Below are 121,896 nucleotides of genomic sequence, written 5' to 3' on the forward strand. Positions count from 1 at the left end.
TCTCTGGAGTTGCCAGAATACAACATCGAACTTACAGAAAATAATTAAAGAAAGACTGGAAGATCAGTTTACACAATTCTGGTTTGGAAAAAAACAAACTTCACCTAAATCCATAAACTACCGAATATACAAAGAATCTTTGGAATCTGAAAATTATTTGGAATACTTAGTGATAAAGACATAGTAACATTAGCAAAATTTAGGACGACAAACCACAAGCTGCCAGTAGAAACTGGAAGATGGATAAATATTCAGAGAGATCAAAGACTATGTCATTCGTGTAACACAACTATTGGGGATAAATACCATTATATTATGGAATTCACTTTATTGAATGACGATCGGAAAAATATTGATAGGCAACTCATAACAAATTGGAATGTTAAATTCAAGAAAATAATGAATCAGAAGAAATAGTCAAAACTAAAAATACTTGTGTATATTTATTCGTAAGATAAATGATATATTGGATTCCCTCTGACGTTATTTCATTTTGTATTAACTTGTGTATTTATATTAAATAAGATGTTTTATCCCTCCTCGTCAACTTGAACAAATAATAATGTTTTGATGTAATTTGTTTTTCTGCATACCTTTGTACCTACATCGGTTTATAAGAATAAAGTTATATGTATATAATATGTCGTAAATTGCGATATATCTATTACATTATATTTTTTGGGCACCTCATTCTTAAATGGTTCGAGTCACAACCCCCGGTAATTAATCCAGGCCCTCCTTTGTTAGTGTGGCACATTATGGTACAATTCCAAAGACATCCATTCAATTTTACTAAAGTCATTGTCTAAAATTTTTAAAAAAAGTTTGGTTTCTGTCCCCTTTAAAAAAAACCCTTCATTCCTTAATAGTTCAAGGCACACACCCAATTCAATTCCAACTCTCTTTTTGTAAAATGACACATTGCGGTAAAATTTTTAAAAAATTCGTTCACGTTTACTCAAGTTATTTTCCGAACATACAAATGCACTTTTCTGGACCCTTTTGGCCCCTGATTCTAAGATAGTTCATGTCATAACCCTGAACCTGCCTTTGGTAGTATGGCACCCTTGTCGTATAATATCAAAAAATTCCTAAATAGTTAAGACCTAAAGTTACACCCCCTAAAAATCAAACCCAGCATTCCTTTTGTTGTATGACACCTTGTGGTAAAATTTCAAAGAGTTCTATATATTCACATCATCCAGTTATTGTCTGTGTGTCATGAAAAGGCCAGTTTTGACCCCATTCAGTCCCCTAATTCCTAAACGGTTCAGGATATGGAAAGGAGAAGAGGACAAAATGATATCATTTTGATTTTGTATCATTAAAAATTCAATTGTTAAAATTTGAATAAAAAAGATATTTTTAATATTTGAAAACTGATTCCTCTTGATATTCTCAATAATTATTCCTTATAATTGTTAAATGAATTTGTCTGCGGTTCCAGAGTATGAATTTTGGTAAGTGCATGTGTGAATCTGGTAAATCGGTCCCGCGGCAAATATTGAAAGCGACCTCGATAATTTAGTAGTTATCGAGGATTGGGCAATGACCATATTTGTTGTTTAAAGTTTTAATTGTAACACGTGTGCATTACGTCCGACAATGAACGCGATAAGGTCTAATTCTCAGGATTAAGGAGAAATTTCTAATGCTGATTCGTTATCGTTGATGAAAACTTTCATGAAAGCGGAATAAACTGGAATCAAGTGCAATTTTGCTGATACTACAAAGAACTTTGAACGAAAGGTAAAAAAGTCCGAAAATTCGTTTAAGTTTAGAGGCAACCAAGTGCAATTAGAAGTAAATTTTGACATTATTGACAATTAAGGTAAGGCTATATTCGCCCTCGAAGATTCGCAAGCTGATACGTATAGCGGACAAGTCGGACGATGGCTGGAGACTGTAGCTATGAATATTTGCCTGACGACGCGCCTGCCATTCGAAGGACGAAAGAAAAGCGCATCAGACAGGCGGAAAATCGTGCCGGGATATATGTATATATATTGGTAAATCTAGAGGAACTTCCACCTAGATTGTCTTTCTCAGGCTTTTGAGGTACCATATATGACAATATGATGTCTTATTTTGAATATGAAGCAGGAAAGTCTCAAATTAATGTTAAAAATAGATTAAAGAGTTCTTTAGATTCTGGGAAAAATATTAATGCTTCTAATTTTATTCTAGGGTGTTCTTGTCTATTTGCCTTGCCCTTTAGGTGCAAATATTTGAGTGTGCTAAATGTGCGTACAAATATAGAAATAAAGGAACGATTAGCACATAGATACTTAATATTCGTTTGAACAATGTGAATTTAGAATATAAAACTAGATAAAATGCTTTACAGGGCGCAGCTTGATACGACCGCAGTGGTCAACCCTGAACAGTTTGGGCAATATAGACACGACATTCAAGCTTAATACTGATTCCGATACAGAATTAAACTGTTCAAAGAACTTCATTATTTCCACTTAAACGTTTCTTTAATTTGACCTCGTATCCATAGTTCAAAAACTAAACATGCCAAGGAATACCCGAAGTTTCATTTATGCAAGACCACATGGGACAAAACTTCGATATTATGATCATATCAGTGAACAGTGTTAATAATACAATTCATCAAACAAATTTATTGAACTATGTATTTCCTTACTGCGTATTTTTTCAGGTTTTGACATATAACACTGCGAAAAATTTTAGATTTTATTTCAATCTATGAGAATACACCTGGTAATAAAAAAGTGAATAATATATATGAGTCCCCGAAACTTACAGTAAACTTTTCTTAATTAAATAAATTTGTTAGTAATTCAGCTGGTTATAGAAATTGAATGAAAAAAAATTCGCCTGGCGCAGCATGATACGACCACAACTAACTGAACTATTTTTCATTTGGGGCTAGTGTGAACACAATATTAGTTTATGAAACACTTAAACATTTCAGTTCATTATGGACACAACACCTGGCTTTGATACAATATAATTGCACAATATTTTGAAATTCAATTTAAGTAAAAAGCTTTCAGATGCTTTCATGGATACTTTGCACCCTACAGTTAATGATAGTGTAAACTTCTTAAACTCCTTGTAACATTTCAAAAGCTAAGCCGAGTTCAGCATTATACGACCGCAGCCATTTAAACTCTATTCACTTGAGGCAAGTGTGGACACAACATAAGTTTTTGACACACTAAACATAGGGACTTGGAGATCATTGTGGACACAACAACGGTCATCTCGATACAATAGTGCACAATATTTTGAAATTAAATTTTATTATAAAGATCTGCTTCAGGGTGCATTCATGGATCACTTTGTACATTATTATCTCAAAAATAATACACGAAAGAGTTAATATGGTAGAGCTCTTGTATTGAGGATGCGATTTTCATATGAATTTCAATAATAAAAAAAAATAAAAAATCGTACCAAAAATTAAAAGTTCATTTTTTGGGGCATGGTTCCCTTTGGACCCATTAAACTCGAAAACCGTAAGACATATCTGAAATCTGATTAAAATATCCAGGCAGGGATTTTCATGAGGAATAAAAAAAATCTACAAAATCACCCCAAAAATAAAAAAAAAGATTGTTGGTGGTAGCCTCCTTTGGTCACTTATAATTTGAAAACTATCAAAGATTCTGCATGAAATCTGATTAAAAAAACGCAGACAAGGACTTTTATGAGGAATTGATTTTTTTAAAAATTCAAAATCAGACCAGAAATAAACAAGCTATGGTCAAGAAATCAGAAAAGAACATTGTTTCTGGATCCTCTGTGGCCCCTTATTATTACTTGGCTCAAGTCACAACCCCAAAAATCAACACCAGTCTCCCTTTAGTGGAATGTCACCTTGTAATACAATTTAAAAAAGATTGATTCACTAATTATTATAGTTAAGTTATTGTCTGGACATCAGAAAAACTGCATGTTTATGCCCCCCTTTTTGCCCTCTATCTGAAAAATTCAAGTCTACCACCAAAATCGATCCAAGTCTGACCATTGTGGTATAGAATACAGTCGAACCTCGATGTGTCGAACTCGGATTAGTCGAAATCTTGGATAACTCGAACTGATTACAAAGTCCTATGTACAAAAACATGTACAAAACTCCCTTTACTCCAATATAGTTTTACCTCGGATGACTCGAACTCGGATGAATCGAAACCTCGGATAACTCGAGGTAATCAATCAGTCCCCTCGATAGGACTTCGAGGTTAATTAACCCTGATGTCTCCAAATCAACTAATTAGTCGGAAAACTGATTGCTTCATTACAAACCATAATCGAAATGTGTTTTAACAACGATTAGCGTGGCTTTTAAAATTAATTGGTTGACACTCTTTATGGTTTGATTTGTTTATTTAATTAATTTAAAATTGCGCGTGTTGTTAAAAGAAACGAATTGTATTAATAACACGTCGGAATTTACACTAACAGTGATATGGGATATCTTGATGTTAAGATAATTTTTTTTTTAAATACAGAAGAATTGTAATGGTATCTGTCTATTTAATGAAACATCAAACAGACGACAGTAAGGGTATTTCAATGACTACATTCGTTTCGCTAGTAAATTTGAAATTTTATCGTAATAATGTAGAGCACCCGGTTTGCCGATACTCCTGATTGTGAATCAAACAAAGCAGCATGTTATGAACTACGACGTTTTTGGTGTAGAAAAAATAAAAGGGAAATTTCACTAAAACACTCGGTGCCGTTCAGTATTTCAAATATGAAATACAACATACAAAAAAATATCTTCCGATATGAAATGCAAGACATTACGAAGTACCGTGTAAAGTGAAGTACATGTACATGTACAAACACAAAAAAATTATGTAAATACAGAAACAATCATTGGCCAAACTACTAGTATTTCCAGTTTATCATCGACCTCGGATTACTCGAATCTCGGATAACATTTTTGCATGGTCCCTTCGACTTAACTTAACGAGGTTAGACTGTATTGTGAAACTATATAGTTCTCGCACGGAAACCAAGTATCTACGGGCGAGTCCAACGACACGGACGACACCAACGATCAGGGCATAGACGGCGACAGCACTATACCAATATGCGGTCTTATAAAAATTAAACAAGAGGCTGCACGCTATGGCTTGCTAAGAACTCCCCTACTCAATCTACAAAGGGAGACAATGAAGCAATCAGTAAACAGGAAGTAGATGAGCGAGGAATTTGAAAAGATGAGACATAGTACCAGCAATATACATGTACCAAATGTCTTAGCATTAATTTTCCTTATATAGAAGTTATTATGCAAAAGCAATATACAAAACATCTATGTTAAGCCATCGCTCCAATAGAAGCTGAGAAACCTGTTTCAAAAAGTGCAACAAACCGGCAGACGGACTGACGGATAAACAAGGTGATTGCATTATTAGAGCCCCAAACAGGTCAAAGAATGGGATACTTCTTTGATATTATGATCATATCAGTGAACACTTAACATTGGTAATAATACAATTAAATAGACAAATTTAATGAAATGTACATTTCCTTTCATAGTATTTTCTGGTTTTGACATAAAATTTATAACACTTTGCAAAAATTTCAATTTAATAAAAGGCGGGCTAATGCTACCTCTCCCTTCCTCTGGACCCACCTATGAAAATATACATATTACATGTAGTAATGAAAAGAGAATAATAAATGTAAGTCCTCCAAAAAGATTACATTGCTTTTTTCCTATTTATATAAATTTGTTAGTTACTCAGCCGGTTGCAGAAATTAAAAAATCATTCAATTTCTCACCACATAGTAAACAAGAATTATATTACATTCAATTTAATGAACCTTAGTTTTACCCTGTGTAACAATAAGCTTCACTCACTACATCTCTCAAAAGATAAACATGTTTAAAATTAATAAAAAGTTAGCATGCATCTATAGAGAAAGACCCATTAAAAAGCTTAACAAAGCGCAACATGATACGACCGCAGTGGTCGAACCCTGAACAGTTGAGGCAAATGTGGACACAATATTAGTTTTTTACACACTTAAGCGTAGGGACTTACAATTCATTATGGACACAACTGGTTTGGACATCACAAAACTTGAAATTCAATCAAAAGTTTTAAAATCAGACCAAAAATTGAAAAGCAGATGTGTTTGGCGTGTCCCCTTTGACTCCTTATAACACGAAAACAGTAAGTAATATCGGAAATCTGATTGAAAAATACATAAGGTACCAAATTAAAACAAATTTGATATCGGACCAAAATGAAAGTCAATTTTGGGGGGTGTGGCGCCTTTGACCCCTTATAACTCGAAAAAAAAAAAACGTGAAAGATATCTGAAATCATTTTGAAAAATGCAGGCAGGGATTTTCATAAGGAATCTAATTTTTAGAAAAAAAATCAAAATCAGACAAAATATTAAACAAGAGGCTCCAAGGAGCCCGAATCGACGGATAAAAAATCTCTACATCTATGCAGAACACCCTAAGGAACATTCATACCAAGTTTGGTTCAAATTGGTAAAGTAGTTTCAGAGGAGAAGAGTTTTGAAAAATTGTTAAAGACGACCAGGTGAGCTAAAGAGATGATTTTGTTTGGGTGGGGTGTGGCCCATTGACCCCCCTGTAACTAAAAAAACACAAAAGATATCTGAAACACTGGGACAGATTTTCATAAGGTATCCAATAAAAGAAAATAAAAATAATGATGTCCCTAATTCCTAATAATCAATTATCGTCTTCCTCTTACTGTACAGCACCTTGCGGTATAATTTCAAGGGTATCGAAAAATATTGTTGGGACATCAGGAAAAAACTTGTTTCGGGCGCTTTTTGGGCACCTCATTCTTAAATGGTTCGAGTCACAACCCCCGGTAATTAATCCAGGCCCTCTTTTGTTAGTGTGGCACATTATGGTACAATTTCAAAGACATCCATTCAATTTTACTAAAGTCATTGTCTAAACTTTAAAAAAAAGTTTGGTTTCTGTCCCCTTTAAAAAAAACCCTTCATTCCTTAATAGTTCAAGGCACACACCCAATTCATTTCCAACTCTCTTTTGCAAAATGACACATTGCGGTAAAATTTTTAAAAAATTCGTTCACGTTTACTCAAGTTATTTTCCGAACATACAAATGCATTTTTCTGGACCCTTTTGGGCACTGATTCTAGTATGGCACCCTTGTCGTATAATATCAAAAAATTCCTAAATAGTTAAGACCTAAAGTCACACCCCCTAAAAATCAATCCCGGCATTCCTTTTGTTGTATGACACCTTGTGGTAAAATTTCAAAGAGTTCTATATATTCACATCATCCAGTTATTGTCTGTGTGTCATGAAAAGGCCAGTTTTGACCCCATTCAGTCCCCTAATTCCTAAACGGTTCAAGTCACAACCACAAAAATCAATGTCAGACTTCCTGTTGTAGTATGACACCTTGTGGTATAATTTCATAAATATCAAAACACTTATACCCAAGTTATTGAATGGACGTGGAAGTGTCTACGGACGACAACGCCGACGCCGGCGATGACGACGACAACAGAATAATAACATTATACGACCGCAATGCCATGTTTTAATCTATCAATGATTATATCGCTTGCTTTTCCCTATAAGAAGAAACGCCTCGATGGTCTTAGGGTACAGTGCTCACTTTGACTCAACCGTTCTCTTTCTCAACTGCATGAGATATTTGCTATACAAATGTACAAAATGTAAAATCAGTGAATGTATTATTCTTATATGACGTGCCACAGGGACGAAAAAAGAGATAAACACATGACCAACATTTCGTGTGATTCAGAGGCTGCGTCTATTCAAAAATACGAAGAAACTAGTCCTATTAGAATCGAAATAATAGAAACCATGTCTTTTTGGTGTAGTCTAATTTAAAAAAAAAAACTACTTGTACGTGTAAAACTGTGAGCAAATTATGTTTTCTTGTTGATATCCCTTCCGTTTCCTAGAAATCAAATAAGAGGTGCAATACGGCATTGTGCTAATGTAAAGCTTCGCCGAGCGCAGCATGATACGACCACAGTGATCCAAACCCTGAACAAATGGGGCAAGTGTGGACACAACATTAATTTTTTACACACTCAAGCATAAGGACTTAAAATTTAGTATGGACCAAACAAATGGTATACGGACGAAAATGCCTTTAACTTCACAGAACATCGATTGAAATCTAGACTCTGTGCGACGACAATAGATTTTTTGTTGATTTCTGTTCAGTGTTTTAAGGTTTTAAGTGTGACGAGGTACTTTCTGAATCGACACGACGACAAAAATTAAAATGTTTATCAGCTTCTTTGCTATCAATCGCACTTGCAGTACATTGTAAAGACAGCTAAATGGAAGTTTTCATTGATTTGAATCGGGTCCTCAGAACCTGGAAGGTCTAAACCGGGTCTCTTTCTTTATCTAAACCGGGAACTTTTCGAATGAAAAGTGCTCAAGGTCACTGAATGATTGATTAATCTAAACCAGGTCATTGGCTATTTTGTAAACACCATAAATCTGCAGTTATATTTAATTACCTGTTAATTTTTTTAAAACGGGAATGATTTTTGCCTGAATAAAATTATTATAGACAACGGTTTTATTAAAAAATAAGAGCGCATATAATATGAAATGATGGAAAGAATGCTCGACCCTCTGGTTGATTTCGTTTTTTGTTCACATTAAACAAGATTTCGATCGATGTTCTGCTGAGATTAAATATATTATTGCCCGTATACGAGTATTGTTAATAAAATAGAAGATAGTTGCTATTTGTGCGTTAAAATTTTAAGCAGTTACAAGTCTGCATGAGGTCGAATCAAAAAGATATATAAGATACCTACCTTTCGTCAAAGTGCCCGTCCGCCATCTTGCGTCATCGAAACCAGGTCCAAAAAAATCTAAATCGGGCTCCTTCAGGACAGAGATTTTGGCCCCTACTATTTTAGAATAATGGCCCGAAAAGATAAAAATGTAGAATGTTTGTTTTTCTTCCTTTTTTGAAAATTCTTTAGTTTTTGTTGTTGTTGTTTATTGTAGGATTTTACCCTCTCCGAGGATTTGGATCGAGCTAATAAGTTCACAGTTTTGATTATATAATGCTTGTCATTTTAATTTATTTCTTTATAAGAAATACACATGATCTTTCTCTTTTGCAGGGAATAAGGATTACAAAAGAAGCTCATTTCTAATGGTTTAATATTCCTAATAAACCAAGATGATTATTTTTTTTCAAGCTAAGTTTTATATAGTGGTGAGAATCTGATTGGACCATGACTAGTGCTCATGGCATTTGTTAGTCTTTCCGTGTATCCGTTCATTCATTTGACCGCAATATGAAATAACTGTTTTACATAAATCAGTATGACCTTTGAGGGGGCTCACTACGGGTAGTATCATTAATTTTCTAAAAAATCATTTTTTTCAAATATGAGGGGGGACCCTGGGCCCCTCTTGGATCCAACTCTGTTTTTGCTGAACTTAAGTAAAGTTTTAATTTTAGAACACATGTATGAAATTTGGTCCCATGGATATCCACTTCCTGTTTGAAGGAAACCAAAGAACGGAAATGGACACTGCTTGAAATGCCTGAAGATGAATAAGTGAACTGACAAAACCTATCTTTAAAATTTCGTTTAGTTTGTTGCTACATCTACAAAATATAGAGAACTCTACAAATTTCTTATCTCATGTTAAACCTGTTGTATGTGTATGCAATTTTGCATAAAAATATTCATAATACAATTTGTTTTGGAAAAAAAAATGTTATTGAAAAACATTATAATAGCATTATAGTGAATGGTTGTTGAAAACATTGTTATAACATTTGTGAAACCATACATTTTTACGTTGTAAAAACATTTCTGAAAAATGTTTTCAGTCTTTTTATGGAAACGTTATAATAGCATATATAATGGTTATTGAAAACGTTATTATAACATTTCTGCAACCATACATTTTTACGTTTTAAAAACATTTCCGAAAAATGTTTTCAGTCTTTTAAGGAAACATTTTTATTACGTTTTTGTGCTAGCTGGGAACACCACCGGCACGAAGTCCAGCGCCCTAGACCACTCGGCCAGCTACGCTATATAAAAATATATATCTTTATTTTCATCGCCATCATGTACAGGTACAGAGATTACTGCTAACATATTCAAGTACTTCTCTAGTCTTAGAATCAGATAAATAATGTATATAAGGTGTGGCACATGAAGAAATAAAACGCAGATATTTTTATTTTTATTCAATAAAGTATTTATACATTATAACCTCTAGAAATAACCAGCAAACAGGAAATCGTTTGTAAGCGTAATCAAGGGAACCAAGGTTATAGCGGTTATCAACAGAATGTAATCCAGGGACAAAGACCAGACATGGAAAACAGATATACACAACAAAGAACATAAAGTAACTAAAATCACACATACAAAGTAACAAAAGCAAATGAGCAACTCGGACTGCACTAAAAACTGGGAGCATGGACCCGGTGCACCGGTAGAGTAAGCGTCCTCTGCTTTTCTAGAAACACCCGCCGAGTTGCTCATGAACAGTCAAGTCCGGGGTAGACGAAAGAGGAAAGGAAAACTATGACCCGTTGAACAAATCAGTTTTCATGGGGCAGATGGATACACCGTAAGGATCCACGAGTTCATGATGACCACCATAAAACTATTGTAGTGATGACTTTAATCTTATAGCAACATAACCCTGCTCCAGAGGCCTATTTGTTAGAATTCTAGCGCGATACAAAAAGTCTGCGTAGTCTCGGCAAGCTCTGGCATAACGTACGAGTTGTGATATGAACACTCCATACGCAGGTGCTGAACGGATGTTGCCACAAATGAAAAGACAGTTGACAATTTTGAATGAAAAGTCATCACGTTTGTCGTAAAGTTTGGTCCATAGTTCTGCTTTACCATCGATTTCTAAGTGTACGTCAAGATATGAGGCTGACTTCACAGTGTCTGTAGTATCCTTTATCTCAAGTTCTTTTGGGTACATGCGATGTATTAAATCCCCAAAATAAGGATTGTTTAAAGATAATACGTCATCTATATAGCGGAAACTGAGATCAAAGGATCTAGCCAAACGATATTCTTTCTTTCGGATTAGATCAGCTAAAAAGTCAGCCTCATAAGAGTGAAGGAATAGATCAGCAAGTAGAGGAGCACAATTTGTTCCCATTGGAATGCCGACCGTTTGTTGGAAAACGCGTCCACCACACTGGACAAATATATTGTCGATAAAAAATTCCAACATTTTGTAAACATCTTCTGTATATTTGGAAGATGATTTGGAATTATTTCTTACAAAGTATGAGGAATCCCTACCAAGAACTATATATTTGTATCTAGGTGTACCATCTTTTTTGGAAAAAACAACGATGTATAATGTTTTTTAGTCGGGATTTTAACTGAGTATGTGGAATAGAAGTGTACAGTGTTGACAAAATATAGGTTTTAAAGCTATTACATTCTGATAATAGTCTTGAACTGATTGTCTCCAAAAGATCTTTCGAATTTTTCAGGATCCATCTTGAATTAATACCACTACGGGAGTAACAAATTTTGTGATCGGACTGCACTCTCTTTGACAGCTGTGAGTATAGAAGTTAAAAGTTTTGAAAAAGTTTGGTGGTACATTTTGCAGATCCAGCTATGTAACGTTGTTTGTATGGATTCTTGTGGAGTTTAGGAATCCAGTACATAGACGGTAAATCACAGTCATCGTCTTTGGTAGAGAGACCAAAAGAGGATAGCACAGATTTATGGTTTTCCACAATTTCTTCTTTGGAGAGTGTGGTAGCAGTATAGGTCTTAGCACTGCTGTTATTTTCTACGCCTACCTCTGATAATAAATGTTGGATGTAAGACGTTTTGCAGACAAAAACAATGTTGTTTTGGGCTTCGTCTGCTGGTACGACAACATACTTGTCATGTACAGTACACAATGTTTTTGTACATCGGGGTCTTTGAAAACTGATGTAGCATTGGCACTAATTGATCTATTTAAAACTTTTATTTGTTTCAAAATTAAAGACCTCACAGCCTTTAACCACTCTGACAGAGATTAAATGTCTTCTTGTTCTCGTTTTATCCATTTTCTTGCATAGTCCTCCACGGCATTCATAAGAACTTTAAAGTTATAATTCCAATTTATGGAGCGTGGTTCACGGTACTTGGGACCTTTACAAAGAATATTCGTTTTCGATGATGAACAAATCTCCCGTAACGACGTGACCGAAAGGACCATTTTTGAATATAGAGTTTTTGCAAGAACAGTCAGGTGGTTTAGTCTTGAAGTCCTCAATCTCGAGGTTCTGCAATAGCTTTTTATAACTGAAAATTTTGGATGCAATGGGTGAAGTATAGGAATATGAAATAAAGTTTGTCTTTTAAAGAAATTGATAGATCAAATTCAGTTGAAATGCACTATGGAAAGATGGCGGGAAAATTGTCCGGCCCTTTCCCCTGTATAGCCAGTAAAAAATATCTATGTAACAGATGCTTCAGAATAAATCTAAATAACTAGATGTATTGAATATATTTGAGGAAAATAAGACCAAACTGAGAAAAAAATTATGTGCCATCCATTCGTACACAGAATAGTACTTCAACTATATACATAATAACGTAATTTATCAACAGGGTTAACCAGGAGGCTCAACATATTTCTTTATAATTCTGACAAATTTACATACAAATGTAGTCTCAAAAGTTCAAGTTTATCATTTAGGTTCGTGGCATATTAGAAATTAATAATATTGGGACGTTGATAAACATTCCTACTAATAAACATCTTTCCTAGATTGATTTAAAAAAGAACATATCATTATATAGTGAAACTCGTCACCAATCTCATTCATATTGCAGAGAGTACATTATCTATATTCTCCTTGAACGTTAGTCCATCTATCATGCCCAATAGGTAAACGATGGTTTGTTGTTCAAAATCTATAACAACAAAACCAAAAAATCTTTATCATTAAATGTCGAAGTTGAAATGCTCTCCAATTTTCATTAATCACATTGTCCCACTCTCGTTGGAACTGATCACGTAGATTGATTGTCAGTTTCAGCCGTATATCACTTACAAATGTTTGGGAAATCAATATATATGACAACCTAGTATCTTCTTTTATTAGAAGAATTAACTAAGGAAATGTGACGATTTTGTGAATGCATAACGTGCATTAACGTATACACAACAGAACATAGCTTTGATGGTTTTCCTGCTAAAAGTTTAGTCCAATGAGAAATCATTCTCTGCTTCACATCTAAAATAAGCGGATATCGTCCAAGTTCACAGTATACCATACAATTTTATGTTGTAATTCTCAAATTCAGTAATGATTTACAAAATTTAAGATGCACTCTTTCAGTACAATCAATATTACTAAAGCTCCGTACCTCTGAGTCATATAGAAGAATGGGTTTTATAGTCTTATCAAATATATCTACATTTTGTAATTGACAGAAGATTCAATTTGATAAATTGTGATATTTACCCCTTTTTAGAATTTCATACATGACCCTTCGCCCTCTATCTGATTGCAATTGTATTGCTTTTGCAAACTTGCCGGTTTTTGATAGAAGTATCCCTGAACTCATTCACAATGTCAATATTTCTGTTATTAAACAATAATCTTGGATTATTTGTTATTCTGACATTACAAAAACACAACACTTTTGTTTTCTATACATCAACTTTAAGTCTCCACGTTACACAATACTGATGAAAACAATCTGTGTTAATCTTTTGGTGTTATAAGTATAGAATCATCTGCGTGATTATGGCAATTTAAATATTTTCATAAATAAACTTAATTCATTTTCTATTTCATCTGACAACGAAGTTATAATCTAAGATATCATACTTGTTCATAAAGTCTTCTAAATCATTTAATAACAATGCAAACAAGAAAGGTGAAAGGTTTTCACTTGGTCTAACTTCAATTTCACGAGGGGAAATATTCTGATATTCTGGTGTACATTTATCATAAACAATCCGTTTACATATTTTGTATAACACTGAACATTTTACTATTGATACAATGTACTAATTATAATACATTCATGCCATAGCCCATCTCTTCAAACCATCAAACGCCTTCTCAAGATCTACAAAGACACAGTATAAATTAATTTCTCTTTTTCTGTTTCAGATTTTCAAAAAATGAATATAGGGTAAATAAATTATGTACAGCTGAATATCCCTGGGGAAAGCCATTCTGATTTTTTCAGTAATGAAAAATTTTCCTAATAACTGTTAAGGCGTTCGCTCAAAATAGCAGTAAAAAGTTTGCCAATGCAGCTCACAATTGTGGTCGGCCAAACGTTTTTAGTGTCATCACTCTCATCCTTATTCTTATACAATGTATATTGGAATGATATTGCCAACAAGCCAAGTTTGGCATTATACCTGTATCAAGAATTACATAGAATAAAAGTTCATACACTTCCATAAGATATTGGGAGGTACTTTTAATGTACTCGTTCACAATTTGATTTTCACCCAAAGCTTTGTTATTTTTCAATTTGCAATTAGGGTATGTAAGTCTTGTCACGTGACTCCGTGATTTCATGAGAATGGGCCCTCATCTCCCATTCAAATGCATTGAGATTCGTCATTAACATATCATTGAGTTCAATGTTAAAAGCAAAATATCTTTTTGTGAAATAAAATACTGATAAAAAATGACAAATATCTAGTTCTACTGGATAAAAATGTTAAGAAAAGCATAAAATAGAAGCTTTTGCATAACGATACAGTGTTTTAATTTCCCGGATGTGAACAATAAAATGCAGACCGGTCTTCAGAAATCAGACCAGGGAAGAACTTGTGCAACCACTGCCGCCAGTGCCGAGCACTGGCATATTGTACCAGTTGATTCTGGTAAGTAAAAATTACAAATACATTTATACTATGAGGCAGATGTAACCTGTAAGAGCATGAAGTAGAGTAAATTGACGTTTAAAAAAAATGTATGCCTTTTACAGCTTTACATCATCTTCAATTAATTTTTCTTCACAAATTACACAATTTGGTAAAACTTTGTATGTTGAAATTGTATCAGTCCCCAGCTGTAAACATGTAGCCATTGAGGTTGCTCGTTTATTATATTTTTTATACTTACTAGTTGTGACCATTCAGATTACTAAATATTTTAAAAAATGGCAGTAGTTATGATTTTGCAGCTATTCAGAGCACCACTGGACATTGTATTCGGTATCTGATTCTATCGCTATTGAGTACCATTATGGGGACTTCATCCTCTATTAATTACAGTTTAAATAGGTATGACTTTCAAAGTCTTAGGTACAATGTAGCAAATTATATTCTACATGGTCATGCAATGGTGGGCTACAAAGCATAATATTAAAGCACAGATCCCATTATCACCCAAGAGTGGTAGTACGTAGAGAGCAAGGCTGTGTCTGAAATGGGGGCCTGTGTTTTCAAGGCATATTGAAATTGATAGCTAGCTTTTTATATTAACCTGTCACTTGAATAATGTCCATTTCTATCTAGTTTTTGTCGATTGTGATTTATTATCCTCCATTTTTTCATGCATTTCAGGAAGAGAATGTTTGACCATTCAAGCTGACCTTGCCTGGTGCTTGACCTGACAGTAGTCACAGCCTGCAGGTAGGCAGTCAAACTCATTATTCTGTTTCCCTGCCAACCATTTAGAATGCTATCTCTCATATGGCACAGGCTAGGCAGAGAAGCAGTGCACAACTACCAATTTTATATTCTGGTGTATCTTATCTCAACCAGGGATCAAAGACATGCAAATTTTGAGGGGGGTGGGTGGGTGGATGCCCGCCATGCCCAAGCCTAAATCCGTCCCTGACAATTCCACAACAGTTCAAGATAAGTCGATATCCCCTTGACGTATTTTATTTTCAGGACATAAACCATACATTTATATCTTTTTCGGTTCTAATTATACATGTACAATATAATTATAATTAGCTGTTATGATAAGCTACACTGCATTATACTCTGTAGCATATCAACCATAAATGATAAAAAACAAATGAGAGAAAAATGTCAATATGGGTCTACATTAAGTGGTGAAAGAATTCCCACAACAACAGCATGCCTTTGACATGCCCCAAAAAGACAAATGCAAGTATACAGCAAACTGGGCATTATGCTACACCCTTCTCATGCATGCATATAAAAAATGAATCTCAGTGTTAACAATAGCTAGCAGTTATCCACATTAAAATCCCTTGAATTATTTTAAGAAGACATTTCAATAAGAATTAGCTTCCTTATTTAAGTTATCATACAATGTAGTAGAAATTGTATTTTACTGAATCTTAACTTAATACACTTAACTGCATCACATTGATACACGTGTTTACTATTAATACTGTAGACATATTAATAGTAAACATGTGTATCAATGTGATGCAGTTAAGTGTACAAAATACAGAACAAATGGTCCATATTGTACTGAAAACATTGGGCATTTGTGTCCAAGACCGCTTATCAATACCAGATGTATTTTCTCTGTAATATTATAAACTAAATAGTAGTATTCATTAAAAGAGCGATATGTTGTTTTTTTTTCAGAATGATTGCTTAGAAGTGAAATTATTTGCATAAATTATTATTTGGTCTCTACATTTGAGGTTTTAAAAGAACCCTGTGAAATGCAGCTACATGTATAAAATGCACATCTCAAGAGAAATGTATTACTGAAATTGGAGGTTTAGTTGCTCAGAACCTAGCTGTGAAAAGTCATTCAGAGAGTAGTTTCCTCTTGAAAAAAAACAGTGATGGTCGAAACTTTTTTTCACCCTGGAGCAACTAGCACTTCTAATGTTGCAATGTACATATGTAGTTGTTGGCAAATACTGTGTGCCGACTCAGTAACCTGTAACCAGTCAAATGTAATGCACAATCAATCTAATGAGAGTAATTACAATTCACAGAAAACAAAAACATAACTGGATGGGCCCTTATCAGACAAAGATGTCAAACTGTATGCGATATACATGAACATGTATTTGAGGAAAGAGAAACCTCTGGTAGTAAGCAAATTCTGTGAAATTATTTATTACAAATTATAAATGGCTGTGATTAGTGTGGAATACTATATTTTACCAAAATGATTGGATTTTGTGCAGAAAGTGAAGAGTCTCTTAGCTCATTGCCCTTTTAAAGATGATGGAGACTTCCAGTAAAGTCCAAAACAAACGGAGTGGAACTGTCATGAAAACCAAGAAAAATGAAGAACCAAGTGAGATTTGTGAACTAGCATACTACACTGTATATTAATATTTATTATGTAACTAAAAATATGCTCACTGAATTTGTATGAGTGACTTGAAAGAAAATTTAAATCAAAATGTAAACAGTTTTGAAAATTGAAATTTGTGTATTTATCCAAACTTGCAAAATCAGCTTTAAAAAATGGAAGTTTATAATGTAAATAATACATCAACAACAGGCAGTGTTACGGACAGTATAGGTCTGTTTTATTATCCCCCCTTTGAAAAGCATAGTATACATGTACATATATATTGATCATTCTGTGTGTCGGTTCATTTGCTACAACCCAGAAAACTAATGGAATTAATGAAGTTTCCACAAATTCTTCGTCATATTTGAATGTTTCATTGTGCATTTCCACCAATAAGTGAGCTTTTCTAAAGGTATTCCTAGTCTGTAGTATGGCCTGTAATACATGTAATAGGAGTATGATTTTTATCAACTCAAATTTTCATAATGAGGGTTTCTCTACTATAAATGGGAAACTTTTTTATTGATGCAGACCATATATAATGCATGTACAACATGAACATGTATGAGATTATTGAAGAAAAAAAACAAAATACATACAAAAAATTTCAGTCACATTCATGTAAGTTATTATATTTTACTATTTGTTGTGTTTTAGGCAGAAAGATTTGCTAATTTCTTGAAAAGTGAGTTTTAAATTAAGATATATGTGAAAACTTATGGTTACAATACATTTTTATTCAAATTGTCTACCCTATGAAAGAGAGAAGACCTAATTTCATTGAAGTTTAGAGGAGTTATCAACAAGACAGAAATAAAATCTTGAGCTATTTTCAATCCAAATGTTCTTGTTTGCATTAAGTAGAAATTGAAATTCATCCATGTGTATGTGTGTACATGAAACAACCCATTCCCCCTTTTTCATTTAAGTAAGCTAACTTATTTGTATTGTGGTCAGGGGCGTAGATAGGCCTGTTTTATTTGTACGCAAAATTGGGTCTTAGAGGGGGGGTCGCTCAAGGCCCCCAGTGAGTCATTGCATAAAACCTTTATTTCATCTTTGAAATGTGTTTTTATTTTTGTTACTTTTTCCAAAAGTACGCAACTCTGTATTTGCGTATAGGCAGGTACGCCCCTGGTGGTATTAAATAAAAATAAAATGAAAAAACTGTAAATGAGCACTAATATAAATAAAACTGCATTTTATATAAGATATGCTTTTCAAGGGAGCTAACTCTTTGTTCAGTGATTTTTTTTATCCTTTTTTTAAATATGCAATTTTAAAATTTACGAAAAAGTACTTAATCCTCAGAACCCAAATAAAACATTGATATAATGTAAAAAGTAAGTCTAAATCTTCTAATTAGAAACTATTGAAAATGAAAACGAGGCGTCAATTCTATTTATTTTTGTTTAACTTAAAATTAGTTATATTTTTGTTCAGACATAGATATTTGATACATTTATAAAGTTATAACTTTGATTACCTTGTTTTTCATCAGGAACATTTCAATATGAATGGTGTCGAAATTATGTGATTTTTAGAAATTTTGATGAATTTCAGGGGCCAAAGAGGGGGACCTAGAGATGGTCCTCATTTTAGCCTCTTATTATTGAGAAGAATAAAAAATGAAATGTTTCCCAATCTTTGCTCAATTTAGGTACTATTTGGTACAAATTTGGTGAAATTCAGTATACCTTGATGTATCGACTTCTGCCTGGGCCTATTATAGAATGTCGATCGGCGACCAGGTGATTCAATCTGTAAAATGCACGCTATATACAGCGTTGTATAGACTACAGTAGCATTTGCTGAATCTTTGACCCAGCAAAAATACTTTTTTGGGATAAAATCAGCACTTTCCGGTGCATGTAAGACTGATATTGGTGCATGCCAGTCAATTGACGAGAAATTTCCAAGGCAGAAAAAATAATGTTATGTTTTCGAGAACTATTCTAAAATTTAGTAGGGTCGGTAGGTAGGAATTTTTATTTTCATTTGATATTTTTGAAATGACATAAGTCATACAGATACAATGCAAAGACTAAACATATGATAGACTCAGTCCACAGTCTAATCGCTTTAGGGATTTGGCCCATCAGTAATTTTTTTCTGTTTTGACGGAGGTGGTAAAAACAAAAAATATCTATAGTGCCGAATTACAAACAGGGATTATCCACGACCAAGAGTACACTTATGGCACGTGTGTTTTCAATTTTCTTCTTTTTTCTGGAAGACAATCGGCAGAATTTTTACGTAATTTTTTTCTTCAAAATTTCAAATCAAAATTTATGAGTTGGGGGCCTGAAAGAGGGTCAGTAGGTCTAGGGCGATCGGAAACATTTTTAGGTCTAAACGGATGGTCTGTTTATTACTCCAGTAGTGCTAGAGATTGCCTGGCAAGCTTTTTTTCTGACTTGATAAATGATATTGGCAGTGCCTCTTGAAATATTTTATACAGCTGCATAACAAGTATAGTTTTCCTCCAAGGAAACATTTTTCAGACTACTAATGTATGTGACTATTTAGAATTAGATAAAATTGTTTAATACAAGATTTAGTTGAAAGTTTGATTTTGAAGTGTTAAATTTGAGTCAGTACCGATGGATTTAGCCTTGAAGTCCTTTATATACCAGTATTTTATTTTTATTTCATAAGAATTTCTAATATATGTGTGTGTGTGTGTGTGTTTAATATAATAGTTACCAAAATAGTGCTGACTGCGTCATCGTCGGCGGCGTCCGTGTCGTCGTCGTCCATATTCACTTGATTTTCGTGCAATGACTTTATGGTTATGGTTGTCTAATTGTTATGAAATTTTGATATGATTTTACTTAATATCAATTAATTGAGTCTATTTAATTTTTTAGTTTATGGCCCCTACAATAGGGCCATCCATGTAACTGACACACCACACTGTCGGTTTCTGTTAATCAAAAAAAAAAACAAAACAAAACAAAAAAAAATGAGAGCCCAGAATTTTACCAAGCTAACCTATAGCTACATAAAGTAAATGTCCAATTATTATTAACATGACATAGCAAGTTAATTCTACACATCCATGCAAGTACACCTTCAAGGAAGAATATGTATATGACATGTCCTATGGTTGTGGCATGTCATATTGTGTAATGCTATTTTTCTTTTAAAATTTAAATTAGACCGGTAAAATCAATCCAGCAATGAAATTTTAAAAAAGAAACATGCAAAAAAGTTTGAATAGAAGCAATGTGAAGTGTAAACTAGTGGATACCCGACATAAATTAGATTTGTTCCTTTTCAGTTCATCTTGATTGGCTATAAACAAACTAAAAAGGTAACAGTTTCAGTCAATATTTTATTTGTTGTCATTAAACAAAATAACATTCCATATACATTTTTAATTGATTTTTAATTGCTATTCGATAAATTCATCACAAAATGCAGGGAAAAAAGAAACAATGCTTTTGTTTTGAAAAGAATGAAAGTTAAAGGAGCAAAAAAATAATTATATCTTCTCTTCGTTATTTTTTGCCCTTTTTTATGATTCTTTCTTTTTTCTTTTTTTTTTGTTAAAGTTTTCACATGAATGAAAATACACTCTTTCATTGGCGATGAATGCCACCCAGGAAAAACCACGCTAAAAAATAATTAGATTTTTAAAAAAAGCGATGGAAACCTGTGACTCGAGGTAATGCCGACACCGCCTCCAGAGTAGGCGTTCAAGTCCTACGCCTTGGAAAAAAAAATAACAGAAATATAACAATAACTTCAACAACAATAACAATAACAATAATTATAACTTCACACACATTTACAAATCTTGTTCCATTTCACCTTTTGCTCAATTTTTTTTTTAAAAAACCTGTCCAAAATTTAATTTGCAGTCACATCCATAACTATTTCAACGTAGTATTATCCCACACTGTAATCATATACTTACATGGAACCAATTTCAGCCCAAGAAAATAATTCCCATGATCAATATAAGATTTTCATAACTAGACACTTTTTATCAATTTGAATGTTCCCACAAATTTTACTTGCTTGAACTCCCTGTTTATTAATCATAAAACATTAATGATATGATGGAGATTTAAACATCTTTCAAGGCTGAAAGGAGTCCTTCAAATCTTCAGCTCATTTGAAGACTATTGAAGCTCATTATTGAGCTTGAGCTAAACAATTGCCAGAAATTATTTAGACAAGATCATATTGAGCTGAATAATTGCCAGAAACATATTTAGACTAGACCTTATTCAGCTGAATAATTGTCAGAAAAATATTTAGACTAGGTCTTGCTGAGTTATTGATCTTATTGAGCTGAGTAAGTGCCAGAAACATAGACTAGGTCTTGTTGAGCTTAATGATTGCTAGAAACATATTTACAGGTTACAAAGATGTATTCAATGATATAAAAGAATTATATTTTTGTGTAGTGTTCAGAAACAGTAGGAAAGTTCCTTGCATGAACTAGAAACATAAGGTATTTTGATACTAAAGGATCAATAACCAAAAAATAATGTAAAAAATATCTTTTTTCCTTCTTTTCTCTTCTATTTCTATTGCTTTACTTTTCTGAACTTTTGAATTCATTTGTCTTTTATCTTATTCCAGTGTCTTAATTCTGATCACAAATTAACTCGTTCTTTTACCACCAAGTTCATGCTCCAGTCGCCACTTGTTGACCTGCAGCTTCTGTCTATTGCTTTTGACCTGCAGTTTATTTCATTTCACCGCTTTTTGACCCACAGCGTGTTTTTCCTGTAATTGACTGAAAAAAAAATAAAAAGAAATAAAACAGACAAGGAAGAATATGAATATTTACAGTTATAATCAACAAATAATAAACTAGTGAAGGCATCAAAAAAGGGCAATAGCTTAATAGATTTGCATGAAAAATTAACCACAAAATTTTGATTAAGGTTTATTAAGTTTTATTAAGTTTTGGAGATATATATTGGCCAATCAAAAACTAATACAGCCTCTGGCAGCCTTCTTGTTAAATCAAGTTTAACAAAAATCATCTAAGTTGTCCCTTTTATTATTTCTGCCAAGTATGGTCTCCATTGGCTAAAAGAACGCAAAGATATATCGTTTTTCAGTGACTTTCAGTGGCCACAGCCACCCGATGAGCCACTCAAGCCACACAAAAAGTGGACCTTTGTACAAAGCATTCAGGTCATTAACCCTATCAAGTTTGGCACATGTGATTTCTGAGGAGTTGATCTTTGAAAATTGGCCAATCAGAAGCTTAAATAGTCTCTGGGGACCATCCTGTTTAATCAAGAGGAACCAAAAGTGGATCCTGCATATATCCTATTTGCCAAGTTGGTCAAGGGGTTTTCATGTAATTTAGCAAAATGTGAAAAGTTGACAACAGATGCAATAATGAAATAATCCTTTGAGCTACATGAGCTTAAAAGCATGTATGACCTCTTTCATTGTACATTAGTATACATACCTTCTGAAGATGTGACTATGTATACTGGAGCTATCTTTTGTGATCTTTCCCCAAGGACAGACATCCACTGATTACCCCCGCCAAATATAGATCTGCCAAAGTCCTCACAAGAAATCTCCCCAGATTTCTTGCAAGAAGTCTCCCTCTCATTCAGGGTTAAGTGCATGTGAATTAGTAAGGGGTTAAATGTGAGTTACATTAGTTTTATGAGTATTTTTTAGTACTTGTTAGGGTTGTTAGGGTTGAATGATATTATGGAAGACAAATTTGAATGGATTTTGAATATTTACTTCCCTCCCAAAAAATCCCCAAAAAGAAAAAAATTAGATCAAGAACCAGTTTCTGAATGTCCTGGGCTTCAGCTGGAAGTTTTGCTGTTCTGAGTAAAGCTGTTCTGAAATCACAAAAAGTTTATCATAGAGAAAAGCATATTAGAAAAGGTACATCTGCTATAAGTATTCAGTTGCTTAGAAATTTATGTATATAATAACTAGAGATGTCAAGGAATACTCGAGTATTCAAGTATTGCTCGATAGGTCCGAGAATCAAGCAGCAATTTAGCTACCAGGGTACTCTTATAAAAAATCACTCGTTCATGCATTTCCCCATCCTTGCTACAGCTATAAGTATTCAAGAGCTTTGAAATTTAATTCCTATCTAAAGTCAAGTTTGTTCCATTAATAAAATTTCTCAAATATGTGAGCTGCCATTTTACCTCAATCAATCAACGTGATTTCAGAGGAAATGTATTCAAAAGGTTGTAAAATGTAGAGAAACTCAGATGGAAAGATTCAAACAATGGAGCAATAAAGGTGGTGCATTTGTTTTTGGCAGATGCACTAGATTCTTGGACAGGGTTAATGGTGATATATGATTACCTTCAAACTTATTAAATTTATTACTTACCTTACCAATTTGGAAGGACTACATCACCTCTGTAATTCCTGCTGGGTACCTATAGCAGTGAGGCTACTGCCTGTTTGTGTATACAAGCCCTTCACAAAACTGAAAGAGCACAAAACAAAGAGCTAATTTTTCATTGCCCTTGAATAATTTGCATTTGACAAAGAGTATTTTTAACTAGAAATATGTGAGTGAGCTCACAAAAAGAATAATGTTAGACATTTGTTTGATTATCTTTGGCTTCATCCAACAATAATTATATTCCTTCATGCCTTTCTGCATATGAGACCCAGCCTTCATATAAAAATATCCCTTGAGAAGTTCAGGTGGAGTTAGGCCTGAGGTTTTACCCTTGATTTGGATTATCTCCCTTTGGAGAAATCTGAGAGTTATGACTTTCCTGCACCATGAAGTTTAATAGTCATCAATCATGAACTTCTGAATCAATACAGTGTATCCATCTGCACCATGAAAATCGATTTGTTCAACTTGTCTTAGAAAAGCTGAGGATGCTTTCCCTATCAGTGCATGTGGTCCATGCTCTCAGTTTTTAGTGGAGTCTGTGTTGCTCATTTACTTTCGTTCCTTTATATAAATTTTGGTTATTTTATGTTTGTTGTGGGTGGTTTTTTTTGCCATGCCTGAGTTTTGCCCTTGCCCTTTCAATTTCCGCTCGAATCTAGGTCCTTGGATTACCTTTCATGCTCATCTACATGTGATACCCAACCTTCCTCCCTTGATTGGTTTAGTTATGCTTACAAGACATGTGGACAGACGGACGGATGGACAGACAGAGCGATTTGTATACACCCCCTTTAAACTTTGTTTGTGGGTGTATAAAAATATACAAACCCAGCCTGAATAGTATTGTGTATTATTTTCAGTGTCTTTCAATTTAAAATAGCAGAAAAATATACCTAGGTGATACATCTTTGAGCCAATCCATATTCTGCAAATAAATGCTCCATAAAAATCAAATGCTGTGGAACATTGTTCAATTTTATTTTTATCAAGGCAGAATTCATTTTTAAAACAACAACTGTACCTTCCATAAACTGGGAAATACTTCCAAATACATGTTCCAAAATGATACATGTATGTACTGTTCAGTGTTGACCTTTACATAAACAGCCTTTAGTTCTTTACCTGTAAAAATTACACAATCAAATAATTCAAGCTGACAAAATTACACCTCATAAAATAATACATTGCTGGAAAATTCATGATCCCTATCAAATCTTAATGTTTAAAACTGTCATCTGGTAAATGGGCAGATCTTTGGGTGTTTTCAGGCTGTTATTTGACCATTCTTTGTACAAAATAAACAAAATTCTAAGAGCAATGGCACTGTACATTGTAAAAACTGTGACCGAAAAAAAGGGTTCAAAACACACAGTAACACAGACAAGGGTAAAACAGTATACCTCACTCTCCTTTTGAGCAGGGGTATAAGGAGGTAGTAACACCTCTGGAACCCCCATTGGAACCGCCACTATGGTATTGTTAATATAAAAATATCTACACGTCCTGGATATTAAAAAAAACTATCATTATAAACACTATCAATAAAAGAACAGAGTAAAAGTAGAAACCTTCTACTAGGTTGAACTCTTCTTCATACAATACATTCTGTTTACTGTTTCTTGACCTTCAGTAAACATCCATTGGTTCTGGTGACCTGTAAAACATACACAATATCTAAATAAAGTACATAATTTTGGTTATATACAGTGGATTCTGCTTAATTGCATAGCCTATTTGCCAGTCAAAATTATGCAAATAACCGGGCTATTCTTATAACCGAAATAAAGATTTTACCGGAAGTGTGAGTTCAGGTAAGACGATGATACTGTGGATCAACCAGGGATATCACTGTTCAACATTTCTGATCTGGTATTTAATTGTTATAGACCTTCTCATTGTATTGTTCTTTTATCAATAAATAATAATATATATTGTGTTTGTCTTGTTTATTGACCTTCTTCACGTTATGTGTATTTATAAGTAAAACCACGTGTTTCTCATCTATAGTCAAGTAATTTCCTGACCTTTCTACGAAAGAAAATCCCATATTTCATATTTCAGCCAGGATTCAGTGTAATATTCATCAATGTTTGCAGTTTGTGGGCTTTTGAAATGGTCTGTGTGTTTTTATTCCTCTGTTCATTGTACACTGATAGTTGTGTATTATACGCGTCATTGACCTCGATATATTCCTATGAAGCGTGGATAGTATGGGGCACCTTAGGGTAGTTGAATTTCATTAGACATTGTACTGAATGAATGACTTTTAATTTTCGTATGATATTTATGCCTAGTAACCCAAGCTCACTCAAAACTGCTCAGCTCATTAAATAAAATTAAATTTACATTGATAATCATCTGTAGTCGGAAGAATTTAAATAGGGACAAAAAATACCCCAAGCTGAACCTCAAGCCGCATCATAAGGTGATGTTCGGCATGTCGTCAGAAGTCATTGTTCACCTAGGTGCTTGTTTATTTTAATGTAATTAGAAATCATTTATACTGTCTTTTATGTCAATTATTTTTTTAATCCATTATTAACACCTCCTGATTGATGATAATCTAGTTTTTACAACAATAAATATGATTGACATATTTATGACCCGAAGGCTTAAAACAGAATTTGGGAAAACCTGTCTTTACCTGGACGAGGCAAAATTCTCTATGCAATAAACCGAAATGCACCTCCAAGGCCTATGCAAATAAGCGATTTTTTACCTAATAGAATAATAGGAAATGGTTTTGTGCAGGAGAAAATTATGCTAATAACCGAAATATGCAATAAAGCGATATGCGATTAAGTGGAGTCGACTGAATAATAAGCCTAGGATGACAAATATAACAGATTGTTACATTACAATTGCATTTGGTAGCAATGTACTGGATTTAATTCTGCAACCAGAATTTAAATCTTTGTATCAATTTCTGTCTAAACTTCTTCAATGGCTTTCTAAACAAAGATCATAGATTTTTTTAAACCATTAGTTCTTGTCCAACCTCCTAATGTTAAATCTGACTTGGAAGGATTCATGAAAATAAAATGCTTTCTACTGGATACTTATTGTAAACAGACTGGTAGACACCAATTTCCTTGTTAGGCTTGTATAAATGAAGGATTACTTACGTCTTGACCAATGTAAAGTATCTGTAATCGTGTTGCTCCTGCTTTGTGATATATTGACCAGTATCCTCTGGAGGCCTTGTTGAGAGGTTATATCACATTGAGCAGGGTACCTTGGTATGTAGTCAAGCTTTACCACATACAAAAGGACAGTATCACTGAAATCTGTGGACCATAATTTCAGTGAAGATAGCCAATCATTTGAGGTATTGTGTCGGCAGAAATCCTTCCTTGCTTTACTCAGGCAACACGATTTTCCCCCTCAAGCACAACATGGAAGATATAGCCTGCAGCAAATCAAAGTGAAGTGTTAGTGTATTTTTTTTGTTTTTGATGGCAATAGCTCACATGGCCTATGGCTAGGTGAGCTAAAAAACTCAGGAAACTTTACCTAGGTTTCACATTCCATCCAAACAAATGCAAACCTAGCTGTAAACAGTTAAGTAGATAAACAATTAAGTTAATAATAATAATAACAAATAATAATAACAAATAATAACTCCTGATGTTTAATCTATACATAAGTGGAACAACTCATGCTGAATTACATACATACTGACTTTGAAATTATTTACATGAATTTCTAACTTTAAGCTGACAAATGTGAAAGGTGGCTATTGGCCTTAATTGACATATTACAATTGAATTATGATTAAATGTGAAATCACTGAGCACATATATTATTAAAACAAGTACTGTACCTTCCATAAACTGGGAAATACTTAAAATACATGTACCAAAATGATACATGTATGTACTGTTTAGTGTTGACCTTCTCATAAACAGCCTTTGTTCTTAACCTGTAAAAAAGTACATACAACTGTCCTTACACAAACACTTTTTTTTCAAAACAAGAGGCTCCCAGTAGCTTGAATGGCTCACCTGTTTTTTCTTGTCTTTCAAGGGCAATAAATTTAACAAAGAGTTGTCCAACAATTTTGATTCAAGAAGACTTTTGGTTGGACTATAGAAATAATTTTGCTAAACCTAACTGTTTTGGAGATATATGCAAAAAACTACTGTCTGACCCCTTTGTTCTATTTTTAGTAACAGCGGCCATGTTTTTCGAAATATCAAAAATCCCCACATCAGTTCTATGCAGGAAACCCAAAGGAACATTCATACCAACTTCAATAGTGACAGAGGAGAAGATTTTTGAAAGAGTTACATTAAAAACAAAAACAAAAACAAAAAAAAACATCAAAAAAGGGCAATAGCATGGCTTCACACATTACAATGAAGAAGTGACCACAGATAGATCTCATCATGCTGAACACAGTCAGAATTTGGCTAAACCTAACGGTTTTGGAGATACATGCGAAAAAACTATTTTCTGACCCCTATGTTCTATTTTTTAGTAACGACGGCCATGTTTTTTTAGACAAATCAAAAATCCCAACACTCAGTTCTATGCAGGATACCCGAAGGAACTGTCATATCAACTCTGGTTCCAATTGGTCTAATAGTGTCAGAGAAGAAGATTTTTTAAATAAATAACATAAAAAATAGCAAAAAAGGTTTATAAAGGGCAATAACTCCAAGATGGGTTAATGGATTACAATGAAAATTTGACTACAGATAGATCTCATCATGCTGAACAGTTATACCCTGTCAGAATTTAGCTAAACATAACAGTTTTGGAGATATATGCGAAAAACTACTGTCTGACTGTTCTATTTTTAGTAATGGCGACCATGTTTTACAACACATCAAAAATCCCCACAACAGTTCTATGCAAGATATCCCAAGGAACATTCATATCAAGGTCGGTTCCAACTGGTCAAGTAGTGTAAGAGGAGAAGACTTTTTTGGAAAAATTGTTAACGACGATGACAGAAGACGACGACCACGGACGCCAAGTGATGGCAATAGCTCACATGGCCTTCAGCCAGTTGAGCTAAAAAAACAAATAAATCAAGCCAACAAATTACACCTTATAAAATAATACATTCATTGCTAGAACATGGGTTTATTTATGTTTAGGACTTACCTCAAATAAATATGACGTACATGGGCAGGTCTTGGAGGGGTCCCATTTTCCCATTGATGCTCAAATTTTGCACAATTGCACAAAATGAACAAAATATTTGAAAGAAGGGGGTCCACCATTGCAGTATTATTGATATAAATATCTACACTTCCTTGATTTCAAAAAAACTTTTATCATTATAGACACTATCAAAAAAGGAAAATAGGTAAAGTAGAAACCTTCTGCTAGGTTGAACTGTTCTCCATACAATAAATTCTGTTTACTGTTTCTTGACCTTCAGTAAACATCCATTGGTTCCGGTGACCTCTGAAATATACACAATACCTAAGTAAAGTATACTTTTTTGGTTGTATAAATTACAACTAGGATTATAAGCAAAACAGATTGTTACATTACAGTTGCATTTGGCAGCCAAACTGCTGTCTATGGCTTTCTAAACCATGATCATGGTTTTTTTTAACCATTAGTTGTCCAACCTCCTTATTTTAAGATAGCCAATCATTTGAGACATTATTTCTGCAGAAATCCTTCCTTGCTTTACTCTGGCAACACAATTTCCCCCCTCAAGCACAACATGGAAGATATAGCCTGCAGCAAATTAAAGTGAAGTGGAAGTGCACTTTTGTTTGTTTGCTTCACTGAATGACAACTCAGAAGTGCTATAGAAAATTTATTTTTTAATATAAACTTTAATCTTAATTACCGTCTTCCTTTGACAATTATTAAAACAAAAACTTGCTTTATGAGGAGAAAAAATCAAAATAAGATTTGACAACATAACCAAATGTAAGTACAATATCACATACAATATGTACTCACATTTTACAGAACACTTCTAAGACTAATGTTAACTGATCCAATGTGGTGACATGCTATGAATCTTCCTCATTTGTCTTTTTATCTGTATTTTCTATTTTTCTTTTTGTACATTTATCATCATCATCAGTTAACAATGTTTATTCTATTGTCTTAGTTCTGATCACAAATTAACTTGGTTTTTGACCTCCAAGTTCATGCTCCAGTAGCCACTATTTGACCGGAGGCTTCTTGCCACTGCTTTTTGGTTTATTTCATTTCAACCATTTTTGACCTACAGATTTCTTCCTTTTTTCCTCTTTTTTGGGGCTCTTTTGTCCCTTTCTCATCATCAGATTAACTTGTCAATTCTAATGTCACAATTCTGATCATAAAATAACTTGGTTTCTGGCTCACAAGTCCTGCTCAAGTGACCACTTTTTGACATACAGTTTATTTCATTCCACCATTTTTCACCAAGGCTTATCTCTACTGCTTTTGACCAGCAGTTTATTTAATTTCACCTCCTCTTGACCAATGGTGGCTTTTCTTTTAATTGACTGAAAACAATAAAATAGGCAAGAATAAATGGGAATACATCCTGTTGCATGCAGTAAATAATTAACCAGAATTAACTGCGTTTCATATTAAGTGAAACAAGCATTCTGACAGTATTGCTGATGCAACACAGTGTCCCCTTTCGGCCTTTGAACTCATTGCCTTTGTGAGATTTTTTTTACATACATGTATGTGAACTAAAATGGATGGCGTTATTTTTTAACAATCAAGAGAAAATAACTCTTGAACAGCAAAAGCAAATTCCATCAAAATCAAACCTGAGCTTCATTTTACAGTAATAACATTTTTGCATTACAGAAAGCTGCATAAAGACATTCTCTTTCTATCATCTGGAAAGTTGAAAAAAACTTTGTTATTATGAATTAAAGGGCAAATAACTCTAGAATGACAGCAGCAATTTGCATCAAAATGATGAAACATAAAATTTTATGTAATTTTCTATGTCAAAGGGCCACAAGTTCCATATAAACCATTTTACGCAATGATATTTAAATTTAATTTGTAACTTGTCAAGATAAGACTAGCTAACAAATATGAAATCAATTGGATGAGGCATTACAAAGAAAAGTCTGGAAAACATAAACTTTAATGAAATTTTCTATGTCCAAGGGACACAACTTCTGTAAAAATCATTCAACCGTAACATCATTCGAACTTAACTTGTCATGATAAGACTATATACCAAATATGAAATCAATTGGATAAGGCATTACAAAAAAAAACCAAGTGTGAGTGATGGACTGACAGACTGACGGACAGACATAGTGCAAATTTAAGTTCCCTTAGGCATTTGCCGAAAGGGGACAAAAAAACATTTCTCTTTCATCAGTTAGCGAAAGAGTAATCAAGGGAACCAAGGTTATAGCGGTAATCAAAAGAATGTAATCCAGGGACAAAGACCAGACATGGAAAACAGACATACACAACAAAGAACACAAAGTAACTAAATTCATACATACAAAGTAACAAAAGCAAATGAGCAAATCGTAATCCACTTAAAACTGGGAGCATGGACCAGGTGCACCGGTAGGGTAAGCGTCCCCTGCTTTTCTAGAAACATCCGCAGTGATGAAAATAAAAAGATGAAATAAGTGTAGTTCAGAAATATAAAAGGGGGCATCCCCATAGGATCCACCTAATTTTCTGATTACTACAGGTCTGGGTGTTAAAAGAATAGGCCTGCAGCAGCGCTAAGCTTGTCGTAAAAGGCGACTAAATAGTGCTCAGAACCCTAGCCGGGGGCTAGGGCGCTCTGCCCACAGAGCAACTGGGATGTGTGCCCCAGGTGGTGGAATGGGGTACCCCTGGCATGTTACATGCTGGGGTTGTCAGGCTATAATACGAAAAACCTGACCGCAAACCATAGTGGTGCACCGTGTTGGGAAAGATGCCTTGTTCCTCGCACGTTAAAGAACCCTAATGTCGCGTTCTCCCGGAGTAGGTACCATAGGGCTCAGCCACAGGAGGCTAAATTGCCCGACCCTACCCACCTCTCCCTATTTCCAGTGGCAATCAAAATTTGTCAACCCCATTGTCCTTGTGTCCCATCCCTTTTTCATTTCATCATCATTTCACGTTCATTTTATCATCCATTTCATGTTCATCGTCTGAATATAGCTGAAATATTGCTGCTCGGATGTTAAACCCCAACAAACAAACAAAGAAACAGATTATTAGAAGAAAAAGTGGGAGGTAAAAGCAATGATGTAAAGCCAATTAAGATTTATTTTTAGAATAAAAACATAGATAGATCTGATCATGTTGAAACTTTCACCAAGGCCCGATTTTCAAAAAACCTTACAGTTTTAAACATGTGCGAAAAATGTCTGCCATTTTAAGAAATGATGGCCATATTTTTTGTGGGATCATACATCTCCATATAGTTCTATGCAGAATTCCTTCAGGAACATCCATACTAAGTTTGGTTCTAATTGGTAAGTTGTGTCAGGAGATTATTTCAATTTAATAACATCAAAATAGAGAAAAAAAACGTTAAAAAAGGCTCCAACATGGCTTAACAGATTTACATGAAAATTTTACAAGATAGATATCATCATAGTAAAAGTGTTAAGCCTGATGAGATCTATGTCAAAATTTTGATAAGCCTAACGATTTTGGAGATATAATCCTTTGGGCTAAGTGAGCTAAAAGCGTATCTGATCTGTTTCTTTATAAAATAATATACATACCTTCTGATGATTTGACTTTACACAAACTGGAGCTATCTTTTGTGATCTTTCCCGAAGGACAGACATCCACTGATTACCCCCGCCAAAGATAGATATGCCAAAGGCCTCACAAGAAATCCCCCCAGATTTCTTGCAAGAAGTCTCCCTCTCATTCAGGAGTTAGTAAGGGGTTAAATGTGAGTTACATTAGTTTTATGAGTATTTTTTAGTACTTGTTAGATTGTTAGGGTTGAATGATATTATGGAAGACAAATTTGAATGGATTTTGAATATTTACTTCCCTCCCAAAAAATCCCCAAAAAGAAAAAATTAGATCAAGAACCAGTTTCCGAATGTCCTGGGCTTCAGCTGGAAGTTTTGCTGTTCTGAGTAAAGCTGTTCTGAAATTACAAAAAGTTTATCATTGTGATAAGCCAATAAGAACAGATATATGAAGTTTCTTATGTATACAATGTATGTAATTTCAGGAGTCAATCTTAGAAATTTTCAAAAGATCACTTGTATTTGCTTAGTATTGCAAAACAGCAACATGTCCCTAGTGTTGATGTCACCCAAATTCCATAACTCTTGCAAAATTTGTTAAAATTCTATTGAGTTCAAATATGTCTCAGTGGATTAAATAATGTTACACTGAATTTTCATCAACATCATTCAACTGAGGAGACCATGCTTACTATATAAACCAAATATTATTGAAATCAAAGATATTATAAAAATTAGCCGGGAAGTGACAGACTTTCAAGACTATTATCTGAATATAATAGCATTAAAACCTATGATTTTTCAACACTGTATACTTCTATTCCCCATACTCAATTAAAGCATGACTTAAAAACATTATACATCGTTGTTTTTCCAAAAACGATGGTACACCTAGATACAAATATATAGTTCTTGGTAGAGATTTCTCGTACTTTGTAAGAAATAATTCCAAATCATCTTCCCAATATACAGAGGAAGATGTTTACAAAATGCTGGAATTTTTAATCAACAACATATTTGTCCAGTGTGGTGGACGTGTTTTTCAACAAACGGTCAGCATTCCAATGGGAACAAAATGTGCTCCTTTACTGGCTCTGATCCGAAATATGTTTAGCAAGATTGAAGTCATCACTACAGAAGTTTTATAGTCATCATCATGAACTCATGAATTGTTATGGTGTATCCATCTGCACCATGAAAACTGATTTCTTCAAGGGGTCAAAGTTTTCCTTTCCTCGTTTGTCTACCCCAGACTTGACTTTTTATGAGCAACTTGGCGGGAGTTTCTATAAAAACAGAGGACATTTACCCTACCAGTGCACCTGGTCCATGCTCCCAGTTTTTAGTGGTCTGAGTTGCTCATTTGCTTTTGTTACTTTGTAAGTATGATTTTAGTTACTGGTGAATTTGGTCACAAAATGGCAGCAATTTTAAAAATAGCCACCTAAAAAACATTTCAATGTTGCCAGTCTACTCAGAATATCAAAATTATTTTATTAATGGCGCTCATCTTCAATATTCTTCTATGGTGGAGGAAATAATAACAAAATAGCAAAAATAGTATTTTGACCCCAATGTTCTATTTTTAGTAATGATGGATATGTTTTTTGACTGAATAAAATGTTTTGTGTAGGATACCCTAAAAAACAATTACGCAAAATTTCATTAAATTTTGTCGTATTGTTTCAGGAGAAGATTTTTAAAGTTGTACTCATGAAATACGACAAAAAATCTGTTTCACAGGCCATTACTCCTACATCATCCAACAAATCATTTTGAAAATTTTGGCATAGGTCCGTCTGATGGGGAATAATATGTAGCTCATCAAAATTTTGTACAATTCATTATTTTTTTTAATTATTTGCAGAAAAATTTTTTGATCCCTATGTTCTACTTTTAGTAACAGGGGTATGCTTTTCCCTGTGTCGAAACAAAATACCCTAAGAAACATTCATATAAAGTTTTATCTGATTCTGAATAGTAGTTTCAAATAACAAGAGGATCCCAGGAGCCTTAATTGCTCACCTGGTTGAATTTTGTCTTTCAAGGGCAGTAAATTTAAGAATTTCTATCATAGTTTTCAAGATGATAGCTGAAAACTGTAAAAAAAAACCTGCCATTTTTCTCTTTTCAAGGGCAATAACTCTAACAAGGAATCATCAGACAAATTTTATCCTTCAAGACTTTTTTAGTCCTAATAATATGAATCATTTCAGATATTAGAAGAATTTGGCTAAACCTAACGGTTTTGGAGATATATCCAAAAAACTATTGTCTGACCCCTGTTCTATTTTTTGTAACGGCAGCCATGTTTTTCAACAGATCAAAAATCCCCACATCAGTTCTATACCCTAGGGAACATTCAACCAAGTTTGGTTCCACTTGGTCAAGTAGTGTCAGAGGAGAAGATTTTTGAAAGAAATAACATAAAAAATAGCACAAAATGTTTATAAAGGGCAATAACTACAACATGGCTTATCGGATTAAAGTGAAAATTTGACCACAGATAGATCTTAAAATGCTGAACACTTTAACCCAGTCAGAATTTAGCTAAACCTAACAATTTTGGAGATATATGTGAAAAAACTGCTGTCTGACTGTTCTATTTTAAGTAATGGCGGCCATGTTCTTCAACAAATCAAAAATCCCCACATCAGTTCTATGCAGGATACCTCAAGGAACATTCATACCAAGTTTGGTTCAAATTGGTCAAGTAGTGTCAGAGGATAAAAGTTTTGAAAAATTGTTAATAACGACGGAGACGGACACCATGATGGCAATAGCTCACTTGGTCTTCGGCCAGGTGAGCTAAAAATGTCAAAAAAAGGGCAATAACTCACACATCAGTAGACATATTTTCATGAGAATAACCACTCAGATAGCTCTCATCATGCTGAATACTTTTATCCTGTCAGAGTTTGGCTTAACATAACGGTTTCGAAGATATATGCGAAAAACTGCTGTCTGACCCCTATCTTCTATTTTATTTATGGCAGCCATGTTTTTCACCAGAGTCTAAATCAAAGCAAAAACTTTGTGCAGGATACCCTACGGAACAATCGTTTCAAGTGTCATCCAAATCCATTCAGTTGTTTCAGATGATAAGACGTTTGAGAAATTGTTAACAATGACAATGACGATGGACGCCAAGTGAAGGCAAGAGATCACATGGCCTACTAATTTATTACTTACCTGACCAATAAGGAAGGACTGCATCACCTCTGTAATCACTGCTGGGTACCTATAGCAGTGAGGCTACTGCCTGTATATATACTGTATACAAGCCCTTCACAAAACTGTAAGATGCAAAAAAACAAAAAGCTTTAATATTTCAGTGTCCTTGAATAAAAAAAAAAACTCAGGAAACTTTAAGCAGACAAAATGTGAAAGATGGGTAGTGGCCTTAATTGACATATTACAATTGAATTGAATTGTATTTTCCGGACTATAAGTCGATATATTATTATAGATTATTGATCAGTGCTGCTTTCCATTTTGAATGAATACCATGATAAATAATAAAAACTTTGAAACCATAAAAATATATAAAATATTAACAAACACTAGATGATACGTTTTTTAACTGGAAAGACATTATTGAGTGTTCCGGAGTTATCCGTCCTTTGATATGCAAATTTGTACCCATTTACGGTATGTCGTAACACATAAGTAACATCGCTAGAATATATGCTGTTAAAAACAAACCGCTCAACTCGGATCACAGCTAACACCTACAATAAACATGTACATGTCTGACCCTTGATTTACCTGCCGAATTCGACTTTTTTTCGTTGATTTTGGTCAAAATGAGGCAATTCGACTTGTACTCCACATTGACTTATAGTCCGGAAAATATGGTATATTATTAAAACAAGAACTGTACCTTCCATAAACTGGGAAATACTTCCAAATACATTTTCCAAAATGATACATGTATGTACTGTTTCGTGTTGACCTTCACATTAACAGCCTTTAGTTCTAAACCTGTAAAAAAAATACATACAATTGTTCTTACACAAACATCATTTTTCATAAAAACAAATAAATCTAGCCAACAATAACATTTTATCAAATAATACATTCATTGCTAGAAAATTCTTATGGGCAGGTCTTGGAGGGGGGCCCATTTGCCCATTTATACCCAAATTTTGCAGTATTATAAATATAAAAAAAAATTCCACTTCCTTGATTTTAATCAACTTTTATCATTATAAACACCATAAAAAAAGGAAAATAGGAAAAGTAGAAACCTTCTACTAGGTTGAACTGTTCTTCAAACAATAACTTCTGTTTACTGTTTCTTGACCTTCAGTAAACATCCATTGGTTCTGGTGACCTGTAAAATATACACAAAACCTAAATAAAGTACACACTTTTATATCAATTAAGCTTAGGATTATAAGTAAAACTGATTCTTACATTACAATTACAATTACAATTGTTAGCAATGTACTGGATTTAATTCTTTGTATCAATTTCTGTCAAAACTGCTGTCTATGGCTTTCTAAAAAGGGATCATAGTTTTTGTTTTAACTATTAGTTCTTGTCCAACTTCCTTATTTTGAATCTGACTAGGAAGGATTCATGAAAATAAAATACTCTCTACTTGATACTTGTTGTGAACAGACTGGGAGACACCAATTTCCTTGTTAGGTTTGTATAAATTTAAGATTACTTACGTATTGACCAATGTAAAGAATCTGTAATCGTGTTGCTCCTGCTTTGTGATATATTGACCAGTATCCTCAGGGGGCCATGTTGAGAGGTTATTTCACATTGAGCAGGGTACCTTGGTATGTAGTCAAGACTTACTACATACAAAAGGGCAGTATCACTGAAATCTGTGGACCATAATTTCAGTGAAGATAGCCAATTATTTGAGGCATTGTTTCCGCAGAAATCCTTCCTTGCTTTACTCTGGCAACACGATTTTCCCCCTCAAGCACAACATGAAAGATATAGCCTGCAGCAAAGGTAAATGAAGTTTAAGTGCATATTTTTGTATTAATTACTTTCATTGAATGATCACTCAGAAGTGATATAGAATGCTGATTGATTTTTAATTTGAATACATGTCTGTCAAGCTAAATTATACTTTAATCTTGAAAAAAAATTAAAAAGCAGAGGACGCTTACCCTACCAGTGCACCTGGTCCATGCTCCCAGTTTTTAGTGGAGTCCAAGTTGCTCATTTGCTTTTGTTGCTTTGTATGTATGGTTTTGGTTACTTTATGTTCTTTGTTGTGTATGTTTTCCATGTCTGGTCTTTGTCCCTGGATTACATTCTTTCGATTACCACTATAATATTGGTTCCCTTGATTACTCTTATATCTAATAATTATTTTATCACTGGCGGCATAACCGTAAGATTAAGAACAATATCACATACAATACTCACATTAAACCGTATTTTGGTGTGTATTGTGCGCACTTTTTTTACCAGGAAACTAACTTCAGAACACAGGGTGTGTATAATACACCCATACATCGTTTCAACACATTTTTACAGACCTTAGATCAGTCCAAAATTAACGACCTCGAGGGAGTCAATATTGAATCAGAGACCACTTACGAGCTGCAAAAGCATATTTATGGATTTTTCATGAGTTTTTCATTGACTTGTTACCTTTGTAAGCATTGATTGTCAATAAAATCTTCTTGAACAAAATCTGGTTTTGATTTATTTCCTCCTCAAAGAACATGGCAGATTATGTTTACAACCGCCATACTTTTATTTTTGTGTATCGATTAACAATATAATATGTATATAATTATGTCTTTACGATGTATACGACTATTCCCGACTTGTGGACCAACATTTTGTCAACATTTATTTCCATTTGGAGCGGGTGACTATTTGGAACATGCAAGGTTTTCCATCCGATATCAACGATAATTTAGAAAATCTCGAAAGTCAAAAGGGAATTTCTCATTATGACCCTGCCATAAATTTTCTTTACCCGGGATACAAATGAAAATCATCCTTATGTAACCTACCAACAAAATGAAACACCCTGTAAATTTTGGAAACACTGTTGTGTTTGTCTGCTGGGGATTCCATTTTCATTTGAGTTACCTCTTTTTTCTGCACCCAAATCCGAACATCGATTAGAGAGACTTCGAAATTATACCTGCTCTTACAGGAGGTAATTCTGCAAAAACAGGATAAAATATGCCTGCATCCCCAGCTCCATAATAGGGAATACAACTTGTTAACGATTTGAAATAAGTAATTAAAATACACACAAGTTTTAACAATTTAATTACTAAATAACAAAATCTTCGGCACATTGCTCATAGAGCCCTAAAATATTTCCATTGGACAAAGTAGTCGGTTAAAAAAATATACTGTTATTAACGCATAGTATTGAACTCTACTTCATAGTTATTGGATATTCTACTTTTTGAAAATATTGACTTTCTTTTTTCATTGAACTAATATCAAAATCCTTATCCAGTGTAAATACTATAATTTTTTAACACAAACCCTTTATGTATCCCCGACACACATCAGAGAAAATTCTGCATCTCATTATCACGCTTGGCCGAGCTATCAACACACATGCCCTATTTGATGACCGTCTGCATTGTTCACTCAGACCCCTTAATTGATTGTAGTAAAAACAGTCCTTTTTCTAGAATTAGCAATTTTCAGAAATTGATTACTCTCAATAGAAACCTTTCAAAGGTAATCAAAACGTATGTCCAAGACAATTTCAGCTATTGTCTACGTTACGTATTTCTTACTCAAACAGTAAATGAATACACATAAACACTGACAAAACAGATAAATACAGAAGTAACAAAAACAATATTCTTTAATGAAATAAATACACAAAACAGACGAAATGGTCCCTTCTATTTAAAAATAAAATAAAGCCAGTAATGTTCGTGGTTCTATACATACATCGGTAAAAAAGTTTAAAAAAGTTTTTTACATCAACTTTTAAAGGAAAACAACCCTGCGCATTATACACAAATGCGCACTATACACACCAAAATACCGTAAAACATATCTAAGACTAATGTTACCTGATCCAATGTTGTGACATGCTGTATATCTTCATCTGTGTCTTCATCTGTTTCTTCATCTGTGTCTTCATCTGTGACTTCATCTGTTTCTTCTGGCTGTATCATAAAACTTTGGTGTTATGCTCAGGAAAACAAAATCATTTTTACAAAGTACAAGTTCGAAGTATATAATTCTACCTACAAATCATGCAGGGAACCAAGCAAGTAGTCCTGCTGAAGCTTTCAGTCCCTTTATAAAACCAAATAAAGGCGGCTAATGAAAGAAACACTACAAAGTACCAGAAACTTGTAGATAGTTGCATGCAGCAGGATGGAGTCCATGGTGACTTGAAATAGAAGTTGTATAAAGAGGCTTTGCAGGGCAGTCATTGTGGAGGTTGGTATTGGTAGGGACTGATTATAGAAATGTGCAGAGAGACATCCCAATGGACTTGGAGGAAGAAAGAAAATGTGTGGGAAAGTGCAGTGTACTGATGAACAGTTATAGTAAAAAGAAAGTGCAGTGTACAAGTGAACAGTTATAGTAAAGAGAAAATATGTGAGAGAGTGCAGTGTAATTGTGAACAGTTATGGTAAAATGAAAATGGAAAAAAACACTCAGTAACTTAAGAACATAATAGCAATTACACCAGGAGAATCAGAATCATGTAGGCCATCCAGTTCCAGGTTCAGACTGGTCACCTGAGCAGGCGCACCTCTGGATGTTGTGGAATATCACTGAACAGCCAAGGAAGAAGGACGCCATCTGGTGATGGAATAGGATTAGCATCCATAAGTAGTTATAAAGTTAGAGGAAGACAATAAATGATTCACGTTTACTAGTGTAACACAATATTTTGACAGAACTCTATAGATCCCAGGGTTTTTTTCCTGGATTTTGAATGCTTTAGTCACTTTAGCGTGAGAAAATGAGGCCCATTTTAATGGTATATTTTTAAAGTAGTATTTGACATAAGATATTTCAGTATCATCTGTTATTTACAGCACTGTGTAAAGACATTAAATAAAACTTAAATGTACATTACATATGAGTAAAGCACATTATTTTTTTTACTATCATGTAAGCATGTTTTCCAGACAATCCAAATAGCAAATATACCTGAGACACCCTTTAAGAATCATCAAAAATAGAAATCATTTTAGGACACTCTTACACTTAATCGGGGACTATATATGTGATGAGACTATTCACTACACTGCTCCATCGGATCAAATTGATACAGATCAAATTAATATAGCCTAGCTGGCCGAGTGGTCTAGGGCGCTGGACTTTGTGCAGGTGGTGTTGCCATAGATGTCACAGCGGTATATATATAGCAAGATTTCAACTGTGCTTTTGGGATCCAGAGCGAGTTATATGACAATTTCACAGTTATATTCAGTATTGGTCTCTGAGGAGTTTGATATTGCCAAAATGTAACTACAAAATGGAGTAACACCTGAGTACTCGTCATTATTGTCATTATGAAATCTTTCGTCAATGACAGTAATGACGAGTGCTAGAAAAATCACTGAATCTTTTAAACTACGTTTTCAGCAGTTTAAGTAGTACATGTATTAAATTTAGCAGAAATATAAAAAAATTAAGACCAGTCACAAATTACCTGCATATCTATACATGGATATTTATATGTATTAAAAAGAATTATTTTTAAGTGTTGTTTATCTTCAATACTTAAAGCTATATATCTAATAGACGACAAATCACAAATTTAGGACTTTTCCCCTATAATTTCAACCCAAAATAAATAGAAGAAATTGAGGCACAACATGCAAGCAAATGTCAGACATCATTGACGAACAACGGGATTTGCAGCCAGATGACTAGTATTGTAAGGAAAATCTTATGGCTACTTCCGAAGAATGTTCATGTTGCTGGTAAAAAAAAATAATAGAACATTTCGTGCAATTGTAAGCTTGACAAGTCATCATGTTTTGGTGATTAGATAAATATGATCGTAGAAATATTCACGGAATATTCTTTGTTTATACATTATTTGCAGTACTTGTATAAGTACCAAACCAACTTAGAGACGTCACGAGCCAATCGGAATCTATTGGTAAAAATCAATAAACTCTGGCTATGGTCTTCCTTCAGATAGGAGAGTTCTGCAAGATGGCTATCCACTTATATTTCAAAGATCTCAAACTCTGCATAGCCTTGAGCATTTTATAAAAGTGCATTTTGTATTTAAGGTTATTTATTTTTGTTTACGTGGGTATGATTTATCATAAGAGTCTAATTTAATGCAAAGGTGGTCTTTCCCTTCAAGTTTTGAGAACTTTAGGTTTGTGTGAAATGATCCGTAAAAATCAGCTTTAAGGTTTCTGAGAATTCCAACCAAATCGGAGCATTTTAAATTTTTGGCAGAAAAAATCAGTTGCCATGGCAACTGGCAACATATCTTTCCATTTTTTTGCATAAATTGTTCAGCATGCAAAACACTACCTTTGTACCAAATTTCTGGTTCCTAACCAAATATTTTTTCAAAATAATGCAATGTCCTATATTTCATACATGTGAACCTACCATTGGTAGGAAAATCTACCACACCATAAACTAAGTGCCCAAATTGTCAAATTCATGTTTTTCCTAATTATTGCACTTGATCCTAATAATTGTTTTGTAATTAGAGATTATCCCCGTACTAGTGAATTTCTATGATTTGGTTTGTCTAGGTTCACTTACAAATTCACAAGTTCAATACGTAAGTACATATACTTTTAAAGTTTGTAATAAATCAATAGACCATGACTACAGGGGCATATACATGAAAATGATATGGAATTTTAATTTTTTTTTGTGATGCTAATGCAACTTCACAAAATACCATTGACCTGGCATGAGGAGTTAACCGACCTAATCAAAAAACTTAACATTAAAATTTTAACATGAAATTTCAACGTCAATAAAACATCAAAAAGATATGCAACTGTAATGTAGTGATAATGCAACTGCATACCAAATACAATTGATCTAGCAAAAGTTATACAGTGATTCATGTTTAACTGACTTAAAATGTATGAGAAATCTTACCCTAAAATTTTTACAAAGACTCTGACTGGGGCATAAAAATTGATTACAAGAGACATATTGTGATGTAATGACACTAACACTAAAAAACCATACTTTAGTCCATAAGTGATACAAAAATTCCTAATTTAAGAAAATCAATAGACAAATAATGGTACCTGTATGTATATATTCTACCTAAAGAATTTGTGAAATTCTGAATTAATTAATTTGAGATAAATACTGTAATCTGATTGGTTAAAATAATTTTGTTATATCTCAATGGATAAAAAAATATTGACACGCCCCTATTCAGTTAAATTCAGAGCTACTTTTAACATGTTTAAAGATAAAAATATGTTTTAAAATTAATTTAAAAATTTAAAATAACAAATTTTCCATGTGCATATTTTGTTTATTGCACTTCCTGCAATAAACAATATGTACATGGAAAATTTACGTTATTTTTCAATAGACAAATTTTTTATCATAGGCAATTCTCAAATAGCTCTGAGTTATCCAGCAACATTGTCCATTTCGTATAACCTAACTAAAAATTTCTGACATCAGTCTAGATACTTCATGGAGCGAAATGAAAATAAATAGTATTACCCTGATATCGTCATCCCAAAGTTTGCACAGATCCAGTCTGTCCGGTATGACAAGAAGCATCATTATTGTTTGTTGTGTGATATAAAAATTATTTGTAATTAAGTTTCACTTACTGGCACAAATCCACCTAGGTGCAGTTCCCCCGTCTTCTCAATGTGGTTCAGCTATAAATTAAAAGAAGAAAATGGATACATATGTCATAAAAAGCCAGGAAATCTGATGCTACAATATACCAGATAAAAACATTATTTGTATACATACAATGTATGTACTTGGCTTAACATGTACTTAATTACAAATCTAATGTCTTATGTTATAAAATCACTTGCACTTGCTTTAAAAACCTGCTAATCCCATGTCTTTCTTAGGAAAACATTGTCACAGTTATTACAATCTTGATTCTATCATCCCCATCTGCATACATGTATTTATATTGCCTAGCAGTTTGATATTGATGTAATGATATAAAAAAATATTTCAGAGGTTTATTACCAAAATGAATAGATGGACAAATCTATATGGTAATTTCTTATACCCCTAACTTAGAAGGGTACTAAAAAATAATATATGTAGTTAATAAACTGTTATATAATAACTGACAAAACAAGCTTAGCAGCATTGTTACTAACCTTGACCTGCTGGTATCCACACCAGTGTTTCCACAGTGTCAGAACCACTGTGTAAGAATTGCATCAACCTATCATAAAAAATAGAACTTCATTACCTTTTAATTGAGAACAGCAGAAATGTGATCCTTTCGAAAACAAAAATAAAACAAGTGTGCATGTATATATGTATATTAAACAGCTGATAGAGAATATGAATTGATTTATATTTATGTATCAATAAATATCAACAAACCTTTTTATGAAAGGGTCTACTCTTTCAGCAATTATGATGATTTGCTGTCTTTGGAACCATGGGATGCAATTCTGTAGCTGTCTTTCCCCAGGAATCAGACTGAATCTTCTCCCGCCAAAGACCTCACAAGAAATCCCCCCAGATTATCTTGCAAGTAGGCTCACCACCCCATTCAAGGTTAGTGGTTTTAGTAGTATTAGTTGAATGAGAATGGACGAGTGTTTTGAAATGAAGAATTCAGTCAGAGGGTCCTGTAACCTATGGGAACTTGGCTTCTGAAGCTTGCTGTTCTGAGTACAGCTGCCATTTTCTGAAATAAATAAATCATCTTGTAATTTTGGAAAACCATTCAATAACATGATTGTTGGGGTTCAAAGCCCGAGCAGCAATATTTCAGCCATATTCAGGTGATCATTCAACAACATGTATTAATTATAAATGAAATGATGCAAATTCAAATGTTACCTTAAATATATATATATTTTTGAAAAATAAAAATTGAGCACATTTTAAAATAGACTTAGCATTTTATCATTTGTATTGAAGCCTCATTTACTCACAAGTTCAGTTTAACTTTGGTACAATCAGGCGTTGAAGTACAACTTCAGTATAATTAGGAGTTGAAGTACAACTTTTACACAATCTATCATACAGTACATTGTATAATAGTTCCTTTGTCATTAAGATCATTGCATTAGGCGAGTTATTCTTTTAATTTTCAAAAATTCTCCGGTACATTTTATATTTTAAGGTCAAAAATTCTAATAGGGAGAAAAACAACCTCAACTCAATGAATATCTTAATTAGTATAATCATATGGATATTTTTTTCAATTATAAGCTTTTTTCTAAAATTACAAGATTTTAAATTATACACATTAGAAGCAGCTTAAAAGTGCTAATTGCTACATTTAGCCTTTTCACAGCCAATAACTCAAATTTGGAGTTGCCACACAAGTTGGACTCAATAATGAATACAAATGTATTTCAAGGGCTTAAGCTGAAAAAGCATTTGTCACATTTTATTTTCCAGAATCTTATATATTTATTGATAAAAGTTGCTTCATCAGCATACTAATGACACAGTTTAAGTACATACCCTGATACATTTGGTGACAATCCACTGAGTAGTTAGAAATGAAAATAATTTAAAGTAAGGTTAACTACAACAGATGATGACAATACATGTACATTTAGCTCAGGTGGACTGTAAGCTGAAAAATGCAACAGTGAATACTTTACCTGACGTATAAGCTTCTTTGACCATAAGATAATGGCTGACCTACAGGAGGGTAGGCTGACCCTTTCTATTGTACATGGTGGACTGCAGGGGCTTCCACCTCACACCACTCAGAATGTACCTTTAAAACAAAAAAAACTTTTTCAATTTACAAGGTGTAAAAATCAGTATGATGAATGCACTGCTGTGTGAAGTGAGCTCCACAGACTGAAAACATATGTTTGTGAACATGTACATCTGACAGCACAATTTGTGGAACCAACAAAAATAGAATAAAATACACACATGTAGCCATCCACACATACATGTACCGGTACATGTAGTAGTATTTGTTCATGTTTACTCCTAATGTACATGTATGTTTTTGTAATGTACTATGCCATGACAATTTAATGAAAATGTGTGTCAGCAAATAAAATATTCAATATTAAATACAATAATTTCATGCTTATTTTCTATGACATACCACAAATCTATGGCAAGTTCACAATTATGTGTGCATGTGTGTATGTGGTGGGAGCTATGCTCGAAAAGTCTTGATAATAAACAATTTGTATCATATTATAAATTGGAAAGAAAACTGGAGTGCCCCCTTTTGGGCATTTTCAGGTTATATATCATACAAGGATTTTTATAGTCTACTGTAAAAATCCTTGGTACATACATGTACATGTATAAATGTATACATTTACATAAAGTAGGGTCTACTAAAATTTCAAGTACATATGTAGTTAGGGAATTTATATTAATACACACTCCCTGATGAAGTCAAGAAATTTCATATCACCAAATACCCAGTAAAAATTTGTTTTATTAAGCTATTGAGCCATGAAATAAATATGATCTTACTTTATGCTAGTGACAAAAAAAAAAAAAATTAACCACTTGGAAGGAGTGATTTAAATTTCTGTGAGCGATAGCTCACCAATTAAAATTTTCAAAGTTATCTACATACATGCATTTCATGGGAGAAACCGGCTCTCCTGAAGCAAATTTCTTTTTGTTTTTAATGATTAAAAAATAAATGTTACAGTTTCCAAACTTTCAACTTTACATTATACATTATCCTGTATTTTGAGTGCCATAGCCAGGCCAAAGCAATGTGGAAGCCTTTCATAGCACAGAAAAGGGGGAATGACTTCTCGAAATTGAAATTTTAACTTACTAAATAACCAATACTCACAGTGACATCGCCTTAAAACAAATCATTTATAAATATAAACAAACAAGTGACAGAAATTTTAACTTAATAAATAACCAATACTCACAGTGACATCGCCTTAAAACAAATCATTTATAAATATAAACAAACAAGTGACAGATAAAATCACTTACCTTTGAAGCCAAGTGACAGCGCTGTAAATTTCTTTTTTATACAACATGTTTCCTACTCCTTAAACTACTACTGCCTTGTACGATAGGAGACGGCCAACTGACATAATAGCGGGAAATCTGTAGATAGAAATTACAGGAGCCAATAGAATTGCAACACTGCTAGTGCGGTCCAATAAGAATTAAGATTATTTGAAATAAGGCCCGACATACACCGAAAATGACCGAATTAAGACGATAGGTTCAGTTGTTTTCCTACGGAAACTGATACGAATTCGTGGCCTGGAGATAAATTAAATATTGCCCGAAATCAGGTCATAAAAAATCCAACTCAACATAACCCCCAACAGGCAAAAATGACCTGCAGATAGTAGCCTGACGGACGTATAGCTTTTCCGAAAATTTTGGGTGTTTTTTACTTTTCCGATTTTTGTTTTTTTTTGTTTTTTTTTTTTGTTTTTGTGAAAATTATTTGCAGGTGAGATACATGTATTGGCAATACGAATTTTTATAGAAATTCCATTTATCTTTTCATCAAGATGTTACGAAATGGTTGAATATTACATATACTATAACACATATTACCAATGGCAGCATTTATTAGTACATACAAAGTAAACAACTATATCATTAACCACAAAAAATAGACGGGATATTTTGACATCCGAATCTATTTACTGATTAATTACGTTTCATCACCGTCACCGTAACATTATTAGTTTATTTATCTGGTCGCCAATTTGAACAGTCTACGAGTAGAAATACGTCCTCCAAAAATCATGTTTAAATTTGAAAAAAATAGACACGTTAATTTAATAAAATAACTTTGAATCATAACAAGTTATATACCATGCATCATTGTTTTTGTTTATTTAAATGCAAATAAATAGCTATTTAACTCCTTCACATCACCAGACTTTGCGAACTGATCGCGCGACAATGTCTAGATGCAGATCTATGAATAAATATCCAGAATAGTAGTTGATATATTATTTTCAATGGTCACATAGAAAAATAAACACTATATAGATACTAAGAAACATTTATTTACTCAAATAATTCAAAATTACGTGCTCTCTACCACTCTTTGTGTAGTAGGACCGTTTTGAAATGTTAAGTCAATGGACTTGTGTGCCTAAGTCTAAAGTACACTCTAAAAATGACCAAAATCCCGAGTCAAAATGGGGATGATACCCTCATAAAATAACCGTGTTAAAATGATACGTGTTACTTTTGGTCCGAAAAGCCAAGCGATTTCAGGAAGTAAACTTAGTGAGTATTGTACGCATGCATACATGCCTTTAAAATTTTTTAACGGGAGGCTTTAAAACTACTTTATTTAAATGAAAAACCCCGTGCAGGTCCGGGTGTTCAAAGAATAGGCCTGCAGCAGCTCTAAGCTTGTCGTAAAAGGCGACTAAATATTGTTCAGAACCCTAGCCGGGGGCTAGGGCGCTCTGTCCACAGAGCAACTGGGATGTGTGCCCCAGGCCGTGGAATGGGGTACCCCTGGCGTGTTACATGCTGGGGTTGTCACGGAAAACCTGACCGCAAACCATAGTGGTGCACCGTGTTGGGAAAGATGCCACGTTCCTTGCACGTTAAAGAACCCTACTGTGGTGTTCTCCCGGAGTAGGAACCATAGGGCTCCACCACAGGAGGCTCAATTGCCCGACCCTACCCACCTCTCCCTATTTCCAGTGGTAATCAAAATTTGTCGACCCCATTGTCCTTGTGTCCCATCCCTTTTTCATTTCATCATCATTTCATGTTCATTTTATCATAAATTTCATGTTCATCGTCTGAATATAGCTGAAATATTGCTGTTCGGACGTTAAACCCCAACAAACAAACAAACATTTAAATGAAAAACTGATAAATTTGTCAGATATTTGTTCAACTGGTAACAGTCATGGATGAAATGGGAAAGCTGAAAGTCGGTGTCAATGTCGACATTCAAAGAACGGACGGTAATCTGCACTTATCCATATGACCTAAAGCGGTTGCTAATAACTCCCCAGCATGACTGGGCTTTTCGTCATTTACCATTTAAGCTAAGCATGTTGATTTATGTGCACTGTACAGTAGACTTGTTATAGAAACGAATGTGACGAACGTGTCTGATTGTTTCGTTGGTTTAAATTAAACAGGTTGGTGTAACTTTCAATTTATGATGCATCAGCCTGATGGGCCTTCAGGGATTTGATGTTACAGCTAATACTAGATACTGGGACTGGTCACTCCTAACAAAGTCTATATAATGTACAAAAGTAAATATGGCTCCCGGTCTAAATACTGGGTCAACTTAAAACATGAGATTTATATTTGACTTAAGCATACTGGGGAGATAGAAATTATTCAGGATTTTAGTTACAGAAGTTAATTATATTAGGAAGGCAATGACCTTGGCTTAAGTGCAAGCGAAGTCTAAAGCAAAAGTATCTGGTTCCCTTTTCAACAAATTTGGAATGTGTGCCTTTTATCATTTTGCCACCTTTTGTTAGGAATTTTTCATCAGTAATAAGTGGGAGACGGCAAAGGGAATTCCAAATATTTGTAAAATAATTGGAAGAACCAAGAATGTCAATAGAAGCCATCAACCAGCAAAAATGGAAGGTTACTTGTTCATCTTTTGACTGCTACTCTATTTTTAAAAATGGGTGAACTCTTACAAAAGTTTCATCAGTTTACTTCCTACTTATTATATTATTCATGCTACTTAAAATACTACTGATATCCCACAGAACTGTTCCCGGTTCAGTGTAAATTGCAGGGTTTTATCAAGATCCAACTTGAAGTAGCTTTTCTAGATGTCTTTTAAACTATTATCTAGCCTACATTTTTACTATTTCTGACGCTTTAATCATACAGTATGTATCCCGATAAAGTGTTTTGCTTAGACAAAAGTTTCTCAGGTGTCAGTATAATGAATTTTAGACAAATTTCTATTTCTATTCATGAGCTGGCTTATAGAATTAACAAACTTATTATGACAAAGTTATGATGGAAATACTGAGGTAGGGTGTGTTCACAAAACACTAAAATATAATAAAAATTTCAAAATTTTCCTGTAAAAATCAATAATTACTTATTAGTTTTCAGTAATTGCCCCTGAGAAAATTAATGAAATTAGTCGCCTTCTAACTTAATAATCCTCTTACTGACAAGCAGACATATGTGTCCATCACCAGCTCGTTGCCAAGCAGATATATATATCCTTTTTAAATGAAAAGGAACTTGTATCTTTAAATCTCTTTCTTTCCTTGCTATCAATGCATTAAGGTGTAGTGAAATGCACGTATGACTATTTAAATGTATAATAGAGTAATCAAGGGAACCAAGGTTATAGTGGTAATCAAAAGAATGTAATCCAGGGACAAAGACCAGACATGGAAAACAGACATGCACAACAAAGAACATAAAGTAACTAAAATCATACATACAAAGTAACAAAAGCAAATGAGCAACTCGGACTCCAATATAAACTGGAATCATGGACCAGGTGCACCTGTAGGGTAAGCGTCCTCTGCTTTTTTCTAGAAACACCCGCCGAGTCGCTCATAAAAAGTCAAGTACATAAACATGATTACATAATTTCATTAATTACGTCATGAACGCTGACTTCCAAAGATCTACAAAGTACACTTTCAGAATTTAAACTTGACAATGTCTGACTTTGATGACTGATGGTTTTTGACTTAGGACAACAGAAAAGATGGTGAGGTTGATGTTGATGAGCCAGGCAATAAGACCTGAGTCACTCACCTTTGGAAATCAGACAAACTTATATGATGATTAATCCATTCAAAGTGCAGATGTCAGTCCACATCTGAAAAAATCCTTGTGCAGAGATAAAGCCTTCTTCATATGGGTATTATGAAAAAACCGACGTTGAATCAAATCATAGTTTCATACATGTGTACTGGCAGAAAGGATATAAATTTCAATCATCCAACATGCCAGCACGTGGCTTGGTATTGAGAGAAAATCAACACATTTCAGAATATGTGTAATAAAAATTTGCCCTTATATACTCAAGTATAAGTTGATCCCTCCAAAAATTGGACCCCCTTTCAGTCTCAAATTTCTGGAACTTAGTCTTGTCCCGCTTATAAGTCAGGCTGATATTTGGCAGTTGCATTGCTAATATTCCTGAGTTACAATGAGTATACCTATTTGTTTTGCTAACTACAATAAATGTTGATATAAATTAAATGGTCAATTGTTACAGAACAATTGAAAGGTCTTTCCCACCAATTCTCTCTCGACAACTATCATGTTCATGAGAAATGACCTTTGTTTCACGGATAATGGCTTATTGTTTTCTAGCCTGTCCAGACGGCTCGATCGCAACATTTATTTCTTGTATATGTTTTAAAAGGTGAGGTTTTTGACAATTATTAAATTTGCAAAACAGCTCTGATTCTTATAAGAACGATGAATTCTGCAGTAACTGTGTTGTAATAAACTATTTTTTTCTGTCAATTCCATCAATATAATCAGTTGAGAACAAAATGAACTTGTGATTTTCATGAAAATAGATGAATTCAAAGGGAGATAATTATAACGTATTGCAAAGCAAAAGGTCTCAATCGTCACTTCCAGGTCAAATGGCCACCCCTCTATGAAGTACTAAAACACACTTAACCTAGAATTATGCATTGTAAAGGTATTATTTGAGTGTGTATTGAACAAATGTGGTCAAAATTAAACTCAGATTGTAAACTCTTATTTCGTACTTTTAAGTCTCTACAAAAGTATGAGTATTTTGTATAAGTGTGAATAATGTGCCTCCATTGTGTAAGTTGGAACAGCAATGTCGGAAGAAAGTGATTTTACAAAATTACTGTACAATAACTGTTTAAATATTTTGATAACCAAGAAGTCGGTCTCTGTTCTTGCTATTTTAAGGCAACTTACAGAGTAAATGTAGATTGATTCAGTACATGAGTACTTTGATTTTCCTATTTAAATGACAATTGAAAATTATTAATACATGTTTATTTATCGTGATATTCTCGCTATGCTGTTGTTTAAATGTTAGGCCATACATGGGATTGTTTTGCATTTAATGCTCGTAAATAGTGGTTTTTACTGATAAAAAGCTGGACACTCCCGATTTAGGTGCCCATGATATGTCTAAGGCCACTTTTTAAAAAAATGTATTGGAAGTATACTTTTAAAGACAGTTTTAAGAAACGAACATTACGCATGTATTAACATTATTTACTTATTGTCTTTATCCATACGCATTTTTTTAGATTAGTTTTTAAAAAATGCATTAATTACGGTAAGAACTGTTGTTTTCAACGTGTGCACCAATTTTCAAAGAGAGGTGATTTGCAGTAACGAAAACCGGCAAAGACACCACTAATGGAATTCGTTGTATAGTTAGAATATAGTTCTAAATGTCGGTGGAGAGTTTTCCTATATAGATACATATTTAGACAGTAAATACCGCGTTACCAGTAGTTATAACTCATACTATAAAGACTTAAACAAAAAAACTACAGCAAAAAAGTGCCTAATAGAGATTCAGAAATGAACATACAAATGAGGTAAAATATCTTGTCAAAGTTTGACTAAGAACCAAGAAATACAAAAATATACTGCAAATCATTTAAGATCAACAGTGAAGGTCCCAAGTCTATACGACTTACGGTTTAAATGTTTAGTGACCAACCGAACAATTTCATTTTAGGTCGCGAAATCGCGTAACCAGGGAAACCTCAAATCTTTTCCAAACTTTGTCAAATAGTACTGCCCCGGGTTTCTAAAAAATATGGAGCTTTCGGTTTGTGTGTATCTAAAAAGGTTTAAGAAATTTTAGCAAAATTAGTTTTTCCGCCACGGGGCAGATAACTCTGGACCGACAAATCATCACGTCTCACAGGGTGAATTCCAAAGATTGTCAAAATCGTGTCGTGATACGTTCAGCCAAAACTTTGGAAAAAAGAATAATGATAATAATCAGAAGAAATACAAAAAGGTCTTCCCATTGAAATGGGAAAGACCTTAATAAAATATGTCGAAAGGGCTTATATTGGTTATTCCAAGGAAAATATGGTATCCTGGAGTCAATACAACAAAAAAAAATGCAATTTTTGAAAATGTCGCGAATCGGTGTATTTTCACCGACTTCTGAAAACCGTCAAATTTGACCGGAAGTATGCATTGTGGCATATCATTGGATGTGGAACCATGCTTCTAAAATGATTGGAAGTAGTTTGAGTTGTCTATCTTGAACCATATTGGCAAAAATGGAAAAAAAACATTTTTGACCCAGTTTTTGACCATTAAAACAAATGACCTTGACTTTTGAAATGGGAAAGACCTTAATAATTACAAGCCAGAGTTGTTTTTACAGTAGTAAGTAATTAAATTCTTGACAAGCCATGTAAATTGTTTTACTACAGCCATTTTTTGATTCATTCTAGTTTTGGTACAACTAATAACCCAAATTAAAATCATTTATATAGGAAACAACAATGAATAAAACAGGAAGTTCATGATATTCTAACAAATCATTATTGAAGATATTTCAGTAAGTTAAGAGGTTTTATCTGAAGGAAAAAGAAATTAAAAACATATAATTGTCATAACCAACTCAAATATTGATTACTTTTGTCAGATTATGGTACATTATTGGGTCATGTTTCCATTACACCTTTTTTTTTGTTATATAAGCGGACACATGTAAAATGGATGAGTGGGAAATACAAATAAAATCATAGAAGGCCTGTATTTAGCAAAATAAAGACGGTAAACAGTAAATATAATTTTAATGCATTACATTTTAGCTGTAAAACGTAGAAGATGAACATTTTAGTTCATAAGATAGGTCTTGTCTATAAGTCAGAACCCTTCTCAGCAGTTAAAAATGTATCCCCAAAATCTTACTTAAAGTCATATATTGTAGAAGCTGTTCCATCTAGTTAGGAAGGACACTGCAGGTTATTAATGGTGAATTCAGAAGAAATTGTCATTTAACAAGGGACATAACAATACATGTAGATAAAAGCATTGTGAGATTTAGAGAAATAAACTGTCTTTTGTCAATGAAGAAAATATTTCATAATTTTGATTTATAAATAAAGGGATAAACTTCATAAAATTTATCAAGACGACCTAATTAATATGCATAAATGAAAACCGGAAGTAACACCCACTTACCATATATGGAAGTGCTATGTCATTGGTTCTCAATCTCCATTTGGGTGCATTGAAAATGTATACATGGGTGGCTTCTTTTATCTTTACATGGTTCGGTGCCTGGTGACACAGGTGTCGACGCAGGTGTATGGCTTCGATAATTGAAATATAATTGCATTTCTTTTGTCTTACGATTTTGGAAATGAAACAATTTACATGAATATTGGACACAATACACAATTTATAATGGGCAACCCTAGGAGTGTTGAAGGGAGTTTTTCTGGTACGAATAGTACTTTTTACCTCACCTTTGGCCATGTGAGCTATTGCCATCACTTGGCGTCCTTTGTCATCGTTATTAACAATAATACTAAAGTCTTCTCCTCTGAAACTTCTTGACCAATTAGAACCAAACTTGGTATGAATGTTGCTAGGGGTATCCTGCATAGAACTGATAAGGGGATTTTCAATCCGTTAAAAAAATGGCCGCTGTTACTAACAAGAGAACATAGGGGTCAGACAGTAGTTTTTTGCACATACATTTGTATCTCCAAAACCGTTAGATTAAGCTAAATTCTGTCATGGGTTTAACGTGGTCATCATGATGACATCTATCTGTGGTCAAATTTTGGTTTTAATCTGTTTAGCCATGTTGGAGTCATTGCCCTTTTTCAACTATTTTTGCTATTTTTTCATGTTATTTCTTTCAAAAGTCTCCTCCTCTGACATTATTTCATCAATTGGAAACAAACTTGTTATGGATGTTTGTGTATCCTGCATAGAACTGATGTAGGGATTTTTGATCCGTCTAAAAACATGGCCACTGTTAATAAAAACAGAACATAGGAGTCAGACAGTAGTGTTTCGCATATATCTCCAAAACCATTAGGTTTAGCCAAATTCTTTTAATAGCTGAAATGACCCTTTTTATTAGGACTATAAAAGTTGTCAGACGACTCCTTGTAAGAGTTATTGCCCTTGAAAGAAGAATTTTTTTTTACAGTTTTCAGTCAAGATCTTGAAAACTATGATAGATTAAAAGAAACTTTCAATTGTTGAAATGATCCTAATGGTACGTCCTACCAAAGACTTATGAGTCATAATTGTTGGACAACTTCTTGTTAAATTTATTGCCATTGAAAGGCAAAATTCAACCAGGTGAGCGATTCAGGCTTCTGAGAGCCTCTTGTTTTATAGGTCAGGTAAAATATTTAATTTTAGCAAAAAAGATTTAGAACAAGAGGAATCATCAGCACGAAACCTTTATGGGTTCTCAAATATACTATCAAAAACCAATAAAAAAATAAACATGTTCGTATTATCCTATAGCTGTACTAGCTTGCAAGGTACTGGTACACTTGACAGGAGTAATGTTACGTAAAAAGGGATCGAGATCAGAACAGTTTAAATCTTAGAATGTGAATTTAATTTATTTTATTTAAAAAGTTCAATCGAACATGACAGAACGTGATGAAATATTTCTATGTAATCTTTGAAAAGAAGTGGTGTCGTCTGTGGATCTAGTCTTCACACATGTAATAGTTAAATATTTCTGTCATTGTTTATCATTTTCTTCTCGAAGTTGTTTAAATTGATACAGCTGTATCAATATATTCGCTGGCAAACCAAAACTTTCAATATTTTCACTCTCCATTTTAGAAATCATGTAAAAAGTGTAGAAGCCCCATGCATATCAACCACTCTATCGATGAATTGAGAACCAATGACGTAGCACGGTCACGTGACCACATGACTAATTAAAATTTATATGGCTTGGGTCATTGTCCATTTTTGAATCAATTTATCTTCGTTTGAACCGTGCAAGTGACTACAAGGGACGTTTTTATGATATTTATTTGGTGTAATAAATCAAATAAACCAAAAATTGAAAAAAAAAAAATTTTGTGTCATGTCTTTTTTAAGTGCAGCAATGGATAAAAGTTTACAGCATTTCGTGAGATACAGAACTGCAGATAATAATTTATTTCTAATTCACTAATTGCAAAAATGTGGATATTCATGAGACATTCTACTTAGTATGATATGGTGGTAACTAATTAAAAAAATTTATATGTTGTTCATAGTAACACAGAACTGGTAAAATATTTGTCAATAAGCGGTCTGTCTAAATACTGCAAAGACCAGTCTTAGTGCACAAAGACCATAAAAGTAACACTAACACCCATGAGATAACATTTTTAGCTCACCTGTCTGTAGGCCAAGTGAGCTTATGCCATCACTTGGCATCCGTCATCGTGGACAACTTTTAAAAAATCTTCCCCTCTGAAGCTACTGGACTGATGGGTTTTAAACTTGGCATGATTGTTCCCTAGGATGTTCTGCACAAAATGACCGTTGGGATTTTTGATCCATGAAAAAGCATGGCCTCTGTTACTAAAATAGAACATACGGGTCAGATTGCAGTTTTTTGCAAATAACTCAAAAACCGTTGCCTTTAGCAAATTTCTGGCTGGGATAATATTGTTCAGCATTATGAGATGAACCTATGCCAAAATTTTCAAAACAATTTGTCAACTGATGTAGGAGTTACGGCCCCTGAAACAGTTTTTTTTTTGCATTTTTCGCATGTGCAACTTTGAAAATCTCAAAATGACTGTTGGGATTGTTGATTCCTGAAAAACATGGCCCCCGTTACTGAAAATAGAACATAGGGGTCAGATGGCAGTTTTTTGCAAATAACTCAAAAACTGTTGCTTTAGCAAATTTTTGGCATAGGGTAATATTGTTTAGCATCATGAGACAGATCTATGTCAAAATTTGCATAACGATTACAACTGATGTAGTAGTTACGGCCCCAGAAACGTTTTTTTGTTTTATTTTCGCATGTGCAACTTTGAAAATCTTCTTTTCAAAATCCATCGCACAGAATTCAATGAAAGTTGGCATGTATGTTTCATAGAGTATCCCACACAAATTGACTATTGGGATTGTTGATTCATGAAAAAACATGGCCACCATTACTAAAAATAGAACATAGGGGTCAGATGGCAGTTTTTTTGCAAATAACTCAAAAACCGTTGCCTTAGCAAATTTCTGGCATGGGTTAAATTGTGAAGCGTCATGAGAAGGACCTATGCCGAATTCATACCATTCATTGACTAATGTAGGAGTTGCGAATCCTGAAACAGTTTTTTGTTGTTGTTTTTTTTTTTCACATGTACAGCTTTGAAAATCTTCTTCTCAAAAACCATTTCAGATCATTGAATGAAAATAAGCATAATAGTTCTTTAGTGTATTGTGCTCAAAATGACTGTTGTGATTTTTAATCCGTGAATAGATATGGCTGCCTATACTATAAATGGAACTTAGGGGTCATAAGACAGGTTTTTGAAAAAAATTCAAAAATTGTTGCCTTTACCAAAATTCTGGTTCAGGTCATGAAAATGCTATGAAAAGCATTTCTTGCATTTGACAATTTAGTTGATTTTAACTTAGCCTGTCTCATTCCTCAAGTTTTTCAAATAAGCAAATGGTTAACCAGGTGAGCGATTCAGACTCTCTTGAGCCTCTAGTTCTAAAGTATTACAATTGGAATGGTAATTAAAAAATACATAAAATACACTAAATTTAGTGTATAAACAGGCATTTAGTCGTTAGAATTGTAGTCTTTCGTGCTAATATTTCCGGCATGTGCCGACAATCCTTTGTGTAACAGACCTTGACTGAACTTGACTGAATAACATTGTCAGTGTTAACAGTTTAGAATTATTTTAAGGGTGGAATTTATGAGTAATTAGAGTGTTTAAAATATAATTTTAATTGAACAAGTGGAAGGGGCTTAAATGAAAGTAATTATATTAGATATATTAATTAAACAATGTTTATTTAATTGATTTAATTGAGCTTAAATAATTTTTTTTTTTTTTTTTTTTTTTTTTTTTTTTTTTAATTGCAATTTTAGTATTAAGTCATACAGTTTTGAATAGTTAAACAATAATTATTACATTAATAACATTATTTATGGCAATGATTGTTAAGGCAACTTGAAAATCTTTTCTGTGTTGTATTTGCACGAGGTTATTTTTACAGTGATTGGGTTGTTTTATGTGGTAAGTTGGCACTACACGTTTTCCTACATTTTGACTGAACAGCATTTGAAGAATTCTTTTTATCTAGCAAAAGTCTCTGATACAGAATTTCTTTCTCCTCTGTCCATCTAAACACTGCAAAGACCGGTCTTAAAGCTTTAAGTCCATAAAAGGTGCACTAAGACCAATTAGGTGACATATTTCTGAAGTAAAAGTACTACCATTGATATAGTAATTTATAATTAAATAAAATACACTAAATTTAGTGCCCCGTGCAGGTCCGGGTGTTAAAAAATAGGCCTGCAGCAGCGCTAAGCTTGTCGTAAAAGGCGACTAAATAGTGCTCAGAATAGTGCCCACAGAGCAACTGGGATGTGTGCCCCAGGTCGTGGAATGGGGTACCCCTGGCGTGTTACATGCTGGGGTTGTCAGGCTATAATACGGAAAACCTGACCGCAAACCATAGTGGTGCACCGTGTTGGGAAAGATGCCACGTTCCTCGCACGTTAAAGAAACCTACTGTGGTATTCTCCCGGAGTGGGAACATTGGGCTCCGCCACAGGAGGCTAAATTTCCCGACCCTACCCACATCTCCCTATTTCCAATGGCAATCAAAATCTGTCGACCCCCATTGTCCTTGTGTCCCATCCCTTTTTCATTTCATCATCATTTCATGCTCATTTTATCATCAATTTCATGTCCATCGTCTGAATATAGCTGAAATATTGCTGCTCGGACGTTAAACCCCAACAAACAAACAAACAAACAAACTAAATTTAGTGTAAAAACAGTCATTGAGTCGTTAGATCTGTAGTCTTTTGTGCTAAAATTTCTGGCATGTGCCGACAATCCTATGTGTAACAGACCATGACTGAATAGATACCGACTGAATAAACATTGTTGTGTTTAACAAACAGTTCAGAATTATATTTCAATAGTGGAATTATGTGGGATTAGACTGTTGGAAATATATAATGTTAATTGAATAAGTGGAAGGGGCTTAAATGAAAGTAATTATATTAGATAGATTGATCAATGTTTCTTTAATTGAGCTGAAATAATTTTAGGGTGGATTTTTATTGTTGCAATTTTTGTTCTTGTTTTTATGAAAAATCGTAATGCTGATTTTGAAAAAGCTTTTAAAGAAATGAATAAATAAACAGTATTAAGAATAAGTCATACAGTTTTAAATAGTTGAAAAATCTTTTCTGTGTTCTATTTGCACGAGGTCTTTAACATTGATTGGGTTTTTTATGTCTCTGGTATGTTGGCACTGCATGTTTTCCACATATTGAACGAACAGCATTTGAAGAATTATTTTTTATCTAATACAAATCTCTGATACAGAATTTCTTTCTCCTCGGAAGATTTTGAAAACAAGCTCTGATACGTAACAGCATATGTCTTAAAAGAACCAAATAGTTCATAGTTTCCTGTTCCATTCAGGGACTCTTACAATGTCATGTAGTGCAGATCGTACAAGTGATGGAATCCATCATTGGACGAACTGGGAACAGATGAAATTAAACATCTTACAGTACGAACAATTTACGAATCCAGAACTAAGATTCATGCGTACCATTTAATGGAAAATATAGTAAGGAAAACATCGAAAAAAAATCTTGTCCGTTTTATATGTTCCTGATAACATTAATTATGGATATTAGAATGAAACAGAATTAATTATAAAATTTGAAATTGCATAAAGCTACTAAAAAAATTAAATTATATGAAATAAATCTTATTCACCAAAAATTAACATATTATAAAACAAATGACTTAAAGATTTTTTCTCCCTACTCTCAAATTTTAAGGACATATAAAACTTATACTTCACTTACATTTTGGAACGTATATATGTATTTTCTTCACGTAGTATGCGGAATACCAAATTAAATAATAATACGTCTATTTTAACTTTATTTAATATCAAATTAAATTGATAATAATGTAAAAATTAAAAAAATCAATACTATTTTCTAATTTCAAATTAGGTGAAAACTTATATGTAAATGACTAAAAGACAAGTCTCGACAAACAGCTTTCGTAACTAAACGAAAACCAAGGTCGCCACCTTGCTATTTTCAAAATAGAACTAACAGAACTATGATGCGTGTATACCAAACTTTGTAAAAGACATCGTTTCCATTTTGTTGGCATTTTATATGCATTTACTTTTATTGCTGAAACTGAGTAAATTTTGAAAGGCATTACTAAGTTGGTAAAACATTTTCCATGCATTATAATTTTAACTTCAAATAATAAACTGTTTACATATATACAAAAATTTCATTTCAAGTATATTAACCAACACCAGAGGGTGTGTGACGGGTCTAAATTTTGTAGAACTATCGGTGTAAACAATTGCATGTTGCACATGTTTGTTTATTCGAAATGTCAGTTACCTCCTTTATAATTTCAATATTTTAAAAAACATTCTATATCTTCAACAGTAAAGGACTTTTTCCATAATTTGTAATTGCAATAGTTATAGGAAAGAAATAAAATTCCTTCTACTTACATAAGATTTTGATATTTCAGTTGAGCAATATTGAATATTTGTAACATTTCATGTAACATTTCACCTCAGAGTATGTCATAAATGTTAAGAATAAGTTGCCCTTATCATTAAAAGTTGATAACCGTCCATGCAAGACCCGACAGGGTAGTTATGGACCTTAAAACCCCCCTAGTAAGTTAAGGTTAATACTTTAACTGCAAGAAAGTTAACGAATTTAAAATATCACTATAATTTTTTCACATTGAAACTGAATTCATAAGTCTTTTATAGAGGAACTTAAGGCTTCAGTGATACATTGTCAGCTTATTCACCTCTATATATTTGTGTTATATAAGATGTATCTGTTTTTAAAAGCACTTGGTCATCTGAGAAAGGTCTTTCAATACAATAAGGGTGTCATGCATATATTAATCATGCAGTCAAATTTACTCAGTTTGCAAATTATGATGCAACCTTCATTTTCAAAAGTTGGCAGGTAAGCAATTGAATACAAATTACTGACTTAACACAAACATACAAAATCAATGTCCCTTCTTTGTTGAGAAAAAAAATGCTACGCGCTAAAGTGCCCTCCTCCCTCCGCCCCTCAATTTTCAAATCCTAGCTAGAACACTGGTTACAATGTATGTACAACTTCCTAGTCAAATATCAAGGTAAAAAAAGAATTAAAAAATCTTAGAATAAAATCGCACATAACGAGACTATGTAATAACTTCAAATAATTCTTCATATCAGCTTGTTTACCACCTGTTATTGACAGTGGGGCCCACAGCGATGATTCCCATCTCATTGATATCTATTTTTTTTATGCCCCCGCAATGATAAGTTGAGGGGGCATATTGTTTTACCCCTGTCCATCCGTCCGTAATTCTGTCGGTCCCATAAGTTTTCCGCACTTTTTAAAAAAAAAATCCTTGAAGATATTGAACTGATTTTTTGTATGCGAGTCTTTCATGATTAGTTACAGATCAAGTTAAAGTTTCTTTTCGCTACGCTGAGTTTTACCAAAATTATGGGCCCTGGACTTAAAAAATTCCATGGAAATAACAGTTTTCTGCACTTTTTTGTAAACCCTTGAAGATATTGAACTGATTTTTTGCATGTGAGTCTTTCATGATTAGTTACAGATCAAGTTAAAGTTTCTTTCTGCTACGCTGAGTTTTACCAAAAATATGGGCCTTGGACTTAAAAAAAAATCATGGAAATAACAGTTTTCCGCACTTTTATTGTAAACCCTTGCAGATATGGAACTGCTTTTCGGTATGTGAGTCTGTCATGATTAGTTACAAATCGAGTATAAGTTTCATTCTTCTACGCTGAGTTTTACCAAAATAATGGGCCCTGCACTTTAAAAATTGTATTGAAATGATAGTTTTTCGCCATTTTTTGTAAATGCTTGAAGATATTTGACTGGTTTTTAGTATGTGAGTCTGTCATGATTAGTTACAGATTGAGTTTAAGGTTCGTTCAGCTATGCTGAGTTTTACTCAAAACCACATGCGGGGGCATGTGTCTCACAGACACAATAACACATCTGACAAAGTGCTTTTTACAATTATGAGTAATGATATAGCTGTATGAAGGTTAAATGCGGGGGCATCACTTTATCTAGTTTTTTTTGGATTTGGACTCTCTTAAATCGACAAATAATGACCATATTAATTGTGCAATAGAAATTTGAAAGATTCTGGTCTTGTCGGATATTCAAATAAGATTTATCTTTATTGTCTTTGTTATTTGATAATTCCCCATGCAAATATCCCCACCCCCATACAATCTCCATTGGGTATTTCTTATCAAACATTTTCATTATCGAATTCAATTTTATATTTTTAAATTCTTAAACAGTTTAGCTGTTATTTTTAATTAAATATACATGTAATATATTTCTTTAGATCAATAATGGATTTGAACCTGTTTACCTCATTCCCCCCCATACAACATTGCCATCCCCATACCCCATCCCCCATATACCATAGAATGGGAAGCTTTCCCCATACAAGTAAACTATCTATTTTGGCACACATACAATGTACATATGTACTCCGTTAATTGTTTACACATTCTTCATTATACATTTAACATGTACATGCATATTTAGATTATATCTTGCATTAATGTTTTGCTTCAAACTTTAGGAAGGATTCATTCAGCTGTAATCAGTGATGTAAATGCTGAATCAAAGAGTGTTACCGTTGAATGGTTCGAAAAAAAGAGAAACAAAAGGCAAAGAGGTAATAAATTTTACAATCTGAGTTTAACATTACGACAGTTCCACTAGTGCTCAGGACAGTAAATCATAATCAGAACTTTAGTCTTAAACATCAGAATCTGATTGTGATGACTAAGTTGTGTAAGAATCTTAACCATATTTGTTGCATCAGTATAGCATTTGAATTTTGTATAGTGTCAAGGTCAAAGGGGGCTAACTAATTTCCTGGGTTTTACTTAATCATAGCGTGACCAAATATTGTGATAAAATATACTGACGAACTCATTCAAATTATACAAAAGTAGTCTTAATAGATATATTTGCATTTCAAGACAAGTATGGTGTTATAATAATATTATTTGCCATAGTATACTCACACAATGGTAAATTCAAATTAGCAATTATATACATTTATACATATATGCATGTATCTAAAATTTGGTGATGACTGTTTCTCACCACACCAGTGTTCTTCCCAGGCCATTATAGCGCTGTACTTTGCACCGCTATGATTTCTTATTACTGTGCTATCAGTAATTCATTTTAGTTAGAATGCACTTTGAGCACTGTGCTATACTTTTGGAGGAAGGCCATAAGAGCTGTGCTATGCCAGGATGCACTGTGGTACTTAAAAAATAATGGGGAGAACACTGCTGACATATGTTTTAATGCCACTTTATATTTGGTATGCAACTTCAATTGCAAGTTCCATTTTGCATCTGGCTTACCTCTTACCCATGTGCCTGCCTAAAAATTACATATACATGTATAGCCTTTTAAATCGATGTAAACTTTAGGTCAACATTTTGAAGTACGTCTTCATTTCTTTTGAAATAAGCCATTAAAAATATTTATCTTTTTTATAGATTGAAGTAGAAGCAATTTTTATGTTGAACCCTGACCTGCAATCAGCACCCACCGCTCCTTCAGGAAGAGAGACGAAATCATCAAAGGTAAGTTTTTATACGGCTGCAAAAAATTGCAGTGGTATAATGGTATCATCCTGTTGTTGTCTGTTATTTCATGACAGGACAATAACTGAAGTACAAGTGTATAGATCTTTATGAAATTGTACCACATGGTGCTATACCACCAAAGCAGTGTTCAAACAAGAAAATTGCACAATAGCCCCCTTGACAGTAAAACGGGGTCATTTTCAAATAGAAGGAAGACAACATGCCAGTTTGATAGGTGGTCATTTTTGGATAACAGGAGAGTTTCAACCAGTAGATAAGTTATCCTCAGGTTCTTTTCTGCTCTCAGGACAATGCAGCATCATGGCACTTTGGTGCAGGGTGTATGTACAGTGATGAAGGTTGTGCTCTATTTACATGTGGTGGTGACTGCAATCTGTATGTGTCGTGCTAGTTAAAATCGATATAAACAAGTGCTACATCTACTTCATCTTAACAAGCCCTGATTTGAAGGATTCAAGGGCTTGTACGGTGGCAGGAAATTCAGACAGGTGAATCAATAGTCTGACGCCAGATGAGAAGAATGAACATTTGTATATTTCAGTCCTGTAGAATAATACAATAAATCGGATTGTGTTTCCTCTGGTGTTCAGGCTTGTTGGGTGTAGGTTTTGTGCTTCAGGGATGTTCACCAAGTTGCATACATCAGCATGAGGTTGATGTTGGTTCTATGTTGCTGCAGAGTTTGTCATTAAGTCATTTTGTCCAGAAAAAGTTTTACTTTTGCTTCTCCTGTTGTGGTCAAGGCTACTGGTGCTTTAAATAACGAACATGCATCTTGACATGGAACTGAAAAAAATCTGGAAATTCAGAGATCAACCTACGTAATACTGTGCGCCCGCAGGGCCCACATGCCACACTTTTTGTTTGTCATATTGAAATATCCATGCCAATGGCCCAAGGATATGGCCTGGAATGAACACTGCCAAACGAAGCCCTGGATCAATTTTGGAGGTTGTGACTTGATCTTTTCAGGAATTAAGGGCCTGAGACAAGCATTTTCATGATGTCTTGACAATAACCTGACTATAAAAGAATGGATCTCCTGTGAAACAGTACTACAAAGTGTCAATCCACAAAAGAAAGGCTTTTTGGGTTTAGTGATTCAAACCATTTAGGAATTAGAGGAAAAGAGGTAAAAAAACAAGCATTTTCATTATATCCAGACAATAACTTGATTAATTGTGAATAACTCTCTGTTTTTCTTTGGAACAATGCTTTACCATGGCAAGTTACAGATTAAGTTTAAATTTAGTTTTGGTCCGCAATTTTATGCTGAGTTATGGCCCGTGGACTAAGAAAATTAATGCAGACTTGAAGGTTTCCACACTTTTTTTATAACAAATTTTGCATGAAATTTGCATTCAGTTTTCTTCAACAGTGATTTCTTTTAGTACAGGACTTTGTATTGCCATGCAATGCACTCAGAATGCTTGTTTAATTATGATAGATGTGTTGTAGTATTATTTTTTATAAGCTGGTCAATTTTGTTTTCTATAAAAATTTCACGTTTTGCGATTTTTCATGAAAAAATGTGGGACTTTCCGTTTTCATGCCCTATTGCTTTTTGTTTGGTATATTAGCCAATGGGTGTATCATGCACTCATGGCAAAGCTCTTTATTGAGAGAATGTAGTTATGAGATACTTGAATGAGCATAAGAAAGTTTTATTTTGCAGGGGAATAAGCCAGATGGTGATGGTCCTTCAGCTAGACAACTTAATGTTGTCAAGAAAAGTAAGTTGTTTTCTAGATTCTTGCAGGAATGGATTACAAGATTATCTCCCCTTAACCAAAGGTCAAAGGGAGTTTATGCTATCACTTTTTGCCTGTCACCATCCTTTCAAATCCACGTATAAAGGATTGTTTTATTTGTCACAACCAACCTTATAAAAGTAATAGCACTTTTTCTGTCAAATTGATGATTTCCACATTTTTTATGTGACTCCAAAATTGTCGAATTATGATATGGTATTGTTTTTAATACCAAATGGCGTATATCGCAGAAACAATTACCGGCACTGATTTTATGAATATGGGGACGGGGTACCCATCTCTTATTTGCTACAGCTCTTACACCATCGGTAGGAATTTAATGAAACTTTTTCAGAATCTTTATTACGGGGTGAGGAATGGTAACAGACTAAAAGTGGTTATTTAAACGTTCACAGACCAACCCTTGTTATTTAAAGACTTTTTGAGATTTATTCTATGACAGAGGAGGGTGTTTTGTTTTATGGTATTGTAATGTGCATGAGGTCTCCTTGTTACTGTAAACGTGACAATATAATCTTTAAAAATACTGGAATGATTCAAGTTCACTCAACATGCTTCAAGCACATGTCCAAAAAACACTATATTTGTTGGGTTCCATGTTCAGAAGAGTCATATTGCATGTGAAAAACGTTACCTTTGAAGAGTATTGACAAGTTTAATTTATTATTCAAACGTCAAATATTGATTATAGTATATTTTTAATGAAGTAGCACGACACCGTCTTCAGTGTTTATGAATGACATTATTTTCGTTTACTTTCACTCCCGGGTTTTGGGGATGGCATTTCATAAGTTTTCAACATAGGTCTAAGTAATATTTTTATCAATTTGATATTGTTTAATGTAAATGTTGACTCCTAGAATGATAGCAGTTTCTATATTTATTTCAATATTTCAAACCTATAGATGTTTGGGACCATGGACTATTTGTAGTGACATATTTCACCACTTCACATAGCAACATCATCAATGGAAACACTAGCCAATTAATTTGAGTTTTATAGAAAAAGAACAAGTTCATGGAAGAGAACCACAGGGATCTTTACACAATTATGAAATAACATAAGGGACATATTATAAGCCAAGGTTCTTTTGTTTGCTTACATGTAATCATTATCATGAGCCTGCGTATGAATAATTTCGAAGGTATAAATACGGAGCAAGTTCGCAAGAACATGGTAGATTGCATTTGGCTGCAGTGCTATCAACATCATTTGAAATATAAGGAAACAGCCATGGGAAGGACTTCCTGCTGGAAACCATCATTAATGGAATCACCCGCCACACCGATATTGTCGTTTGATGTTTATTGCATTTTACATCATACGATGTTTTCCGCCAATATAGGAGCGCCACTGGAGGAATTTAATGGGAACCTGACTTTGAAGTGAGTGAAATGCAAGCATTATTTATGGTGGATAAGAAATATGAAGGGACTTTAGGACGCATGGTTAATACTTTTAAGGATCGTTTGATGTGGAAAAGGAACTAGGAACTATTAACTTTAGTTGGTGAATACTAGTATGAGTGCTGTTCAAGAGCTATTAGTAAATTAGAGTTGGACTAGGATGAGGCAACATAACAAGGCACACAAGGCTTACATTTTATTAAAGACACAGAAACTGCTATCACCAGGGGTCAATAAGATTTAAAACTGAGAACTATCTTACCAAACGAACCATTCGCCATATCTGTTACAATATAATGTGAATTATACATGTTACCCAAAAACTTTTTACACATTCTATGGAATAAAAAATGCATGCATCTTCCGAAAGGTAGACATCACTTTACGCTTTATTTAGGCATCTCAGTATAATTTATCAACATCTAAAAGGCTGATCTTGAGTGAAAATTGAATTTATAAGAGACATTTGCTGCCTTCTTTATAAGAGTAAAATTATGTGCAAGAGGTGCCTCATTAAGAGTTTACATTAAAACATATTTCCCAATAGAATTTATGGCCGTTGATGATAATAAATTTAGTTATTAATAACAAAACTGCTGAATTGCCTCAAAGGTATTTATGAATGCATTTGCATGCTAACTCTATTCAAAACCTTTACAGCAAAGATTTTAAGTTTTCGTCTGTACATTCCCATTTAATTTGCTATTTGATCACAATTAGTCCATGAATTTAAAATAAAATTCCAAAAAGTCTGCTACTTTTCTGCCCCATATATTATGTCTCCCCTGTTCATCTGTCTGTCACCCTTTTGTAATTGTAACTCTCCAGAAACTGCAGCTCAAAATATCTTGAAACTTTTTAGGTAGTTAGGTTAGGACATGATTTGTAGTTGTGCATATTACCAGGAATTTATGATCCTCTAAATGTTATGAGCTTAGGAATGGGTGAGACATACGTTTTTTTAACTTTAATTACACTTATTACAATTGTATACCTCCTACTTTGTATGTTACAATTTGACTCAAATCAATTGCAAGGTCAAAAGGTACTTTTTATCAAATGGGGGAGCAGGGCATTAATTTTGTGAGCAATTAAAAGCTTTACTTAGAAGGAAGCATCTTTATGATATGAGTATAAATGTCAAGCCGAAAATGAATTACAAATGTATTATATGAAAAAAAATGGTTCAGGCTTTATATAACTGAAGTCTACATGATTTATTTTAATTAAACTTACAATGACTGCAAAAGACAAGAAGTACTCTTATGAAATTTGAGGTTAATAAGCTCAGAAGTCAGCAGCCTGTTTCATTTTGTATTACTGATAACATAATTAAAAATACTGCAAACCTTTCAGCGATTTTTCTATATATGATTTAGAGCCAATATAAGACTGTTTCCCAATGCCTTGAGCATGATCATTTTCCTTAATGTCTCCAAAAATTACCAGAATCCTGCTATTCATTGATTTTTTTAATTTGACACGTGCAGGCTCTGCTCACCTGATCAGGTGAAAACTTTTTAAAACTCCAAAATTAAATTTTCCCTCACTTCTCAACTTCTGTCGATAAAGATGTAAATTAAGGACTATTAATGCAACAAGCTGTATGATGAAATAGAATTGACTTAAAAATTCACAGTTCGTTGTAAATTTTAATAATTTTTTTTCCTAAATTGAAAGGCACAGGCATCTTTCAAAAAAATTGAATAATCACTGCCTTTAATGATACCCCCTGCTAACTGCAAAGTGTGGGGTGGGGAGTAATTAGGTTTCACCCTGCCTGTCTGTCCCAATTTTTTTGTTAGTAGCTTGCAGCATTGTTATGAAACTTTGTAGGATGTAATATAACCATGTTGTGTCAAGATGTGCATAGTGTCAGTAAAATATGTCTGGACAAAACTTGTAGAAATGACAGATGTTGACCTTAAGCCTTTTTCAGCAAAACTTGGTGTCATGGGTTGTCCCCAACTCCTCCTCAGTGACCTGCAGGATTGTTATGAAACTTAATAGGATATTAGATTACCATATTGGGATGTGCACATTGTCTGGATTTGTGTAATGGACATCCTGCTATCAAACATGAACCTGATCCTCCGAAACCTCTTGGCGCTGCAGGTAAGGTTATGATGAACACAAAAGCTGTCACAATAAATATAAATAAACTAGTAATAAATATAAAAAAATATAAGTGTCCTGCAATGGTGATCAAATATATTAAAAGCACATCAAATGTTACTTGACGTAAATAGGATTTTTAAAGTTGATTAAATATCTCTTTTCTTCAGTCTTCAGAGTTCTGTTTGTAGTATACATTTGCATGATTTTTTTCAGCTCGAAGAAAGTCTAACTGTGTAAAGGCTGTTGAAAGTATTCAAAAGAAAAGAGACGAGAGAAGAGCACAACAAGAGGCACTACGTTTGAAGAATGAACGAGACTATGATATGTCAGATCCAAATTGGGAGTTTTTAGCTATGATAAAGTAAGCATTGTTGTATTAGCCATTGGCCAGTCAAGGGGGAGAAGGTGGAAAATTATTATTTTTAACATTGGAAATACTCAGAAATCAATGTAGTTAAAATAAAACAACATCCGAGCAAGAACGTTATTTAGCATTTTAGTATATCTAAAAGTAAGTTGATGCATTTTTCTGGAGTAAAATTTTGTGGTCCCAGGCCCCAGCGCCACAAAGGTAAAAATATTTAAGTCTGAGAATATTTTTAACTTCCATGGTAACTCCAATCAGTGTCTTTGACACAAACAATTTTAAAAGAATTTTCTCAGACTTAACTAATTTTTCAAGTAATGGTGTTCAAAAAAAGTATAATTCCGTCTGTGAAGTTCTAATCAAGTTGTTCCTCGTCTATAATGTTTCTGGAGGTTGAAGAAATTTCATGTCTTGGTGTAAAATAGTTAATGTTTTATGCATATAATTTAAATTTCCCAATCGCAGAGTATACCATATTTAGGAATAGCAATAAATTGTTGAGGGGTAAAAATTGTGTGTTTTTATTTTCACGTCCTTATGTTTAGCGTGAATATAGAATAAGTACACATTAAAGTACTACTTAATAACCATGACATGTATTCAGAGCATTTGTAAGACGTCTCATTTAAGAAGACTATACTTCACGCAAGAACTAGTGTTTGAGTTGTGTAATACCTTACCTAACTCCACCCTCCATAATATTTCATCTTCCTGTTTTGAATGTCCAAATTCATTGTTTATTATTAATTTAGTATTTTTGCTTAAACTCAAAAATATAATTTGGTTCATTTACATGTAGTGTGCATTTAGATATTTATTTATTTTGGTAAGGCGTTTTATTTTGAAATATGTGTATAAGCATGGGACACAGACATTGCCAGTACTTGCCTTTAGGACTGGTGTTTACTGGAGTACCACACAAGGAAGAAAATATCAACTTCCACTAAGCCTTTAGCAATAGATTATGTCCTGTGCATTCTATTGTAACAAGATCTATTGCTTGCTGCATTTATAATAACTGTAATTTCTACTTGTATGTGACATTTATGCATTTGGCAAAAAAAAAATGGGCAAAAAAAGATTTCTGAAAGTTGTCACCATAATTCCATCACACATGACCTCTTGTCAGTAATTCTTTATTATTTGATTTCAGGGAATACAGAGCAGGATTAGACTTTCGACCTTTGACCTCTTCAGATCCTATTGTTTTTCTTTATTGTACCTTTGATTGTAATGGTGTTCTAAATGTCTTTTTTAGCTCACCTGACCATAGGCCAAGTGAGCTATTGCCATCACTTGGCATCCGTCGTCGTTAACAATTCTTCAAACATCTTCTCCTCTGAAACTGCTGAATGGATTTGGATGAAACTTAAAATGATTGTTTTTAAGTGTATCCTGCACAAAATGATCGTTTCGATTTTTGATATGTCAAAAAACATTGCCACCATTACTAAAAATAGAACATAGAGGTCGGACAGCTGTTTTTGCTTATATATCCAAAACTGTTAGGTTTAACCAAATTCTGACATGTTAAAAGTGTTCAGAATGATGAGTGCTATCTGTGGTCAAATTTTGGTGATGATCTGTTGACCCATGTTGGAGTTATTGCCCTTTTTGGAGTTTTTTTTTGCTGTTTTTGATGTTATTACTTTCAAAAATCTTCTCCTCAGAAACTGCAATACAGAATTCAATGGAAGTTGGTATTTTTGTTTTTTAAGGGTATCCTAAACAAATTGACTGTTTGGATTTTTGATTTGTTAAACAAAACATTGCAGCTGTTACTAAAAATTGAACATAGGGGTCAGATAGTAATTATTTGCATATATCTCCAAAATGGTTAGGTTTAGCCAATATCTTTCAAATTTGTTGAAATGATTCTTATCATAACGCCAATATCTTGAAAACTATAATTGATAGAATGAAACTTTCAGTTGATGAAATGATTCTAATGATAAGTCCTACCAAAGTCTTCATGGAGCCAAAATTGTCGGACAACTGTTAGAGTCATTGCCCTTGAAAGGCAAACATTTAACCAGGTGAGCGATTCAGGGTCCTAGGAGCCTCTTGTTTATTTCTTGAAAATGAGTGAAGGGTAACAAAAATTGTGTTTTTTTTAACTTCATTTTTCACGTATACCTTCTAGGTTTGTTTATATGAATAGAAGATCAACTGCAGCACAAACACTACATTTTCATCATGTCTTCAGTGAAAATAAGTCCTGAATAACTTCCAATGTTACTCTAATGATTGCTAGGTATTACCTTAACTATCAACATGTAACACTTCTCAACCCAGTACTTTCAGTGCAACCATCTGATTCACCTAAGGATTTTTTATTTACATTTTATCATTTAAAGCTACGTATTGCAAAAATCATTTCCAAATGAGTTCATAAATGGAGATCATTGCATATTATTTGAAGAATAATACTATTGCCCAGAAACTTAAATTAAAATAAATCACAATTAATAACATTCCTTTTACATTTCATTTAACTTTGAGGTGAAACACTTTTGTCGGTAAAAAGAGGTTGGATCAGTAAAAATTCCAAATAGTATAATTAATTGGAAAAAGTGAACAACCAAAGTATTAACATTAGTGCCTAGATTTAATGAGTGTGAGCAACTTTTTCCACACACAAGTTAAATTTTCAAGCATTCAATATTTTGGTTATTCACCAATTGATTGTCCTATTTATTATCTAGATTTTTCTCATAATTTATCGATATTTTCAACATGAATTTCAGATTCTGATATTGGCGTATTGATATCAAAGTTGTAACATTTTGAGAAAGTCCAAGAATGAAATTATCGAATTTATTATACCACACGCAACAAAGTTGTGGAGGGTATAATGTTTTTGAATCGTCCATCAGTCTATCTTCAGTCCATTTTCAGTTTTGCAGACACTTTTGAAACACTTGCAGATATGGACATGATTTTTATACCCCTCGCAACGAAGTTTCGAGGGGTATAATGTTTTTGACCCGTCCACAGTATGGGAAATCATTTTTTTCCCCAACTTGCCATTCTGGCTAGTGGAATATTGATCTTGCTAGCCAAATAGAAATTCAACTATACTCGAAGTCACATACAGCACATTTTCGATTTGAAGCTCTATTTTTTAAACTGTCGGGACTTACCCAAATTCACTTGACATATTCAAGCTACACTTCTTAAAATGTAGGGAACATATTTTTAATGTATGATGTTAAGAGATGTTTACTAAATAACCATGTTGGCTGGTTAATTTCCTTGGAACTTGCCTAAAAAATGATGGTCGCCAAACTGACGAGCGTAAGCTAATGAGAACTCGTCAAAATACACATCTCGTATTTGGCGAGCTGGCGAGCGTTGGTTTCCCACACTGCATCCGTCAATCCATCTTCAGTTTTCCGGACTTTTTCTTTTTTTTTATCTAAACGATAATGACATGATTTTCGGTCTATAAGTTAACCATGATAAGTTACAGGTTAAGTTTAATTTTCATTTTGCTCTGATGATTTACCGGGCCTTGAACTAAACTAAGTTCACTGAAATCACTGTTTTGCTGACTTTTTTTCTAAACGCTTGCAGATTATGACATGATTTTATGGTATATAAATTCACCATGATAAGTTATAGGTCAAGTGTACGTTTTGTTGGAACCCATCACCCATCTGAATGGACTGAATATGACACTGGCGAGAAACGTTAATGATATGTTTTAATTGCTTCGTAAATCACAATGCATCAGAATGCAAATCAAAATATTCCTGCCATAAATGTAACAAGCCACGTCACACTAATTATGTAATGAAAGGGGGAAGAGGGGGGAAATCTGTGGAAGAATTAAAAACCCCTGAAAATCCACTTTTAGTGATTTTTCCAGTGTTCCAAGGAAATCAAAGTTGTTGAATTTGTATATATTTCATTAATATTATGCTTATAAATAAATAATTATATAAAATGGCATGGTTTACCAGGTGAGTGATTCAGGCTCTTGTGAGCCTCTTATTTGTCTTTAATATTTGGCATTAGGGTAGGTCAGCTCAAGACAATTTGTCATGTACCATGGTTGATGATCTTTGACCTTGAACTTAGACCTGAAGGTCAGATCAATGATTTTTTGCATGAATGTTTTGTGTCTCAGCTGTAATGAGTTTTTCCTGATAAATTGAATGTGGCTGATGTACAGGATTTTTACCACAGTGGGTTTCCACAAAGATGGATTCCATCTCAATAATATCTAGTAAGAATACTTATATCATTTGAATTTTGTTGTGTATTAAGTGAAACTTGTCTTGAAATCAGCACTAGTCTAATGCAGATATGTTCTGAACAACCACCATGCCATAAACAATATATTTTTATCCTGTCTAAACACCTATCTAAATTGTACAAATTCTATAGTCTGAAAGTGTTTAGTTGACACAGCTTTCACTGAACATGTACATAGCTAATGAGCCTTTTATACTTCCTTTCAGATTCACTGCCAAGCCTTTAGTAGAAAGTATATTTGATGAAGGAATGTAAACATGTTTTGCCTATGGTCAGATAGGAAGTGGGAAAACACATGTAAGATATTTAACAAATATTGGTTAAAGACTTAATCGTCCATTAATAATGCAGTTCTTGGCAGGGGATGCTAGGCTTCCTTCGCTTCCTGGGTTTACAGTGTATAACAATGTATTATTTAGAATAAGTTGTCAAAACAATAACTGTCTTGATATCAGCATATTAAATTTACTACTAGCAAATGGAATAATAATTATCTACAACCAGCTGTTTATTCAATAACCCCAGAGGCTGTTTCGTAATTAGGTAATAGGTCAAGTGGGGCAAGTCAGGGATACGTCATCAGTTTTGCAGTTTCTTGTTCAGTTAACAGACTATTTATTGAGGTCATCCTAATTAGTGTTTTCTTTTAAATTGTCGCCATCCTACCCACCACTCACCATGTTGTCAGTGCTTTAGGGTACTTATATTGTTTATTATTTCCATGTGTAGTTACTGACCAATGATCTTTATTTTGATGTTTATCTATACTTTAATGTTTTTGTTTTTCATGTGTACTCATGTTGTATATTTCTCTTTTTGAAACCTTGCTAATATTTTTTTAAAAATGCTTCCCTCTTTGATGCTATGCTCACGTATGGATGTATGCCTTTCTATTTCGATATCATGCTTACGTACGGCTAATTACCTTCCCATTTTGATACCATGTTTACGTATGGTTTAATGCTTTTCTTTTTGATACCATGCTTACGTATGGTTGACTGTTTTCTTTTTTGATACCATGCTTACGTATGGTTAAATGTTTTCCCCTTTTGATACCATGCTTACGTATGGTTAAATGTTTTCCTTTTTGATACCATGCTTACGTATGGTGAAATGTATTCCCATTTTGATACCATGCTTACATATGGTTAAATGCTTCCCATTTTGATACCATGCTTACATATGGTTAAATGCTTCCCTTTTTGATACCATGCTCACGTATGGATTTATGCCTGTCTATTTCGATATCATGCTTACGTATAGTTTATTTTCTCGTTTTGTACCATGCTTATGTACGGCTAATTACCTTCCCATTTTTATACCATGCTTACGTATGGTTTAATGCTTTTCTTTTTGATACCATGCTTACGTTTGGTGAAATGTATTCCCATTTTGATACCATGCTTACGTATATTTAAATGTTTCCCCGTTTTGATATCATGCTTACGTATGGTTAAATGTTTTTTCCTGTTTTGATACCATGCTTACATGTGTTTTAATGCCTTACTATTTTATTGCCATTCTTGCCTTGTTATTTTTAACATGCTTTAATATATTAGTTTGGCTATGTCAATTCAAATTTTGGGAATTATTAAAAATATTTTTTAATAATAATAATAAATACAATTTTTTCTCTCATTTCCAAGTTTCATAGTTGAGTTGTCCCCCTTTCCAGAGAGACATTATATACATTCTATTTTCAGCTGCAGTTGTTTAAGTCCCCATTTGCCAAAATGTAAATTTTGTAAATAAATAGTTTAGGTTTGTTATTCTATAAGTATAGTGTCATGAATTTTATTGAATATAAAGGTTCATACATGTACATGAGAAAAAGTTTAGTTTAGTTTCAGGTATAATGTTGAAGGTACACTGTGATCGGTCATTTATTCACTACAAAACAAAGAGCATTATTGAAAAAACATAAGTTTGCTTTCAATGACTAAATACAGTATTTGAAACTTTAGGTGCTTTGTGTGTTCATATTTATATATGTACATGTAAATATGAGATTTGGGTAAAATATGGTATGGCAATGTTGTTGTTCTTTACACAGAAATAGAGTAATAAATCTCTTTTAAATTCTGCTGCGAAGTTCCATATTCCCAAGGGTTGGTTGGCATTGATTTTTCAGGTTAAGACTGAAACCATTTATGAAATAAGGAACAGAAAGGGGACACTTTGATTCTTCTTAAAAGTCAATTCGCAATCAAAACTTGAAGATGTATTAAGCTTCCATGGTGTGTCTACTTTCCATCTGTCCCAGCTGTTCAGGGTTTCAATTTTTGCAGTCATATCAAGCTTGCCCTTAGAAGTATATTATTAGTGGTTTTAGATAATGAGTTGATATTTGGTTTTTAAGTAAGATCAACGTTAAGTTTTAGCAGTTCAACTAATTTACAGAATGAACATGTACTTACATCATGAGAAAAAATTGTCTAGGCTATATGATTTTGCTTTGTATTATAGATTGTGTTACCTTAAAGTCACTCATGTGCCTTTCAGTTTAGTAGATTCCTGTAATTTTATTTAGAAACTAAGAAAAAAAAAACACAGAAAAACAAAAAAGACAAAAAATGGATTCAAATTGACAATATTTTCAGGCCATGGGTGGCGACTTTTCTTCCAAAGGACAGCAGGACTGTTCCAAGGGTATATACTGTTTAGCAGGTAAGTTCAAGGCATAAATAAAATCAGATAGGAACACAGACAAACTGTATGTTACAACTTACATTAGTTGCAATTTTGGTATTTTGTTCTGACTGGTGATATAAAACCATTGAAGGGGTCATGAAAGAGGTGTTTTCATATCAATCTTGTTATTTGATCTCATCAGCCATACTTGTCTCCGCATCTAGCCAATACTCCTAACCTCAATCCAATCCAAAAATATATTGAATTTGTTGTATGGCACCTTAACAATTATCACAGAAAGTGTGCATTAAAATGTGCAATGTAACATCAAATTCATGATTTCATGGGTGACAAAAAAGCATTTAAAAAAATTACTATACATGAAAAAATTGCATGAGTATATGGTAGTATACATATGGCTCTTTCAAGCTCGTGCTATATGACCATATTTCCCAATATTCATTCTATAAATCCTGTAATACAGGATCAGTATGACAATATCCATTAATAATAATGTAGTATTAATGATGAAATGATTCTATTCAAAAACTGGCATGAAAGTTTGTACATTATATTTAATTATTGTGTACCTTGTACAGCCAGGGATGTGTTCAAATTGTTCCATTCGAAGTACAAGAAAGCAGATTTATCAGTGCATTCAAGTTTCTTTGAGAAAACAGTGGCAAGGTTTGTATTCAGTTAAGTCATATGTTTTTATTTTTGAGCCATTCGGACTTGTAAACTGCAAATCTAGAGGTAAGCAGGGATAATTCTGGGACACGGAGTTAACTCATTTATTTTTAAAATGGTGGGCTGTCAAAGTTACCATGTGTTTCATAGATGCTTGATTTTCTGAAATGCCCCATCAAACTTCAGTTAAGTGCACTTGCTTCAGTAAAATTTATGTTTGTCCTTAAACATTGACATCGTTTTGATTAGACTGGTTGCATATTGAATCACTCTGACAGTGTTTGTAAGACAACACATTTCAGAAACCAGTTTCCTTGTAAAAGACTTTAATTCATGTTTTTGTTTCTGAGTATGGTTTCAATTTTCTTCTCTGACACTACTTGACCAATTGGCACCAAACTTGATATGAATGTTTCTCGGGGTATCCTGCATAGAACTGTTGTGGGAATTTTTAATTCATGGAAAAACATGGCTGCTGTTACTAAAAATAGAATTTAGGGGTCAGACAGTAGTTTTGCGCATATATCTCTAAAACGGTTAGGTTTAGCTAAATTCTGGCATGGGGTAAAAGTGTTCATCAGATGAGATCTAATTGCGGATAAATTTTCCTTTTAATCTGTTAAACCATGTTGGAGTTATTGCCTTTTTTTAACATTTTTTGATATTTTTAATTTTATTTCTTTCAATAATCTTCTACTCTGACACTACTTGACCAATTGAAACCCAATTTGGTAAGAATGTTGCTAGGGGTATCCTGCATAGAACTGATGTGGGGATTTTTGATTCGTCGAAAAACATGGCTGCCATTACTAAATTTAGAACATATGTGTCAGACAGTAGTTTTTCACATATATCTCCTAAACCGTTAAGTTAAGCTGAAATTTGATGGGATTAAAGTTTTCAGCATGATGAGATCTATCTCTGGTCAAATTTGGGTTTTAATCCGTGAAGCCATGTTGGAGTTATTGACCTTTTTCAACGATTTTTGCTAGTCTTAATGTTATTTCGTTCAAAAATCTTTGCCTCTGACACTACTTGACTAATTAGAACCAAACTATGTATGAATGTTCTTTGAGGTATACTGCATACAACTTGTATGGGGATTTTTGATTTGTTGAAAACATGACAGCAGTTACTAAAAATAGAACATAGGGGTCAGACAGTAGTTTTTCACATATATCTCCTAAACCGTTAAGTTAAGCTGAAATTTGATGGGATTAAAGTTTTCAGCATGATGAGATCTATCTCTGGTCAAATTTTGGTTTTAATCTGTTAAGCCATGTTGGAGTTATTGCCCTTTTCTAACGATTTTTGCTATTTTCAATGCTATTTCTTTCAAAAATCTTCTCCTCTGACACTACTTGACCAATTGAAACCAAACTCCGTATGAATGTTCCTTGGGGTATACTGCATAGAACTGAAGTGGGGATTTTTGATTTGTCGAAAAACATGGCCGCCGTTACTAAAAATATAACATAGGGGTCAGACAGTAGTTTTTCACATATATCTCCAAAACCGTTAGGTTTATCCAAATTCTTTCAATAGCTGAAATGATCCATATAATTAGGACTACAAAAGTCTTCAGACTCCTTGTAAGAGTTATTGCCCTTGAAAGGGGAAAAATGACTTTTTTTAAAATAGTTTTCAGTAAATATCTTGAAAACTATGATAGATTAAAAGAAACTTTCAATTGTTGAAAAGATCTTGTGATAAGTCCTACCAAAGACTTCTTGAGTCAAAATTGTTGGACAACTTTTTGTTTAATTTATTGCCTTTCAAAGGCAAAATTCAACAAGGTGAGCGATTCAGGCTCCTGGGACCCTCTTCTGTTGTAATGCTTTTACCAAATAAGTTTGTTTTTGGTATGTGGCCTTGTTATGAACAGTTACAGATTAAGTTCGACTTTGGTTATGGTTGAATGATTTTTACGAAAGTTATGGCCCTTGGATTTGTTTATATCTCCATCTGCTAAACTTGCAACTTTTCTTTTTGTCTACTTAGTCTGTGGTGCTTCCGCCATGATTGGTTGAGAGTAATTATGGAACGTTTATGACCGGATCTAAATTTAGAAGTATAGCATCAATATACATAGAAATAGAAACACTTTCAATTTTAAAAATAGAAACAAGGCTTCATGTAAGTGGAATATCCTTGGCATCATGTGATCATAATAACCAATGAACAATGAAGACTGTTACACCATATGTAATATATTACCATATTTTCAAAATGTTGGCATTTGTTTATTGAACTTAAAATCCCTGTCTGCCTTTTTTAAATTTCAGATATCTTTACATTTTTAGAGTTATTAGGATCATAGACTAAGGTTTTTTATGAGCACCCTCAAAGCAGAAATTTTGTGCAATATTGTTTCCAAACCAGTTATTCTGTAAGTCCTTATGCTTAAGTGAGTCAAAAATTAATATTGTGTCTGTCCCAAGTGATCAGAGTTCAACATGCTTGGGTCCAATCATGCTGTGTTCTGCAAAGCTCTTTGTTAATTATAATTTTATAATCAGGTTATTAGATAATATCAAAGCCTTAGGGGGCAATTTTGACATTGTGGCATTTCAGCATATTCTTTCAAAGTTTCAAGTAGGTCAATGAGTGCCAAGGCTATATCCGTTTTCAAAGACCCAGATGTAGCAAAAAAAGATTGTCTACTATACATGACAAATATGTTGTCGTACCAGCAGACAAAGCTCAAAACAACATTGTTTTTGTCTGCAACACGTCTTACATCCAATGTTAATTGTCAGAGGTAGACGTAGAAAATAATAGCAGTGATAAGACCTATACTGCTACCACACTCTCCAAAGAAGAGATTGTGGAAAACCATAAATCTGTGCTATCCTCTTTTGGTCTCTCTACCAAGGACGATGATTGTGATTTACCGTCTATGTACTGGATTCCTAAACTCCACAAGAATCCATAAAATCCACGTTTCATAGCTGGATCTGCAAAATGTACCACCAAACCTCTTTCAAAACTTTTTAACTTCTATACTCACAACTGTCAGAGTCCTACCACAACACTTGGTACTCAAGTAGTGGTAATAATTCAATGTGGAGACTGAAAAATTTGAAAGATCTTTTGGAGACAATCAGTTCAAGACTATTATCTGAATATAATAGCATCAAAACCTATAATTTTTAACACTGTACACTTCTATTCCCCATACTCAGTTAAATTCCCGACTTAAAAACATTATACATCGTTGTTTTTCCAAAAAAAAAAATGGTACACCTAGATACAAATATATAGGTCTTGGTAGGGATTCCTCATACTTTGTAAGAAATAATTCCAAATCATCTTCCAAACATAAAGGGGAAAATGTTTACAAAATGCTGGAATTTTTAATTAACATATTTGTCCAATGTGGTGGACATGTTTTTCAACAAATGGTCGGCATTCCAGTTGGAACAAATTGTGCTCCTTTACTATCTGACCTATTCCTTCACTCTTATGAGGCTTACTTTATAGCTGATCTGATCCGAAAGAAAGAATATCATTTGGCTAGATCCTTTGATCTCAGTATCCGCTATATAGATGATGTATTATCTTTAAACAATCCTAATTTCGGGGATTTGATACATCGCATGTTATCCCAAAAAACTTGAGATAAAGGATACTACAGACACTGTGAAGTCGGCCTCATATCTTGACCTACACTTAGAAATCGATGGTAAAGGAAAACTATTGACCAAACTTTACGACAAACGTGTTGACTTTTCATTCAAAATTGTCAACTTTCCTTTCATCTGTGGCAACATCCCTTCAACACCTGCGTATGGAGTGTTCATATCACAACTCATACGTTTTGCAAGAGCTTGCCGAAACTACGCAGACTTTTTGTATCGCGCTAGAACTCTAACAAATAGGCTTCTGGAACAGCATTATGTTGCTACAAGATTGAAGTCATCACTACAGAAGTTTTATTGTCGTCATCATGAACTCGTGGATCGTTATGGTGTATCCATCTGCTCTGTGAAAACAGATTTATTCAATAGTCATAGTATTCCTTTCCTCGTTTGTCTACTATTGACTTGACTTTTTATGAGCAACTCAGTAGGTGTTTCTAGAAAAAGAGAGGGCCCTGCCGGTGCACCTGGTCCATGCTCCCAGTTTTTAGTTGAGTCCGAATTGCTTATTTGCTTTTGTTACTTTGTATGCATGATTTTAGTTACTTTATGTTCTTTGTTGTGTATGTCTGTTTTCCATGTCTGGTCTTTGTCAAGAGCAGCCACCTGATATTCAAGTAAACACAAAAACCAAGTGCCTGCAGGAAAATATAATGTCATTGTTGTTGGCATCTGTTAACTTTTGGTTTTTTTACTAGAACTAAAGTAAAACTTATTCAATCTTTTTGAAATTTCAACATATTGTTCCTAATGACATGACAGAGGGCCAAATAGTTTTTACAGGTTTTTTGCCCCACACTTTTTAACAATAAGGGGCTAAAACAGGTGAAATGGGTGTTATAATTAGAATTGATGGGAAAAGGTTTTTGTTGATCTGATTTTTATGATTTAGTTTTTAAAGTTTTTTTGAGGGTAGGGTATCTTAACTTGTTTTGGAGTTAAATAGATACAAAATTTTGACCAATTTTAATCATACTTGGCAGAAATGATGTATGCATGAGTTTCTTCAAAGGATCCACTTTAGGTTCCATTTGATAAAACAAGATGGCCACAAGATACTATCTCAGCCTCTGATTGGCCAATTATCTCAGATCAACTTTCTTAAACCACATGTGCCAATGTTTTGAAACTTGCTTTGTTTGATGACCTCAATGCCCTCTACTTATGATCCACTTTTTGTGTTGCTCAGATGGCTGCGGCCACTCAAAATTTACCATTGAGTCCCTATGTGGAAGCTTATTTTTGCCTGTATCCCTGCTTCTACTTAGCCAATGGTGCCCAGACTTCACAAAAATAATGAGAGAGACAACTTTAACATGGGATAACATTCTGGTTCTGCTTTATTAAACAAGATAGCCACCAGAGTCTATTGGCCATTTTTCAAAAATCAACTGTACTGAAACCACAGATATTTTTTGAATAATGGATTAAAGACCAATCTTGTTTGGGTAAAAATTGTAGAAATGATGGCTGTTGGACTTTGTCTTTGTCTCATATGTTGTCAGCAACAACTTGCAGGATTGTTATGAAACTTAATGTGGTGCTAAATTACAATAGTGGAATGTTCATATTGTCATGAATTTTGTAGTCATATTTTGGTATTATGTTGTCAGCAAAAGTATATAATTGTTTCAAGTTGGGAGTTTAAGAAATGGCCACAAATTGTTTGTCAAAAGCTTTATGTCTATCCCTCATTAAAATTGTGTCCAATATGAGTTTGTGTCCACATCAGTCACTAAATGTACAGGATTTAACAGGCTGCAGAAGATATTAGTCCAGTTAGGGGTCATGTCTAATTTAATATATATAGCTATGGTGCTGCAATCACCTGTTTCCATAGACAGTTGGTTTTGTCTGTGATCTTGAATCCTGACATGAGGTTATTCAATACTTGTTGGTCAAAGTCAAACAAAGTTTTATTTGGCTAAATTTTAACCACACTTTAGACTATCCATGAGATAAATTGTCAATTTTGATCATAATCAAATTATGAGATTTGTTATTACTTGTATAAGGTTGATGTTTATGGTCATATTTATCTGTTATCTAGAACATTTTCAGTCTGTATTTCAAGTGAAAGTGGGTCCAAAGAATATTTGAATTATTTTATGTGCCCTAATTGCCCTAAGAATATTTTAAATACCAAATATATATGTATGTTTTTGGATATAAATTTCAGGTTTTTGATTTCTTAAATAAAAAAATAAAATTCAGAGTATTGGAAGATCACAAAGTTCAAGTTCAAGTAGTTGGATTAAAAGAAGAATCGATAGACTCAGTTGATGATGTGTTACGGCTTATTCAACATGGCAATAATGTACGGACATCAGGACAAACATCGGCAAATCAACATTCTTCTAGATCACATGCTGTTTTCCAAATAATTGTTCGGAAAAGGTAAAAGAATAGTGTTATTATTACGGTTTCATTATGATTATATCCTTTTACCTTTAGCTAGGAAAATTTCTGATATATAATGATAATTATCAGTATATGGTAGCATTGTATACATGTATTTTATCATTCTACTATTTTTAAATTAGAAAATGATGTTTGGTGTTAAGCATTTAGAGGACCTATCTTTAACCTTTCGCTTAATATGCATTATAAATTTACTATTACAGATGTAATACAAACAAACAGTATTAATACGGAAAGGGGTAGATTCACTAGATCCTAATAATGGACCTGCAAATCCATCTACATTAGAGAATTTCTTTTATGAATAATGTTTACTTTGAAAAGCAGTAGCCTTAAAATTGTTATCATTCTATTTGAAATTAATTTGAATTGAAATGTCTGCGATCCTAGAATTGTAATAACATGATCATGGGCTCTGTAAGGAAGTTAGTGATTTTGTTTCCATTTTTTGCCACTTTTCAGTGAAGTTTTCTGCAAAATTAAAGTTGACTACAGACAATGTTCAAAGTTATTTTTCTGTGTTTATATCTTAGAAAAATACCTCTTTATAAGGCTTTTTGATTGTGTTTTTAGAAATGTGAATTCTTGAAGGAAATATGCAAAAATGCAAGAAATAAAAACAAAGTCAGTAGTTTTATTAAGTTTGCAAAGCTTGAAATGTACCCAAGTATAATTTAATCTACAGATAGATAATCAATTCATTGCTTTTAACTATCAAATTTCATTGCTTTTAACTATCAAATTTAACTTTTCAGGAGTAATAATCGACTACATGGAAATTTTTCATTGATAGATTTAGCAGGTAAGACTGATGATGTACTTTGTTATATTACTTCTAACCTCATCCAACTTGCCATTTCATTCCAACATTACTATAGAGGGCTTTGATCTGCTGTAATCATGTTTTCAATTGTTTTTGTTATGCCCCCTTAAAGAAATGAATGGGGATGGGTTCGTTTCACTTTATTCCATGCATGCTTACTTCTTGGATATGCTTACTTCTGCCCAAGAATTTTTATGTCAGCTCAACTGTCCAGAGTACTTATTTCAAATTAGGTTTAAGCTTTAGTTCAATGAGATTTATCATATTTCAACTCGGTCATATATCCTCTTCCTGTTTATCAAATGTCTGCCTTTATTGTATTGTACTTAAGTTGTGTAATGTTTTATCTGTTATAACTAAGAAATATTTCCTACGGTTTTATATTTGTTATGCAGCTTTAGATGATTTCTTGTATTGTGAGTTACTTATTATCAGTGATGTAATGTTGATGTAGGTTTGATCTTAACTCAGAATCATCTGTCCACATTGACATAAAATTATTATTTTGTTATGGTCCATCAAGTGGTGGAGAGGGAGTTGCAGATATGAAATATTTGTATGTAGCCTCCTTCCAGAGTCTATTGCAAGGTCAATATTACACCAATTGAATTCCTTTAATAATTCTGAGAAATAAAGTCAATCATGTATAGAAAATTGCTGCCAATTTTCAGACATCAATCAGTGGGGTAAGTTGGTGTTGAAGATAGGCCCAAAGAGAAATACAAGAGAAACTGTGTATTGACCACCTAGTACCAACCACCTCGTAGATTCAAAGTCCTAAAATAATTTAACAGGGAAACGGTATATCGAGCCCGAAACCGAGCTAAACTTCCCCGATGAGTACAATATAAATGTATTGAAGAATTCAAAATAATGAAATAAAAGTTCTACTTTCAAACATCGAAGAATATTAGTTTAAAAATAAATATTTTACGATATAACATTCCCAATCTTTGTGACTGTTCTTAATTGTCTTCAAGAAAATCACTAGATCAGATTTTGCACTCTTTAATTGAGGTTGTTTTTATATCTTATTACCCTCACTTCCCGAAAAAGGATAACTTACATACCCATTACCCATTTGGCACACATCTTTGATACTTGAAAGTAAAATTACTATCTCAAAGTTTTGAATATTTCAATACATTTTTGTTGTACTCAAAGGCAAAATCTAAGAAATTAATCTCGAAAGATATCGACAGTAATTATTATAAGTTCGGGGTAGTTAATCTCTAAATCCCCTTTTTTTGATATCCTTTTTGATGAAAAAGCATTTGGAAATTACTTATGGCAAAAACCATGAAAGTCATAATAACTCAGAATAGGTATTGAATTACACTTACTATGAGGTCCTGGTGGTGGCGATGGCGGGGGAGGATGAGGTGTAGTAGGTCTTGGTGGATAAGAACCTGTATAAAAATGGTGAGCGTGTCACAAATATACACTTGTAATATTCTGTTAACAACCGTTTTATTTACAATATTAAGTGTTTGTTAGTGAGTTTGATTACTACGTGTCTAGTTTTATTGTTTTATTGTGGAAGTTTATCCTCATTAGAAATGATTTAGTGTTTTGTGTGATATCTTGCTTTCCATTTCTCTCGTTTTAACCATGTTCTTGAAAAAAATGATGTTGAATTTTGAATAGTCATTCTCTTTTGATGCTATAGAATTTTATTGTGGCACTACATTTATCAATCTCCAATGTAGAGATCTATTCTTTTTAAAAACCCTTGTGATTTTCCTTTACTACACGCAGCACTGAACTCCTTCTGCTAATGGACATTGATAAAAAACATAGAAACCAGCTTTATAAGAGTAATGTTCATCCCTTGTGAAATGTTTATATCAAATATAAAAGATATGTCGTTAATCGGGAAAAGGTTCAAGAAACAGATGAGATTTTGTTATTTTTTTTAAAAACGTCCTGCTTAAGGAGTCATTTTATTGTTTGTTTGTATTTCAACTTAAATCTTATTAGTCTATTCCTCAGTTTAACGAGCAGAATAATATTAGAGCTTCTGCTGTCATTATTTATTTGTATGTATACTTCATCGAAACAAATTATTCAAAAATATGCTTTATTCAACTTGATTCACATCTTTGGTTTTAAAGTAATACTAAATGGAACTTTCGTCTGCTCATCAATCAAACTATAACTGATAACATTATTTTTGTAATACAAATACTGCTTTGTTCATAACTGTTTCTATCTCAGGTCGGCTAAAATAAAAAAATCCAAACTTAAAAATGTAATACAACGCAATATAGAGCCATTGTGTTGTGTAAACACTTCCAATAATATTAGTCAAAATTATTAAAAGTATTAGTGGTAATTAATGTGAAGTTAGTCTGTGAGAATGTTATTGTTCCAAATATTTTACACCAGCGCAAAACTTTCATTTGTTATTCAAAATTTCTTTTTTTAACCCAATGAAACTATTAATCGTTTTGTTTTTATTGAAATCAGTTAATAACTAGTGTACTTGTTCATTGACTGTGCGTGCAAAAACGGTATTTCTTTCAGTTCATATCACATACATTTGTTTTCATTTTTTAAAGTTTTCTTTAATTTACTAATTGCTGTTGATATTTATCAAACACGGCGCATCCGGATAGTGATATCTTTTAGATTGTCCCATTCATTGATTGTATAGTTTCGTTTTATTGTCTAGATTTAATTGTTTGTACTTACTTGTTGGACAGCAGACAGCGTATTCATCAGTGGGTGAAATGTTACAGGTATAACCTTTAGGACAATCTTTTCGTCCTGGGCCTCTTCCACAAACCACTCCTTTCAATGCTTGACCGAACTTGCACACCTCTGAGAAATATAATGATATTGAATGTCGTAAACCTTTACAATGATATATTGTTCATCACCAGATGTATTATTTAACCATAGTACTTACAATGTGAAATGCAAACAATTTTTTTTTAAATATGTTTACTATTAAAAATCTTTATTTAAACCACTGGTGTCTTATTTTTTAAAGTTTCATTTTATTGTTCTAATGTCGTTGGACATTTGATTTGTTTATTTTTTTGTTTGTTGGAAATGAATGTATCGTTTATGCTTAAATCTTCAGTGTTTCCACCGAAAATATACTGTGTGCAATTATAGGCATTAGTTCTTTACAAATTAACAACAGACTATGGAAATAAAACATGCATCTATACACCACTACATGTACGAGAGCTTTTACGAAACTGAGAGTGTTATAAAAATAAGCTTACGTTGACAACAGGTTACACCATTACACAGGTATCCCTTTGGACAGACCTGAATGTTTGGACGTTTACCACAAAATACTAAGTCTCCATTTTTCTGCAGAGGAAATCCAACATCACATGCTGTTTGAAAAACTATTTAGTTGAAAATATTTTAAGCGTGATTAAAAAGCATTCATGAATAGAAATCCGTTACATAATATACGGAAAAAAAGTTAAGTTACAATCGAAAACATACAAACAAATCAGCATATGCTGCATGTAGTGTAAAGGAATTTACTTTGCCGCTAACCTAAGTTTACACTGCTACTATGCCTAAGTGCCATTCTGTTTAAGGTTCAGGTAATGGTTGGAATATGATAATTCTCAATTTGGTCTTTGGTCTTTTTGTTGCCTAAAAATATTCAATACATCTAGAAAGCAACTGAAAAGCTTTTCTAATTTATCTTGACGTAACTGTGACGTAGATATTTTTAGACTGCTTATTAAAGGAAAAAAAGTGCGGAAAATTAGTGTATCAATATTTTGAAAATGCAAGGTTCACAAAAAACTTAGATTTTTTTTTCTGGAGGTTATCAGGTATAAATACTTGGTTCATACAAAAACAAATATCAGTGTTGTTTCCTTCATGTGACACACCTTATACAAATTTTGCCCGATTCTTAGAAGGATACGTACTTAAGTGTTTATCAAAATACTTACGCGGGGGAGTTACTCCTCCAGTAGGCTAAGAACATACGTGACCACATCCATTTGAGCAACATTTTTGTATCCCTGGACAACTACCATCTCCAGAGCACAATTCAGCACAATGTCCTACAGTACCAGGTGGTAATATTGGACAGAAACCGGGTTTTGTCTCCGAAACAGCATTAGTACAAGTATGTCCACATCCATTAGAGCAACATTTCTGTGTCCCTACACAGTCACCGTCTTTACTGCATTGTTCAACACATGCTCCAGCTCCATTAGGGACGGGGCAAATACCAGGTTTGTTACCGGGTCCTTTTTAATAATATACAATGTAAATGCCGTTTTGAAATGAACATTGTAATTGGTATTTGTAGTGTCATTTGTATTGCGCACATGATCTATATTATAACTATAAAAAATATTTATGAAGGCAATTAATATTTGATAATACAAAAACACTTTTTAAGCTTACTGTGGAATACGGTTTCTTAAATTAGAACCTTTATAAGCATGTACCTACATTAATATATATGGGGGAAAATCTTGCAAGTGTGAAAAAGATCTTGAAAATAAATACCGTTTGGACAACATGCGAAGTATTGATCAGCCGGATGGGCCTCACAGTAGTACCCTTTTGGACACTTATTTGATCCAACAACCATTCCACAAGACAGTGTTTTTGTGGGCTTCCATATTTACATGCTACAAATGTATAAGTGTGAAGTTTAAGGAAAAATTACCCAAAACATTATAATTTGAAAATAGTTTTGAGACTTTGCCATTTTCACTATGACGTTAGAAATATGATGTGTCATTTTTGCATTCTTTATAAAATAAAACTGTATTTTCTGTCACATTACCAGGTAGAATGTAATGTATATCACATTCCTCTCACTACTCAATCAATGTTAATTTTGATAAAACTTGACTTTCATCATTAATATCGAAATATGCTTCTTTGTTCCTCTTTAAAAATAGCATCATTCAATGTTTGTGATAATGAATAAGTGTATACCTACGGTCTTGACAACAAAAACCGGCACTACTACGTCGGTGAAACACACAATATTATCCTGTAGGGCATGATTTACTTCCGGGTCCTAAACCACATGTTATTTCTAGTGGTATTCCTTTTTGACACTCTGAAATGTAGAAGCTAATGTTTGCAAATTCAGAACTTGCATTTGAGTTGTGGTCAAGGCCTAGATGGTAAAAATTGTTAATGATTTTAAATTTGCTTTATTTCACTGTGTATCACTGAATTTCTTCTTTCGTCTTCATCGAATGTGATATTTGGCGATCAGCCTGTCAGGTGTCTCCAATAAAGCAGAGGTCAGTTACTCCAGCGATACAAGCAATCCATGCTCCAAGTTTTTAGAAGAGTGCGGGTTCTCATTTACCCTTCTTTCTATGTGCGTTCTAATTTAATTGATATTAGATCGATGTGTGTGTTGTAATTTTGTCAGCTTGTTATCATTGAATTATGTTATTTTTTATTAAAATCCCGATTTTAGTTCTCTTGATTTCAATGGTTGTTTCTCTTATTCTGACGATTCATTGCCCTATTTTATGAGTAAATATACTCTGATCTTTTATAAGTGACTGTTACCATTGTCCCATCTTTTTTGAAGTTTTAACTCGAATACAACAGTAACACTTATCACTTTTCTGTAATGTGCTAATATACTAAATGGTGTACCTTTTTTAAAAGCAATTACAAAAAAAGCAATCAATAATGTAAAAACTCGATTTGTCAGAAACATAAAAGTGATTTATATTTTATAAATAGCAATTTTCAAAAATGAATAAAGCTAATCTTGATAAAATCTCTTCAAACAAAAGAGTAGAACATGACATTAAGAGACATGAAAAAAATGTTTAAGAGTGGCATTAGTCATTGCTTTTTCAAACGATATGAGCTTATCGATTCCACATGCCAAATATCTGAAGACGATAGAATTATAAAAAAGTTACCTACTTAAAGGTGGCGGTGGTGGTGGTTTGGTCGGTGGTCTTGGTGGGTGTTCACCTGAAACATTGATCGAAACGCCAAGCGCTTAGAATATATGCTTACATCTATCTAAACATATTGAATTTTTTTAACCCTCATTCTTGAAATGCTTCATAAAAAATGCTTTTTTTATACTTATACGTATGTATTGGCCATATTTATCGATCAAGTAAACTCCTGATATAAATGAATCAAATCAATTCATTGATATAAATTTTATCAGACGAAATCTCAATTATTGAGTGTCAAAATACTAACCACATCTCCTTTTACACTGTCGTAAAGTTTTAAAGTTATTCTTGTTTCCTTTGCATCCACCGTAGATAAATTGTTCACATTTGTCGGTCAGAGAGTTATAGAAGAATCTTTGGAACGAACCTCTGCATGGACCAGGAACTTTAGGCAAAAGACAAACTGTAACGACAATAACAGGTGACTTTAAATATATCACGTAACAAATGTGTTCGAAAATGAAACAAAGTTATGCTGAAACATGTTTGTTCAGTTTTAAAAGGTTCCGTGAAAAACGTTAACGCTGCATTGTAATAACATCATGTGTGTTATATTTTAAATATATGTAGAATCAGTATACAATTATTGTATGTTTCTGAACACCATAAGCAATTAATGCACCATTATGTAATTATATGTATTAATTAATATTTCGTTAGTTGAATGCTATATACATTTACACATATCAATCAACGTAATACAATAATATGTAATCATGTTCACTGCTATATCTTAGTATTTTGGAAGCCTTTCTTAGGATATTGTCAAAGAAGAAACTTAAACACGGGCATGTTTACTTTTATTACATTTTGGTAATGCCTGTGGATTCTAATGCCTATGGATGGTCCTTTTGTTTGAGGCAATGGTAATATCGTTTAACCCGAATTTAAGATCATATACGCAATCAATGGTGTTTTTGAAACTCATTCGCATAGCGTGGATAGTGAAGCGTCTCATTGTGAAGGGGAGTATTAGAATTATTTTCCCGCAAATGCACCAATCGCATGAACTCCTAAAGATGGTTTGAATATACCCCATTTACCACAAGCTGCTTTGACTTTGTTACAACTTTTTCGTGATGAGAAATTGTTGTTATTTCCGCTGCATTCATCAGCTTTGAATTTACGACATTTCATCTTGTTCTTATCATAATACCATAGAGATTTCGTTCTAGGTGGGTCAATTTTACAAGAAATCACATATTTCGGTTGATCGCACACTGTAAAGGGAAGAACAATATATTAATAAAACAATAAAGCGATACAAAACAATGCTAATGTATATATATAGCCTAGCTTGCCGAGTGGTCTAGGGCACTGGACTTTGTGCAGGCGGTGTTGCCACAGATCTCACAGCGGTACAAGTTCGAATCCCGCTGAGGGAACAACAAAAAAATTGCATCGCATATTTGGCAGTTCTAACATCGTTGGGAATTTTTCAGACCTTTCTGTATGTTTATATTATCTTCCCTGTATCAATTTGATCCGATGGAGCAGTGTAGTGAATAGAGTCGTCACATTCTGAGACGTTTTATATATATATTAGTTGAAAGAAGCAGTAGTGTGTGTTGAATTATTTACTAGTATTCATATAAGTGGTAGATAAAGTTGTTGAAACACAGCTTTCTTGTTTCCTGAATAAAGTATTTTGCTTGATTTGGTTCTGAAAGTATGTGTAATTTTGATGTAATTTGGCTGATAAGAGCTTGCTGTTTAGTGTAAGTCCTCTATTTAGTTAAGATGTAAGAATCTGTCATTTGTAAAACCAAATGTTTCAGGCAAAGTGCTGAAAGTGTCGTCTCATCAGTGTTTTCCCTCATCCCATATCAATGCTTGAAAAAACAATTTTTTGTCTTTAAATTCCTCGGCTGAAATATTAAATACAAACTTGCACAACATTAGGCAGATACAATGATGTAATCACCAGAGTGCAATAGTCAGCTAACTCTGTGCTCAACAGGTCAAGTCAACTTAGCCCGTGTACAGCACGCAGTCAACTAACCCTGTGCACAGCTCGTACAGTCAACTAATCCCGTGCACAGCACGTCCAAGTCGACTAACCCTGTGCACAGCACATACAGTTAACTCTCCCCGTGCACAGCACGTCCAGTCGACTAACCCCGTGCACAGCACGCTAAGTCAACTAATCCTGTGCACAGCACGTCCAGCCAACTAACCCTGTGCACAGCACATCCACTTAACTAACTCTGTGCATGGCATGTACCATACATGTATGTAACTTGTACAAACCCATATGGAAGTCATGTTTAAAAGATCATTTGGGGTACCTTTCATATATTGATTTGTTACACATAATTACAGTATGCAACAAATGCATTGTATTTTTTCGTAAAAAAAACAATGAAGACTGAATATACTGCTGGTTAAAAACATGTTTTACAGAAAGTATCTGAATTCCAATTTAATAATAATTCTAGAATTAATTAATTTGCTGTTTTCATTCAAATTGCTGCATGAGTTTTTTAGTTACAAAATTTATAATCCAAAAACAGAAGATTACCTCATTTTTTTTAAGGAATAAAGATGGACAAACGGACATCTGTATACCACAATACATTCTGTATTACAAAATGATAAATATGTATAACAAAGTGCCAATTATGGTGGTCAAACCAGAACCTATGTATGACCCTTTGTAAAATTATACCCTGTAGGTGACAAAATGTAACCAAGTTATATAATTAATGACTTGATTATGATTTTGAAAGAAAAATCACATCCTTTCAATGAAATGCAATGATAAAATGTTATACTGCTATATAAACTGCTTTACTGTTATACATTCAACACTGATTAATTATAATTAGCATTGGTCAAGCATGTGTTAAAACAATGGGTGATTTGTAACAGACCCAGTGCATGACCATGATGACAAGTAATTCATACATTCCACAATGATAAATTATGAAAACGTAATCCTGTTATTGACGAGGGTAAAAATTGCAAACCTGATCATTACACAAAACTTTTGCAGCTGTATAAAAAAATTACTAAGTCGATTAGTAAATAGGAAGTAGATGTCAGCGAGGAACCTGAAAAGGGGAAACAATATATGTCATCATGCAAAGGCAATATACAATTTAAGCATTCTCTCCAATAGAAGCTGAGAAATCTGTTACCGAAATTACCATTTATTATGCACAACTTAAAAAATATACAAAGTGGGTATACAGGAAGTACAGTACAGCTCACAGCAGAGTCTGATAAAAGCCAGATATATCTCCAAAATCTGGAATGTCTGGCACAACTCTTAGAAGTTTACCTTTGTTACTTGTAATATACAACTAATTAATCAATTTAAAGACAGTTGTGATATCCCAGGTACAGTACAGCTCGCAGCATAGTCTGATAAATACCTGGCATGCATCATACCTGGCAGTATTTATTGCTTATTTGGCTCCTAATTAACATGACTCCCATCCCCCAGCATCACCTGTATCCAATATACAACAGGAAGTGACTAATTTACTGAACAGGTACATGTACCCACTGGTGGTTTTACCTGTGCAATTAATTATCACACACTGGTGGCTCACCCCAGTATTTCAAAATTAATATAAAGAAAGGATAAGTTTGAAAAACTGTGTTAGAATTTTTTTTTGTTATTTTCATATTTACAAAATTTTAAATATAAAACAGGACATTTTTTTTCTAAATGTTGTTGTAGATTTAATATAAAATTTTGTATTCAAGTAAATATTGTATTTCCTGATTTAAAAAAGCAAATTTTCAATAAACAATCACAGTGTATTGAGCTCCATAATACTATACTGAATTCCTTTGCACATATTTTGGTAACATTTCAATGTCATTAAATCTCTAGTTAAAATTATTTTTTTCAATATTTTATTTTAATTTACTGTTTAATATTTCCATGTATAACTGTGAAACTAATTAACTGTGTGTTCAAACTTCTGACTTGAAAACCTTACGTTTTATTATTATGCCTTTGGGCCTGAATTGTATACACCATAACTAGCCTCATTATATTGTTATATTTGGATGTTAAAATTTAACAAAAATCAAGAAAGGAAATCTTAAACACAGTTACTTATTTTTTATATAACAGATTTAAGATTTTTCTTACCAGTTTTATTGCAATAAATATAACTGTTTAGATTTTAAATATATGATTGAAATAACTAGTTGAATTTGTATGAAAAATTCATATTCTGTACTTTAAATGTAAGACATAAATTCAGGATTTTTGTAATTAATATTAACGACCAGGATGACAGGATGTGGAAAAGGTCATAAAACACAAAGCCTGGCACTGATTACTCAGAATGAACCTGAGGGCAAATTACATGTAAAAAAATTGACATAAGGTGCATCTACTTTATAAATCTATTAATTTATTTGACTTTAATGTGTACCCACTACTTAATTATTTTATATTATTGCATTTTTATTAAAACAAATCTAAATCTGAACTCTTAACTCTTGAGAAGAAAAAAGATTTGCTACACTTCAAGTGTTCAAAATACTAATATTCTTATCGTCAATTTTCTGATATACATGTAAGTAAGTGTAGTCAACTACTTTTATAAAAAAAAATCTTTAAAATCTTTTGCCAAGTCTTAAATCAGTTCACAAATTGCCCATTTAAAAAGCAAAAAATAATACAAGTAAAAAATCTAACACTGATGCATTTGCCTTCATTTACTTGTATTTTTAATTTTGTTATGTGTTTATTGTTTTTTTAAATTTATTCTAGTCTACTTTTTCAATTTTATTTTTAGTACAAATCTGAAAACCAAAATTATGACATTTGTAACTCTTTAACTCGCTTTAAGGAATAATCAGTCTCTTAAATGAAAATATATAGATTTATTCTTATAAGACTAAACATTTCAATTTTGTTGATGCTCTTATTATGCAAAACAATCAAATTAATTACGTCAAGTGTTTTGTGTCATAAAATACTAATCATAACTTAATAATTCACAAAACACCTATTTAACTTTGCTACTTGCACTTGTTCAGGTAAACAGGTAAAATTTACCTGAGATACCAAACCTTACTCTCAATTAATTAATGAATTGTATATTAGAAATAACCGAGATAAACATCTAAGAGTTGTGGCAGGTATGCCAGGTATCGGAGGCATACCTGGCATTTATCAGACTATGCTGCGAGCTGCACATTTCACCTGTTCGCCTGTACAGGTACATGTAGCTACATTTTTTGTATATTAAATAGTCAATTAGTGATTTTTTTTACTTGTCTTCCAATGCAGACAAATGCAGAAAAAGTTAAATGTGAGTTGAACATTTAACAATACAAATGTATTGGTTTTCCAGTTTGTACTCAAATTAGAACAACAAAATAAAAATAACCAAAACTAGAGGCTCTGAAGAGCCTGAATCCTTCACCTTGCAAACTATGCCAAGTCAGTAGGTAAAGATACCATTTTTATCATTTTCATTTAACTCAGAATAATGTTTATATATTGTTGAAACCAATGCAAGTAATCAATTGTCAGGAAAATGGCAACCATTTAAAAATGGTCATAGTAGAACAAAATTTGGCCACACCATTCAACTGCGGATACCATGTTTCCTATGGAAATTAGTGTATCTGTGCAAGTAATAAATTGCCGGAAATAATGGCCACCCACAGCAAATTCAGTCATCATAATCCAACTCAGCACACAAGGTTTCCTCAATAAACCAAATATCATTAAAATCCCTGCAAGTATAAAATTTGGTAAGAAAATGACATCCATTTTGAAAATGGCCGCACTAAAAAATTTATTGCTACTAATCAACTGTGGATATCATTTTTACCTTAAAAATAGCTTTATTATTCATGATTTCATAATAGTCGAGGCAAAAACCAGGAAAAACTACATTCTGAGCTCCCCTATGTTCTATTTTTTTTTAGTAATTATGGCCATGTTATTTATCTAATCACTCTGAAATGAGGATCTTTTCTTTCTAATGTGCTATAAATCCATCCTGCAAGTTTCAAAGAAATCTGTGCAGTAGTTTCTGAGCAGAAAATTTAAAAAAAAAATAAAAGGCAAAAACTGAAAAAATCGTCAAAAATGACACTTTCAGGTGACATAACTCCAACAAGAGTCAATAGTTTTTTCTAAAATTTGCACCAGAATATATCTTGTTATGCTTATTGTTTTCCAATTTACATTAATTATCAATCTGCGATCCTTTTCTAAATAATCTGGAAAAACTGGAAAAATTGTCAAAATGACACTTTCAGGGGCCATAACTCCACAAAAGTCAACAGATTTGTCTTAAATTTGCACCATGGATAGATCTTATTTTTGCTTAATATTTTCCTGATTTACATTAAAAATCAATCTATTATGATTATCTTAATAATTGGCAAAAGTTGGAAAAATTGTCAAAATGACAGCTTCAGAAGCCATAACTCAAAAAAAAAATTCGACATCTTTTACTGAAGTCTAATGAAGATAGGTCTTATTATGCTTTTCATTTTTCCGTTTTATAATAGACATCAATCTACTATCGTTTTCTAAGTTACTGGAAAATATTGGAAAAATCATAAACAATTACCCTTTCATTTTCAAGGGCAATAACTCCCAGAATATGTGACCAATTTTTCTGAAATTGTCAAAAAATGATGCAACTTGTGTCTATATTGTTAATGCAGTTTGAATTGGCAAGGTAGTTGCAATACTTTTTAAATAAATACTAAGTTTTAGGTAAAATTAGCATAAAAAGGGCACTAACTCCATAATCATTATTTTATTTTTAATTATCACAAAACTTTCAGTGGAGATAGATCTCATCAAGGCAAAATGCCTGGGATGCCTCAGATTTCTTCTATCTGTTTCACTTTTAAAGATGTAAGTCAAAACATATGGTCAGACCCCTACATATATGTATGTTCCATGAGTATTTCAGCTACGGACAACTTTTGTGCAAGATACCCTTAGGAACATCATTTAAAAGTTTCATATAATTCCACTCAGTAGTTTCAGAGGAGAAGAGTTTTGAAAAATCGTTAAAGGATGGAGACCACAAAGACGGACGCCAAGTGATGGCAAAAGCTCACAAGGCCTATTAGGCCAGGTGAGCCAATAAAATGTTTATACAGACATATGCATCAGTATAAGTTTAGTGTTGAAGGAATTTTGACAAATCATTTTTCGCCTTCTTACGATGGACAGATGGTGATCTGATAGAAGGGATGCCTAGATTTTAAAGAACTTTTTTGAAAAGACTGATTAACTAAAGTACACTTGTTAACTATGATACACTTGTTAACTGTAGTACACTTGTTAACTTGTATATCTAAAAACTGAAGATGAGTTACACTTTCACTTTTAACATTTTAGGATACTCAGTACAAGCGTAGCAAATGTTTAGACTTGGAGCTTTTTTTTTTATTATAAAAAGCTATATTGTAATTTATGACTGCCTTTTAAGGGTGAGAGGATATGTCAGCCAGTGGATGTTTCGGCCTAGCAGATAGGCTTCGGTCTAGGACTTTTTGGCCTAGGATATTTCGTCCAACAGACATTTCCGCTCAAAATATATAAATTTAGTGCTATTTGCTATTCTTTGCAGATGAAGATTATTTAGTACTTTTTTTATTAATGACTTAAAAACTGCACAAATTTTATTTCATAGTAAACTACTGTTAGAGTTTTAAAACAAAATGCCAAATTTACAAGTTCTTTAATTTACAAGTTCTTTTAAAGAATACTTATCATTCTTAGTGTCAAAACTTAATTGAAAATACAAATAATTTCAAATAATTTTCAGTTTAAAAAGCTGAATTTTTATATAGCCTAGCTGGCCGAGTGGTCTAGGGCGCTGGACTTAATTATTTTCTCCAAACGAAATGGACGAACATAGTGTTTTTGTTATATTTCTTCTTCTTCTTCTTCTTCTTCTTCTTCTTCATATTATTATTATTATAATTTCTTTCTCCACAAAGGATTTCAGAAACGGCCATTTCAGAACGGCCGAATACAATGAAACCAACTTTGTTACAAAAATTGGACACGATCTGCTGTTGTACAATGTCTTATTAAGAAATTCAACATGACCGCCGTTTAAAGAAGAAGGAAAAAAATAGTACGGATAGGAAAAACTCTAAATATTTAATATTTGGTTTAAAGATAGGACACCACAAGAGCTCCTTATCGACCGTATCAAAATTTTTAAAAAATACTCCCTTTCCAAGTTTGCATGTAAAATGTTTTTACAAAACATTGAGCGGTGGAACCTGATTTTCTGAGTTCATGTGGCAGTAGGAACATGCAGTAATAGTGAAATGAAGAAGAATTTTAAGAAGAAACCGAAAAAAATGTGTTCCCTCTTTGGGGAAAATATTAATGTCATGTTAAATAAATGTGTAAATATGTAGTAATAATATGTTGTACTGTAAGTTATGTTATGTAGTCAAGGAGGAGTTTGAAGAGACAGTCAATGTAGAAACCATGCATCTCCTATGATATGGGCGGCACATAGTAAATTTTATCCCACTGAATTGTTTGTTCCACACAATGCAATGTTTATATCATATGTATGTCAAATAGTACATAAAAAACGACAGTGGATGGCTCAGGAAATGATTTTAATATTCCCTAAGAAGGGAAACTAATTTTGCACAAAAGAATAGAGTTATCTCCCTTTTTCAATGAATTTCAATGCTTCTATATAATTTATTTCTCTCAAACTGATGCAGTTAATCCGAAACCAACATCTTGCTTGGAGAAAAGATGCATTTGCACTATGAAATGAATGATTTTTTTAAAAACAAAATTTGCCATGTGCCAACCATTGCCTTGCTTTTACATGAACACCCCCTGAAGTCTTATTACTTGAGCCAAATTCAATTGCCGTTGTTGTATTAACAATAAAATATATTTAACTAAATTAAACAGAAGCTTATATACTTTTTTTAGTTGCAGACTAAATCAAGTAAATGGTTCTCGATTAAAAAAAATAACAGCTTCCTTTACGACCCGTGTATAAGTATAGATATAATACAATCATTTTATACAGTTTATCAAGATAGAAATAAAAATGATATTATATACAGCATCTTAAATGTTATTCCTCAATAAGAAATAAATTGTAAATCCTTAATTGCCTGCTAAATTAAGGAAATTGAAGAAATCTTAATAAAATATATTCACTTGGAACCAGGGCGATGTGTTGCATTTTGCATTTCTTAAAAAAAAAACTGTTCATCAATACATATCTTGGTAAATGGTGATAATTTTTATAGACACTATTGCTTTGTTTACAAAAGTTGCATCTGTAATTGTTGAAAAAATGTAATAAATCTGAACTAATAGCTTTTAATTAATGGTTCACGACCTTTGACGTCTTCCATTCGCGATCAACTGTAGTACTTACCCGTTCACGCTCATTTCTCTCGCTTGACAGGGTGACGGGGATGTTGATGCTATTTGTCACTGTGTCATCGCAGTCCCCGAAATGTTTTATCGAAATGCAGCTTCATGTAAAGTACTAGTAACTTGATCATGATTCTGTTTTGAACATTTTAGTTAAAACATATTTTATTTGTGATAAACAAAATGGAAATGTCAAGAATACAACGACATACTTGAGTATCTTCTTCTGAAATAAATGATAACTTACTATAATGTAGTGAGGTGTTAGTTCACCAATATTTATTTAAGAGGTGACCTAGGGTAAGGGACATAACTCTTGAGATCAGTGATATCCTTGTATCATATTCAATTTCACCAAAGCCTATCAAGCATTCATTTTAAACATAATGAAACAGAATGTACTTTGATTCTTACATGAGATTGATGTAAAATGCTGAATACATATGTTCCAATGATTTCTAATTTCCTCAAATTTAACTTTTTGTTCACCGTGTCATAGTTTTTTATTTCGTCTTTTGTTTGCTCGGACGTGACATTTTATGAGCAATTCGGCTGGTGTTTCTAGAAAAGCAGATGTTTATTCTACCGGTGCACCTGGTCCGTGCTCCCGGTTTTTACACGACCCCGGATTGCTCATTTACTTTTGTTTCTATGAGCGTGTTATTTTGACCATTCATATTCTTTGTGCAAAGCGACTGTTCTCTTCCCTTAATTATGTTCTCACTTTTTTGTATATCTTTCTAATTCTCGTTCCATTGCAAAATACTACTAATATAGGATATGGTGAATATGCAAAAAAGACAACAATCCTACCGGGATGAAAAATGTCAGCTCAAGCATAGAAAAGAGCATATAAACTTTTCCAAAAACTGAAATCCACAACCGTCTTTGTATATCAAGGTAAGTATTCAAATTCGTCATTGTTTTTGTAACGTGTAAATTCTTGTAACGTATTACATGTATTTGTGGATAACTAATTTACATAACATTTATGTATTTTTATTGTTATTGTTTGTTTGTTTTTTTTTTTTTTGGGGGGGGGAGGGGACTTTGTATTGTTTAAATTAGTTTGTTTTTTGGTTTTGTTTTTATTTCTTTGTAATTTGTTTTGCAGTCAGTCGTTGTATTCTCTCGAAATTGCATGATTTTGCGTATGTTATAGAAAAGAAAATTGGGATAACTGAATTGCATTTGAAGATCTGGAAGCACCAATCGCGGAATTGACGGAGTTTACTGGCATAACAAGGGGCTTGCTACAACTATCAAATGTGCAGCCCGACTAGTGTATAAACACCAAAAGGACGATTCCAGATTTGGGGGTGCCTCGCTTCAAATCACGTTTAAAAAAACAATAAAATCTAATATATTACTATTTACTGCTCGGAAATTCACATGACAAATGATGAATCTAATACATAAACACGAGTATCACCATCAAATACGTCTAATCAAATCAATACAAGAATTTGTACATCTAAACTCCGTATTTCCACAATCGCTGGGACTGAAAATGAAATTACTGCGACTATTGACATCGCTAGACAAATCGGGTTTGTCCGGCACTTAATATGTCGTTTGCAATAACACTAGGAACACAAATGTTCCCACGCTTTTTATATTGCAGATCCTAATTTTTTTATGTAAGCTATTGAAATTCCTCGTGAATGTTGCATTAGAATTATATTTTCCATTGTATTTCTGACTTGAATAATTTTACCAATGTGTAGTGTTCCTTGTATTGCACATGTTGGCATTTTCAATGCTGTATTTGGCTTCAAGGTCTGTTGCGATATTTAGAGTTATTAGTTCCTCGTGTATTTGGTTTTATTATTGCGGATGAGTGGTTATATTCAATGAAACACGCGCCCGGTTTAGGCGAAATTTGTTTTATTTTTATGACTAATATTTTTGGATTTCAAGTGTCATAGCTCTATCATACACTTTAATTGTACAAGTGTTTCTCCATCATTTTTCAACCCTTTTTTTCCCTCATATTGTGTCCGTTATATATTACGTTTAATGAATGATAACTCATATTTCAGAAGATTATTTTTATATTATACAAAATTTGCCTTCATGATATAAAATTAAACAGCACAATGGCACATTGAGAAAATATAGATACATATGTATTATAATATTGATTATGAAAAACAAATGACTCAAACAGCAAGGCACCTTTACACACATAACAGCAACTAATATTTAGGACATTTTTTTTCAAAGACTTTCAGATTATTTAAATTTTAATATGTATTTATAGGGATGATAAAAAAGTTTTTTACTCATTTTATATAACAAGTGCATCCTTCCTAAAAGTTGAATGCTGTTTTTTTTTTGTTTTTGTTTTTTTTTTTTTTTAATAACTGGTATAAAGAAAAATACTATACATAGAAAGCATTAAAATTCATTGAAAAAGTGAGATTACTCTTTATTTTGTCAAATCTTGGTTGCTTTGTTAGAGAAATGTGAAGTCATTTTCTGAGTTATCCGCTGTAGACAAAAACAAATCTTTGAAATGCATACCTTTAGTTTGATATTAACATTTCATCGGAGCCACCATCCAGTATGAAAAAATATGTTCTGTCACCCATATCACAGGATTTGCCTGATCTTTTACGTGGACGACCTTTAACATGTAAAAAGATCTCCAAACGCAAAAAACTAGGATGAGACTATTTATCTTTTCCTCATAACTCCACGTTAAAACCATCAGTGTATTATAAAGAAATTAGGTCTCTAAAAGCGTTCATTATAGTATCTTACCCTCTTTTACATTAATAATATCACACAGAATTTCGATATGAATAAGATTGCTGTTTATTTTTATCATCTTCTAACTAAAGTGAATGTTTGAAATTGCATAACTTTGTGGAATTTGTAATCTTAGACTGTGTTTGCACTATAGACAAAATATTTATGTTTTGATAGGTAATACTGACTGATTGCAAATATCATTTATCTCTGTGAAAATGATATAAAATGATTTACGAAGTCGTGATAAATGCTTCTGTATGATGAAAAAATCTCTCATCATTAATGATTAAAAAATTAACATTCCTAACCAAAAAATAACCATTCATTTCCAAAACCCTTTCGAATTTCAACTCAATATCCATCATTTAAAATCCACGCAGGTATCTAATTCTTCACAAACTACAAATCTTGCTTAAGCCCTATGGTAAACCACTGCTTATCCCAGATTGCAAGAACGTGTGAAATCTTTAGAACATGACCAATTACCATCGCAGTGGCACCAGCATTTGTACTGTCTACAGTTTTCAGTTACAACGAAGCCACTATTACCCTCTTTTACCTCCCCTCGAACGCTACATTTCTGACACTGTCCGATTGCGCATAGATTTTCTGTACGTTCTGCCGGGCATGTCCATGAACCATCGCAATTACAATCGCAGTTAAACCGGTCACATCCTTCGGTGTACTTGAATGGTTCATTTGGAAGATATCGTTTCTCTTTAACTACACAGTCACGGCATACCTGACTGCTCGATTTGCAAATATCAGTTGTTGCAGTACACCTGTGACGACCACTGCAGTCACAAGTGCATTTCCGGAGAGCACATCCATCAATGTAAGAAAATGTCTTTTTCGGTTCATAATTTTTACCATTTACTCTGCATTCCTGGCAAGTATCGGCGCGGAGTGATCCACAAATATTTTTAGTCCTTTCAGCTGGACATCGGTAAGAACCGTCGCAGTTACAATCGCAAATATACCTATAACAACGTTCATCGTATGAAAATTGTGTGTTAGGTTGGTACCTTCTGCCATTGACATTACATTCTTTACACTTATCTTGTCGGCCACTGCAGATGTCTTTGGTTCTCTCAGCTGGACAGTTGAATGAACCATCACATGCACAATCGCAGTTGAATCGGTTGCAGCCTTCGTCATATTCAAAAATCGTATTTGATGGGTAGCTCTTCCCATTTACATTACAATTTTGACATCTATCAGGGCATATATTTATAGTACGGTCAGCCGGGCATAACCATGAACCATCACAGCGACATTCGCAACTGAAACGGAAGCAGTTGTCTTCAAACTGAAAGTTGGAGTTTCCTCGGTGCTGTATTTTATTAACTATACAATAATGACACCCGTAGCTATCAACCGCGGACCCGGTTGTTGATCCAGAGCGGGAACGGAGCTCAGTTTTTGTTTGAGAACCCCCGACAACTGTTTTGCTTGAAGTTGATCGCGACGATGTACTTGTACGAGTTTCAGTAAATGTCTTTTCTGCTCGACTTAATCCTCCCCCAGTTCTGCGAGATTCTGTAAGTGAAACTCCTGACCCAGTGGAACGACGAGATCCGGAAATTTTACTGCTTCCCGTTCTTCTACTGTCTACACCGTTCCCTATCGCACTTTCGCCAGAACCTGTTGTTTTTGTTGACGTAGTAAGCGTTGTCCTGGTTCCAGTCCTTACGCCCTGTCCCGATCCACAGAGGTTTTGAGTTCTAGAGGAAGGACAATTGTATGAACCATCACAATTACAGTCACAGTTAAATCGATAACAACCTTCATCATACGAGAACCTTGAATTTCCACGATATCGGCGACCTTTAACCTCACATTCATTACATCCGGTTCCGGTTGTTCTTGAAGATCCACTGTCAACTGTTGTGATTGTTGTTCGACTGCCTCCAGTTTGTCGCCTTTGTCCTGATTCGCAAATGTTTTGTGTTCTTGATGCTGGACAATTCCATGAACCGTCGCATCTGCAATCACAATTAAATCGAGAGCATCCCTCGTCGTATGAAAACCTTGAATTTCCACGGTACCGGCGACCTTTAACTTCACAGTGCCTACATCCAGTGCCGGTGGAAGTTGTTCTTGTAGACCCACCGCTTTCCAATGTTGTTACTATTGTTTGGCTGCCTCCAGTATTTTGACCCTGTCCAGATCGACAAATATCTTGTGTTCTCGACGCAGGGCAATTCCATGAACCATCGCAATTACAGTCACAATTAAATCGATAGCAACCATCATCATACGAGAATCTTGAATTTCCACTGTATCGACGACCCTTAACTTCGCATTCTCTACACCCTGAGCCAGTTGTAGTTGTCCTTGTAATACTTCCACTGTTTGATGTTGTAACGGTTGAACGGCTTTCTCCAATTTGCTGGCCTTGCCCCGATCCGCAAATATTTTGTGTTCTTGACGCAGGACAATTCCATGATCCGTTGCAATTACAGTCACAGTTATAACGATAGCAGTCTTCGTCGTAAGAGAATCTTGAATTTCCACGATACCTACGTCCCTTCACTTCGCATTCACGACATTGATCTGGTTGTGTATTGCATATTCTTTCAGATCTGCTAGCTGGACAGTTCCAAGACCCATCACAGTTACAGTCACAATTGTACCTAATGCAGTCTTTGTCATACGAGAATCGCGAATTTCCTCCATACCTTTGTCCATTAACTTCACATTGACGGCACTGTCTTTGTTGACCAGATTGTCCTCCCGTTTCGCAAATTCGTTGGGTACTGGATGCAGGGCAGTTCCAAGACCCGTCGCATTTACATTCACAATTGTACCGAAAGCAGTCCTCATCATAAGAGAATCTCATGTTTCCAGGATATCTTTTACCTTTGACATTGCATTCAGAACAGACGTCACAGATTTTCTCTGTTCGAGATGCAGGACAATTCCAAGATCCATCACAATTACAGTCACAACGATAACGCACGCAGTTTTCGTCATAAGAGAATTGTGCATTGGGTTGGTAGGTGTTTCCTTTCACCTGACACGTAGTACATTTCTGTTCGCACGTGTTGAGGATGTTCTCTCTTGGACAGTCATATTCCCCGCTGCATGAACAAGTGCACTGGTACTTGCGACAGTTGTCAATATCAATGGTGAACCTAGAAATCATCAGAGAAAGTACTAGAACTAGTTCAAAGCCTACAGAAGCCCATTAGTGCCAGGTGTTGTTTTATTTTTATACTCCCGAAGGAAGCTTAATGGTAGTAAATTCAAAAAAGGTAAAATGGGTTAAATATATTATGAGTGCAAGAAAAGAAATTCTGCAAGGGTTTCCGTCACATGAATTTACTCCCGCAATTTCACATCACAAAAAAGTATGTCAAACGCTGGATTTGTTCGTCATATTGACTTTTAAAAAAGCTATGTAAAAAGTAAAACAAAATACTTCACACTTATGAACTTCCATAAAAAAAAACAATCAATCACATTGTATCAATAACAGGGGAAATATTTGTAAGTGCTTTTTCATCTGTATCAAACAAATTGATATCGATATAGCGATCTCAAGAAACGAGTGTGAATCGAACGATCGTGTTAACTTTATGTGATATTTTCACATAAACTAAGAAAGTGTTGGTGCTGACTCACGTGGACCTTTAGTACAAATGTGAAATTGACTTAACAAGTAAGCTTTCCCTACTAGACTTACAACGTTAATCGTCAGCGTAAGCGTATCCCGAAAAGAATAGTTTTTAAAAGAACATTTAAGTATTTTTGTCAGCCGTGATGTTTTTGTAATAAGACAAATACGTTTCAATTCGAACAATGTCATGTGAGAGAAAAATTTTACTCTGACTTACCACGAGTGCGCGGAAGAATTTTTACACAAGTAGATCAAAATCCAAGGTTAAATCGAAATAATTTTATTTTCTGTGCATATCATTAAAATACGCTAATCTTATTGGATAAGCAGCATTATACATGATGTTTGATGAGTCGATGAGACACTAAATAGGCCACACCCAATAAAGTGGAACTAAGTATGTTGGCTACTTTTATTGATGTGTACTGCCTATTTTCTATGTATTTAAAAGTAAACTAGAATGATTCAAGTTCCAATCTGCATAATCAACCGAAGTCTTCCTTTTTGTGTATGACACCTTATTGCATAATTCTACATAGATCCTATCATCCATACCCTACTTTACTCAAATTTTTTTTCAAACATTCATCGAAATTCATTTACTTTTTGTAGTATGGTACATTGTGGTACATTTTAGAGATCAATTCATTTGAACACTCGTTGATGTATGGACATCAGGGCCTATACATACCACACCCACCCCACTCCACCCAATCCACATCAAATATGTCTACGGATGACAAGAGCGCCATACCATTTTACGACTGCAGTTGTTTTGCTGTATAAATTTTTCCAAAACGAAAACGAATGATCTAGCCAGTTAAAAACAGTGACGGAAACAACAAATAGAAAACACTCAGACAGCTAATGATAAAGAGCAAACCGCACTCGAACAAGTGCAACATGCGCCGGTATGGTTAGTGTCTTCAATCTTTGTTGACCTTATGGTAATATGATGAAAATAACAGCATTAAATACGGACAAATTAAGCAATTAATGTCGTCTCATTTCTAAAGAAATTTGCTATAAATTCCAAATTACTGGTTATTAGATCATGTTTTGAATTTTATTTTACTGTAATCTATGTAAAATTTAAGTTTATGAAATTAGTACGTTTTTTTTTGAAAGACTTCTGTTGCTGACTTAAATTGAAGTCAATGGATATTGGCAAAACCTGAGGATTTATTTAACGGGTTCAGATTAATTTATTCCAATTTCTATTAATAAATGAGCTCGTATATAAATACCTTGAGTTTGGTTGATATTCCTGTCCTCTTAAACTACATGGCCTACATGTATCTTGGCGTTCTCTGTAACAAGTGTTGGCCGGTTTCTGCCGGGGACATTCCCATGTTCCGTCACAGTTACAGCGACATCTGAACCTTTTGCATCCAAGATCCAGCTGGAAGTCGGAATTCCCATCATAAAAACGTTCCTGGATGTTACATTGCATACAGCGACCTCTGCGATCAGATGTTGATACAACTACACCACCACGTCGTTCCTCAAACTCGGCAAAGAATGCACTGTTTGTTTGAGCTGCTGATCCACTTCCGGTTGAAGTAATTGTAGAGTTTACTACCGTCTTAGTTTCTGTTCTTGTAGTTGTCGTAATACTTCCACCGGATGTTTGACCACTGGAAGATGTTGTAGTGGTAACCGCAGCTGTATCACAAGGAGCGGCGTTAACCTTTCCTTTGTCATCGCAAATATTGATCGGTTTGTCAGTCTGGCATGCGTAACGTCCAGTGCAGTAACACTGGCAAGTGTATCGTTTGCATCCGCGATCAAGACAGAATGGCACTCCAATTCGTCGCTCTATTCTATCGGCCACACATTTTTTGCAGTCTTTGGTTTCGGTTTTCGTTGTTGATGTTACTGACCCACCACCCCTGGTATCAGTTGTTGTTCGTGTGACTGAGCTTCCGCCTTTTGTGTCTGTTGTGGTTGTTGTTCTCGTGTTGGTGTTGTCACTATCTTCTTCTTTACAGAGATTGACTCCGGTATTGACGCAGTCATAGTTGCCATCACATCGACAAAAACATCTCTTTTCATCGCATCCAACTCTTCGCTCGAATTTTGTATTTGGTGCAAAGCGCTCGCCATCTACTTCACATGCTCTGCATCTCTGTCCTTGATAATTCTTACATATATCAACAGTTTTACTCTGATCACAAGTCAACCTATCTCGACAAGAACATGAACAAGACATCCTATAGCAGCCCCGGTCGACCGTGAAACTTGCTCCAACAGCGTACGACTTACCATCTAACTCACACGGGTCACATGTCTCCTGCTCTACGACGTTGTTATCGGCGCACAAATTTTGCGGCCTTGAACATCGATATTGGCCACTGCAGTCGCACTGACATCGCTGCTTCCTACATCGGGTTTCAATGTCAAACAATGAATTTGGCTGGTACCGCTTACCACCAACGATACATTCTTTACACGTTGACTCTTTCTGTTGACAGTCAAAAGCCACAGTCTGTGCACATCTTGGTATACCGTCACACATGCAGCTGCATTGATGGACGACGCAATCTTTCTCGTAGCTAAACATTCTGTTGGTCTTGTAGGTTCTGCCATCAACAACACAGTTGCGGCATTGTTGCTCAACTAAACAACCGCTAAGATCACTTGGGCGACATACTGCTCTCCCATAGCAGTTACATTGGCATTTCCATACAGCACACCCTCTTCTGAATTTAAATTCAGAATTTCCAGGATATCTCTTCCCATCTAAACCGACGCAGTGATAGCAGATCGATCCGTCAGTGCCGATTATTGCAGTAGTTCCGGCCGTTTGACCGGAACCTCCAACTTGTACAACAGTTCTTCCCGTGCTTGTACCTCCACTTCCGACTGTCCTAGCTCCACCGTCTTTAGTTATTACCACTCGTGTTTCCTTAGTTGTAGTCGTAGTTCTTGTGCCGCCTCCTCCTCCACCACCACCACCACCAACGACAAAAGTTCTGGACCCACCATTTCCACCACTTCCACTCACAACAACGGTTCGAGTGGTGTCCCGTGAACCACCACCGCCTCTAACTACAACAGTTCTTGATTCATCGTCTGTTATCACCCCTGGCTGATGTCCGCTAACGACAACGGTTCGTGAAGTTGTGGTTCCACCACCGCCAGTTGTGACTACTGTTCCTGTTTCCGTACCACTCCCACCACCACTGCTTACAACAACGGTTCTTCTTGTTTCAGTTCCCCCACTTCCTCCGACAACAACAGTTTCAGTCCCTCCCTCACGAACACTTTGAGATTGAACTACAGTCATAACAGAACCACAGACATTTTCTGAAACTGCCTGACAGGATGACCGACCATTACATTCACATTTACATCTATAGCGTTTACATTGGGATGATATTTCGAATTCTGACAAAGCGGCATATGTTTGGTCGTTGAATTTACAATCAATGCAGTTACCTCGGCTTACGGAAAATTCTACGTCTCCCGAACAGCCAGTAATGATCGAAGAATCAAATCTATAGCCACCGTTACAATAACATCTTGCGTATTGTCGAGTACATTTCTGTTGATACTCGAATTGTGAGTAACCTGGATAAACACTTCCCCCTATAGTACACTCGGAACACCAAGAGTTGGGAAGGTTTGTAACTGAACCGATCAGGAATTTCTGGAAGTGGCTGTTCGAACAAGAGTTTTTGGCCAATCTTGACGGACAAATCCAAGAGCCGTCACAGTTGCAAGAACATTGGAAAGTAATGCATCCCCAGTTTATCTCAAATGAACTTTGACTTTCGTATCGCTGTCCCTCTGCAAGACAAGACTTGCATCCGCTAGTATCTAATAACTGGCTCCCACAAATATACTGCGCCCCGGTGTCATAACATCGCCAGTTTCCATTGCAGTCACAGTCACAGTCGAAGCTCCAACAGTCTTGCTGAAGTTCGAATTTGCTGTTTCCTTGAACTCGTTGTCCGTAAACGTCACAGCGGTTACACCCTGTTGTTTCATTTCGTCTACAAATATTCGTTGCTCTTTCTCCTGGACATTCCCACGAACCGTCACAGTTGCATGTACAATGTTCGTATCTGATGCATTTCTCTTCGTATGTGAATAAATTATTCCCCTTAAATGTTTGTCCATTAACGACACAGCTGTAGCATCCTGTCTGCATATCAAGTCTACATATATCTCTAGTTCTATTTGCAGGGCATGACCATCCTCCATCACATTTACAATTGCAATTGTATTCGTAACAGCCGTCTACGTACTGGAATTGCGTGTTTCCTGGATATTTTTGTCCTTTTACATCACATTCAAGACACTGTTCTGTGCACACCCATTTTGCATTTTCTCTTGGGCAATCCCATGATCCATCACAGTTACAGTTACACGGGTCCCATTCCCAGCAATCTTCTCTTAAGCTGAATGTTGATCTTCCTGGATACTTTTTGCCGTTCACAGCACATTCCAAACACTGGTCAGTACAAATCCACTTTCCATTTTTGGCAGGGCAATCCCAAGATCCGTCACAGTTGCAAGTACATGGATCATACACTATGCACTCTGTTGTGTGTGTAAATGTTGATCTACCGGGATACCTTTTGTTTCCAACCTCGCATTCCCTACAGACATTGTCGCAGACCCATTTTCCGCTGTTTGATGCACATCTCCATGACCCATCACATCTGCATTTACAATCAGACCATTCAATGCAGTTGTTTCGGTATGTAAATGGAGCATCAGGCTTATAACGAGTGCCATCAATAATGCAGGCACGACAACCGCTATCGTCCACGCCTGCCAATTGTCCACCGCCACTTCCAGTGCAGGTGTTGACTGCGTTTGTAGCAGGACACTGCCAGTTGCCATCACAGCCACAATAGCAAGATGAGTATGAAAAACATCCATCTTCATGATTGAAGTAAGTTCCACCATCGACTTTCTTTCCGTCGACGATACATTTTGCAGTGCACCCTTCACTTTTTACATCTTTTATAATTGCGCCGGCTCCTCCGCCGGATGAGCCTGATGACGTAGAACTGCTGCTACTATAGTAACTACTGGATCGCCTGCTGTTGTAAAAGTCACGTGAGCTAGACACCGTTCTGTCACAAGTATTTCTTTCACGGTCACATCTAAACCTTGAATTTCCATTGGCATCGCAGTAGCAATAGCATCCGGTCATTTCTAAACATTCTCGTCGGAAGTCGAAGGGTTTGTTTGGGGGATAATAGACGCCAAAGACGTTGCAGTCACTGCATGTTGCACCTATAAGTATAAATACAGCGCACAATTAGTTATGACGTTCATATAGTAACTTACAGATACTTTAAATTAAAAAATCATATTGTGTACTGATTTTTGTTCATTTAAGTACTTCTCTGTCTAAGAATCAGGCAAAGTGTGTACAATGTGTGGCACTGAACAACAAAACGCTGATATTTAATGGCATTACCCAATTATTTATACCTAATGACCTCCTGAAACAACCACGTGTTTGTGGAGTTTGCCTTTTTGAAATATTGATTGGTCAAATTAGTTGAAATGCACTATGGAAAAACAGAAAGTGCCCTACACTTTTTCCTTATGAAAGCAATCAATGACGCTTCAGTATAAATCTAATTAGCTTTTCAGTTGTTTTCCAGATGTATTGAATGTATGTTACAGGCAAAACAGACCAAACCGAGGAAAATGATGCCCGATTCTTACACAGAATAGTACTCAAGTTCAAAATGCTATTTTAATTCATGCGAATTAAAAAAAAATCCTACATCAGTTGTAATTTAAACAAATCCGTAATTTGAGTTCTAATCGTTGCGATTTTGAGTACGTCTCGTTTTTCGCAATAATGATAAAATGCTTCGCAGGGCACAGCTTGATCCGTCCGCAGAGGTCGAACCCTCAATAGTTGGAACAAGATTAGTATGGACACAACATTCAAACTTACATGTACTGGTTTGAAATTTGAAAACGATTAGTTAATAATTAGACCATAATTTAAGTGATCATGTTTAGGCTCCTTATTCCTTAAAGCTGCATTAGCTGCCAAATTTGTTCAGTTTTGATTCTACTGACTTTTGCTGATTCAATGAAATAAGTTTGTAGTAATGCAATTGAAGCGATAAATGTCGATAATACCTACAGAATATTGTGAAAACAACGTTTTTTAATCAGAAAAGATCAATAGCTCTGATCTAATTATTTTTCGCCATTCACCTGGGTTCAAAATACTTTAATCTTGGTTAAAAAAAATAACAATAACGGATACACAGATAAGCACGTGTCTTGTTTTCATATTATTTCATCTATTTCTTGATTAGTTTTTAAATAAATAATGACTTTATTTGTGCCACATTATATCACAATACATAAATTTCAAAAGAATCCTTGCGTTATATTCGAATTTTTTAATACGGCTCGAGTCTGTCGATCTTCCTTGTCTTTGAATAACCATTTTCGCTTTGCAATCAGATTTGCAATTTAAGAAGCGACCCTTACAACACATGCGCGGATTAAGGTCACGAGATGTCACATGCATACGAATTTAACTAGGTCGATGTTTTGTCTTGCAAGACAGTAAATATGTAGACATTTATTTCATGTATTCAAAGCATTTTATTTGTGGATATCAAATGAAATTATACAGGAAAAGTTCAATTTAGTAGTAATAATTCAAAGTTACGGCATATTGCAACAGAACAAAAAAATTACGAAAATGACAGACAATGCGACATTAATCTTCCAGTCGAAAAATCAATTCTATACTTCATTTGGAGTACGGCGCCTTGTACAATTTGAAAGAGATTCGTTCCCTTTTACTGAAGTTATTTTCCATAAATTAGAAAAAAAAACAGAAAAAAACTCGTTTTTTTGGCCCCTTATAGGCCTCTTATTCTTACCTGGCTCAAGTCACAACCCTTAATTTCAACCCCGGACTTCCTTTTGTGGTATGGCATATTGTTACACAATTTTAAAGAGATCCATTCTCTTTGCTCAAATTATTGTCTTAACGTACGAAAGATGTTTGTTTCAGGAACCCCTTTTTTGCTTCCAATTCAAAAACGGTTAAAAATCCTTCGTTTGGTGATATATATGGCACCTTGTAATACAATTGTAAAGAGATCCACCTACTAACAGTCAAGTCATTGTTGTCATATAAGGAAAATGCCTATTCTGCCCCCCCCCCTTTTTGGTCCCTAATTTTTGCAACGTTCAAGCTTTAACCCCAAAATTCAAAACCAGTTTGACCATTATGTTATAGAATATTTTCGAAAAATATTATATACATACATGTACCTACACTTTTCTGGAGTGGTATAGTTAAATTCTATGGAATACTTGTTTTTTCGGCCCTTTCCCCCAATTTCAAAACGGTTGGGCCAAAATCCCAAAATCAATATTTACTTTCCATTTGTGGTTTTGAACTTTGCCATAAAATTTTATAAAGATCAACCAATTGATATTCAAGTTATCGCACGAAAACCAAATGACTTCGTACGTCTACACCGACGGCGACGACGACAGTGCCATACCATTAGATTACCACAACTCTTTTTCGGTTGTATAAATCTGAATGTACACGAGTCCACGAGTTGTTAGCCATACCCCTTGAATTTTACATTTCTACAACAATAACTTCATAGGTTGCTAGGCATTTGAAAAGATGTAACTCTGAATTCAAAACCCCTTTTCCGACTTAAAATTTGAGCGGAACAGAAGTAAGACCTATCAAAGCACAGGATTTATTACTTCGAAGGCTGATATCCAATCTTTTAACTATGTTCGACTGTTTTTCTTAAAACAATTGTTACATAACGAGAAGAGGTATAGAGTGTCAAGGAGGCAACACCCCCACTACGATGAAAATGTCACCCATTGGTCTTCAATGGAAGACGAGGAAAAAGTCATACTACAGTTCAGACTGTAGCTAGTCCCAAAGGGTGAGTTTGTCTGTTTGTGTTTAGAGAGTTGGATATATATTTTTAAATAATTAGAAAACTGAATCAGTTGGCCTTCCCTACCGAAATAAATGAAGTCAACTGAAAAATAAAGTGAACACGTAGTTCGAGCCAGATTTAAGAGGGAAAATATGTAGATACAAAAATTCTACTGATGTTGTTTACCAAAAATCTACAGATGTTTATTATTAAAAAATCTTTTTTTTCAACACTTATCCAGCAAGATGTCATAATTCTCGAAGTGTCTGAACGTTTGATTCTTTTGCACCTAGCCACTTATTGCAGATACTTTGGAAATAAGTCAATGTCCCTGCAGTTTTTCATTGTAAACAAGCTGCGAATCGTCAGGTTGGTTTGGATGTAAATTTGGCATTACACAATTTTGTTAAAACTGAAAACTCAAAGAAATAAGTCGGAAAAATTGAAACAACTTAGCGGATGAATGTCAGTAAATTTTAATATTTATTTTCCTTTATAGAGAAACCTATCTAACCCGAATTTAGTTCGGTGTAGACCCGATGGATTATTCTAATATATTTTGACATGGGTGTCGACGTTGTAAAACTTGTTCTCTTTACTTATAGTTTTCTACATTCTATTCAGATTAACACATGGCACGCAATTTCAATTTTCACCACAGTTTTTTTTTCGAACGCCACTAAGTTATCAATATTTATCCAATCGGGAAACAGAATCGCCATCAGATGACTTGTGTACCATGGAATAGCGTCTTTAAGGTCACGTTTGTGGCTAACGATGGACACACAACCGGAGCATAGGTCCTTATACGAATCAGAGGTCTTCTCACACTAATTTCTCGCTAAAATTGTGTTGCAAAAAAAGGACGAGTAGTTACGATTCTGGGTATCCTGATATCAGGGTGTATTATACATACATACACATGTGTAGCCATAACAACTGATATAATACCTTATGTAAAACTACAAAGAAATCCATACACTTCTTTAAAAATCAAATAATTGCCCAGAAATAGGAAATGTGTATGTCTCTATTTTTTTCTTGAATATGTAAAACACCTCCAAAATCAATACCAGCCTAATTGGTGTGGAACATTGCGAGGTCAATACACATACGGTTAAATTTTAAAATGCTTGCTTTTAGTCCCTTTTTACCTCCTTTTTTACCAGTAAGGGTAAAATATAACCCCCAAAATCAATCAAGACCTTCCATTTGAAGTATGTAACTTAATGCTACAGCACCTTAAAGATTCAAACATTTTTACTCATGCTATTGTTTGGCAAAACTCCTGTTTATGGCCCTTTCAAACCTCTTACTCCAAAAACGGGTTCTATACCCTACAAATCGATCTCAGTGTGATCTTTGTGGTATAGAACATTAGATACAAATATCTACACTTACAACACTTAAACTTGAGTTACGTAGTTAAAATCTACGAAATGCTTGCTTTTTGGTCCCTTTTAGTACCTAATTCCAAAAAGGATTAAAGGACATAACACCCAAAGTTAAAAAATACCTTCCTGTTTTGGTTGGGAACCTTGTTATAAAATTTTATTAATTGTCCACAGACTAAAATTCAGGTGTCGGCGAACGACGACTACACACACGAGAGTGCCAAACCATTATACGACAGGTCCGAATATTTTTGCAGATGTATGAAATGTACTGGGATTTCGACTTATAAATTGAATGCTCAAGACTATCATTTGCACATTCTTGCCACAAATTTTGCACAAATAAACAATATTTTCTAAACTAGAGGCTCAAGAGAGCATGAATCACTCATCTTGTTAACCAATTGCTTATTTGAAAAACTTGAGGAATGAGACAGGCTAAGTTAAAATCAACTGGATTGTCAAATGCAGGAAATGCTTTTAATAGCATTTTCATGACCTGAACCAGAATTTCGCTAAAGGCAACAATTTTTTAATTATTTTCAAAAACCTGTCTTCCAACCCCTAAGTTCCATTTTTAGTATAGGCAGCCGTATATCTATTCACGAACTAAAAGTCACAACAGTCATTTTGAGCGCAATACATGATGAAATACAGTGCAAATTTCATCAAATGATCTCAAATGATTTAAGAGAAGATTTTCAAAGTTGTACTTGTGAAAAAAAAACTGTTTCAGGGGTCGTAACTCCTACATTAGTCAATAAATGGTTTTGAAAATTTTGGCATAGGTCCTTCTCATGATGCTGAACAATATTACCCATGCCAGAAATTTGTTAAAGGCAAAAAACTGTTTTATGACCCCAATGTTCTATTCTTGATAGCGGCAACCATGTTTTTTCACGAATCAAAATTCCCAACGGTCATTTTGTGTGGGATACCCTAAGTGACACATATGCCAACTTTCATTGAATACTGTGCAATGGATTTTGAGAAGATTTTCAAAGTTGCATATGCGAAAAAATGCCAAAATAAACTGTTTCTGGGGCCATAACTCCTACATCAGTTGACAAATCGTTTTGAAAATTTCGGCATAGGTCCGTCTCATGATGCTGGACAATATCACCGTGTGCCAGAAAAGTGCCAAAGGCAACGGTTTTTGAGTTATTTGCAAAAATAAGCTTCTGACCCTTATGTTCTATTTTTAGTATTTGCGGCCATGTGTTTTTTTTTTTCACGAATCAAAATTTCCAACAATAATTTTGTTTGGAATACCCTAAGGAACAATCATGCCAAGTTTAAAACCTGTCAGTCTAGTAGTTTCAGAGGGGAAGATTTTTGAAAATTTGTCCACGACGACGGTGGACGCCCAGTGATGGCATAAGCTCACTTGGCCTGCCTTTGGCAAGGTGAGCTAAAAAAATGCGATAAAACTCCCGGAAAACCCCTGGACCGCCACTGCATATACACATTGAAATGATATGCAAGATGCTAAGCAGAAAATGAATTGTATTGCCTGATTCTTACCTGCTGCGCTATGAACTGTTAGCACGATTCCATAGACACACAGTGCTATCAACTGTAAAAGATATTATGTAAAAAAAATTAATCTACCGAATAACGACTTTGTACTCTTATCTTCTCGTTAACCCCCTGCAACGAAAACTATGAATGTTCAGATCACTTCGTCGCTAAAATTACACGTAAAAATTGCTCATTTCATTCTCTGCCGTTTTCTTTTCTTCCTAGCTGAAATGTAATTAATTTGTATTTAAACGTTTTGGAATACTGTAAAACCGTACGAATTACATTTTACTATCTATATCACATGGCACCATTCATTTTATTAGCAAAAGGTGGGGGGTGATATTTTGAAAAGAAAAAAAATATTCTAATCGTGGTATAAACAAAAGATTTCTTCAATCAGCCTTGGACAGAAAAATAAATATCATTCAATGTTACCTCTATTAATAAAGATATTTTAAAATGACATCCCCCTAAAAAAAAGAAAAAATGTCTGAGGAAAATCTGATTTTGAACCTAGACCAGATAAAAGTTGGAAATTGATTATACAAGAGAAAGAAGAGCTGTTTCTTATTACTGAAGTATCGGTCCACATAAAATGCAGACACTAAACAAGCAATGCCTTTTCAGTTTACATATGCTATATTTTAACATAACGATACTCATTAGCATTTTGGAGAAAATCATATATTTATCTCCCACTAAAATCATCCAAATCAAACAAAATTATTAACGATAACTCTTACAAAATGCCAATTTCATGAACAATATAATCTATATATTTTTTATTTCTAATGCGCAGCAACCAAATGAAAATCTAAGACTGACATTGTGATCAGTGACTGTTTCTGAACAAGAAATAAAACTGAATTCGTTGGGTATTCACCTCCTTTCTGATTTTTATAGGCTGCAAGCAAGTAAAAACAAATAAATCATTAAGCGTGGCCTTAGAAAGTACTTTTGTACATTGCACTTATTGGTTAGTGAGTACAAGTACACACTACACAATTTTAGACAAAAAAGTTCATAAGTAAGTGAACATTGTTTTCTCTGTTCAGCAATATTTATTTACTTCAAGCATGTACATATTATAACTTTAAAAATACAAATGGTGTCTGTTTGTTTAGATATTTGGTGAAAATTTAGATTTGTCCATGCATAAGGGTTTTAAAGCAGTGGAATGTGTAAATTATGCACTTTAATACTTAGAATCGTTCAATTTTGTCAATCTGTGCCAGCTTGAGATCCACGCCGAAGAACTTATGAAAAAAATAAGATTATTTTATAAACTTTTAGTTTACAAATGTACCACATGTATATGTTAATTTATCTATATTACATTTGACAGCCATTTGACCTTATGATTTTGTACACATTTCTACATAAAATACTGGAAATTAATTCTCTAATTGCTTCCCTTTTCATTAATTTACCTGGCTAAATAAGTTGCTTTTTCCTAAACCCAACAAAATGGATGAAAATGAACATGTATGTCGATTCCTTACATTAATAGTCTTTGGAATTAACTTATTATTTTACTTTATATAAAGGAGGACGGCTCCATGTAATTTTTTGCACATTTTTGCTGGATCGGTCAACCACTGGTTGTTAAATGAATGTTTAATAGTGACTGAAAGACAGCCGAGTTTTGATAAACAAGATGGGTACAAATATACAGAACGGGTGAACGACCAAGTATATTTGTTCCAGTTGTACACCGATCTTGTACTGTATTGTCCGCCCTTCGTAAATGTACATGTAGTGCACATGTGCATGCATTTTCTACGTGTATTTTTTTAATATGTTAACTAAAATTAAAGTGTAAATGTACAGGTTTATTCCCCCGAAGACATTTTTTTAAGTAAAACCAACCGAAAGTGACAACGGCAATAAGGCGAACGATCTCAACAGCGTTTAGGGGCTAGAACCTTTTTTTGTTAGAAAATTTTGTGAATTTGGTGCAAAAATTGGAAATAAATAGCAAATTACATCCAGGGTTACGCGTCATTCCAAAATTTCCCAGACTGGATCCGCGCCTGGATATTCGTTTTTTTTGTTATCTCTTAGCCCTTACGAACTACTACACAGTATTTAATACATACAAGCAATCAAAAGGTTGATTAGTGAGTAACTATAATCCTATCACTATCAATAAAACCAGACGTTTGTTGTGTGGTTAATCATTGTTTATAATTGAATTATTTGTGACTGCGTAAGTACAGAGGCTACCTGGTTCCCTGATGTACGTAAAGCTGACAATAAAAAATGCCAGTAACGGAAAGAACAATAATTTTTCCTGGGGATGGAAAATCCACTTTTGTTAGTAAATTTTGTTCATTTCATGCAAAATTGTGGCTAACTAAGCAAACTAGATCCGGAACCCCCCCTATCATTTTCTGGATCGGACCCCCCTGTGATAACCTTGCCCTTTTATTTTATTGGTAAAACTGAATTCATACATTGGTACATGTTATCATATATTCCTTAATATCTTTTTTCTGCATATCCAAAAAAAAAAAAAGAGAAAAAAACTTTCAAAGGGTTTCAGAAATGACCGCTCCCATTCATTTTTCAAAGGTTTAAACAAAAAATATTCGGGTCACAGATACTCTCAAAGCAATGCCATGTTCAGTCTTTGCTAGGAAAAGATCTGGAATTTGACAATCGGAAAGAGAATCACAATTATTGAAAAGGGGGATAGAATATAACAATTTGATTGCAAGAAGCACATGTATACAAATTGATGATGTTAATGTGTTTTTGTTTTTTTTTTGTGTTTGGTTTATTCTTTTCGAACAAAATAAAAAAAATGAAATCTTGAAAAAAAAGTGTTACAATAGTAGGACTGGGAGAACAAGTTTCATTAGATAAAAAAAACAAATAGTGGTTTTTAGTTTCGTTCCAATGAACAGTATTTTCTTCTACAAAGATAAAAACCCAAAACGCAAACCGATTCAAAGAATAAATAAGGTTTTTTCCCCAATCTCTGGGTTTCTCCTTAATATACGATTGGAATACATCTTAAAAAACATAATATATGAAGCTATTGATAAAAAGGGGGAGGAATGAACTTAACAGATCTTTTTCATGGCATATTGCCTAACTCAATATTTTTTACGTTTGCTAAAATGATTAACACAGTTTCTATAACATTCACATTTGCCTTCATTGACACATTAAGATGTACGTGTGTTTAACATGCATTAGATAATATGCTAAAAACTTCTTCATTAAAAACCGTATTTTGGCAAATCAACAATTAACCAGTATGCAGCATTCAATTATGCAACTTTCATATGGCTTCAACTTTAGTAAGAAAGAACTTATACAAGGATTTGATTGACTTATTAGAAGTATAAAAATAATTATTTGTCAATACCCAATTAATTATAGAAATACATGACAATTAGCAAAAAAACGAATTTCTTACCTTTAAACAGATATTGTCCATGTTGCCTTTTTACATGTTACGTGTTCTGTGAAAGCGGAAATATGTATGATCAGAGAGATTCTCGTCAATCAGTGGGGAATCTGACAATTAACTGTGACATTCAGCGTCAAGATAAGAGTTCTACTACCACTTCTGTGGTAAAGACGTTCTTACAGTGTACAGTAAACGTTGATACAAGTATAGACGCAAAATTTCGTATTAGTCATCAATGACGGATCAAAGGGGGTTCAGGGAAGTGTGCCCCATTTTAGGATTGTTTTTATTAATTTCGTGCAAAATTTGGGCGACAAGGAGTAAATAAAATTCTGAAAAAAACTTTTCTTTCCCCATTTAAAAATAAATGTATGTATTCGCAACTGTGTTTATGCTGAGGGTTCGGTTCTGGACTTCCATGATAATTTGGACTAATGTTCGTGTTTTGAACTTTATTTGAAGTTGTTGGAAATACGGCCTTTTGTCTATTTGTTAGTTAATTATGATTTATTATCGATATACACATATACAAGGCGACTAGATCTCTATTATTTAGACGAAATACAGTAAAGCAACGCATGGCAGAAATAAAGTTTTAAAAAAAAATATGGCATTAATGGAACATTTAGTGACCCCGCCACGTAATGGTAAAAAAGAGGATGGCAAAATTTTCAAAATTGCCTTGCTTGGAAACAACATTTTAGATTTTGCTGAAATTTGAACTTTTGTGGTACCAAATAACTGTAAAATGTTTCAAAACGAATTTATTGATCCGTTTCTATAGAGTATCGCATACTACATGGCCATTTGGTGTGGCGTGGTATAAAATAACGAAACTAGCTTAATAAGTTTGTTAATTTCTTTCGAAAAAAATAATCTCTACAAAATACTTCACAAAATGTTAAGCTGAAGGCGCTATCGCAAAAGACCACCAATGAGAGTGTACTGCAACAAACAAGCGTTATCGGAAGTTTTGTGTAGAGACTTCGGTGGAATGTGGATGTATTGTTATTAAACAATATACTGAAATAATAAAAAACAATATAAAAATATTTCCAGATGAGACTAGCCCATTTACCCGGAGCTCTATACCATTGTAATGTCCATTTCCAGATGTGGCTAGCCCATTCACCCGGAGCTCTATGCATCTATACCATTGTAATGGTAATTTACGAATGAGGCTAGGCCATTCAGCGGGGTTTCAGCCATCGTATTGACCATTTCCAGATGAGGCTTAACCATTCACATAGAGCTCTATACAATTGCAATGGTCATTTACAGATGAGGCTAGCTCATTCAGCCGGAGCTCTATACCATTGCAATGGTCGCAATTTACAGATGAGGCTAACCCATTCATCCGGGGATCCATGCCATTGTATTGACCATTTCCAGGTGAGGCTTAACCATTCACCCGAAGCTCTATACCATTGTGTTGACCATTTCCAGAAGAGGCTGACCCATTCACTCGGAGGTCTATACCATTGTAATGGCCATTTACAGAAGAGGCTAACCCATTCCCCCGCAGCTCTATTCCATTGCTTACTTTGTTACTTTGTACCAATAAATAACGATGTTTTGTAGAAATACGAGGTAGTTAGTCATCAGATGTCGAGACAAGTTTTAAAATACCATAAAACAAACAATAAACTTACTCATACTTTAAGCATCTTTAAACCTGTTAAAACAATTATGTTGAAATTGTTTTTCATTCCGTCATGATCGTGAGTTTTACGAAAACAATAAGCATATTTATGCAATGAAATTACAATCTGTCCGAATTGAACACATACTTTCTGTCCGATTTGAACGTCTACTTTTGATTTCAGTGTTAAGAATAATCAAAGCAATCAAGTACATTCCAGGAATAAAAACTAAACAGGGAAAATAGACACTCACAGCAAAGAACACGAAATGACCAAAATAATACGTACAAAGAAACAAAAGTGAATGAACAGGTGCATTGGCAGGGTCGAACGTTAATATTACTTGTACCGAAAGGGACAGCCAAGGAAATGCTACAGCGTCAATCATCCATGACAGTTAGGCATCATCAATTTGAAAGGGAGATGGATTGATTTTTTGGGGGCAATCTCTTTTTCGTCTTCTGGGTAAACCTGTTTACTTTGTTCGTGACAAATCAAAAACATTTTTTCTTCAAATATTCGGTTAAAGCTTGTTAAAGCCGAGAGTAAAGCGAACAATTTAATTTTTACATTGCTGAAGACAAATTTTTTTTTTTCTAAAAAAAAATTAACTAAAAAAATCCATTATAGCCTGCCCACAGAAAATCAAATGGTTGTTGCCTTAAAATCCTTCCTTTCCAAACCTTCATTGAAGGTCACTACTCGGCTCGGACTAATTGTAAATTGGTAATGATTGATCTCCTTTTTTCGGTAATTTGTCGACACTAGCAAAGAAAATTGTTGCTGGTTTAGATCAGCAAAAGGGATGCTATTCACAACTGTCACTCAATCTACATCCCTATTCCGAAAGGCAAAATAAGTCTGTGTCATATGGCTGCCAAAACTAT

The 121,896-nt window shown here is 33.9% G+C and overlaps 3 protein-coding genes, 1 long non-coding RNA gene and 1 pseudogene across 4 annotated transcripts; 1 reads left to right on the forward strand and 4 right to left on the reverse strand.

Moving 5' to 3' along the window:
• Positions 1-20,565: 20,565 nt before the first annotated feature.
• Positions 20,566-46,486, reverse strand: LOC148613185 (uncharacterized). Its single transcript, XR_015923284.1, has 20 exons — positions 46,365-46,486; positions 45,032-45,150; positions 43,791-44,100; positions 43,559-43,626; positions 43,043-43,093; positions 39,305-39,400; positions 36,953-37,236; positions 36,524-36,609; positions 36,157-36,257; positions 35,466-35,569; positions 32,292-32,671; positions 29,548-30,083; positions 28,947-29,034; positions 27,440-27,538; positions 26,742-27,025; positions 25,185-25,270; positions 24,638-24,738; positions 23,596-23,694; positions 22,690-23,083; positions 20,566-21,999 (listed from the first exon to the last, which is right to left on the reverse strand). It is a non-coding gene; the product is annotated as an uncharacterized LOC148613185 (long non-coding RNA).
• Positions 46,487-48,209: 1,723 nt separating this feature from the next.
• LOC148613186 (kinesin-like protein KIF2A) lies at positions 48,210-83,468 on the forward strand (annotated as a pseudogene).
• A 1,566-nt stretch (positions 83,469-85,034) lies between these two features.
• Positions 85,035-87,359, reverse strand: LOC148613187 (uncharacterized; the record flags this gene model as incomplete). The annotated part of the gene is made up of 4 exons (XM_088586269.1): positions 85,035-85,624; positions 86,097-86,225; positions 86,639-86,755; positions 87,335-87,359. Coding segments are annotated over 4 exons (285 nt in total), but the record flags the coding sequence as incomplete, so codon positions are not given.
• Positions 87,335-88,472, reverse strand: LOC148613188 (papilin-like). Its single transcript, XM_088586407.1, has 3 exons — positions 88,345-88,472; positions 87,903-88,027; positions 87,335-87,637 (listed from the first exon to the last, which is right to left on the reverse strand). Exons 2-3 carry the CDS (start codon positions 87,985-87,987, stop codon positions 87,360-87,362), a joined length of 363 nt encoding a protein of 120 aa, XP_088442533.1. The 5' UTR covers positions 87,988-88,027; positions 88,345-88,472; the 3' UTR covers positions 87,335-87,359.
• A 12,583-nt stretch (positions 88,473-101,055) lies between these two features.
• LOC148613189 (uncharacterized) lies at positions 101,056-119,563 on the reverse strand. Its single transcript, XM_088586411.1, has 4 exons — positions 119,373-119,563; positions 115,946-115,997; positions 106,353-110,358; positions 101,056-104,620 (listed from the first exon to the last, which is right to left on the reverse strand). Exons 1-4 carry the CDS (start codon positions 119,391-119,393, stop codon positions 101,920-101,922), a joined length of 6,780 nt encoding a protein of 2,259 aa, XP_088442537.1. The 5' UTR covers positions 119,394-119,563; the 3' UTR covers positions 101,056-101,919.
• Between the last annotated feature and the right edge of the window lie 2,333 nt (positions 119,564-121,896).

The sequence above is a fragment of the Perna viridis genome, chromosome 6, assembly GCF_037379345.1.
Source record: "Perna viridis isolate PV_CMFRI_1.1 ecotype Kerala chromosome 6, ASM3737934v1, whole genome shotgun sequence".
NCBI classification, from domain to species: Eukaryota; Metazoa; Mollusca; class Bivalvia; order Mytilida; family Mytilidae; genus Perna; species Perna viridis.

Excerpts from the sequence above, each read along its gene's own strand:
- LOC148613188 (XM_088586407.1), bottom strand. The coding sequence starts at position 87,987 with ATGGTTGTTGGATCAAATAAGTGTCCAAAAGGGTACTACTGTGAGGCC. Across the intron at positions 87,638-87,902 it reads CTTCGCATGTTGTCCAAACG|GACCCGGTAACAAACCTGGT; the intron begins GTATTTATTTTC and ends ATTATTAAAAAG.
- LOC148613189 (XM_088586411.1), bottom strand. The coding sequence starts at position 119,393 with ATGGACAATATCTGTTTAAAG. Across the intron at positions 110,359-115,945 it reads AACAGTTCATAGCGCAGCAG|GTGCAACATGCAGTGACTGC; the intron begins GTAAGAATCAGG and ends TTATACTTATAG. Across the intron at positions 104,621-106,352 it reads GAATATCAACCAAACTCAAG|GTTCACCATTGATATTGACA; the intron begins GTATTTATATAC and ends GATGATTTCTAG.